This window comes from Desmodus rotundus, chromosome 9 (assembly GCF_022682495.2).
Source record: "Desmodus rotundus isolate HL8 chromosome 9, HLdesRot8A.1, whole genome shotgun sequence".
NCBI classification, from domain to species: Eukaryota; Metazoa; Chordata; class Mammalia; order Chiroptera; family Phyllostomidae; genus Desmodus; species Desmodus rotundus.
Genome location: NC_071395.1, coordinates 50005912 through 50148481, shown reverse-complemented (window position 1 = coordinate 50148481; position 142570 = coordinate 50005912). Strand labels below are relative to the sequence as shown.

At 50.7% G+C, this 142570-nt stretch overlaps 2 protein-coding genes across 2 annotated transcripts; one reads left to right on the top strand and one right to left on the bottom strand.

Moving 5' to 3' along the window:
- Positions 1-41387: 41387 nt before the first annotated feature.
- Positions 41388-92837, top strand: LZTS1 (leucine zipper tumor suppressor 1). The gene is made up of 4 exons (XM_053911948.1): positions 41388-41581; positions 84395-84871; positions 85977-86780; positions 89183-92837. The coding sequence occupies exons 2-4, from the start codon at positions 84527-84529 to the stop codon at positions 89852-89854; spliced, it is 1821 nt and encodes a 606-aa protein (XP_053767923.1). The 5' UTR covers positions 41388-41581; positions 84395-84526; the 3' UTR covers positions 89855-92837.
- Positions 92838-117523: 24686 nt separating this feature from the next.
- ATP6V1B2 (ATPase H+ transporting V1 subunit B2) lies at positions 117524-140970 on the bottom strand. The gene is made up of 14 exons (XM_024560752.4): positions 140788-140970; positions 134526-134581; positions 130113-130211; positions 129297-129390; positions 129091-129168; positions 128502-128641; positions 128069-128170; positions 127623-127720; positions 127022-127145; positions 125292-125442; positions 123336-123418; positions 121850-121954; positions 120607-120736; positions 117524-118938 (listed from the first exon to the last, which is right to left on the bottom strand). Exons 1-14 carry the CDS (start codon positions 140921-140923, stop codon positions 118799-118801), a joined length of 1536 nt encoding a protein of 511 aa, XP_024416520.1. The 5' UTR covers positions 140924-140970; the 3' UTR covers positions 117524-118798.
- Positions 140971-142570: the final 1600 nt, after the last annotated feature.

Sequence of the window (142570 nt, the reverse complement as noted above, 5' to 3'; positions counted from 1 at the left end):
GCTTTCATTTTCCTTTACATTAAAATTGCTGTGAGGAATGATTAAATCTGAAAAGAGCATGTCTCAAAGTATGTTCTGTGGAATATTAGTTTACAAGGAAAAAATATTTGGTGGTTAAATTAAATATGAACATTTGGGAAATTTCAAATTAAATCCACACCCCACACCCTCCCCCTTGGAATGTATAGTGAACATTAACATTGACGAGATAAGGTCTGAGAAGTCTTGCAATAAATAAATTTAAATTTGTTTAACTTTGTTTAACTTGGCATTTCTAAAATTGAAATAATCAAGAAACCTGGGGGGGGTTGGGGGGGATTGTTTTTATTTACCAAACACCAATTATCATCCTAAAGAACAAGTGTTTTATAAAACAAGCTTGGCTGGCTTTTCCATTTCTATCATCAGGTGTAAATTTGAGAAAAATTGCCGTTCGGTGATTTTTCAAGACCTACTGCTTGATCTTTTGGTGTCAGAGCAGCCCGGTCGAGCTGCGTCCTAACCCTCTTACACAGAGTTGCCTTACTTGCCCACAAAGAGATTCGACTACCAGGTTTCTGGGTGGGACCGGGGGACTCTGCAACCTCAGGCTCTCCGGGACTTAAAGAGGCATGTCCTGGTCCCCAGAGAGGGAAGGGAAGCACAGTGTTCTGGCCAGGGGCCCTCTGCCACACCTGGGTACCAAGGGAAGACATATTAGAGGTCCTGTGTGTGTTTAAAAGTAATAGTGACACTGGACACAACCCCAAAGGCTGTCAACAGGTGAATGGGAAAATAATCTGTGGTATATTGTGTGGTATATATGTGGACTACTCTCCATCAATCGAATGGGATGAACTGTGCCGCAGACACAAGAACGAACTCCCGCATCATTGCCTAGAAAAGAGAAGTACATGCTGTGTGGTTTATTCACATAAGACTCTAGGAAATGCAGACTAATCTATAGTGACAGAGAGCAGGTCAGCGGTGGCCTGGAGCTGAGAGCAGAGGGAGGGAGGGGCTGCCGAGGGGCTGCCAAGGGGCCCCAGGAAACCAGGGGTGGGAGATGGGAATGTTCGGTATCTGCACTGCGGTGATGGTTGTATGGGTGTATACATATGCCAAACTCATTAAATTGCGCACATATATATACGTGTGGTTTACTGCATGTAAGCAGAATCTCAAAGAGCTACAAATATTGAAATAAAATAAATAAAAATTTAAAAATTATTTTCCAGAAAAAATTTCTATAAAATGTTGAACTATCTGTGCCTGAATTGCCTCTACTAATGTTTCTGGTCATCACCGATTTTTAGATAATCACAGTGTGACTGATGGCGTGAATGGCAGATAACCAAAGGAGGTGAACGAGGGGGTCCCAGACATGGACGGGCTCTTCGCAGATGTCTTCTCTGTGTCCCTCTACAAACCACGTGGACTGCCCACTCTGCTGGCCCTTGATTTTTTTTCTCATCAGTGAACGAGGCCTTGAAAGAATTTCATCTGGTTCCTAGAAACAGCAAGGACACAGAAGAAGGAGTCTTCTTCTCATTGGCTCTTCCTCAGTGGCAACGTGTCCCCAGAGCTAGTGTGGCCCAGGGGACTGAGCCGGGCTCGCCCTCTCTGGCTGCGTATCCTGTGCGTGGCTGTTTCTTCTGTCTGTCTCTGAGGGGTCAGACACTTCCAAGCCAGAACAGATGTAAAGGGTTAACTCCTCATGGTCAAAACCTCGGGGAAGCTAGGGCCGGAAAAGAGTTTCATCAATTCTAAAATAAAAAGTGAGGCATTTCCTTGTTATTCTGACATTTTATGATTTTTTGAATTATTTTTTGGCCAGTGAGAATGGTGCCCAGCATGCACTGAACAGGCGGCTGCTTGTGGAGGAAGAGGAGAGAGAGGGGGACGGGAGCAGAGAGGGGGGATGGCCACATCGAGGGTCTTCGTGTCAAAGGCCCAAAGGGCCTTGGACAGGCTGTGCGACCTTGAGGGGATTCACAGCTCTGAGCCTCCTCTACAAACTAGTTATTACTAACGACCACATAGTTATTCTTAAAAGTAAATGAAAATAAAACTTGTAAAAATTCCCAGCATAATACCTAGCGTGGCTTAAGGGCAAAATGTCCATTTCTTCCCCACCTTCCAGAGAACACAGTCTCGTAAATACAGGGTGGGGCGGAAGAAGGCCTGCCTGAGTGTGGTCGGTAGGGTAATAATATGGGTGCATAATGTCTAGTTTTAATGTGAACATTTCACCTACAATGCCATGTGGTGTGCTTGAGTGTGATATTGTTATGTTACAGAATGACATGCTTATGATTTGGTAATAAAAGATTTTGTAATAAAAGGGGGCATTATTTGTGCTGGACCCTAAGAGGAGGCCTGTAAGTCCCCTGGCAAATACGGGTGCAAGGTTTCCCAAATCCTCAGGTAAAACCCAGGCCCTTCCCAAACCATGAGGCTCCTAGATCTGTACCTTTGCTTAATAAATCCACTTAAGGCATTTTCCCCTGGTGACCCACGACCATGGGGAGGGAACCCACAATGGGACGTGGCAGGGCCTCCCTCCCCGTCTGGGCTTTCCTTCCAGCCCACTCTTCCGGGCTCTATGGGGCTGCGTCAGTTCTGTTGCCCTCAGCTGCCACACTCCATCGTCAGCCTGCTGCCTTTCCCTCCTTCCCCTCCTTGCTTTCGAAGGGACACTCCAGCTCTACGGCACCTCCAGGGGTCAGGATGAAGGTGTCACTCGAGGGGACAGAGCTCTGTGTGTTCCAATAAGTCAAGACTATGAGAGCAAATGCCTCTTCAGATTATGTACTCGTTTCCTGTGCCAACAAAGCACCATGAAGTGGGTGGTTTAAAATAAAAGGAACACACTCTCTCACAGTGCTGGTGGCCAGAGTCGAACTCCGGCGTCCAAGGGCCCGTTCTCTCCGCAGGTCTAGGGAGGGGCGTTCCTCACTGATTCTACCTCTCGGCGTTACCGGCATTCCCCGGAGTTCCTTGGCTGAAGACGCCTCGCTCTACCTCTGCCTCACCATCACGTGGCCTTCGTTCGCCCTGCGTGCCTTTCTGTCCCTGAGTCTCTGTGTTCTTTCTTCTTCCCACAGGGACGCCAGCCAGCCTGGATTAGGGCTGACCTAATCCCGTGTGAACTCAGTTTAATTACTGTACATCTGCAAAGACCCTATTTCCAAATACGGCGATATTCTGCAGAGTGGGCAGACATTCGTTTTGGGAGGACACTATTCAACCCAACACAGGGTCCTCAATGTCCAGCCCACTTCAAGAGAATGAGCCATAGAGACTAAAGTGACTTGGTCTAGATTGTGTGGCCAACAAATGACAGGGCTTAGACTGGAGTTCAGGCCTTCGCTTCATACCCAGGGTGACTTTTAAGGCACCAATATGTCTCCAAGGAGCACCGATTTGGCTCTAAGCTGAGGGTGAGGAAAAAGGAGGATTTTGTTTCTGGAAGTTGTCCGTGCTGGGTGAGGCTTATCATAATAATGGCCAGTAGGTACTGGGCTTCGGGGGCATGATCTCCAATACCTGTGATGGTATTAACATACTTGGAGAGCTTACTATGATAGGCCAGCTGCTACTCTTAGGGCTTAAACACGTATAAACTTCTTTAGTCCTCCCAACAAGCGAGGTCTGTCTAAATCCCACAGCCCATTACCTTCCTGCAGCCCCGAGTTGCCCAAATGAGAACTGGGGGGTGGAAATGGCCTTTTAGACAACCCCCCGCCCCCACCAAATGCCTATGAGTAATTTAAAGCTCCAGTGCAATTTGAAAATGTCCACCTAGGCTGGGAAGGGAATAACCACAAAGAGCAGCTGTCTATGCAAACCCCGGCCACTAGCCAATTAGCTGGGAACCTCCCAAAGCCGAATCTTTGGATGTAGCCACAGACTGAGACAAGGATGGCCAATTAGGCCCATTCCAGCTGACTGCCGTGGTTTCCGGCCAGGAGAGCCGACAGATGTGCCGGTCAGAGTGCAGATGTGGGGCAAATCTCTCTGGCGTGCTGCTACTCCGAGACAAGGAGGGGCAGAGAGGAGAAGGGCAGCTCGGGCCATCTGTGCAAATGGCTCCGACTGTACGGACTGCTGCGGCCCTGGCTCACCACTCGTCACCTGCTGGGGGACTGTGGGCAGTAATTAACAATCATCCGATGGCAACAATTAAAGCCAAGCAACAGGCTCAGTGGGACACGGTGACGCTCAGAGAGGGAGGGCAGGAGGTGAGGAAGGACATCTCTTCCTGGGCCTGTGGGGACAGAAAGTGCTTGGGGACGCCAGGGGGGATAAAAAGGGATCCGGAGTTTCCTTTGCCTCGGCCGCGCCCTCGGTAATGATAGCTCTTATTTGCGGAAAGGCAGACGGGAAGGACTCAGGCAAGGATTTATTTTGAGGTCACACCCTGGGCTGCTGGACCAGGTTTTTAGAGGAGTCCGAACAGATTGCTACTTGTGTCTACTTGGCGCATTCAGAGAACGGAAGCGCTCCTCTCATTTGTAAGCAGACTAAGGAAGCAGCAAAGCAAAGAGCGCCGACCAGGAGCCTTGAGACCCGAGGCCCCGTGACACTCTGCCACTGTCTTGCTATGTGACTTTGGATGAAACCTTTACCTTCCCTGTGTCTGAGATGCCTCATCTCTCAAGTAAGGGTGACCCTACATGTCTGTCCTTCTCTGTGGGCTACTGTGAGACTCAAATAGGCAAGCACACAGAAGCATTCTGACGGTCACTATTTTAGTAGCAGGGACAGGAAGCACCAATGCCTAAGAGCCAAGGGGAGCCACTCAGCCACTCACCATCTATGGGAAACTGGGAGAGCCATCATAAAACTCTAAAAGAGCCCTCAGGCTTGGGTCATGGAGGTTTGTTGGGGGGGGGGGGGGTTGTTTTGTTTTGTTTTCAAATCTAACCAAAGTGATGAACACAAGGCCCCAGAAAAACGCCCGAGGAAGCAATAAGGTTTGCACTCGATCTCAGAAGCTTCTGGCCTCTCTAGGTCTGTCTGTGGGCCTCCAGTGCATCCCTAGACCCCCAGGGCAAAGTGCCTGCCCCAGGGGCAAGGGCCTACCAGCAGCAGCCCAGATCCTGGTGAAAAACCTCAAGAAAGAACGTCTCATCTTTAAAGGGGACCATTCGTTCCAGGCAGACTGGAGGTGAGGAATATGTTCATCCTTGTGTCTGTCGGGGTCATTATGGGAGTTCTACTGCGCACGGTCCACAGGCTGGTCAGCAGTATTGGAGGGGAACCTGCAGCCTCTCCTAAACCTCTTCTAAGCTCTAGCTCGTCCCTCTCCAGCTTGTCCTTCCATATGTTCCCGTCTAGGTCCTGTCTTTCAGGAATTCACCAGAATCTCTGGGCACAGAGAGCCACCCCCACTGTTCCCACGCAGTTCTGGATCGATTTCCTTTTTATATCTTTGCTGCCGTTCTGGGGGGATTGGGGAAGCAGGGGAGGCAAACATGTGGACACAGGCTGGAGCCAGAAGCTCCTCTTTTTTTTTTTAGATTATGTAAATCTCCACCAGCTCCACTGGGAAAGCCAGACACGAGGCACCGCCTCACTGTGTCACCTCAGGCCATCCACCTGCCTGCCTGTCGGTGGCCCCTGAGTGCCAGCGTCCACACACGGCGCCATCCCAGTTGTCCTGAGCCAGGCGCAGCGGGGGCATGACAGCAGCTGCCAGTGCCCGATTCATTCACCTTGAGTGGGAATGTCTCGCTGCCCGGGGGACCTGTCCCAGCCGTCAGCGTGTGCCCCCCCGGGGGCTGACATGGCCGGTTAACTAGTGCATTCTCCCGTGAGACTGGTGGTCTCTGGGCAGTGATGAGCACTCCTGCGTGCAGGTGGGCTTGCACCTAGACGCAGCACAGCCTGAGGTCAAGAAAGCAGGCTCCGGAGGTGCACGCCAGCCACGTGACATTGAACAAGACCCCTAACCCTCCCGTGCCTCAGCATTGCCCACTGTAAAATAGGCACGATGTTAATACTTACTTACTTCATATGGCCGATATGAAAATTAAATGGGTTAGTGCATACAAAGTGCCAGAACGATGTCTAGTGAGCCCAGTCAGTACTCACTAAATGCAGAAACAGAACCAATAGTGCACGTGCGCACGCTTGTATGTGGGTGTGTGCACACGCGTGTATGCAGGCATTGGCTCACTCAGTTATGAGGGCTGGCGAGTTTGAATTCTACAGAAAGAACCTGGGGGCAGATGAGGGCTAGGGAAGTTTGCTCTGCGCCTGTCACAGGCCTCTTCTCCTCCTCCTTTCCCATGTCCCCCCAGCTTCTACCTCCAGGCCACACACACTAGAGCTGGGCAGTGTGCCGGCCACAAGTGTGGTGCTCACAGTCTCAGGCAAGGCAATCCCTCGGCCCTGACTCGTCTCACAGGCCCTCTTTAGTATCAGGTAACATCAAACTCTCACATTCAGATCTGCACGTTTCACAGAATTGTTTATTTCTTGAATGTGAGAGGGAGAGGCTGAGTGGTGGGAGGCGGGCAGGTGCTGGTGTCTATCGGCTTGGTTGGCACCCTGGTTATGGCCCTTAAGAGCACTGGTCCTCAGGTGAGACACCCCACGTCTCTAGGCCTTAGCTTCCTCACCTGTGAAACGGTGCCGTTAATAGTACCTCTCTCCCAAAATTGTTACAAAGAATGTGGGGGATAATCTGTACTCTGTTACTCTGTTTGTTTGATCTGGTTCAACTTTTTAAAAATTTACAGAGAGAGAAAGAGAGGTGACTCACCCAAGGCCGAAAGGCTCACTGCAGCCCGGGCGCCAGCCCACGTCTCCAGCCCTGCTTACAAAACCTCCCTCTCTATAGGGCATTGAAGACCCGAAGTTCACTCTATGGCATGCCAATATTCCCAGGGGGCCTGCTGCAAGTAATTATCACCTTAATGTTAGTCATGTGAATTGGTTTGCCACCTTTTTTAAAAAACTGAACTCTGGTTAGAAAGGAGCACAGATTGGGGTGGGGGAGGGGCAGGCTCATGCCTGTGATTCTGGCAGCCCTGCCTCAGAAAAAAGGGTGTCCCCTCTCCCGACATCAGGAACAAGGCTGAGATTCAGTGAACAGCACTGCTCCCAAACCCCCTGCTTTGTGCTTCGACTGCCCCGGAGACGGACTCTAGACAGAGCTCATGACCCCAGACTGGCTCTGCCATGGGCCTGGGTGTCTGGCTGGCAGAAGGAGAGACCATTTCGAAGGCCCTAGCAGTTGCCCAGGCAGGGCAAGCATGGACCATTCATTCATTCATTCATTCACTCACTCACTCAGCACAGATGGTAAATGAGCCCCTATTCTGTGTCTGAGGTGAATGTCAGTCCCTGGCCTGAGGCAAAGGCTGCTCTGAGGCTCCTTCCCCACTGGGCACCCTCCCAGGCTCCTGATGGCTGGGGGTAGTTTAATCTTGGCCTTGAACTCTCAGGGCTCAGGGACGGCACCATCAAGCCAATGAGGGAGATGGAGCCAGAAAACCTGCTGACAATTGGAAGGGAGGCCATGGCTGAATATGGGGCTCCTCCCTCCCCTGCTTCTTGGAGAGAAAGTAAATAGAATAGCTTGTTGTTCTCCTTAATTAATGCCTCTGAATTTAGACCTGCTTCTCTGAGCAACATATTGCGGGGACAATGGGCTAAAGACAAGGTAAGAAGGAACATATTCTGTCAAAGAAGAGGACGCCATCTTTTTATTACTCAATCCACATTTTCAAGGACTCACTATGGCTTTAAAATAGTATTTCATTTACTCCTCATGAACTCTGTGAAGGCTGAAGATTACAAGGATATGGTTGCTCATCGCCCACGGAAGACTGGAGGGGAGGAGCTGGGATTTGAACCAGCCCTGAGGCCCAGAGCCTGGACCATGGCAGGCAGGGTGAGCGGCTCCCACGTCTCTCCAGGGCCAGCCAGCAGCCCCCACCCCATTCTCCAGCACCTCCATCCTCAGATGTGTTGCAACTCATCTCCTTGAAGAGACCCTCCCCTTCGGCAGAGGTCCCCACCCGTCCAGCAGGGAGAGTTACCAGCTCGTCCGGTGTCCTGCCAGGCTCTCTTATGCAGGAAAACTCACCAAACCAAAAAGTCACCATGAATTCCGTGGGGCTTTACAATGGATCCATGTTTTAATGATCACAAAGCATGTACACTCCTTTGCAAACAGTTTCACAGGTGAACGTTACTTATTCACTCTGACTAAAACACTTCCCTCACCCGGGAATAAGAAAAGCCTTTAAATCATTCCCCTGGGCCAGTAACCAGGGAGGAGGTGGGAGGAGATAATGGGGGGAAGGAAGGAAGGGTTTTCAGGAACGTGTATAAAGGACACATGGACAAAACCAAAGAGGGGTAGGATCAAGGGTGGGAGGTGGGGATGGCTGGGGTGGGAGGATTGGTGGGGGGAAATGGTGACAACTGTACTTGAACAACAATTAAAAAAAATTTTTTTTTTAAAGAGTAATTCCCCTGGAAGCTGCCAGGGGTTGGACTGGCTGAGGGTGCTGCTTTCCATCCCATCGTCTCTCCCACCTGCCGAACCGGTGGAGTGCTCTTGGAAGGCAACTCTTGCTTTCCTTTTTTTTTTGAGGGAGTGGGGCGTCTGGTTTATTACAAGCTAGACTTGCACCCCCAGCACGGCACTGTTGGCCAACTTTATCCTCGTGGGGCCGCGGGCCCCAGGCTATTCTGACCATCTCTCCTTTCCCATAAGAATAAATAACACAATGGCACATTTACCTGTATTTACTCATTTATTTAATCTTCAGGTCAGCCCCGGGGGGGTATATGACCATCATTTTCCTCAAAACACTGAGGCTCAAAGGCTTACGCAACTTGCTTAAGGTTGCTGAGCTAGTGAGAAAGCAAGATTCAAATGCAGGTTCATTCTTTCCCTACCCTACAACCTCCCCCCACCTGCCTGCCGCCTCCTCACATTTCTGTCACCTCCCTTACAGCCATGAGATGCGAGTCTCCTGAAAGCTCAGGACAGGTGCTGGGTGTGGTTGAACAGGCAGAAGGCCCATGTGCCTGCCTTCTCAGCGCACGGCCTCGCTCCCCAGCCCGTTGGGTTTCTAGGGCACCACACCAGCGCCAAATGGCAACCCTGTCACTGAGTGGGACTGTTCTGCTCTCCACATCCTGTCCCAAGAGGCTTCAGGAGGCACAGGAGCAGCCTCTGTGCGGAGGGAGTGACAGCATCAGGGAGCAAAGACTGATGGGAGCAACCGTGGGAGGGGAGCCGCTACAAAGGGCATTCCGGCCAGCACAGCATGGCACTCTGTCCGGACTGGATGCACCAGAGCACTGCCCTAAAGCCTTGGGCCAGACACACAGGGCTGGGCAAGTGCTTCCTTTGCTCTCTCTGGGCACAACCTCCAGGAAGCACCTTCCCACAGGCCCTTCAGCTGATATCCCACCTGTGGTGCCCAGGGGGCCAGCATCCCAGGCCAGCCTGCCCCCAAGGACTGCTCTCTACACCCACCCAACCCACCCCACAGAGATCTCAGCAGCAGAGCCAGATGCTGCTCTTACATTAATCATGAGTAAGTACACACTCCAAGCACCCCAGGTTAATTGCCAAACAAACAGCTGCCTAACAAAGAGGGGTCTCTTCCCCCCCACCCAATGTGACTAATGTTGAAATGGAGTTTACACCTTGAGGAGGAAAGGCTGTAGCCCATCTGCTCCTTCTCCCTCCCCCTTCCACACTCAACAGTCTCAGGCAGGAGATGGCTGGCTGGGCAGAGGCCTCTAGAGACCCCTCCCCATATTATCCAGAGTAAGGAGCCTTCCCGACAAAAATGGCCTGAGGGGGCCATCTGTGCCAGAGCTGACAGAATGGAGGAGGCAGCGCCCCAGGCCTCCAGGGGCCTCCAAGCTGTGAGGAAACTCTGCCAAGCACCCCACACCTGCCCCCAAGCTCCCCACCCTCCCTACACCAAACATCACCAGCCATTCTGCCGCCCCCCCTGCCTGAACCTGAGAGCAAGAGCGGAGGCAAACTGATCTGCATCCACACTGGGAAAAGCAAGCGTATGGGGGCGGGCAGGCAGGATGTCTGGGGCTACTGATTCTGCAGCTGCTGGCAAGATCCAGACAATTCGGGCTGGCCTCACAGGGTTGGGGAGGGGGTTGTGGGGGGTGGGTAACAAGGAAAGATAAGGAACAGAAACTAAGGTGGAACCTCCCGTCTCCTCCCTGAACAAAAAGGGGTGCCAGCGGATACTGAGAAGAGGGAGCAGAGAAGAGGAATCCTGCAGTTTCACGGACACAACCTCACCTTCCATAAAATTCTAGAGTAAAAACAGATCCTAGAGCTCCTTTTGTCCAAGCCTTTTACTGACGAGAAAACTGAGGCTCAGAAATGTGAAGGGCAGGGTCACAGCGAGCTCCGGGCAGATTCGGGACAAGAAGCCATCTCTCCTGAACCCCAGCAGCGCTCCCCTCCCTCACCTTCTGTTGTCATTCACTGTGTGGCTCCCTCTGCAGGAGCCGATCACCCCTTCAGTTCCACGCCTCAGTTTCCCTGTGCAGAGACTACTCGGCAGCATACGAAAGGAGAAATAAGAGGACAGGCAATGTGTGTGGGACATGGTCCTGGAGATGACTGTCCAAGGGCTCCCCATCCGTATGGAGAGGGAGCACCCCTAAGGGCCCTCCCTTCCTCCTGCAGCAAGTAAAGTTGGAGTCCTCAGACAAGAAGAGCTGTGGACTTCAGATCTCAGTGCTGACATTCACTAGCTCAGCAGCCTTGATGCAGAGTTTACCCCTTCGATCTCCTGATTCCACATGTAAAATAGGTACAGAAAAACCAACTTCAACCCTGGCCAGTGTGGCTCAGTGGGTTGGGCATCTTCCCACAAACTGAAAGGTCACAGGTTCGATTCCCAGTCAAGGCACATGCCTGGGTTGCGGATTCAGTCCCCCACTGAGGGGCATGCAAGAGGGCAACCAATCGATGTTTCTCTCTCACATCGATGTTTGTCTCCCTCCCTTCCCCTGTCTCTGGAATCAATAAAAGGAAAAAAAAAAAAAAAAAAAACATGGGCATCATTATGAAGAGTATATCTATTTTTAAAATACTGCCTTGATGGCTATTGGTTGGACCTGTCCTTCATACAGGGCTACGATTGGAGGATTGTCGAGCGTTCTCCATTATCCCACACACCCAGACTTCCAATCTGCCCCACGCTGAGAGGAAGGCCTGCAGATGAAGGCAAATGATGCAGATTCCTTGAGATCGGGACCACCCCTGAAGGTAGAGTTGCTTCCCCAGGCTCTCTTTATGGTCAGGTGACTGTAACATGTTCACCCTTCCCTTGTGCCTGCTCCCCTCCCAAAATGCTCTCCCTTCCACCTGTTCAAGCACCCCACCCCTAACTCCCACCGCTGTGGTGCAGCCCCTCTCCTGGAATGCCCAAGCCCTGGCTGGCATTCTCTGTCTCTAGATTCTCGCTGTGATCCAGCATCTCATTTTCTTTCATCGTGTGTTTTAATGAGATTGTAAGTTCCTAGAGGCCAGAAATCACACCTTGTTAATTTTTAAATCTTTGTGGGGACCTAGTGCAAAGCCGAGTATGTGTATTAACCAAGGGGTCTCAGTTTGCAGAAGGCCATTTTCCTGCACTCTAGCGCTCCTATTCTGGCTTCTTCTACATATAGGAAAAAAGGAACTATTACTCCCAAAGATGTGGGTACACAGGAGAACTTATCCACTTGCTTAAAGATCTGAAGGTTCCTATGTTTGTTCATTCATTTCTTCATTCACTAAGGAGGCAGAGTACCCACACCTGCCAAGCATAATTTGTGCTGGTGGATCTCTGGACAGAGATGCACAGAAACCTGGGAGACTCCACCAGACCTTGAGACAGAGCCAGCGAAGGCTGAGGAGTTATTTGTATTAATAATAAGCATTAGATGCTTTTCATGCATTAATGATTCCAAGAGCTTTACCTGTGCTTGTCCCTATAACCTTTTGAAGTAGGGGCTATCGTTATCCACTCTCTGTAGATACTGGAACTGAGGCATAGACATGGTAAGTCACTCACTCACCCATGGTCTCACGCTAGAAACCTACATGGTCAGATGGAAGCAGACTGTCTGGGCCAGAGCCCATGTGCTGGCATGTCCCACACTGCACTGCATCTCAGGTAAGAGTCACAGGGCCCTGGAGGGGGCAGGGACACAGGGAAGGGCATGATGTCATTGAGCAACTGCAGAGCCCAGCCAAGGGGGACGACGGAGGAGTCAGAGGCTCCTCCTAGCCCTGTGAGCCTTCTGCTTTCAAGGACATCCTGAGCCACTCCTGTGAGCTGCCACTTGGAGCTCAGCTGACACAGGGTTTCCTAGAGGCAGCCTGGCGTTCCTCTCTGCCTGAGGTTAGCCAGGCTCCCAACGCAGGGATCTGATCGCTCCCAAACCTGCCCTTTCAGTTTCTGTGCAATTCTGCCCTGCTCTGATCTTGTAGAAACCCCAAGGACCCCACTTTCAGATGACCAGGTGGCAACCACCGAGTCCGTGTTCTCCATCCTGTGGGAGTCCAATAGCAATGCAAAAGGAAGGAGCCTAGTGAGAACTTGAGGGATAATCAGAACATGCCAAAAATAATAGTGGATCCTCATAGTATTACTTGCTGAGAAAACTGGGGTTACAGGCAAGGGGTCCACCACCCCTTGGGCAGATAGGGACTCATGACCCTGGTGGTACTCTTAAAGTGAGAGTACCAACATTGCCCAAATAGACCCGATGTTGCCCAAATAGATGCCCAGACTGAGAGTTCCTAGAGAACCTCACCAGTTGTTGGTTCTCTCATCACTCGTGGAAAATCAGCACCTACTTCATGTCGTCAGAGCAAGTGCGGGCCCAGGGGAGCACAGAGCCAAGCGAGCTTTCACTGATGGTGTGAGCCTAGCAGCTCAGGGACGGTGTGCAGTGGGGCCTCCTGAGGAAGACTTCAATGGGCATGGAAGGAGCTGGGGACCCAATATCTCCATGCCAGCATCCCCTAGGAGGTTCAGCAATTCCAGCTGCAGCTCACTGGTGCAAATCCCCCAAAGGCAGCGGGGCAGGAGAGGGATGGATTGTCGGGGCTCAAGTTTACTCCAGTGCACCGGTGGGTTGTTTTCCATCGCCTACCAGGATATAGCCCCCCACCCCCACCGCTCTGACTTTTCCGCCCACCACTCTCCCCTGGCTCACTTGTCTTCAGCCTCACTAGCCGCTCTCTCACTCCTTGAACACACCCAGTGTGCCTCAGGGCCCTTGCACTTGCTGTTTCATCTGTCTACAATAGTCTTCCCCCAGATATGCAAATAACTCGCTCTCCCTTTTGATTTCTGCTCAGACGTCAGCTTAACAGATAGGTGACCTGACCCCCTGTGGACCATTCTCCCTCCCCTCAGGGCAGCCCCCTTGCATACCTTGGTGCTGCTTCATTTTCTCCAGACACTCATGGCCACCTAAGGCCTCTGCATCCGTGCGTGCGTGCATGTACATGTGTGTGCATGCGTGTGCATGCAAGTGCATGCAATCTATTTGGCCCTGACACAGCACAAGCTCCACGTGAACAAACTAGGTGCTGTTTGTTTCTGGATCTCTGTGCCTAACAGTGCCTGACAACTAACAGGCGCTCAGGGTACTTAGAGAGTCCAGCTGAATTCCCTCCCCCTGGTCTCTGAACCGGGCCAGTGGTGTCCTGGTTTGTTGTTCCTGTTCTTTGTTGTCTGGACCCTTAAGGGAAATGTGGAAGGGGCTGTTTCGCACAGCCATGGGGCAATCACAGCCATTGAAAACAAGGCTTCACCTCTGTCTCTGCCACCCCAAGGTGAACCCTCTGCCCCACCACACCCTTTTCTGGCTCATTCTTACCTCTGCCCCCCATCCTGGCTTGTGCCATGCTCCCTGCCAACCATGAACTCCCCTCTGCTTCTCTAAAGCCCACTCAGACTTTCCAACTACACTCCACCTGACCTTTTTCACTCTGTCTGTGCACCGATTCCTCCGTTCGCTGGGCCCCACGCCTCTGCCATCTTGTTTGGCACTAGAAGTTTAAACTGTGCTGATCTCCTGTCCTCATCAGGCTGTAGTTCTTCGAGGACAGATGGCGCGCCGTCCACAGCTTCTGTCTCCTCCTGGAACAAACGCCGTGCAGGAGGGCGTACTTCTGCACCAACCAATTTGTCAAAAAATAAATGACGTTATAGGGCATTGTGGGCAGTATTTCTCTGCTGCGGATGTGGCTCCTCTACTTCCATGCTGCTGTCGCTTAGATCGCTGAGTGAGACGCGGAAAAGCCTGGGAAAGAGGAAGTCGAAGGCAGAGATCCTGCACTCGCTTGGGCACTTAGCATTCGCTGAGGGCCCAGCGCAGCACTTGTCAGTCTGAAGGCAAATTCTAGGATCACAGAGCAGTGAGCTTGCTGGAAGCTACGTTGGGCAGCATCTGGGTCAAACCCTGGTGTCCATTCGAGTACTTAGACACAAGTGACAGAAACTGACACAGGCTCACCTGGGCAGGAGAGGAAGGCATCGAAAGGATGGTGGGAGAGTTGAGAATGCGACCTGGAGCTCTGCTTCCAGGGACAAAGCCCGATGTCATGGTCAAGTGAGTAAACTGTTGCTACCTCACATGGGCACAGGACTTCTCAGCTTGTCCTGTGGCTGCTGCCACCCAGGACACAGTGACTCTCCAGGAGGACCCTCCACCGTCCTCGCGTCCTGTCAGTTCAGATTCTAGCCAGTGCACACCTGATTGGGAGTGTCAAGCCAGCAGTCCCCGCCCAAGCCGAAACGGAGGGCAGGAAACGGGCATATTTTCACATTCATTAGTGAGATGTGGGCTCTGCTTTGGACCAAAACTTTTTAGGTGAGGGACTCAGCCAATGGAGGAAGGGATTCATGGGCAATGTCCATCTACCCCTCATACTACCACAGAGGCAACAGTGATCCAGAGAGATGGAGCGAATGACCAAGGTCACATCAGAAATGACAAGTAGCAAGGACAATAGTCCAGGTCTCCTGACTCCATGTCTTATATTCTTTCCACTCACCTATGTGTAAAAGAAGGAACTAGAGTGAAAATTAATTAATGAAACCTCGACTAAAATGGGAGCTGGGAAAGCCTGTAGAGGGAGCTCTCCTGCCCTACCACTCATCCATGACCCCACACAGGAAGAGATGAGCCTGGTACCTGGCGCCCCCAAACAGGAAATGCAACTACCTTCCAACACCAACAGGATGAGGGAGATTTTCCTCTTGCCCCCTAACGATCCCAGCGGACTGAAATGCCACAGCTCAGCTCATAAGGAGCCACAGTCCTCTGAACTCTTGCTTTCCTCCAATGAAAGTTCATTTTTCTCTTGCTGGTGACTTCCTTGCCCAACCCCCCTTTCTATAAAGCCTTCCATCTTGTATAACCCCTAGAAGTATCTCTCTGCTTTCTTGATGAGATGCTGACTGATTCATGAATCATTTAATAAAGCCAATTAGATCTTCAAATTTACTCAATTATATTTGGTTATTAACACTTAAAAAGTTAGAGGCAAAGCAGGACCAGTCCTCGGGAGCAAATGGTCGATGATTTGTGTCCTTGGCTGCTGTTTAAGGTAATAACTGTCCCTTAGACTTGATCATTCCCCTCTTTCAACATCTACTTCTCACAGCAGACGTTACCTCCTCCAGAGCAGCTCTCCTGAGTCACCAAGCTCCCTGGTTCCCTGACCTAACTGCTGCAGACGTCACTGTTTCTGTTGCAATATCCGTGGATGCGTCCGATTCCTCAGCAGGCTGTGAGCAATTTGAGGTGCAGTACTGACCCAGGAAGTGCTGTGGAGCGGGCGGTTGTCGTGGATGTGCACTGGGAGCCCTGCAGGGCAGTCACATCTACGACAGTCCCCCCCTGCAGTTACTGACCCCCCTTCCTGGGCCAATGCTATTCCTGTCTTTTACCTGGTGTTTTCACAATGCCTAGCATCACCTTCTCCAGGCATCCTTGCAAAGGATCCCAGCAGCTGCACAAAGCACAAACCCCGGAGGCTGGCCCTTGAGGTGGCCTCACAAGCTCTTGGCCAGCTTTCCTCCTGGTGGGCGGTGGAGAACAAAGGCAGAGCTGGCAAAGCTGATGTGCGAGGCCAGGAGGCAGAGGTCTAAGCTGGCCAGCTCCTGATGGGACAAAAAGTGCAGCCAGGTGCCAGATGGCAGGAATCACTCTTGGTTTCTTGGCCCTTGGAAACAACAGGAAGGGGCCAGGCAGGGATGCTGAGTCAGCAAGAAAGATGTTGCAGGAATGAGGTAAGAGCTCCCTGGAGGGACATGTGGCCTTCCCTTCACCTTGGAATGAAATTTAGTATCTGTTTGAAAATCTTTTTCAAGTTCACTGTAGCGCTCCCTACTCTGCATTTCAAGTTTGCCCCATGTCCATGCTGACCTACACATGACATTGGCATTGCCATCTCCAGAGCTTCTCCAGGGATGCTGTCCAGCTCAGTGCCTCCTTCCTCATGTCCACCCTTTTGAATTCTCGCCTCCTGGAAGCTCAAGTGCTGTCTCCTCTGGGAAGCTTCTCTGGCCACGCCTCGCTCCTCGCTGACGTCTCAGGCAGCCTGCGCTTCTACCAGTGGCTTCGGCACGTTTTCCCTGTTGTAGTCTACACCCTACTATTTTCTGGGCATGTCTCCCAAACTAGATTATAAGTCTTTCAACGTCTAAACATGTCAGAAATTTCCTCTTTCTCCATAGCATTTTGCACAATCTGGAGCCCCATAATTATAGATAACAACAATTATAAACAATAAATGTTATAAATAAAACAACCCACTGGAAAAATATCATCAATTTTCTTATTGTACATTATGTATTTGGCCTCTATTTTAAGTGATTTATTGATTTTTAGAAACCTCTTTTTAAATTTTAATCTAATTATCAAATAATGTATACTGACAGATATATCATACATAGTACATGAAAATAATATGTACATAGAGACTGGGCCAACCAAACATTCCTGGACCTCTCTCCCTGTAATTATGAGGCTGGAGACACTAGGATGCTCTACTCCCCAGTATTCCTTGGGGTTGAGAAAGGGCAGAAAGCACACATTTGAATTTTGGCCAATAAGACTGAAGTGATGGTCTGTTGGGTTGCTACTTTGCCCTTATTCTTTCTTTCTGCCTGGAATGCAGGTGTGACTACTAGAACTTCTGCAGCCATCTTGTGGCTGAGGTGACAAAGGTCAGGGAAAAGACATACTCTCAAAGATGCTGATCTTCCCCAACATTGTCAAGATGCTGAGCCAGGACTAGAAACCATCCATCTTGAGACTTCTAGTAAATGGAGAGAGAATCTATTTAATTAAGTCACTGAAGTCAGGTTTTTGTACTTTCCGGGCAGCCAAGAGCTCTCCTGACTCATGTGCATGTACATTGTCAAGAACGGAGAAAAGCATGAACATGGAAACTCAGCTGCCACCTCACCACTATGTTGTTAGTTGCGTGCGACTCAATTTTTTAAATATGAATAAACTACATTATTCAGTAAAAATGAGGCCTTTTAATTGTATGGTTTTCTATAATGTTAAACTAAATATTATGAATATTTTAAAACCTTGCCATCAAGAAGTAATTGGTAACATTATTTTAGGTGAGGCATATCACAATTTATTTTATTAACTTCTTTCCACTTGTCAGGATATCGGGTTCTTTCTAATACATCACTTTTTATAATATTGTTATAGAAATATCCTTGGTTTTGCACAACTTCATAATAATTTTATTAAGATTTTTTTAGAAATAAAATATGTAAAAGTTCACATATCTTTAAGGTTTTTGATACCAAATGCTAATTTTTCTTCTATAAATTTATATTTTTTCCAATAGCACAAATTTAAAAAAAATTTAAGATTTTATTTGTTTATTTTAGAGAAAGGAAGGGAGGGAGAAAGAGAGGGAGAGAAACATCAGGGTGTGATTGCCTCTTGAGCACCCCCACTGGGGACCTGGCCCGCAACCCGGGCCTGTGTCCCAACCTGGACTCAAACCAGCCACCCTTTGGTTCACATGCCGGCACTCAATCCACTGAGCCACATCAGCCAGGGCTAAAACAAATTTTAACAAAATATTTATAAAAGTTCAAGAATAGTTAAAGGAAAATACATGCCTAAACTAAGCCCAAGCTAAATAACCAAGCTTTACAAGCATGTCAGAATTAAAAGTGTGTTTGGGGGGATTCACACGTGTATCCCACCATCCCCGCCACCACCACAGCCTCCATCTTCATCTTTGTTCCAAGAGAAAGACATGAACAAAATCCAAAATCGAATTCCAGAAACAAAAAGCAGTCAAAAACGAAGATGAAATAGACTCCCTAGGTGAGTTCTACGTGGGAGGGTAGGGGGTCAAGTACCTGCAGAAGCACATTTTTCTGAGGGACTCGGCCAGGCCAAGGGAAATGGCAGGGAGAGCAATTCTGTGGAGACAGGAAACCATGAGGACTAGGATTATTTTCTAGAATAGATGAGTTAAAGGCCGAGCACTAGGAGCAGGTGAGAAGAGGAGATGTTAATAGGAGGCTCTATGCACTATACGTACGTCCCCATGAACACCTACGGGAGACACCAGTAACGGTGTGGCATTCGCTTGGGTGGTTGTTCTTTAGCGGTGACGTAGCCCCAGGACTCCGACGTGAGTCGGGGTTTCTACAAGGGTTATTCAAGATGCAGTGTACTCCTCTTTAGCTTGTTGCCCACTACTGCTGTTCCTTCTTTCCACTCTCAACCTGCTTCCTCATGACAGCAGAGACCATCTGAAGACTCACCCTACAAAGCCATCTAGCATGTCCGACGTCTCACCACGTCCGCAGCCCGAACATCCCTCAGGCGAATGCGTGAGTTTTGTCAGCGTCTGAAGTGAGACCCTCTCTTTCATTCCTGATATTGTCAATTTATGACTTCTCTTTTCATTTGTGGACATCAGCCTAGCTAGAGGCTTTTAAGTTTTATTTGCCTTTTTAAGGAATAAGCTTTTGTTCTGCATTGTTGTTTTTTAATTTTCTCTCTTTTTGCCAGTTACGTATTTTATTAATTTCTGCTCTTTATTTTCCCTTCTAGGTACTTTAAGTTTGATTCACTCATTTTTTCTTCAAGCTTCTTAAAGTGGAAGTGTAGCTCATTTGACTGAGCCCATAGTTTTCAAAGTTACAAGGGTGGCTGATCTATCGGTGGGGATGTCTGAGGTGGCAAGAGATAAGGGAAGCTGAATTGCTGGCACAAGTTGATAGCGGGGCGTGAGAGAGCTCATCTCAGCGCTTTATGTGATCCACTTAGTATCTGTTCGGTGTGTACTCTACAGCACAATCCAGCACTTGACAATACAAAATTCATAATGTCCAGCATTGCCAGGTACTGTGGGAAACACAAAGGAATTTAAGGAGTAGTCCCTGCAGTCAAGAAAGTTATGATCTGATAAGGAAACCAAGATCAACACACAGGTGATATTAATAACCACGCAAGCTCAGTGACTAAGGGTGTAAATGTGTCTTTTCTGCTGTAAGTGCTAACATATGGGCTATTTCATTGTAAAATGTTACACAGACATGGTCCAACAGAATCATTCATTGCATGAGGTTATTTGTTACAGAAAGTTGGCAGTAACCAGATCAACAAAACCCTGCATTTCTGAACCATAGGCAGAAATTTAGAAAATGTGTTCTACAAGGCTTACCTTGCAAAGTGATTGAATCTCTGTTCTTTTATGCCTGTCCCACCCCCAGTGCAGAATAAACAAGAGAATTGGGTCTAAGGTTTGAACTGCTCGCCACCCCCTTCCCACCAAGGGGAGACCAGTGAACAGCCACAGGTCTGCACACAGGCTTTGAAGGGCAGATGAGCGCAGACGGGAGGAGACAGCCAGGTGGTGGAAGAATCATGAACTGGAAACCAGGAACCCTTGGCGGGGGTCTCAGCACTGCCCCTAACTGGTCGCTGTGCTTTGAACAAGTCACTCACTTCACTACGCCCTACACCTGGGGTGTGTGTAAATCCAGCCGGGTAGGAAAAGGTTTAAATTCAGGGTAAAAATGCCCTTAAATGACTCCATTCAATGCCTGTGCCCAAAATTTGAAAACCTAACTTTGAATCATGGGCCCCCAGCCTGTCTAACAAGAGACAATTCATGGTGAAACACCTCCCCTTTTCCAAATCCTGGCCACATATCTGACTAGACAGACCACGTGCCCCGCCTCTCCGATGTAGTGGAATTCTTTGAAAATAAGCTGAAGGAGAGAGAGATCATTTGGAGAACTTGATCAAGACTCTGCCTTTTAACTCGCTAAAGACCATCCCTCCCAAAGACAGTGTGAGGGCTTACTGTGGTCCTGTACACAAAAGCTCACCAACTAGTCTGGCCTCCAAAGTGTTTCCACTAGGAGTTATTGCTGAGAGCCGTGGGTTTTGACAGAGCGTTCCCCAGAGACAAGGCCCCTGTTCGGAAACCCTCCTCCTCTTCTGCCTCTGTTTATGCTCTCAGTTCCAGCGCCTGGGTAGATGACAAAGCAGGGTCAGCTCTGACTCACCCAGCGCTGTGAATGTCCTGACCCGGGGGGCTATGGGGCCTGAGATGTTTACTTCATTTCCCTTTCATTCCATACTCAGCTGGGCTCCCAGGGAAGAAAAGGAGCCCGTGTGACTCATAGTCCAGAAATATTTCCTGAGAGCTACCGAGTACTGCGGGGCGTTGGGAGGGAACACGAAGAGATATCTCAAGTCCAGGGCTTTGTTGCTGCTTGGGGACTCTGTGAGGACCACCCGTTCCAATGGCCTGAGAGGAGGCCTCCCGCCCTGAGAAAGGACACTTAGGTCCTTGGAGTGTGTGGGCTGGGGAGGGGCTGGGACGGGAAGTGTCTGGAAAGTGCTCATCACCAGGGGCCCCTGTGCAGAACTGCATTTAAACATGTGTCAGGGAAGGCTGATTTTTCTCCAAATCTGAGTGATCGGGAGGGCATAGATGAGTGTCTTGAGGGAAGGCAGCAGAAATGTGGGGGGCAGCTGTGGAACCCCTCCCCTTCTCTAGCCCTGACCCCCAAGATCAAACCTAGAAACCCTGAACTTGGGAGGACGCAAGTCAAGTCACGCTGTTGGACGTTTCGGGGACTGGGCTGCTGCCTTGCCCCTGTCAGTGCTCCTGGGGGAGCTGATTCACAGAGAAGGAAGGGTAAGGAACGACCCAGACAGAGGCTGCAGGGCTTCGCCTGCCAGGGCGCCTCCACACCGCGCTGTCTCCGGTGAGCTCCTGGCCCAGCCCTGGGTGGAAATAATAACAGCTGCTACCAATTTCAGACGACTTTCCGGGGCCAGACACTGTGCGAAATGCCTTAGTTGCATGATCTCATTTAACCTCCACACCACCCCCACTCCCCACCGTCTCAGGGAGCTATAACAACCTCTATGCAAGTGTGAGGAACACAGAGGCACAGAGGGCTCGGGAACCTCTGAGTTCACACAAGCAGCCAGAGGAGGGGGGCAGGTGCCGTGCGGGTTTGCGGGACTCCAGATTCTGTGTTCCTCTGCACCCGACACTGCTTGCCTGAAAAGGAGTTGGAAACTCTAGGAAGAGAGTGGAGATGGAATGACGGTGAGGGAGAAAGGGAAGGGCTGATGCGCCGGGTTCATCGTGGTGAGAGCCCAGGTTTGGTTTCATCAGGGACAGTGCTCAGTACATAGTGACAGAGGAATGTCAGCTGGAGCAAGTCTCACACAGAGATTGTCCAGGGAGGAATGGCCCACAGCAAACCTGTGAGAGCTCGGCCTCCTGAGCCTAGTGGAGGCAGCTCTGACTCATCTAGGCTGACCTGTAGATGGAGGTACTGTTTCGTGGTGACCGATGGTGACAATGAAGGACCAACAGGGAGTGGCTAGGGTTGTGGTGCAGCCCGACAGTGACCGGCTGTCCCACAGCCATGGGTACAGAGGGCAGGGGCTGGGTTCTGGGTATTTCTGGACCCGGCCTTCTCTGAGTGCCTTAGCACAGCAGCAGAATAAAAAGATGAGCACGGGACAGTGACTCCACCTTCACCCAGTGCAGTCTCCAGACATACCACTGAGAGAGAAAACCTTTCAACTCTTCTCAGTGCTACCCAGCCTTGTTAGGGGACATTCAACCCAGGGCAAGGCCGTGGTGCCCGCTCCTTTACTCACGTTCACTGCGCCAAGAAGCGTGAAACACGCACTCTGCCTTCAAGAGGCACACAAAGTTTTTTTATTTTATTTATTTTATTTATTTTTAGAAAGATGGGGAGGGAGGGAGAAAGAGAAAGAGAGAAACATCAGTGTGCAGGAGAAACATCAGCTGGCTGCCTCCTGCACGCCCCCAACCAGGGACCCAGCCCGCCACCCAGGCATGTGCCGTGATTGGGAATTGAACCAGTGGCCGCTCAGTTTGCCAGACAACACCCAAACCACTGAGCTACACTAGTCAGGGCTGTTGGTTTTGTTTTTAACTGCTTTAGTGAGGTACAGGCCACACAGGCCACACACATCACCGAATTAAAGTGTACCATTCAATGGTTTTTAGTATAGTCGCCGAGTTGTGAGACCATCATCGCTATTAACTTCAGAACATTCCATCACCCCAGAAGGAAACCCTGTACCCGCTCCCAGGCACTCTGCATTTCCCTTTACCCTCCCTCCCACCCCCAGCCCTTGGCAACCACTAATCTTCTTTCTGTCTCTATAGGTTTGCCTGGTCAGTGCTTTATTCCTGTCTATGGTGAATAATACCCCGTGGTACGGATACACCACATTTTATTTATCCGCTCATCAGTTGGTAGACAATTGGGTTGTTCCCACTTTGGGGCTATGAATATTCATGTGCAAGCTTTTGGCTAGGTATAAGCTTTGATTTCTCTTAGGTATATAAACCAGAAGTGAGGTTTCCAAGGTAACTCCATGGAAAACTTTTTGAGGAATTGCCAGACTGGTCAAAGCAGCAGAACCATTTTACATTCCCGTCAGCAGTGCAGGAGAGTCCAGCTTCCCCACGTCCTCCCCAACACGTGTTATCTGTCATTTGGATTACAACCATCCTCATGGGTGTGGCATCTCATTGTATTTTTGTTATGTTTTCCTAATGACTAATGATATTGAGCATTTTCTCATGTGTTTGTGAAGCATTTCTATGTCTTCTTTGGAGAACTGTCTATTCAGATCCTTTGCCCATTTTTAAGTTAGGTTGTCTTTTATAACTTAATTGAAGACTTCTTTATATATTCTGGATATTCTGATATTCCTTATCAGATATATGATTTGTAAATATTTCTCCCATTCTATAGGTTGTTTTTTACTTTTTTGGTGGTATCATTTGCAACACAGAAAGAATTAATTAATTTTTTTAATTATTTTGTCAATAATGCTTTTAGTATCATATCAAAGAAGTCATTACCTAATCCAAGGTCACAAAGATTTATACCTACTTTTTTCTTTTAAGAGGCTTATAATTTTAGCTCATACATTTAAATCTACTATTCCCCCTGAGTTTCTTTTTTTATTTTTTCTGCATGGTGTGAGGTAGGGGTCCAAATTCATTCTTTCACATGTGGATATCCAGTGTCCCAGCAACATTTGTTGAAAATATTATGCTTTCCCTCCTTTAATGCCTTGGAACCCATGTGAAAAATCAATTAACCAGTTACCATCTTGTTTGAGACGCAGGTTACGTAACTGAAAAGGAGTCCACAAAGCCTGAGGTAGCCACAGGTGTCATTGATGTTAGATTTCAGGAAAACATTCAGATGATTAAATATTTCAGAGACAAATTAATTAGTGGTAAGAATGGCAGAAGTTTTAGAAGCAGGATGAACTATATAGCTTGCAAAATGCAACACCAATTTAAAGGGTTTTCTCATTTTTTAAAAATAGGTCTTTAGAGCAAAATCTAAGGAAAAGAAGGAACGGACTCCCTGTGTAGGAACTATGCCGTATAGCAGATTTATCAAACACTCATACTCCCATCTTATGCAACCTCTGTCGCACGGATGGGAAGAGCACTTCCTCCCCACTCTAGAGACTTCTTCCACAGGAAGTGGGGCACTCCTGGTCTCTCTCTACTTCTCACTTCCCAGGAAAAAAAGGTATAATTTAATTGGATAAGTGAATTTAAAAAGACTAAGCTGGATATCATCAGCACCACTTACTTCTTCACTTTTCCACTTGGGGGTGAATTGCCTACAGGGCCTTACAGTTCTCCTCCACTCCATAAGGGATCTTACGTCACGGGAAGGGGGAGGGAATGGCGGGAGTCTTCATGAAGACTGGCCTTCTTTGTGGCTGGAGGGTGTGTGAGCATAGTTCAGGGAATTAGGAAATGCTCTTGCCCACAGGGCTCAGCCATGTCTTATGACTTTGCTTTATCTGCATCAGAGCCTAGGTGGGAAAAACAGGTGTCACGAATTGAGCCCATTCAGAGACCTTGTCATTTGCTACTTGGGCCAGGACATTGAGTTTTCAAACCAAATGGACATATGGGAAGGCTTTGGGTGGGGCCAGGGTGTGGGGGCCTTGGACTGCACAAGGTGTTTGCAGAGGTTTATACTGAGCCCGTGGGTCTTTACCAGTTGTCTTTTAACATTGTTACCCTGAGCAGAAGCTTATGATGGTTTTGTCCACAGGAGAGTGGCTGTATCCACAAAGTCAAGATTGAATTTCAGGCAGCTCTGAGCAAATGTTGTCAAGCAAAGGTGCTTGGCAGGGTACATGCCAGTCTAGCCAGCCCAGTGTGGCCATCCTGGCCTCAGCAGAGAAGCAGTAGTCCTCGCACAGACGGCTGCAACTCACTGGGAAGAAGCAGCTCGGCCTTGTGTCACAGGCCAGGCGGAGATGGGTTTAGAGCTTTTAAACCGCTAGGCAGTGCAATTTCCTGCGTGTTATAGACACTAACTGGGTTCTAGCTTCTCATCCTTGCTGCCAGGCTCAGACCTGCAGAGTCGCCTTTGCCCCAAATGCCACTTGCACTCAGAGCTGCTAAGTAGAAAACCACAGGCCAAAAATGGTGTCACTTGTGCTAATGCCAATGACCTAATTACAGTTTCAATCTTATCCAGAAATGTCATCTTAATCAACCAATCTGGAATTTTCTGGTCAACACCAATGAGGTAATCTGTCAGGTGGGCCTTCTTGATCAGTAGAGGAAGAAGAGGCAATCTGCATGATAAAATTTTTGCCTTTCCCCCTACTCCAAACATGTCCTAGCCATCTTCTCCCTCTCCCTCTCCCTCCCTCACCCCTCCCCCTCCCTCTCCTCCTCCTCCTCCTCCTCCTCCTTCTTCTTGCTAATAGCTCCCTTGCACCACACTTCTTCCTATAGAAACCTTCCATTTGTACAACCCCTCAAGGAGCACCATTCTAGTTGCTACGTGGGATGTTGCCCGATTCATGAATTGCTTAATAAAGCCAGTTAGATCTTCAACTTCACTAGGCTGAATTTTGTTCTTTAACAAGGTCAAAGAGGTGTGTCTGGAAGAGCTGATTTTGTATTCATGAAGCTTGTCCTCCAGCACAAAAGAAGAAAATAGTAAAAGTATTAGCAGATGTGTTTCAAGGTATTACAGTTATTAGAGGTGGACATTGGGTCCTGTGCCTGCATCCTGAGAATAGGCCCAAAAAGTTTATGAAATTTTTAAGTCAAGAAAATACAGTGTCTTGAGAAGTCACTGAAGGAATTGGTCCTTTCTAGGCCACAGGGGCAAAAGTTTAGAAGCCCACAGTAGCTTCTGGCCTGAATCAGCAGAGGGTAGTTTTCCCAACTGAAATGAATGTGGGCATGAGGTGAAAACTTTCTCTGGAAGGTTCTTGGACCGAAGAATTTCAAAATAAGTGACAGTAGTATCCTCCTGTGTGGCCCAAAACTAAAAATGTCTGCTCACAAGGTAGAGTGGACACTGTCCTCCCAGATGGGGCTCACCCTCAACGCAGCCCAGAAATTCCAGGACTTCAGGGCTAGCAGAACAATGCTAATGCTAATGCAGGTTTTAAGCTTTGCAAGAAGGCAGCAGTGTCTCAATGCCCTCCTCAGACAGTACCGGCAATAGGCATGGGTGGGTTTTGCCTAGTTTAGGTAAACGCACAGTGCCGAAATCAAAGCATAGGGCCAAAATTAACTCTTACTAGGAGCTGTCCTACAGTTGAGGTTGAGTTGATCAGTTGTGGATTCCAGACAACTGATGTTGCTGAGAGAAATAATGGTGAAGTAGGAGCCAGGATTCCTGTTTGACTTCTCCCCTCCCCTCAGGCAGAACGGTCCTTGGGCAGCACTGAATTTTGGAATTTGAGAACATAACTTTGCCTAGGACAACTGCTGGAGATTGAGTGGTTCTGTAAACTGGATGTGTTAAAGGAAAAATTATTCATTCCGGCGCTTGTTAAAGAACAGTAGGCAACTTTACCAGAGGAAGTATCACAAGAAATAAGGGGATCACTGCAATGGGGTTTTGCAGTAGGGGAGAGAGGTTGGGGGTTCATCTCCAAATACAAGGAAAAGGAGGATTTATAGCCAAGAAGCAGAGTGGTGGTCAGTGTGTAATAGAATAAAATAATCAGTCTTTCTGACTCCATCTTGCTCAAGCCTGCCCAGTTCCCGAAACATGTCAGTTAGCAACTTTTCATTAGTCGTGCACACAGATATGCTAATCATTAGAGGAATCTAACCTGTAGCCTACAAATTACTGAAACAAGCTCCCTGCTCGAAAGTACCTCGCCAAGGAGATAAGGAAGGTATGTCCAAAAACAATGATTGTTTATCAAAAGATTTACAGGTATCTTCATGACTGGGACCATGGCAACTGGAGTCTGAAGTTTCACCATCCCCCTTGGGCCCTTGCTGACGTCCGGATGCCTGCAGTCATCAGTCACCTCCTGATCTCAAACCCCTCTTGGTCCCCTTCCCCTGACATAAAAGAAGCCCGAATTCTGTACTTTCTTAAGATGGTTCAAGTTTCAACTCCATTACAAGTGGATGGAAAATTACAAAGAGGAAACATCAGGAATAAGGGTTAAATTGGTTAAATTGTCCTAACACAGGTCTTGCTGAAGGTGGGCCAGAATAATCAGACTCACCTGGGGGTAACGGACGATGAGGAACCCAATTAAAAATCACAGCTGATCAGATAGCAAGGCTGGGGGATTCTGACTGAACTGACTTAGCAGGATTCTTGCTAAAACTGAGCTCTTGAAAACATGCCCAAGAGCCAGGCCTTGTTGAAAAAGTGCTCAGAGGAGCCTGCTTAGAGTTTGGTCAAGGAGAGAATGTTTGTTAGGGGTAAGGGGATCTGTGACGTCTGCACTTGACAAGCTATATGTTCTGCTAACTGATCAAGCTCTGTAACAGTGAGGCAGTTGAGACTTATAATTGGATTAATAAAACTGAGTCCAGGGTGCAGCTGCTGAAGGAACCCCAGTTCAACCCAACCATCAGGAAGTTCCCAGGCTGAGTCTCAACCCAGTGAGAAATGGAAGAGGATGAATTTCAGTCCTTAATTTTCTTAATTTTAACTCATAAAAGCAAGCAAATTTGATTAGGGAAATTAGTGTCTTTGCACTTTGACTTGGCAAGGAAATTTGACTCTTTGAACGTCAACTTCTCCCTAGGAATTTGATAATGAGGGGCACTTAAGTATATTCAAATCTTAAGCATCACTAAATTGTGGACATTTTATTATGGAATCGTCTCTATATGCTTATAATTGGATGATCTCAGTGAGTTACTTAATTTCATTGAAGAACCTGATACACTCTGTTGGGAAATGTGGTTAGACATAATTTAGGATGAGAAAGGGAGTCAGTGTTCAACCAAGGGTACAGAGAAGTCTTGGTTTTATTTAACTAGTGGACTGTTCTGACCTGTTTCAGAGCCTTCTGGGACAGACTCTAAACTGTCCTGCAGAGGTCCCAAAAAGGTACTCAAGGAGCCATAGCTGGTCCTGGAGAGTGGGCACTGAAGGGAAGCACCTGGTCTGACCTGGTGCTGATCTCCAGCCTGGGGAGGGTATGGGGAGAGCCATACTCTTGCTTGACTCTTGGCTTAAAAGCTAAACCCTGTGTTTAAACATCCAGGATTGTTAAGGAGAAATACTTTGTCCCCATTCTTTTTTTTTTTTTTAATTTTCACCCAAGGACATGACCGTTGGTTTTCAAGAGAGAGAGAAATATTGATGTGAGAGAGTAATCAGTTGCCTCCCGTACTTGCTCCGACCAGAGATCAAACCCGCAACTTAGGTTTGTGCCCCGACCGGGCCCTGATCGAACCTGCAACCTCTTGTGTATGAAACAACACTCAACCAACTAAGCCACCTGGCCAGGGTTGTCCCCATTCTTGACGTGAAGTGTGGCATTCCTGACTTTTCCCTACTCCCCAAAGGAGAGTCGTTGGTGCATTAAGAAGCACGTTTGCCCACTGACTCCATCCACATTCTCCATTCTGGTCTTTGTTAGTAATAACGGCGCCGTGATTTTTCAACCCCACCCACTTTCGCTTTGTCTTATTGACAATTGGTTGTGAATGCAAAGCAGAAAAGAAGGATGCTTTAAAAAAAAAAAAACCCAAAAGAACATCATCTATAAATTTCACAGTAGTTCACAAGGCATATTTCACATATGTATACACCTGTGTGTAACATAGAAAATATAATTTTATAAATATTATAAATAAAAGTATGAGTGAAGTTTACCTTTTATAATATTTTCCATATATTATAAAAATAGTTTCATAAAATATGAAAATATATACTGATGTATGTATGAAATATAAATATAAGATGTATATTAAATATATACATACGGTATGTACATACACACACAGTGTTGGTATTTACAATTATAAAATATCTAGGATGTACATCTATTTTGATCTTTACCTTCCTTAGTAATTCCTTAGTAATATTTGAAAAAATGTCCCTGGTTCTCAGACTGAAAACAATGACTCTCAAACTTGTGTGTGCATTAAAAGCACCTGTTAAAACACAGATCGGTGGCCCCACCCCCAGAGTTTCCGGTTCAGTAGGTGGGGATGGTGCCTGAGGACTCGCATTTCTAATAAATTTCCACACTTTGAAAATCAGTATACTCCTATTGTTTTACAAGACAAACAGTAGGAGTATATTGATGCCACAGACACAACTATCCTTTGATAATAATTTAATAACATACTTAAAGAACGTCTCTTGACTTACTGATCTTAATATACGTTGTGATGTCTATAGACATATAAGCTCAGAATTTACGAAGGCCAGCCATAGTTGACCACCTTCATTTTCTGCTCACTAGCAACTGGAGGAGTAACTAGATTCCGTATCTAAAGTCACCAGTAGCCAGTAGCCAATGACCACTTGGTCAGATATCATTTTAAATGGCGGCCTTCAAGGTCTGCAGAAACTAGGACTCTCTCCCAAACAGCCTGGAAGTGTTGGAATGGCTGACCACAGGGACCTCAGATGCGTAGGTCTCCACCCCTCGGAGAACCAGTCTTGAGTCTCCTTTCCCTGTTGTTTTTCAAAGGCTGGATGTAGTGATGAGAAGAAAAACTGAACAATTGCCCATCCAATGGAAGTTGGGACAGGGTCTTCATGGATGCATAAGTCATTCCTCTTATTACAGGGGTCATTTAGATGAAAAGTCATAAATCTCCTCTGGTTCAAGTGACCAGTGGTCGGGATCATGACCCTTGCCTTCAGCACGTACATGCAGAGGAAAAGCGGAACTGCTCACTTTGTGAGGGCAGTACCAGGGCTGATACTGACACGCAAATGCATAAACCCTGGAAAATTAAAAAAACACAAACATTAAGGGAATGGAACCGCTGCACAGGGCAGGAGCTGATGGTATAGTCCTCAGACACGTTTAGAGTCTAAGAGTCTGTGCTCTGGTCCCTCTGCTGATTTCCTTGTGTGTAGTTCAGTGTGCTTGTTGCCACATAATGCCCCACAGTCCTGCCCATAGCTGACGAGACTCAGGACAGAGCTGGATCCAAACAGCCAGGGCCATACGGGTTCTTGATTCCTGAGAGGTTTGGCTGACTTACTCAGATCACCTGGGGGCTCAAAAGCAGCTGGCAGAAGAGTGTAGAAATGGAAAGATGCTGAAAAAAGGCAACAGGAAGAAACCAAGAATAAAAAGAAAGCACAGGCAGGAGCAGAAAGGAGAAGAGTAGACAGGGGAGCAGGAAGGAGAGGTGCAGGAGCGAGAGTGCCTAAGTGTCAGACAGGTCCCCAGGGTGGGGCTCTTTTTGCAGCTGCTGCGGTCACCTCCTCTACATCCTCTGAGAGCCCTCTCTGGGGGTCTGCAGCAGCTTCTCTTGTCCTTATGATGAACTCCCATGAACAGAGATGACCTCAGCGTGCTTCCAGTTCTTGCAAACATAGCTTTGCAATAGAAACAGAGACAAGAAGAGATTGGTACGGGCTAGAATCTTGGGCCCAAACCAAAGAGATGAAAGGTAATATGAGTACATTGTAAGTTGCTTCATTTCAATTTAAAAAATTAATCAAGTCTGGCTGGACAGTAGGTAGCATAGATTTGAGGGGACCTTAATCTATTAAAATCCAGCAATACAGTGCATCTGGTTTAAAAAAAAAACAACCCTCAGTTTTAGCTTGTCTTAACAGAATTTTAGTGTGGAGAACAAGGGAGAGGGGAGGAGAGTGGAGGGGAGGGGAGGGAGACTGTCCCTAACTAGATGGTCTGTGGGCACATAGCAATAAGAGTGGTTAGTGGCAGCATTGATTAGGGGCCTCTCGACACAGTTGCTGGGCATCCCGTACCTCCTCTGCACCTCGCCTCCCATAGCATTGCATTCACCACAGCTTGCTGTACTTGCTCAGTGGCTGTGCTCCATGCCGGGCTGTAAGCTTCATGAAGACAAGGATGTGTCTGTCTTGTTCACTGCCTGTCCTAGCACCTAGCACAGTGAGGGGCGGGTGGTCCTCTTGAAATATTTCTTGAATAAATGAGACAATCACATTGTATGAGTGATGGTGAAGTAAAATGGCAAACTAAATTAGGAAAGGAAGAAACTTGAGTGGACTGGGTTGTGGTTTCTGAGTATGTGCAAGATTTTCAGGGGGAGAGGGGCAAGCTTGTTTGGGCTGCTCACGTGAGCAGGAGGAGTGGAGCCCGGGGCTCACTCCCCAGCACACAGCAGTGTCGTCGTGCAGTCGCTTGGACCCAAGCCGCCATCTCATCATTGCTAAGTTCTGTTCAGGATTCAATATCTAAAGACCTTGTAAACAGTGGGCAGACATTATGGGGAGAGAGTTCATTTTCAATTTCACCAAACTCCCCAACATTTACAGATGTCAAACATGGAGTGGTTTGTCTCATGAAATAGTGAGTTCTCTGTTAGTATAAATCTTCAAGCAGAGTTGGGTAACCACCTGCTAGGTGCATTGTAGTGAGGATTCTACCGCTGGACGAGGCCAGATGGAATGACGTTAAGCTCCATCAGTTCTATGGCGTTTGGACTTCTGTGAAATTCTAATTGCAGGCTGTGTTCCAGCTTGGATATCAAAAATGTGAACCAAAGAAAGAAGTGGCTTATGCCTTATTGCATGGCCGGTTGAATATGTGACTTCATCTCACCGAGCCTCAGTTTTCTGAGCTGTCAAGTGGGGATAATAATACCCACGCTTCTCCATGGAAAGGTTGGCAAAGATCAAATGAAGCAATATTTGGGTTTAGAAGCATAAAGTGCTCTACAAATAGATTAAATCTCTGATCTGGAGGGAAAAAAGGAAATTCTGAAGGACCAGGTCTTCTGATGTCCAGGCCAAGATTCCGTCAGTCTACAACAGGAGTCTTTTCACTCAATTCCCTCTAGACCTCTTCCCGATAGTTTGTGCCTCTCTCTCTCCCTGCCTGCTGATAATAGAGCTGTTAACTTGTGTTTTTCCGTTGTGCTGGTGATTTCACTTAGCACATAAATGTCAAGTTCCACCTGACAGAAGTTAACATGTAGCGTCTCTTCCCTTTCCTCATGAGCACAGTCCTGTTAAATTACCTCTTTATGCTCACATTGATTTTTATTTTTTTAGCTTCAAGTCCTAAAATAGCATATTCTGCCCAACTGCTTTCCTGCTTTCAAGGCAATGAGAATGGTGCCTGGCATTATGGGAGTTTAATGCAAATCATAGTGAGGCTGGTTGTGCTTCGGGACACTGAGCACCCGCCCTGCAAATGGGCGTTTATCGAGGACAGTGTGACAGTCCCGGGGGTCTGAATTGCCTCACATTCGCAGCCGTTCATTCCCAGCCCCCTGGCACACTCGTGCCAGCCAAATGGAACCACAAGGTGGGTTTCCTTATCCCTGTTTTACTGGGAGGAAAAGCTAAGATACAAAACAATTAAGTGCCTTTGCAAAGGTCCCTCGGTCCCACCGGAGCTGGACCTGAGCTGACAAATCTGGCTTCCTACTGGCGCATTACTCTCGCTGCTAGATCTTCAGGCGTCGTCAGAGAACTCTGCCTTCCCCGTGGGCTGATTTTACTCCAGTCCACTCCTGACCAGGGCACTCAGGTCCTTCACCACTGGCCAGTCTTGCTGGGAAAGGCTCTGACCTTTGTCAGGGCCCCTTCTCAGACAATCTGAAAAAGGCCCAGGCACAGGAAGGTCCACAGAATGAGAGGAGGTAACTAGGAGAGCACCGCTGAGAAATACTAGTGTTTGCCCCTTGAGGTTTATCACGGTAACAGGGAACAAGTATAAGCTGGGAGCTTAATGTCTGCTGAGTGAAAGGTATGCATCTGCCACCTGTATGCACTGGCTTGCAGTTTAACCAACTGTAGAAATGCTCCCTGAAAGTGTAGTCCTTGGCTTGCAATTTAAAGGACCTTCACATTGCCATCTGATTTGGTCACAGATTTGGTGACAACTCAGTGAGATGTATGTATGACAGCTGGGGGTGAGGGTGGGGTGGCTCTCTCCACTTTACAGAAAATCAGCCGCAGTTAAAGGACATCCACGGTCATATAGTGAGTAACTGTCAGGCTAGCTGTGAACTCTGATCTTTGGACAATACCAGAAGGTGTCCTGCCCTTCTAGATGAATCTCAAGCGCTGACTCTCATGGATGGTGATAGATTTAAGAAGTTTCTTTTCAGTCTCCCTGAAACAATACCATAGAGGCAAACAGCGTCCACGAGTCCCCCCCTGCAAAAGGCTGGCCCTGAGTCGTTAGCAGCAGCAGGTTCACACCCACGTTTCCCCTTCAAGGGGATGGCAGCTCCGTTCCCTAGATCCAGCTCTTCTGGGAGATCCCAAAGAGAGAAGCTGGGAGTGTTTGCTAACCGCTTTTAAACCAGCTAGAGACTTCTTGCCCAGAGGGAGAGGGACTTTTCCAGAAAACACTCTTGCACAAGAGCCCCCTCCTTTTTGTCCCTCCCTCCCCACCCTGCACCTCAGTGCAGAGTCACCTGTCACCAGCACTGCATCACAGTCAGCCAGCCTGCCAGCCCACACCTCTGCTTTCAGAGTGAGCAGCCTCTCCCCCAACACGGGCCAAGATCAAGGCTAGGGCCAGGGCTAGCCAGGGACATGCAGGTCTGTGGGGCAAGGGAACCCCTGAAGCTCTTCCAGGGGGCTGTGTGAGCCAGCAGAGCCCCCTCCCCCACCACACACACAGAGAAAGACCTGGGAGGCTCCCCCTCCCAGCCCTGGCTCAGCTCCGGGAACCTCACCGAGACAAGTTGAAACAGGACTCCCCACCTCCCCTCTCAGCTGCCAGGCTTTAAATAGGATTAATGAGAGAGAACATTCTAAACACCGCTCTGAGAGGTTCCAGCGCAGGCAGCCTGCGACTTCCTCTCAAGCTGCCATTCTGGACCAGTTCCCTGGCTCCCCGGCTCCCCAGCTCCCTGGCTCCCTAGCTGCCTCCCCTTGACTTCAAGCTCCTCTTCTGGACTCAGCACTCCAGTTCAGAAATCAGCCTTGGGGTCTCAAGGGCCAGATGCAGTCCCATTGACCCCCCAACTACCTCCTCAGCCCACTGCAAGTACCAGAAAATTCACTCTTGCTTCATTCATGTAGCTTATCTTCTCTGATAAAATTCAAACACTCAAAGACCTTAGGGACAGGGTTGGAGGTGGAGATGGGAAGGAAGTGACGCTAAGCTGCGTGTGTCGCATACACCTTGGGGCAAAGCGCTCTATTTTATAGCAATTTTAGTAACCCCAAGTAAGTGTATTTGATCTGTTCTATAGACTTTCCTGTATCCCTGCCTGTGGGATTATATTGTCAATATCACTTGAAAGGTGCCAAAAACTGCAGATAGGGGGGCAGGAGACTTGGCCGAGTTCACACAGCAACTAAGTACAGAGTCAAGTTCCAACCCAGGTTTCACCTCCAGCCTACAGACTCAAAATGCTCTTCATTTCCCATTGCACCTTGCTGAGTAGGCTTCAAGCCAAACCACGAGGCTGTTTCCAATCGGAAGATTCAGGGTAGAAAAGGCCCTGGATCTGTATGGGGGCGGGCAGGTGGCGAGCCATAACCACAGGGGGTTCCAGCATGATGCGTGCTCTGCACAAGTATCAAGCCACCGACCCCTCACAGCAGCACCGGGGGGCGGGCACTGGGAAACCTTGAGCTGATATAGTTCCACATTTTGCCTTGATTTTACTCAAGGCAAAAGGGACAATTCCACCAAGTTTACCAAGAGCCCCTTTTAGATGACAAGCTCATCCGGCTGCCACAAGAGTCCTTCTGTGCTGTTCCCAGCAACCTTTGAGCTAAAAGGTGTCTGGAGCTTTTAGTCCCAGATGAAAAGAGTCAGAAGATGCTGGAAGTGACCTTGGAAAGAACCTTGTACAACCACTGATACCCCATGCCTCTGGTCCCTTCCCCTCCTCTATTTTCGCGGTGACGATCCTGAGACCTTCCATGGAGACTACTTCAGTCTAGAAATAAAGCAAAGTATGTGGTCAACACCTAGAAAATTTCACAGAGTAAAGGGGGTGCGGTTAATCCCAGAAGACACATGGGGAGAACAGCCATCCTCGCTGAGAGGTCAGTTCCATTGGAAGGCCAGGCAAGGCCGGCAGAGCCCAGGCCCAGGGCAGCCCTTCATCCAGGCAACCAGTCCTGGTCCCACCAACTCTTAAGGGACAGCATGGGCCGTTCTGTCTAGGACTTCCTGACCAATGACTGAGTCAACGTGTAAATTAAATTTCAACACACAGGATCTCAAAAGCCTCTGCTATTTGTTTCTGCCCCCTGGGGGGAGGAAATGAGTGCACCAACATTCCCCGTGGGGGAGCTAAATGATTTCCCAGGAGTCCTGGTCTCATGTGTTCTATTTGCTTAAATGAGTTTAGGGCTACAAGTAAATGTGAGCCTGACAGGACCCATTTGCCAAAGGTCTCCCTCAGAATTGACAAAGGTCATGCAACTTCTTTGTCGGCAGGTCATTCCTCAGCTCTAGGGAGAAATTAGCCCAAAGTCAATTAGCCCATTAGTCACCCCCCATGTGCTCAGCAGCAGGCTGAGTGGTCTTAGGGATATAAAAAAAATAAGAGGTGGTCCCTGCCTCCATTTATTCATTAAACATTGTTGAGTGTCTGTTATGTGCCAGGTATTGAGCTAAGCACTCAACAATCTAGTAGGAAAATGAGATTCCTTCACCTGCAACAACAGAACCCAAGTTCCAAAGGGCACAGTGAAGGAAAGAATAGCAGGACGTGGATGGCCACTTCGATGGGACTTCAGTGGGCTGGGCGTGGGGGATCCAGCAGGGCTGGGTCAGAGCTTGGGGAGGACCTTCAAAGACACTTCCATTCTGACTTGAAGGAGGGCAAGGGTGAGGAGGAGGGAGTGGCCTTGATGGAGCGGGGGAGGTAGTGTGGAACTGAGGACACATACACGTCGGGGAAGAGGGAGAAAACGGGATTGAGTAGGTAAAGATGGGGGCTCATCATAGAGGTGTTCGGGAGTTAAGCTTCTTTAAGTTTAAACTTGATGATGGAGGGGAAATCTGTTTTATCTCTTGCGCTTACAGTGGTCCTAGAAGACTCTGGCTCAGCTTGGGGTCTCTAGACCTGGTAGAGCTGAGACCAGTCAACTCTAGAGAGCTAGCAGGACCAGCAGGGAGAGCAAAGGCCATGGACGGGCCTGATTCCAGCCCTTCTTCCTCCATTTGCCAGAGGTGGAATTTGGGGCATGTTACTTAACCACCCTGAGCTGCAATTTCTTCACTTGGAAAATGGAGATAGAGATAATGATTTATATGATTATTAAATAAGATATTATAGATTAAAATGTGGCACATAAAGGGCAGCAATGACTGTTTTCCTCTATGGCTTCCCCCTTTCTCCTTGAAGACAAAGATGAGATGGACAGGTATGGCCCTGTATCTATCCCACCCAAACCAATTGGTTAAAGCCAACCATGCCAATCTCCTTGAGTTTGCCAGTGATTGTCAGATGGTGTTGCCAAGCCTGTCCAGAGTCAACTGAGAGCCTTCCAGGAAAGAACTCCTTGGTCCTAGGAAAGAGATACAGGAATGAACGTCTTGAATTCCTCAGCCCGTTGCTGGTTCTAGGTGTGACAACGAGGCTGATAGATCCAACTGAGAGCCGTGACACCACCACCCTGGGGGCAGAGCCCGTGCTCCAGGGGCGCGACATTGCAAAGCCAAGCTATGAAGTAACCTGGGAGTTGACCTCTTAATTTATTAATTCATGAGATTTTTTTTCTATTGGTTAAGCCAATTTGATTAGGCTTTTTTGTTAGTTGTAAGCAGAAACATCTTTCCGATTCACAGCTTTACACAAACTAGTCCAAACCGTGGAAGAGGTAGGTTCCAGAACCAGTGATGGGCCAGGACTGTCAGAGCAAGGATGGTGAGTTATAAACAGCCTATTGCACCCCTGTGAAAATGGTGTTTGGCGGGGGGGAGTCAAATTAGAATACTCCCTTCTCATTCCTCTGCCGTCTAGTTCAACGCTGCCTTGACATGGAAGGGTTTGCTAAACGATGATCACATGAGCCTTGTCAGCTGGTGGCTAAACAAAGTCCGTTTGCACTAGAAGCCAGTGAGTGCCTGGTTGTGTGTTAGCCAAGGTGTCCAGTCCACAGTTCTCTGCTCCAGGGGAAAGCTGCCGGCCTATGGTCTACGCTGCCCAAACCAAACCACACTGAGGCACTGCATCAGTCACACAGTTTCCCAGGCAGAATAGGACACATGGCTTAGAACCTTGGGGTCCCAGCTCCAGTGAACCTGGGCCCATTTGTTCTCTTGCTCTTGGACTCAGTTTTCCTTTCAGTGAAAGAGTGGGGTGGACATATTTCCTAAGGTAACTGAGCATGTTAGTTGGGATGAGTCATTCTTGGACAGGAATTCTGAAGTCAGTAAGTTTTCCCCAGGGCACCTAAGAGTTTGTTCTCTGTACAAATTCCCTCGTCGCCTGAACCTGAATGTAGGTTAAGTACTCAGCATAACGTTATGGATAATCTTGCTACCGATGAGGAGGATACTGACAAACAATCCCCTGAAGTCAGGCAGCGCTTTCTAGGAAAGCGGAGATACTGCTTGCATTTTATCTCATTTAAAACCCAGAGAAGGGAAGGAAGACATGTTCTTCCCAATGCAGAGGAGAGTGCTAAAGCCCAGAGGTAAGAGGCCAGGTGGCCTGGGACTTAGGGGCAAGAAAGGTAAATTCTGGTTACTAGAGCTACACCTCCAGGGCAGCTCCTGGGGACTGTTTCGTTCCCTGGAGAGAGACAGGACCCTGATGGGAATCCTCAAAGGTCAGAAGGCATTGCCTTGACCCGCAGGCGAAACAGCCTTCCTGTACTTTCTCAGGGGAGTCAGGACATAACGTGAGGCAACGGCAGCCTGTTGATCCCTGAAAGCTTTTCTCGATGAGCTAGCATTATATTTTCTCACCTACTTTTGAAGAGAATTCAGAATTAAATGTAGTCAGTCTTTCTTATCTCCCAACACAAGACCCTGGAATTTTAGACTTAAGATAAATTAAACAATTATTTAACATTTTTTTACTTTTCTTATCACCCTCAACTTCATTCATTCTTTTCATCTTTATGTCATTGCCACAAGACAGGGCAAATGTTATCGGGCCCATTTTACCAACGAGTCTCGAAAACATTGTGACGGGGGGCATGTTTGGAGAAGGGGGAGCACACGTGGACTTGTGTGAGTCCGTTCCTCTCCGAAACATCACCCTGCCCCCTCCATAGAATTCATTCAGGTATTTTTTGAGTGTTTTCCAAATACCAACAATGTGCTGGGAATTTAACGCTGAGAAAGAAACAAGTGGTCTTGAATGAGAAACTTACAGAAGAGTTGAAGGCGAACAAGAAGAAAGCCGGTTATTTAAGTTGTGAGAGTGAAAGTCCATTGGAAAGGCAGAGGCATTTCTAATCCAGATGAGCTGCTGGGTAAACTGGTCCATGCTGGTCCTACACGGCCCATCATAGGTTCTGAAGGTGAAGGACGGAATGATGAGCCGGAACAGCACCCTACTTGAATCACGGGTGCTGAGTAGATGAGGGTGGCAGGAAACTTTTTATAAAGACACGATTGCTAAGCTAGCTTTCTAGACTCAGCTCAGACATGGGAAAGCCTGAGGGATGCAGATGTCCAAATGGGGTACCCAGGGCCCAGGAACAGCAGCACCCCCCCCCACTAGACCAAGGAAGAGGAGCCACACTGAGACTCCCACGAGGGCTTTTAGGGGTAGACACACCCAGCCATTGCAGGACCATACTCAACAGCTGAATCAGGGAGCTAATTATAGCTTGGTACTTCTGGAGACCACATTCCTGAGGCCTTTATGAACACACACACACATTATGCCACCACAGGTCTCCTCTCCCCACCTCACTTCCTTACTTCCACCTCCAACGTCAACACACCCTTTATCCCTGAAGCATCCCCCCTTGCACGGGTGTTTCTGTTGTTCCATATTGGATCCGGGTTCCACCCCTCACACCACACTAACACACTGCCCACATCCTTTGCCTCACTCAGTCATTATAAGAGGGCTGCCCGTCAGGCCCTGTCTTCTATCTAGAACACCGCTGACAGAGAACCACAGTACCCCAGTGCTGGAGGGCCCTTTGAGAGTCTCATTCAAACTGCCCACTTTGCAGACGAGGAAATGGAGGCCTAGGCAGAGACATGGCTCTTCCAACAGCATTTAATAGTCATTGGCAGGGTCAGAATCAGGAGCAGCAGGCCTCCAGAAGCCTTTTGCCCCTTCCATGGAATTCCACACCTGAAGACACAAAAGTGAGTTTGAAGTCTGGAGCCCCCTGACCCCTTACTCTACCTTTCAAGAGTCTACCCTTTATTTAAAGATCTGGGATGTTTGATCGATATCCACCCATTTAGCAAATATTCCTGAAAACTCCCAGCTGGGAGGCACCACATTTGTCTCTGGAGATAGGTACGGGGTCTGTCCCTGACCCACACTGCTCACACTCGAAGGAAGCAGACCTACTGTCACAGCTACCAGGCGAGCAAGAACACACATGCTGTGTCAATGAATGGGCCACAGGAAGCACGGGGCTTCAGAGAAAGGAGCCGTCCTTCCACCTGGGATCACCAGAGCAATGAGGATTGCACGTGAATAAGGATTGCATTTTAGGTCTCAAATTTTGACAGGTAGAGAAAGGCTTTTTAAATGAAGGGACAAGTACATACAGAGGTGGGAAAGAAGAGGTGAAGTTCAGAGAAAGCTGAGTAGCCTTTGGGGTTGATACAGAGTTGTAGTGTTACTTGTAATAGCTACCACGTGTATGTACTTACCACATGCCAGGTATTCTTACTTAATCCTCTCAGCAAACTATAAACTATGAATTCATTATTTAACAAATATTTATTGAGTGCCTACTACAAGCCAGGCAAATTATAGGAGTTGGGGATACATCTGTGAAGAAAACAAGACCAAAGTCCCTCGGCCATGAACACAAGAGAACAGTCCTCGCACTCAGGAGTTCACATTCTGGGAACTGTCACCCCCATTTTATACATCAAAAAACTGATATGTACGGAAGTTAAAGCACGCTCAGCATCACACAGATAGTAAGTGGAAGAGCCTGTCTATGCTTTCAAACCCTGTGCTGTGCTGACTTCCCGGATGCCTGGCATTGGCAGTTGGGAGTCTTCAGTTTCAGTACCTGGTAGTGAGGATCAGATACAGTGAGGATTTGAGCAGAGGGTGGCAGAGACAAAGGGGAGTTGCTTCCCTTAGGGCTGTCTTCCTCCATTCTACTTATAATCTGACGGAGGTCAGCCACCTCAATCTTCCCCCTACACACACATACACACACACACACACACACCCCTTTTGTCTGAGGCTTATGCTGCCCAGTCACAGCCACACCTGGGTTTTAGAGGTTTAGCCACACTGCACCCTCAGGACCAGAGCGTCATGCAACACCTGGCACCCTGTTTAACCGTCCAACCAAAGCTTGTAAGCTTGATTTTCCTCCGAGCTCAACTGCTGAAAGTTGAAAGTGAGTGTGGTAGAGAAAATGATAGTGTTAGAAAGGTACTGGGCAATATTAATAGCTATAAACTTGAAACAGGCCTCAGCTTTTCCCTGAAACTCAGTCCCTGGGAGGGAACTGAAAAACTTTGCCTTTGAAATGTCTTGGGAGTAGGAGTGCCAGTGCTCTGCATCCCGGTCTACAATCCTGGCGTGGTGAAGCAATGCCCCTCACCAGGTAGCTAGCTGATCGAGTGTTTGAACCTAGAAATCCAGCCTTTTTGCAGGGTTTGGGGACTGGAGTGCGGTAACATTGCTGGTAAAAGGACACTGGTGAAGAAGAAGAATAAGGAAGGGGGAAAATACGGAAAAAAGAAGAAAGAGAAGGAATGGATATCGGAAACCCGAAGGAATAAGAACGAAGTGCAAGTAATAAAAGAAAAAAGGGAGGGGATAAGAGTAAGATGGGAACAGTCGAGAAAGGGAGAAAGGAGAGACTGAGCAGGCAGGGCCGCTCGACAGACTTTGCTGGAAGTGAGAACGGAGAAATGGGGGCTCCGGAACCCTGCTCCCACTGCGGAGGCAGGGGAGCGGGGAGGTGGGGAGCAACCCCAGCTGTCAGCCAGAAACAAAGGCCGCGGAACAGCTAGGGTCGAGGCGGCCGGCTGTGCCTGGGCCAATGAGCAGCGCCGGAACCGGCCCCGCCCCGCCCCGACCAATGATAAGCTACGCCACGCCACGCCCGTCGCATCTTAGCCCCGCCCCATCCAATGAGAGGCTCTGGCGCCGGCCCCTCCCAGTCCCAATCGCGGCTCCGCCCCGGCCCGGCTTGGCTAATGAGCGGCGTTGGCCCCTCCCCTCCCCGCCCTCCCTTGGCCCCACCCGCCTGCCCGCCAGTGGCTCCGGGACCCCGCGCTGAGGCTGGCTTGCTGAGAGCGAGCTGGCGAGCGGCGGGCAGAGCGCGGTTGGAGCGGGCGAAGTTTCTGTGCCTGCCTCGTCCAGCGAGCCAGAGCCACGCTGCAGCTCTAGGAAAAGAGAGACGAGAACAAACTGCAAGACACACTGAAAAATAATTCTCAAGTCAGCCCGAGGCGCAGGAGGCAGGTACGGTGCGATGAACGAGGGGTCTCGCTCCCTTCCGTAAGGGTCTGCAGCCGCTGAGGACACCCAGGCTCTGGGGACACCAAGTTCCCCGCGGCGTGCCGCGCGTCCGTCCATCTTTGCCTGTCTGTGCCATGTCTGTCTAGGTGTCTTTGTCTCTGCACCTAACTGTCAGGGTCTCCTCTCTGCCAGGGTGGGTGCTGCTGGCTGGTCTCAGCCCAGAAGATAGAATGGTACTTCTGTCCTTCTGTCTTCGTCGCCGTCTCCTGCAGACGGGGTTTATCTACTCCCAGCCCTGAATCTGATCTTGATAGACATAAGTGTTGGGTGACACTGGTGTCAGAGATTGAGGAAGCCAGAGGTGACCGTGAGCCCGAGGGGCCCTGGCTCCAGACAGAGGGTTTGACAGCTGGAACCTGGCCACTGAACTTGGCCATCTGGAACTTTGGTAATAGGCTGTGTCCACACGGGTGGCAGGGACACTGATGCATTTAGAGGCTTGGAATATTTCACTGAAGGATGCCACACCGGATGAGGTGGGTAGAGGGGGGAGTGATGAACCCCAGAATTTAAGTGGTCACCTGGTGCTGCCAGTCCTGACCATGCAATTCAGCCAAAGTAACACACACCCCCCATATTCACTTCGTGTTCTCACCCACAGCAGACAGCCAGCCCCTACTCTCCCCACTCTTACACACACACACACACACACACACCCTTCCACAAGCTTAAGGCACCAAAACACCAAGAGCCACCAGGCGATCTTTCTCTTTCCTGTTCCAGGTGGAAAGGATTTGAACTGTGGAGCAAATGAGTGTTCAGCTCGCCCACAAGTGTGTCAGCCCCAGGAAAGTGCCTCAGACTTGTTAGCTTTAGAGCGCTCAGTTTCCCAGGAACAAGGAGTGCTTAGGGATGTGAGCATCTGAAGTTCCCAGGTCCTTTTCTTCCCCTCCATCCACACTCTCCTGCTGCTATCGGTCCCTCTGCTCTGGTCCTGGGTGCTGGCAAACAAGTGAGGAAGCACTGAGTTCTGAAGAGCTCTTGGCAGGAGCTGGGACAGATAAGGGTCTCCTGCTCTGCTGGAAATGCAGCCTAATTACTATCATGGGAGCAGAGGAGCCCGGCCACAGAGAGATGAGCTGTCTGCTTGGCAATTCTCGAGAGACCCTTGAGAACAGTCTGTGGGTGGGAGCAAGAGTGTTCGTAACCTGAGCTTCTTTGAAGTTCAAAAACAATTTTCTGTGGCCATGATGGGGAAAATACAGGTGCTGGAAGAATGTATGGATATGTGTGCACATGAAAATGGCTATTAGAGACAACGTTTGCAGGGGGAAGGGTGTCGGGGCTCCAGGGTGGAGAATAGCCAAGTCTGTGGGTTGAAGTCTGTGGGCAGAGGCATACATATTATTCAGGCGTGGCGTCTCCACCTTGTATTTATCCAGCACCTTTCCTCTGAGGTACTTTCTGCACATCACAGACGTTATCTCCTTTGGTATCTCCATTGTCCTCACAACATAACTACCAGGTTGGCATGAAGCACGGTTAACTCTTTGTGTTTACCAGTGAAGAAACTGAGGCAGCAGAGGGGCAAGGCTTTCCCCGAGGTCCACAGCTAATATGAGCAAAGTTAGACTCGGCAACTGGGTGTTTAAGTACAAGATCTCAGCTGGATAGATGTGAGTGGGGTGCACTCACTCTGCTTGAAGTGAGAAGAAACTCAGGTGGAGAAAGAAGGATGTCTCTCGAAGGTGTCCGTGAGCAAGAGGGAGGACGGGACATTTGAGATGGTTGTTTTTTAACAGGTATGGCAGCCTCTGCATACATCTTGAGGTAACACCTGTTTCTTCCATTCAGCTGGTGCATGCGTGTCTGCGTGTGAGCCTCAGGAGGTGTGTGGTGGGGTGGCTGCCATCAAAGGTGTGCTGCTGTGTAACGTGTGGGTTGGGAGAGCCCACGCACTGGGCGTGTATCAGGGGAGGTTTTGCCAGGCAGTTTGAGAAGCCATGTGCCTGCCTGCATGGGTCAAGAGGTAGATGGGCTCCAGCCGTAAAAATGGCTTTCTAATCCCCCAAATTGATTTATATGCTTTTGCACTTATTCAGCATTCGTTTAATAGATATTCATTGGGTGCCTACAAAATGCAAGGCTCTGGGCCAGGCAGCGAGGCTTCAAAGGCGAGTAATTAATGATGGCAAACCTGTCATTAAGCAGCTTACAGATGAGCGTAATGGGAGAGAGTTCACAACATCTAATGACATTCACCACGTCCAGTGTGCCCAGTACTTTTTATGCATTATCTCATTTTAATTCTCAGTGAAGCCCCACAAGGTAGGTATGATGATCAGAGTAGGAGACTTAAATAATGTGGCTGGGAGAGCAAACGGAGGAGGGAGTGAGGATTTGAACTCTGCTCAGCCCCTGGCTCTTCCATTTTCTCCTACTGCCTTTGAACACAGAAATATGTGTTTCTTCTCTGTGAAATGTCCTAGCCCAGTCTCTCCACCTAGCTAACTCCCACTTGCACTTCTGGTTTTAACCATGAGAATCAGCTCCTCCAAGAAACCATCCCCTCCCCTGTCCTTAAGTCCGGGGCATGGACCATCCTCTGAGTTCCTGCCATCATCCCATGCTATCGCACCTTTACCCACTGGCTCCTGAAGAGCCAGCAACAACATTCTTAGAGGCAGATTGTGTTATAAATTCCTAGCTCAAAGTACAGTGTCTGGCTACTCTGCACAGGCCTTAATAGATGCTTGTTTAATAGGGTGATGCGAGGGGAAGAGCTGTCAGAGGCCCTCTGCACATTTCCCAAAGGCAGATTTGTGCAGGGGACATGCTTTGCTGGCCTGGCCTCTGATGCTCCTGCCTTTGTTATTGGGCCAGCTCCTTCACAGGCTCTGCCTAGAAAGGGCTTCTCCGTCCCAGCTCCTGCCTGCAGCCATTCGGGAGCCTGAGGACAACCTAGCCCCCACCTGCCCGCTCTATCTGCTCACCCACCCAACCTCCAGCTCAGTCAAATGACAAGTAAAATGATGAGGTAGGAGGTGCTAGGTGTGATCTAGACTTGGGGTTTTTTAATTGTGAACCATCCAGGGCAACGATGAGGTGTTTCTGGGACTTTGCCAACAGAAAAGTGTCCAACAGCCTGGGAAGTCATTAGGCAATTTACATGGTAGGTCTTTGAGTTTGCTTTTGAATAGATCCTTGTGTTGCTGCAGTTTGAAAACCACAGATATAAATTGGACATTCTTGCCCTACTGGTGGGAGTGTGAATTGCTACCATGTTTGGGGAGGTAATCTGGCCATGATTTGCCCAAGGTCACACGGTCACAGCCTGGTGACTCCCTTCCCAAGCCCGTTGGACCAGCCCATTATTTCTCATACTGGGGTGACCACATGCCTTGTCAGGGAATGTGATGATTTTAGTTTTCCTTTCAAAGATCATCACTCAAGTTTGAAAAACTCTGCATTTTTCTGTTTGTTAAAAGTCTTATCTGTGCAAGGCACCAGGTTGATGGGAGATATGAAAAACATGGCTAAATAATGGTTTGAGATTAAACTTGGTGATGAGAATTGGGAAGGGGACACAGCACATGTGGATCAATGACAAAGATACCTGCATTGTACTAACTTTGAACACAATAGCTGCTCAGCAGGAGGGAGGTGAGATCGAGTCAGGTAGGAGGAGGTCGCTGACCGAACCTCAAGAAGGTATAAGGGAGCAGACATGGCAGCAGCCCAGTCATAGCTCCAGGATGCAAGCTGAGAGCTGAGGGGAAGGGGCTTTCTCTTCCAGAGAGGACCCTGCGGGGAGCCTGTTACCTCCTCCCCCAGCTCAGCCAGTCACCCTGACCAGACAGAGCAGGGAGCGAAGGGTGGGAGAGCTCACCTCTGACAACTGCCCCCGGCCAGATGAGTGCGCAGACTGGCCTTGACCTTGCCCGCAAGGGTTTAGAGCAATGCGTGGGGATGTGTCGACCTCAAGAAGAGCTGACCTGGGCTGCGGGCGAGCTGCCACCTGGCACGGCTGCCTGGTGTCTGGGATCTCCATCCCGCGTGTCTCACTCTCCTGCTTCCTGCCAGACAGCGACTTCCACCAGACGGCGAGCACCATCCCTAGACTTCCTGTAATAATGATTTTAATAGCCCTTTTTATCTGTCCAGGACTTTACACTTTAAAAGGGACGTCATTATTACCAACTCTGTGGGAAGATTTCTTCTACAATTTGACAGATGAGAAAACTGAGTGAGACTGTCAGAGGTAAAAGAGTTTACCCAAGATTTTAAGTGGATCGCGGGGATTTGAACCCAGCCATCCGGACTCCCAATCCGGGGCTACAGGCACCCACCAGCAGGACTCACTAATCAAACAGATTTAGGTTCACTGAATTTTCGACCGGTGTTTAATGTGCAGGAAAAAAGAGAGACTCTTTAAATTAGTATAAGAACTCAGGCACTTTTGTAATTACTGTCATTCAAGCATGATGAGAGTCAGTTTTCCTCACTTTTTCTATGCCTCCTCTTCTCCCTAAGTGCTTGTTATGCACACATGTTAAATCCATACATAATAAACTAGGGAGTATCCAGCATAATGGAATGTCTACTTGAGACTTAACTAAAGAAATGAACTTTATCTCACATTGGTTCTTTATAGCTAGTCAATTCATAAGGTTTAGTCCTTTCCACATTGAAATCGTAGCAAATTTTGCCCTCACAGAACCTGAACTAATGAACTAATTTCATTGGAATACCAAACTTTATCCCATTATCTATTTCAGCATTTCCACCTCATCCGGGGGCAAATAAGTTCCCCGCTGAAGTGGGCTAGCAGTCTCTCCCCTGGAATGGGAGCAGTGTGTGGAAACCGGACTTGGGAGGCGATCAAATGGCGGCCGCTTCCGATGAGGAGAGATTTCCATGAAGGGGGGTTGGGGGGAAGAGGGTGCTGCGGGTGCAGAGGGAGATGGAAGACACAGGACGAACAGTGCGTGTGTCCACGCGCGCGCTCCCTGACAGCCAGTACTAATTGTTCTTCTAATTAATCTAGCGGGAAGGTGATTTTTCTTACTAAGTGACAGGCCAGGTTGGTGTTTGAACAGATATGATGTGGGTTATACCTAGTACCTGGAGCAAAGGCAGCAAAGAGCCTCCCCACCCAGGTCACCCATGGGTTTGCTCCCCTGTCAGTCACTGTGGGAAAGGGTAACTGCCTTCAGGGTGGCTGCCAGCGAGACTCACACACACACACATTCACTCATCCAGTCGTGTCATTCCTCCCTCTGAGATGTGCTCTCCTCTGATACCACACTCACAGTCGCGTCCCATCACGGGAACCCCAGGGACTCCGGGTGGTGGGACCTGGAAGGCCCCCACCTGCGGGCCCCCCTGTGGCGTGATCTGGAGTGTGCTCAGGCAGCCCCCTGTGCCGCCACCGGCACCCCAGAACCTCCCTTTCAGCCCTGCCCAGAGCAGTCGTCAGGTCGCCCTCGGCCCTTTAGAGCTGCAGACGCCTGCAGGCCGAAGCAGAGGAGAAAAGGTCTCCGTGAGACTCCCAGCCCAGGAGGTGGACCAGAAAACAGCCCCTCAAGGGTGTCGGAAGTGGAGCGAAGATTGGGGTGGAGGAGGTATTGCTCTGGAAATCCACTCATGTCTAAGGACAAACCCAGCCCCATGTGTGAATCTGGCCTCCTGCACAGGCTGCGGGTGGCCAGCGAGGCAGGACCTGCCGCCCCGGGGCCAGGCAGGGCACACGGCTGGCTGCCCGCTGGCTTTGGGGCATCTGCACTCTCCTTGCTGTGGCAAAGCCATTTGCTGCTCAGTCAGCCCCCTCCTGGCACCCTGGACTGCTAAATTGGTCTCAACTTGCTGTACTTCCACCCACCACCTTAGTCATTATGCACTGGCAGCGTTCAGAGAGTGGGTGTGAGGCAGCCGAACATTATATTCCTGCTGAAAAGAGAGAGAGCTGAGTATGGCAGGCAAGAAAAGGAGAGAGGGAAGGAGCTCAGAGAAAGCAAAGGAGGCAGGGAAACAGAGCTTAGGCTTGCCAGCACTCCCCCACCCTGCCCTGCCATGACCCCAATAACCCTGGATGGTGGGGCAGGTGGGTGATGGGTGTGTGGGTCCTGGCTCAGCAGGGGGAGAGGCAGGGTTCTAGGGGTACACTTACTACTGAGGGCCAGCACCTGTCTGGTCTGGAGGGAGGGAAAGACCTCACCTTCCATCAGCTCCCTGTTCCTTAAATTCTACAGTGGGCACTGCCACGCCCAGCGATCATCTGCTCCCTCTCTCCTTCCTCCCTGCCTAGACGATAAACCCCTTGAAAGAGAAAGTGTGTCATCCCTAGACACAGTCAGGCTCCTTCCTACCCCGCCACTTTGTGCTGTCCACAGGGCCTGGGAACCAAGGCAGCCAAGGGTAGAAGGGACAACAAGGGAGCTTCCAGGGCTTGGTCTGCGGTGGGGGTGAGGAAGCCTCAGGGAGGGAAGGGTTCCACCACCGAAGAACAGTCTGGCTAGGGAAGCAGGCACTCAGAGGCCTCCAACCTGGGGCAGAGGCACCCAGTGCTCTTCCAGCGCCTGGACATTGCTCTGGGGCTGGCAGGAGGTGGGGAAGAGTGGCCCTCCTGTCAGACAGCAGAGATGCATTGGGCAAGGGCAGAGTGACCTTGACAGGAATTCTCTGAGTCACTGATAACAGTTGTTTGGGCTCCCAGGGAGAGGGAGGAAGGGGAGCCCAGCAACAAGCTTGGAACCTGGCGTCCCCAACCCCCTCCCCGCCCCTCCAATGCTGTTTCTTCCCTCCCACCCTCTTCTCCAGCAAGATAATGGGAAAACCCTGAGAAAAAAAGCCGCCACACAGCTAGGGAGGCAGGGACACTGGGGAACCACACTCTGAATGTCAAGGGTCAGAAGTCTGGGGAGTGAGCCCTGGAGCAGCTCTTGACCTCCCACCAGCCCCTGACAGGCAGACTGAGTGTCTCAAGGATGCCTGTGCGTTCTGCCCTCCACCTGAGCAGGGAGGTCCGGGCGGCAGGGTTTCCGAAGGACACTTGAAGCACTCAGGACCCCCCACCCTTTGTTTATGGCAAACTTCAGACTCTGCAGCTTGGGCTCCCTTCTGCTCCCCCCGGGAAGAGCGTCTCAGCAGTGCACAAGGAGGAGGGAAGGATTAGACTGGGCTCACATCTTGGGGACACAGCCTCCCCCTCCTTGCCGATCAAATTCTCCCAGCCCCAACGTCTCAGTGGCGCCAGCAGACAAACCACACTGCAGGCAGGTGGGGGGAAAGAGCCCCAGGCAGCCCCCGGCTTCCACCTGCCCTGTAAAGGGAGCTGCACACAAGGCCAGGAGGGCTTCCAGCTGCCCGCCTCCTCCCTGGCTGGGCTGCAGCTTCCCCTGTCCAAGGCTCTGCACCAGCTGGGGGGGCGCCGGGGGCAGGATGCTGGGCTTTTCCTGACGCGACATTTCCTCATCGACCTGGAAGACTGGAGCACCAGGCTTTCAGCTTCCCCAAGCCTCCTGGCAGTGCCCGAGCCATCTGTGGACTTAGAAACTTTCCCTTGATGATGGAGTTATTTGTATGCTAGAGCCGGCTTTGAAGAAATGGCCGATACTCTGCATAGAAACACAGAATCTCAGGATTGAAAGGATGTTTAAGTCCCATTCTATCTGCCCCAATCCACCCTGCCGCGCCCCAGAATTCTCCCCCAAGTTGTTGTCCTTTCTCTGCTTACCTCCAAAAACTGCTGTTCTGGACCAGGAACCCAGTTCTTTCTCTTTAGTTCCATTTCTCAAAGTCATAGAATGCTATGTTCCTGTCAAGCTCTGTGCTGCTCCTGGGAGGAGACCCTTCCACGAGGGACAGCTGGCCTGGAACTGGGGGGAGACAGACACCTTACAAAGCGTGTCACTGTTGCCCTGGCCCATGCGGCTCAGTTTGTTGGGTGTCTTCCTGCCACACAGGGCGCATACAGGAGGCAACCGACCGATGTTTCTCTCTCACACAGATGTTTCTCTCCCTCTCTTCCTCCCTCCCTTCCCCTTTCTCCAAAAGTAAATAAATAAAGTAGTTTTTAAAAAGTCAATGTACAAAGCTAAATTGGTCTAAAAATTCTTCATGGAAGATATAGAATTTGAGAGGGACCTTGTGGACTAGGTGTGATTTTAAGAGATGGAGGGAGGGGGTGGCGAAGGTGGAGACGATAAGTGGCGGGGAAACAAAGGCAAGTTGAGTCAAATGGAGGACGGCCCAGCCTACCCAGATCGGGGTTTGCGTGCTGCTGGCGGGCGGTGGGGAGCACGGGAGTCATAGCAGGATTGGACTGGAGCAGCCCAGAGGACTGCGACAGAGCAGGCCTGGGTTTTAGGAAGTTCATCTGGCAGTGGAGCACAGAAGGTGAGGGTGGAGAGACTTTCTAGAAATCACATTATTTATTAGAATGCCTTTCTATCCTCCCTGTCTGCTAGTTGATAGCATGTGTTCCTCGAGATCTTATGCAGCTTGGAAACGTGGGGGAGCCAAGGCTTCCAGGAGAGGGGAGTTCCTAGTCCAAGATCAAAGGTCAGGGTTAGCGTGCTGTGTGGAGGACTTATTTTAACAGGAGACAAGGCTAGCACTATGCATTGGACCTAGGGTGAATCACTGAAGGCTTGCGGGTTTTGTTGTCGTCGTCAGTTTTTTGTTTGTTGGTTGGTTTTTACTGACGAAGACACAGAGGCCAGACCGGGGAGGCCCTAGCTCAGGGTCCCGAGGGCCCCGACGCTGGTCAGCGGCACAGCCGGAGCTGTGCGCCCACAGCGGGACTCTCTCCTCTCACGCACTGGGGCCATGGACCAGGACTGCAGGGCCCGCAGAATCTGTCAGATCCTCAGCCTCAACTGCTAAGCGGGTGTGCCCAGGGGTCACAGGAGGGCGTGTCAATAGTGGGTGCTTTCAGTCTCTGTGGATCTCGCCCCACCCGGGCAAGGGACACCTGAGACATCAGGAACAGCTGATAACCATGACCTCCATTTTTCTCTCCTGTCTTCTTTCTTGTTCTCTGGCTGTTTCAGACATTGTATTTCCCTCTGTTCCTCTGCCTTCTCCTTTGTTCTGAGGGTTCTGAGAAGTTCCCAGCCAATGTGACAGTGAGGGTTTACTATGTCAGTGGCACTTGCCACCAGTTGGCACGTTTCAGAAGTGAAAAACCAGTTCTCTGCCTCTGTCTCAGGCCTGCTTGGTTTAAACCAAGTCCAAACAAAATGCAAAGGCTGTGGGCACCAGGCAGCCGCGCTCACCGCCCAGGGCGCAGGTGCCACGTCAAGAGAGGTTCCCGGGCAGGAGGCAGGTCTCGTCAAGCAGGGCCCTCCTTTACTCTCAGGAACACATGGTGCCAGGGGTCGCCTGCCCGTAGCCATGAAGCTCTCAGAACACCGTTCCCATTTTCTTCTGGAAGGTTCCTCAGCCTGGCACCTGCCTAAGAGCTTCCTTCCTGCCTGCTAACAACCTGCATAGTCAAGGAGCGGGGGGCAGCGGCAAGGCAGTGTCCTGTGAAGTCTCTGGTGAGGTGACATCTGCAGACAGCACCTTCCTCCAGAAATAACTCAGCCCTTGCCATTCTCCTGGCAGCCCAGAGCCCTGGCAGAGAGAGCGGGCGAGTCCTACAGGTGAGGCATGGGCTTCTTTGTGCGAGCCAATCCCATGAAACAAGTGTGGGCGAGTTTGGGAGCGGACAGCAGAAAGAGCATGCTTTTGGGAATCCGAGAAGCCAGCATTTGGATCTCAGCTCTACTACGTATTAGCTGTGTGGCACTGGGCAAGTCACTTAGCCTCTCTGAGCCTCATTTTTCTCATCTGTAAAATGTATTGTGTCCCATATAGAATTTTTATGAAAATTCCATGAGCCAGTATCAGTAGAAGGAGCTCCATTCATGGTAGCCTCAGCCCCTCCCCGTTAGCTCCAGTGGAAGGAAACCGGGCCTGAGAGTAAGTTCTCTATTCAGGAGAGTCCGTGGTCCAGGCACATGTTTGGGGGTCAGGGAGGGACAACTTTGGAGTCAGACAGTGCTCTCTGTGACAACTACCTTCTTATCTGCTTACTCTGCAAAGGGAGACCATCGTAAACTGAAAACAGTTTCTGAGCTGGGCCGGTTCACCCCTCCCTAGGCAACCTGGTGGCCCCCCGGGAAGTCACCATATTGATGCCAAACTTAGTGCGGACACCCGATCAGTAGGGCGCACTACAGCCCAGAACTCCTGGGCTCAAGCGATCCTCCTGCCTCAGCCTCCGAGTAGCTGGTGCTACAGGTGCACGCCCCCGCGCCCAGCAACGCAACTGAAACCCCTATGAGAGGGAACCACTCCACTTCTGTCACCGTGGGTCTCCCTCCTCCTTGTCAATGTGACAGAATTAAAACTGATTTACGATATTATGTAGAATCAGTGCGTGAGACATCATCGAATGTCCCAGGTTGAGACTAGGCACTACCGTGGATGTCTTGCTCACTTCGGCTTCTGCCACATGTGTGAGGGAAGGAGGTGAAGGTGGGCAGAGAGGCCAGGGCTCAGCCAGCTGCTCCCTCGGCCTCAAGGAGCACCCCGCAACGTTAACTCCAGCACTTGCGTGGAGCAGAGTTTAGGGAGGACGGTTCCTCCCCAGGGTGAAGGGCTGGGTGGAAGGGATGTGTGCTGCGTCTTTCTTCCTTCCTCCTGCCTCTTGCTTCAAAGCCAGTGTCTTTCCCATCTGGATCATTTTCTGGATTATGTAGCACATAAGGTCAGGAAAGAGGGAGAAAGAAAAACAAATAAAATGAAGCTTCTCTGTGCATTCAGTGCCTGAGGGGTGCACAGATGTGAGAGGGCCCAGGTCTGGCTGCATCCCATCAATGTAAACGACTCTGCACTGGGAAACTAGAAGGTCACCTATTCTGCCTAACTGGCATTCAGCCAGACTGGGGCAGGAGCCAGGTGGACCAAGGGGAAGCTGCTCCCCCTGTGTGTGACACAGTCCCCACCAGGGACACGATCACGGATCCTCCCCAGTGAAACAAGTGGGCTGATGTTGGATGCTCCTTCCACCTGCCTTCTCCTCTTCCTCTGGATTCCTTTTTTTTTTTTTTTTTTTTTTTTTTAGTGGAGGAAACTCCATCACTTTAATGGTGAGGCCCAGAGAGCTAAAGTGATTTCCTCTAAGCACATGGCACATAGCCATTAGGTTTCTGACCGGGCGAGCCCAGCGATTTCTCCATCCTAGCAAGTCGGTGTCTACTGGGGAGAAGGCAGTGACTCTAGGAGCATGGCATGTAGGGCCATCTGGGAGAGGGGTGCCAGCCCAACTGCAAGAGCCCCCCTTCTAGGAGCAGGGGAGTTTGAAGAAATATCAAAGAGCTGCCCAGGAACAAAGGAGTCTGGGCCTGGGGCAATCTCTGCCCACCCCCTCACCCCCACCCTTAAATCGGGGTGAGGTGGCCCCACCTCCCACCTGTGGGCCTGAGACAGAGTTCAAAGGACTGCCCGCCGTCCCTGGGACGGTCCCTGTGAAGGTCCCTCTTGGCTGTGCTCTGTGGACTGAGGAGCTGACAGAAATGGAACTTGTTAAAGGAACACAGGACCAGTAGGTCCCTGTAGAGGTGCATCCCAGGACAGGGAGACAGAGCCCCACTCCACCCCATGTGCACACCTATTCCACCAGCAGCTGAGGACTGAGCTCCACTACCTGAACCCCGAGCAGCTAAGGGACAGGAACAAGGAGGCAGGCGGGGACTTGGGGGGCAGTCAGTGGCAGATCTGGGCTCACCACCGTGCTGCCCCTGCCTTGCCCCAACCTGTGTCGGCTGCACAACACTCCCGAGGCAGCCAGGAGGTGGTCTGTGGGGCACAGCGGCGAGGGTCCCACAAACAAATCGGCCCCTTTTCCTGAGGACCAGATGGGCCTTACAGGATCTCAGCCTTTGCAGGCAAATGCGTGTGCACGCTGAGTCACAGAAGGGTGCCAGCAGCAGGGAGAGTCTGGCTTCTGAGTGTGGTTGGTGACTCTTGATGGTTTCTTTTGCCAGAAAACCACAGGGTGGTCAGTGTGCACCAGCCCCTGGGCAAGACCGAGCCTCGCTCAGGCAAACCAGCCCAGCTGCTGAGCTGCGATGACACGCTGGAGCCCCCCCACCCTGTCCTCTCCTTGTCCCTCCCTGGACTCAGGTGAGAGGACCCCCACAGGAGCTCCTGTTTCATTTTCCCTAAGGACACAGTGGTGAAAATGTGGCCCAAACAGCAGAGACAAGAGTCAAGGCTGCAGCCCAAGAGGCCAGCAGGACCAAGACCCACAGACAAGCCTCCGGGCTGCAGTGCCGTTAGCCACCTGCGGCCAGAGCACAGGGCACTGCAGGGGGACCTGCAGATGGCTGTCACTAAACACACCCAGCCTCTAACCCTGTTTCAGCAAGGCCAAGGGCCGGGACTGCCTGCTCCTATTCCGCTGAGCCTCTGACTGTCGGCTCCCCCCGCACACACACACAAACTCCAAGTGTCTGGAGTCCTCCTGGTGGGCGGCTCTGCGCCGGGCCACGGGACGCCGGTGTCCTCAGGGGGCTTCTCTCTCCGTCGGCCAGATCAGTGGTTTCTAAGCACTTTGAGAGTGATCCTTATAAATAGTGGATAGGTGATTACTCATCTTCATAAAAGTCTAATCTCTAAAGGCCCCAAATGGAAATGTCCCCAGTTCTGACAATGAAAGAAAAACAATAGAGCACAGGGACCCGCCAAGTTGGAAACAATGTATCAGGAGTTTGAGCCTAGCCTTAGAGCCCAGCAATGCCTTAAGTCCCCAAGTCCCATATGTTTGAAAACAAAACAAAACAAAAAGCTAGCTGCCATTTATTAAGCTCTTAATTATATCCTAGTGCCTTTACAAGTAGACTTTCACCCCACAGGTACAGAAGCCCCGTGGGGCGGATGCTGCTGTTAGCTCCAATGGCAGAAGGAGGCAGAAGGTTGGAGAGGATGCAGCAGTGGCCGAAGCCTGGGGCAAACCCAAGGCACAGGGACGGCGAAGGAGGGGCTAGGCCGCAGAGCACAGTTAGGGTGAGGTCTGGAGGAGCCGCAGGCCAGGTGTGGGGGTGCAGGTAGTCAGATAGGGGTGTGGGGGGCCCACCGCCAGTGGTGAGGTCTGCACCAATTGCACTAGAGGTAAAGAACTACAGGGCCGTTGACCACAACTCGGGTTCAAAGCCAGGCACTGCACTTGCCAAGTGCAAAACCTGAGGCCTCCTTCCCTGCCCCTGTCAGGCGAGGATAACAGCAGTGCCTCCCTCTCGGGGTGCCTTGGAGTGCGGCTGGCCCCAGGTCGTGTGTGTAGAGTGCTCAGTCCAGTACCTACGGCACTTGAGAGAAAGCTCTTTCTGCTGCTCGACATCACCAGCCCCTGCTGTCCAGCTGGGACATCCTCCTCTGGCCAGAGGAGATGGAGGGAAGGGCAGCTGTCTCCCACAGCCTCTCTGGGCAGCAGGACCCTATTCCTGAGCTGAGGGAGGCTGGCGATCAGCTTTCTCAGAAGAGGCTCCTGACAGCCTCCAGGTGCTGACTCTTCGGGGAGACAGAGACATAAGAAACCCCAGCTGTGTGGGGGAGGGAGGGAAAGAGGGAGGGAGGCCTGGGGAAGGAAGCCCTGCTCAGCGATCTGCCAACACAGCTTCCCTCCCTCTTCTCTTAGAGAAAAGAGCTGTAAGGCTGAGGGGGAGGGCAAGGAATCAGGACTAAGCCCTTGGCGCAGGAGAAGGGAGAGCTGAGCAGACATGGGGTCTGATGCCCTGGGAGGACCCCGTGAGCGTCTCTCAGGAGCAGCTGAGTACAGGAGCCCCCTGTGTCCCGGGAGCGTGCTGAAGCCACCCTGCCAGCCCATCCTAGAGATGGCACCATTCTGCCAAGCTGGAGGCTGAATCAGGAACCAGGCCCGCTCAGAACAGTTATTGAAGACAGGAGTGGGGAGAGGAAAAGGGCAGGTGGGTGAGTTCATAGATTTAGCTTCCAGTCTTCCCTCCTTGAGGAGTTGTCTTAGTGCGGGCTGCTATAGCAGAATACCATCGATGGGGTGGCCGAAATGGTAAACATTCAGTTCTCACAGCTCTGGGGGCTGGTAAGTCTAGGGTCGAGGAGCCAGCAGATTTGGTGGCCGCCGAGAGCCCACTTCCTGGCTTGCAGGTGGCCGCCTTCTTGCTGCGTCCACATGGTAGAGAAAGAGGGCTTGGCCCTTCCTCTGCTTATAGCCTCCCTAATCCCATCATGGGGCTCTTCCCTTGTGACCTCATCTAAACCTACTTACCCCCAAAGGCTCCACCTCCAAATACCATCCCACTGCAGGCTGAGGCTTCAACATGTGAACTTGGGCCAACAGAGACACGCAGGCCATAGCCCCGAGCACCTGTCGGGCTGTAACGCTCAGCGCTCTGCTGACAGCAGTGGGAGTGCAAAGCACGTGAGAGTCAGGGCTCCTGGCTCTGCAGGGGCGAAGCCTGTGAGGGGCTGAGCTCCCGGAGGGAGAGAGAACAGCGCTGTCGGCAAAGTCGGGAGACGGTGCTCAGGAACCCACATGGCCTGCTCTGAACCCTTGTCTCCTCTCCGCCCCCAGCGACCTCAGGCCAGCTCTCGTTCCCTCTGAGCCCAGTCTGAATTAGGTGCACAAGGAAGAAAGAAAGAAAAAGCCACCTGGTGGGTTATTGTGAGACAGCCAGGCGGTTTTTCACAGTTCTCATATAAATAGAACCGTAGGCAAAAGGGTCCGTCCCTCCCCCAGACGCCATTGTGTTTGCCTCTCTGTCGACATCTAGTGAAGAGAATCTCACACGCACACACAATTTACGAGGGGCCAGTCCATGTGGCCGTGCGCAGCAACAGTTCTGTCATTCTTGTCCCTGTTGCACAAATATCCCACAGTGGACAGGGCCGAGGTTTCCAGTCATCTCCAGGCCGGAGCTGTCACCCACGGTGCTGCTGGGTCTCACAGGAAGCACACGTGAGCACTTCTGCCGTGTCCACGCCTAGAGGAGGAGTTGCCGGGTGGACAGCATCGGTACTGCCCCCAGCGCCGTGTGGCAGCCTCGCTGCTGCACGACCTCACCAGACTTGAGGTCGTCGGCCTTTTCCACTTAGCCCCTGTACTGTCTGTTTGGTGGTATTTAATCGTGGTTTCAATTTGCATTTTCCTGATGACAGATCATGGTGAGCACCTGCCTGTACACTTTTTGCCATTTGCATATCGTATTTTACGAAGCAGCTAATTAAAATCTTTTGTTCATTTGTAATTTGGTTTCTGTCTTTTCATTAGAGATCTACAAGTCCTTCTTCGCATGCTGATGGGAGTCCTTTGTCAGACAGGTGTCCCAGAAATGCCTCCTTCCACTCTCGGCTTTGCCTTTCAACTCTGAGTGGAGACCTCTGAGGAAGAGAGGTTCTTAGTTTGTCAGCATTTTTCCTTCATGGTTAGTGTTTTTTGTGTCCCAGTTAAGTATTTTTTGCCTATCCAAAGGCCAAGAAGTAGTTCTTCTGTGTTTTCTTCTAGAAGCTTTAGTGTTTTGCCTTTCATATTGATAACTTCAACTCCTCTGGAATTATTTGTGTGTAGTGTGAAGTAGGGGTCCAAACTTACTTCTTTTATAAATGGATACCAGCTGACCAGCAGCAATTAATAAAAATAACTTTTTTCCCTCCACTCTGCACAGTCCCCTTTGCCATAAATCAAGTGACCACATACGCACAGGGCTGTTTCTGGACTCCATTCTGTCCCGTTGGTCCATTTCTCTAGCTCTATGTCCGTGCCGCAGTGTCTTAATTACTCTTACTTCATAAGTCGTGAAACCTGGTAACATCCGCCCTCCAGCTTTGCTCTTTCTCAGGATGGTCTCGGTTATTCTTTCCCTTTGCACTCTAATATGCGCGCTGCTGGCATTTGGATTGGGACCGTATTGACGGCATAGATTGATTTCGACAGAACGCACCTCTTTAGAATATTAAGTCTTCTGAATCCATAAACCTGACATATGTCTGCATTTATGTAAATTTTCTTTAATTTGCCATCATAATCTTTCACAGTTTGCAATGTAGAGGCCATGTACAATGTCAGTTGTTCCCAGGCACATACGTTTTCCAAAACGGTGTGTTTTTTAATTTTTTTCTTTATTTCTTGCTAGTATATTGAAGTGCAGTGTTTTTTGTATACAGCCCTTGAATCCAGACACTTTGCTAAGTTTATTGTGAGCATTAAATGAGATCATGGATAAACCCCAGGCACACTGCAGGGGCTTGCTGACTCTCCTCTGTGTGCAAGAGAACTGAGGCAGGATGGAGACTCGGTGCCAGAGGTGCAGCCAGTGAAGGAGGGCGTCAGCACCGAAGGGTCCCCGAGGCCCTGAGGGCAGGGTTTGCCCGGCCAGTGGAACGAGGGAGAATCCCAATGGCGAGAAACACCACCTTGGATGGACCTTGAATGGCATGGAGAGACCTGAATGGATTGTGGTGTGGGCGCCGCGCTTTAGTTTCTAAAGCCCCACCTCATCCACTGGGCCGAGGGTCCTCACTGCACAGCTCTGAGGTCGCGTGTGAGGTCTTCCGTCATTTTCAGAGATGAGGCAAGGGCTCGGAGAGTTAAGAGGCTTGGCCAAAGTCTCTCTGTGAGGAAGTGAGTGGTTAGATAGGTTTCACCACTTAATGCAGAGGTTTTCTTTGTTCAATCATTTTCTTATATTTCAGTTATAGTTGGCATACAATATTATATTAGCTTCAGGTGTGCATCCCGGTGATCATCCCAATAAATCTCGTATCCATCTGACATTATGCATAGTTATTAGAATAAAATTGACTGTGTTCCCTGTGCGGTACTTTCCATCCCCGGGACTATTCTGTACAACCATTTGTGCCCCCTAATTCCCTCACCATTTTCACCCAGGCCCCTCCCCTATCATCGGGCCACCATCTAAATATTCTCTGTGTCTACGAATCTGTGTCTGTTCTGCTTGCTTGCTTATTTTGTTTTCTAGATTCGGTTGTTGATAGATATGTATTTATTGCCATTTTATTGTTCATATTTTTTTTCCTCTTCTTTTTAAAGAAGACACTTCAACATTTCATGTAATACCAGTTTGGTGGTGATCGACTCCTTTAGCTTTTTCTTGTCTGGGAAGCTCTATCTGCCCTTCAATTCTAAATGATAGCTTTGCTGGGTAGAATAATCTTGGTTGTAGGTCTTTGTTTTTCATCACTTCGAGTATTTCTTGCCGGTCCCTTCTGGCCTGCAAAGTTTCTGTTGAGACGTCAGCTGCACGGAGAGGTCTTCTAACACTGTCAGAGGGCAGCGGCCGTCATGATGAGACAGGCCCTGGCGGAGAAAAGCTTATCAGGAAGGTGAGCAAGGAGAGTGTGGAAATCTGTGTTGGGAAGACCTTTGTGCAGAATGAGAGGCAGCAGGCCATCCTGAAGGCCTTGGCCACAGACTGAGCCTGGGGTGCCGCAGGCTCAGGAAGGAGGGGTGAGCAGAGCAGAAGAGGGAGCCACAGAAAAGGCCAGGTGCCCACAGGGTCAGGCTCACAGTCCCCCAAGTGCAATATACGCAGGTGAAGGACGTGCCTTTGGGGCCCCTGGACCCCAACTTCCCATTTAAAACAAAAAAAGTGAAACTTTCATGGCTTTACCCTTTCTCAGTTCATCTCATGATTAAAACTAAAACCAAAACAAACAACAAACTGTCCCCCGCATCTGCTCGGCTGGGCCCCCTCTTCCAGAGCTGTGGGCTCCCAGCGCCCAGTGCACACTGACCTCGTTCATCTCCAGCAGGCCTCTCCCTTCAGCCCCCCAGAGACCACAGGCCTTGGCTCGCACTCACCCTGTTAGCTCAGTCCCTTCAGCCCAAGACTCCCTTTTCAATGGCTCCGCTGCGCCCGTGCTCCCTCAGCACGAGGCTGAACTTGGTGGCGGCGGCACCAGTAACCCTTCTCTCTCCAAGCATGTGTGGTTGCTGACCTGACCAGAGCCTGCCAAAGTGTCTGTGCCTGAGAGAGCGGTCCTGCCACCGCCTGGAGAGGGGTGAAGGGGACGCAGGAGAGAATGACTCGCTCAAGACCACACAACTAGTCGATGGTCCAGAGGAGCAAATTCAAGCCCCTAGTCCATTGTCATTTCTACTCCACCATTAAAAACAAAACCAAACAGAGGAGGTGGGGTGTCTATGGCTTGCGTAACTCCAAAATGGCCTGTTTTGGGTTAGTTTTGCATCCCATGCCATCCAGTTGTGGACTTGGAAGGTTTCCATGGAGCCCAGTCCTAAAGGAGGTACAGCCTCCAAAGACCTCTCCTGCTTCTGTCTTCCTGCCCCAGTGGAGGGGCCTGGAGCTGGGCAGGCAGGACGTGGCAGCTTTGAAGGTCAGATGTGCTGAGGGCAAGGTGGGCAGGCAGCCTGTCTTCTGGAGCCTGCAGTTATAGCCGGTGGCTCAGTCCTACCTTCCTGCACCCAGGCTGCGTGAGTGTCTTGGTAGTGGCTCCCACACTCTCTCCTTGCCGATACAAACTCTATGTAAGTTGGAGTCCTTTGTCTAGAAAGGACCACGTGGCTCCTGGGAACAGCGAGGTAGGGAGGAGGGATCGAAGCAGGAACAGGCTGACCTTTCTGGACCTCCAGCAATACCCCGTCGTTTCCCACGAGACCCTTCTGAGGCACACTGAGATGTCCTCTCTGACACCATGGGAGCCACCGGAGAGATCACGGGGCTCAGACACCTCCCACTGAGCTCTTCTCCAGAGCTGTTCCCACTCCACCCACTCTGAGGCCCAGGGACACGCGGGTGAAGTTGAGCAGAAAACGGCCAAATTAAAGTACCAAACGGAGCTAACATTCACTGAGCACCACTCTGTGTGTGTCAGACACTTTACACACACAGCCCCATCACCGAGTCTTGAGAACAACCCCAGGGTGCACGCATTTGTGCTTTTCTTCTGAGAAAGACTTTGCTCCAGGGATCATTTGCAATGTCTGAGACATCTTTCACTCTCCCAGCAAGGCGGGAGAACGGGCAAAGGGTGGGTACAATTGACATCTAGTATCTAGAGGCCAGGGATGCTGCTAAACTTCCTACAGTACACAGGACAGCCCCTTACAACAAAGAACTACCTAGCCCAACGCATCAATGTGCCAAGGCTGAGAAACCCAAGTGCAATTTACAAATGCACAAAGAAACGCTGGAGCTCAAAGCCAAGTGGCTTCTCCGACACCTCACAGCTGCGCAGTGAGTGGCCAAGCTGTGTGCTGTCCACATCTGTCTGACCCGAAAGCCTTCATGTGCTTCTTTGGTTACAAAATGCCCTGTTCAAGAGCAGCTGCCCACCAGGTCCCATCTGTCCCGGGAGAGAACAAGCGTCATTGTTTCTCACTCCGTAAGCAAACAGGCACCCGCACCTGCCGCCTGGAAGCCAGTGAGCGCAAGAGCAGCTGCTCAGGGGCAGGCGTGGCCCTCCAGTGCTCTGGAGGGCCACAGAGGTGTGAGCTCCGCCTCTTCCCTCCAGACATTTGGGATCTCACCCGAGTGGCTGCAGTATGTGCAGGCGGAGGGGCCTGGCCAGTGTCAGCTGAGGGTATTGCCCAGAAGCCCATGGGCATCAGAAGGACGGTGGGCCTTGGTGGGGATCAGGGATGTCACCCTAAAGGGAAAGTGAGACTAGAGTAGGTTTTGGGAGCCTCCAGCAGGGCCTCAGTTCTCAGGGGCGAATTGAGGTCCTGACCCCAAGGAGAATGAGCCTGATTCTGAGGCCAGGCCAGGGCAGCGGGAAGCAGGACTCTAGTTTGGCAGGTGGGTGATGGAAGAGACCGCTCGCTCTCTCCTCTCTTCCACAGTCTGGCATAGGCTTGGCTTCCTCTAGTGACTTCACGACCCTAACAGCCGTCTTGTGGATCATTACCGTAACAAATGTCGAAAGACACCATTTCCTCTGCATCTCTAGGACAGAACAACCTGTCTTCCATTGCGCCCGCCTGGCCCCTCAGCAGTGACTCAGAGGAGACAGAGGCAGATCACAGAAGCAAACCCACTGGTGGGGGTAGGACTCCGTGTAGGGAGGAGGCAGCAGATAAGCCTGGAAGGTACAGCACTTGAGAGGCGGCTTCTGGAGAGCCTTGAATGCCAGGCTAATGGCTAAGAGGAAGGCAGAGGCTGGATCCCGAGAGCTAGCTGGTTCTGGGAGGCAGTGTCTGGAGCGATGTCGCTGCCAGTGTTTAGAGAAGGGAGCTGTCGGGACGCCCCCGCCCCTTCCTCCCTGCCTGCTCTGCGGAGGCCTCCCATTCTCCTGGTGCTTCTTGAAATAACATTAGCACAGCAGATGCCCCAGCTATTGCGTGGGAGGGCGGACCCGCAGCGCGGCCCTTTATCTCAAGTGCCCTCACTGCTCAGGGAACACGGGGTCTGGACACTCGGGCACGCGCCTCCATGCCTGCGGCCAAGGAGCGATTATCCCAGTGAATGTCAGCGAACAGACAGGAACAATGCAGCCCAGCCCAGTGAACGAGCGAGTTGTAAGGGGCCTTTCATGGGGCCTGAATGACAACTGGGTTCCCGGGGAAGGGTGCCAGCCCAAACAGTACCCACATCCCGAAAGCGAGAGGCCTTGCGCGCCGGCCAGCACAGCAGGAGTGGAAGGCACTCTGGGAGCACGGTTCCTGGGCAGACTGCAGCAGCAGGGAGGTGCGCCCTGCCCTTGCGGTGGGCTGCTCTCAGACCAGGGCAGTTCTCAGAAAGAAGGAACTGAGAAGGGAGGCAAACCCAGCCTCATCAGTTCTCTGGTGACACTTGGTGGTGGTGTGGGTGGGGTTTCTGGGGGACGCTGGACCAAGAAAAGGAAATTCATGCCAATAACAGCAATTTCTAAGGCAAATATCTACGTGTCTGCCATTTTTTATTGTCCTAACACCAACCCATGAATGTCTCTTCTTCCAAGCTCTTTAAGCCTCTCTGGCTTCTCTCCCTCCTTCCTCTAAGAGGCATTTAGCTGAGTATGTGGAGACGAATAAAACAGTGTTAGTCTTCAGGAAGCCCAAAGACGAGTGCGGGGGGCAGGTGAAGAACAAGCAATTTAAGAGAGAGATTGGAGTTGCTGCTGCCATAGCTTCAGGCCCCCTGATGTGAAATGACAGACGAAGAAGCCGGGAGACATGGGAGGGCTTCATGGAGGAAGTGGTATTTGGGTGGGACTTTGAAGAGTGGGTTATCATAGGCTGGGGTCACAGGGGCAAGTTGTGAAAGATTCTTCTAGGTTGAGCCAACAGCCTGAGCAAGGCAATAGGTTATATACCAAGTGGTATTGGGAGAAACAGTGCAGAACCAGCGGAGGGTGAAAGGTGGAGCAGAGCTGGAAAGAGGGGTGGGGACCCAGGTCACATGGAGTCATGAATGCCCTGGGGGTGCAGGTGTCTGAGGAAGGAAACTAGGACCCTTATTCCAGAGGGGAGAGGTTGAGACGGACCTCAGGCTGAAGCCGTCGTCGGCCCTGTGTCGGGAAAGGCGGCTTGCAGTGCTGCGGTGTGGGAGCTGTTTGCGCTAGAAGAGACTGAGGCAGGAGGTTTGTTCATTCATTCATTCATTCATTCAGTGAACATTCCCCAAGCTCCATCTCTGTGCCAGGCCCTGTGCCAGACTAGACAGTCCAAGAGGCTCCCAGCTGGTGGGGCTGTTTGCGCACGTCTGTCCCGAGGATGCGCTGCCCCGGGTTGCAAGGGAGGCTGGAGCACACATTGTGGCCCTGCCAGCTCCCCTGCAGCCCCAGAACTCCCCAACTGCACCCAGTCAGAATTGGCAATAGACACAGAGAGCCCCTCTGGGAAGTTTCCAAATGGCTGACAAATCCTGTTCTTGTGGATCTTGCAGGAGATTCCTAGCTCCACAGTGGGTAAAAGCAGAGAAAAGGGTGCTTTTAGGACAGTTTGCCTGCCTGGGGTCGCTCGCTGGGGGTTTCTGCCATTCTCCCCACTCCGCTCCACTCAGAGTGACCGCCAGCATGAAATGCCCAGTGAAAAGTCCAGTTCTTTTTTTTTATTTCCTAGGGTGACTTTGGTTCGTAGGGTCGTGGGTTTCAGGGGCACATTTCTGTGACGCGTGACCTGCAGGCTGCACGTGTGCCCAGCACCCAAAGTCGGAGCGTCTTCCGTCGCCATATGTTTCAAAGTCCACTTCTCAATCCATTCTTTTCTTGGTTTTGTCCTGTTAAAATTAATGTCGGCCTTGTATACTTCCCTTCACTCCTGGGGATACCTTCAATAAATATCCTCTCTTCAAGCCATTGTACCTTAAAATGAATGACATAAAGCAAGTCTACTCCAGAATGATATTATTTGTTGATACCTGCAGGCCTCTTTCACTTAATTGACTTTTTGCGGATAGTGGTGGTGATGTGGGGGAGGGGGTGGCTACGAGTTCACGGATGTCTCTTCCCATTACTGTGAAGTGTGCTGCCTTCTGTCCTGCGGTCCCGAGATGTCTTCCACCATGTTAAAATGCACCCTGCCACACACCTCCCTGCTACTAAGCCCTGACTTGTCTTAGTTAATTACAGCTTGCCCCTCACGTGACGTCTGCACACGAGAAATCAGAGGTCGGTAACCAGCTGCTTGATGTAACCTCTGCCTTTATCTCCACCGCTGTTTCCACAGGGACCCTCGCCCTCCGCACTCAGCTCCCCGCCCCTCACCCCAAGCGATGTGTTTACATCACAATGAAGGCCCTTTCCCAAGTAGCATCCATCTTCCTCTCCCCTCTTCCTCCTCCTTACCCCCTCTTTTCTCTCCATTCTCCTCTCCACCCCCACCCCAGATTTCCCTTTACCCTTTGGGGCCCCACCCATCCCAAATCCGTTTAGTCCTCCTCCTGCTCAGGTGCTACCCCGACTCCTGGTTCATCCCTCTCTCTGGGTCTTCCGGAAGCTTCATTGGGAAGGAGAGGGGATGGGTGCTAACTGACACACTCCTCAACTCCTCCTTTTCTTCACCCCAGCTTAAAGATTCAACTACCCTCTCCACATGGCTTCTTTGCCCCCAACGGCTCCCCAACTCACAGCTTACAGACACTGCGCTCCAGGAGCCCGTCCCACCCAGGGGTCTCACACACACACACAGCCACTCTTTGTTTTCTATCATGTCGCCGCCACACAGGGAGCCACTCAGTGAGGGGCCAAGGGTCAGGTCATGAGGTCACTAGGGCTAATTTAATCTTCTTTTGTACTAACTCCAACTTCCGACTACATAAGGCCACCCACTCTTCCCAGTTTTCCTGGACTTCCCCTGTTTTAGTACTGAAGTCTCACATCCCAGGAATTACCACCGTCCCAAGCAAATCTGGGCAGCTGATCACACTGTGGATCCCAGACTCTCAGCACAAAATGCAGCTCAGCGCACAGATGACTTAGAAAAGCCAGTGTCCACACGTGTACCCCTGCAGGCCCAGTCATTCAGCTGTGCTCTCACGGCACGAGTAAGGTCCTACACAGGCCCGCAGACCCTGGCACCGCCAGCCCTGGACCAGCCACTCAGACCAGCGTGCCACAGAGGCTCAAGTGCCGCACCAGGAAGGCTTTGGGGGGGGAGGCTGGGGGGCTTCTCTTAGCCTTGCTCCAGGCTACCTAGGTGGCCTGGGGTGCCCCCTGGGGTGGGGGTTAGGGCCGAAAGTTTGTAAACACCCACTGTGTCGCGTTGAGCTAAGAAAGGGTGCTGCTCACGGAGCCCATGGGCCGTACAACAGAATGTGAGCTTAAAAAACGTGCTTATCCACTCCTTTCGCAAACGGCTACTGACCGCTGGGCCAAGCACTGTGCTGGAAGTCAGGGATGCAGTGTCGGATAAAACAGCCTTCTGGTCTGTTGGGAAACGGATAAGAATCCAGAGGCCCTGCACTGCGCTGTGACCCATGCTGTCACAGGAGCGAGCGCAGGGTGTGCTAAAGGCACACGGGAAGGCCTCGCATGGAAGCCCTCCTACGCAGAGTCCCAGGGTCAGGCCTAGGGAGCAGCACGCACGCCCGGGAGAAGGCCAGCGGGGACCCCTGCACATTCGCAGAGCTCCCTTGGGTCAGAGGGGTGGGGGCGGGGGTGGGGGGTATATGGTGCCAAACAACAGGAAGACACACAGACGAACAGGGAATCCTGGGGAGAACTTGGAACAAAGCAAATAACAGGCCTATCAATACCTGGAGGGAATACGACAGAAACTCAGACTAAGGCAGCAGTAGCAAAGTTGTAGGGAAATGCTGGTTTCGAGGAAAAGCAGCCGTAAGACAGAACCTAGTGCTTGCCCGGGTGTGGGGGTGAGGGAGAGCAAGGAGTCGAGGCATCATGGCCTGCTCACATTTCTTTTTTTTTCCAATTACAGTTGACATACAATATTATGTTAGCTCCAGGTATACAACATCATGATCGGACATTTATATAACCTGTGAAGTGATCATCCCAATAAGCCTAATACCCAACCATCGGTCAGGTTTCTGGGGGTCAGGTTCCTGGCTCGGCTGCACCACTCGCTAAGACTAGGAGCCAGGAGTGGGGACATGCTGGGGGAGGACAGGACAGGGCAGGGAAGGAAAACTGGCACATTCTGTTTTGGACATGTCGAGTGTGAGATGAGGTGGCCCATCCAAGGGCAGATGGCCAGCGGGCAGGTAGCTAGCTGTCCAGGTCAGGAGCTCAGGAGAGAGGTTTGAGCTGCAGACACAGGGACAAAAATCGTCACCTTGTGGATGCAGCTGAAACTAAGGGAAAGGACGGGCCACCCGGAAGCAGAGGATGGACTTAGGATGGAACTCAGAAGAGAATGAACATTTCCGGGTGAAAGAGGTAAAAGTGACCGAGAAGGAGAGCCCAAGGGGAGATTGTCTCAGAAAGGACGGACGTGAAAAAAACTATGGAGCCACTAACAGGTCAAGTTTGAAAACAACCCCGGACAGCAGTTCTAGTGGCTTGGCAGGGTCAGCAGTCAGGCCTTTGTGGGCTGAGGACAGGTGAGAAATGAGCAGGTGGCAACAACAGCAAGTCTAGCTGCTGTCTCAAGAGGCGTGGCTACGAACAGGAGGGAAGATGGCTGTTCCTGGGGGGAATGGGGTTTAGGAGTTGGTGTGTTGCTTTCAAGTTGCAGACTTGTGCAACACGCTGGCACACGTTTGAGTGCTCATGGGAGAGAATAAGAGACGGCAAAACTTTGAAACAGAAGGAAGAGAACTTGATTCTTGAAACAAGAGCCACAGGAAAGTCGGAGCTGACGGGGTCTTAGGACAGTGGGCAGGACGACCGGTACGCGGACTTGCCGCCATAAGGGGCACCGGGGGAAGGAGCGTTTCCGCTGCCTTGAAGAGCCGAGAGAGTCTTCTGTGGCACTTCCAGTAATCCGTGGGGGGATGAAGTCACCTGCAGGCAGGCAAGTGCAGAGGTGGGCACAGCCTTACTGAGTGGCAAGGGTGATGGATTTGCCTCAAGAAATACAAGGGTGACAGTAAGAGCCCAGGCTTGCTGGGACATCATGGTTCTCTGTATGCCCGGCAGACTCTGGGCTCGAAAGGAGTTCACTATCTAGGTGACAGTAGCAATGCAGTGTCTTCTGAGCAGCAGAAACCAGGAGCGATGGATCTGGGGGAGGATGAGGGAGGTGCAGATGGGAGGAGGAGGTAGCGTGACAATGGCGTGGAGAAGGGAAGGGGCTCAGTGGGCCCCTGAGAGTGCACAGGGGTGCTGGCAAGGAGGTCACGCTAGGTGTCAGATGCCACCCTGAGTGTAAGCGACCCTGTGTCCTGGACCCATTGGGAAGCATGCCTAGTTGGTGTAGCTTGCGATGGTGGTGGGTGAGGTGAGAAGAGAGGCTGGGGTTGGATTGTACGGGGCCTGGCATACAAGCTGGATTTGTCACTTCCTGAGACGGTGATCCATGTCGACAGGGGCAGGCTCTGCCCTGCTCACTGCTCTGCCTGTGGGCCCTGACGGTGACCGCAGGCTGGAAACGCTCGCCAAACACTCGGGAATGGGGAACAGAGGCATGCGTGCTCCAGCAGCTCACCCCACAGTGACAGATCTCTCTACCTGTCCATACTGACACGTGTCCTGGGAGGGGACACGCAGCTGTGCCTGCCCGGCCAGGCACATCAGTCCTGCTTTTGCCTTGCTCCCCCCGTGACTGCACTGTGCAGGCAGTGGATGAGCTCTGGCCAATGAGCCAGAAGCCCTGGGTTCTAGAACCAGCTCTTCTAGCTGTGACCCTGGAGCTCAGTCACCATACCTGCCCGGGGTTGTGGGGAGGACAGAGGGCCTAAGGACCCAGTGTGAAGGTGCGTGAAGTATGAGGTGCCGCAGCACCTTATGTGTCCCTGTAGACAGAGCACCTGGTAAGTGGTCCGTTTAGCCGGAGCTCCCTAGTTCCTAGTTGCTTCCCATTCCTTGTCCCTTGTAGTCAACTGGATGCTAAGTGGCTGACGGAAGGGGGCAGGGGACCAAGAGACACCATACCTCTGTCCTCGACACCCTCACTCCTGGCCTGGACCTCATGGGAAGAAACATGGCTGATAGGTAAGGTGACCACATGTCCCAGGTTATGTCGTCTGTCCTGGTGTAATTAATACCAGTGCTCCCCGTTCACTCTTAAAAATGTGCAAATTACATGGTCCCCCGACCGATAGCCTATTCTGTGTTCGGAGAGTCCGTGTTCCGGGGAACGCTGATGTTTGCAAACCAGTGGCTTTGGCTGAGCACAGAGAGAACCAAGATTGTCTGGCAGCTTGGCCAAATCTCATCTTATGCTGCATGTATGTCTCCTTGGCCATGGTCATCCCCATCGTTTCGTCATTCTGCCTACAGGACGTGGGCACAGAGCCCCATAGCCAGCCCAGTGGCTACGGGGAAGGTATTAAAGGGGGCTCTGATGCCCTCACTTCTCTGCCACCTGGCTGTGATGTCATGGGTTCCAACAAGCAGGCTGCCCGGTGTCCCAGAAGGAGTCGGTGTGCAGGGGGAATGGGACCAGACTCCCTCGCCCTGCTTGTGCATTTTGAGAGGACAGCTCCATATCTCATACACCCAACCCCAACTTAAATATCTAGAGTTGCCTAACACTCCAGAAGTGCCCTCCACCCTGAGTCCACATAGCCACTCTCACGAGCCCTGAGGGGCTATCCTGGAAGACTGGAGGGCGGAAGAGAGGGAGGGACGGAATCTTCTCTTCCTGAGGGAGGGTAAGGTTTTCCCCAGGGCCTTGGGTGGATGGGAAGGTGAGGGGATTGGGGTGGGGCGCATGCAAGCTTAGGAATTAAAGTGAATTCTAATTAGAGTGCTTATCAAACTCAAAGTCACAAGCACTTACCCAACATTTCCTCAGAATATATGACAAGGTGTACCCCTCGAGGAGCTTATAATAATTCGGGTCAGGCTATGGTCAATACAATGATAATATACATGGAAAATACCAAAAACAGTGGTTTTCAAGCTTTATCCTGCGTCAGAATCCTCTGGAGGGCCGTGAAAACCCAGACTGTTGGGCCCCAGGAGTCTGGGTTGGGTGGGCCTGAGTATGCGCGTGTCTAACAAGGTCCCTGGGGACGCTGCTGCAGCTGGCCTGGGGGCCGTGCTTTGAGAACCGTTGCCTACGAGGATCTGGAGGCCGACATGCCTCAAATCCACATGGGGAGCTCCGTAGAGGAGGCAGCATTTGGCGTGGGCCTGGGCAGCAGACCAGGGTTCAGGGTACCAAATGGGGATAGCTAGTAGCTACTGAGTGTTTGTGCCGTGCGAGCGCCGAGTGCCCGTGTCAGCCAGCATCACTCATTTAATCCCCATAGAAATCGGATGACATAGATATGGTTATTGTCCACAGAGACACCGAGGGATTAAGGGACTTATTTTGCCATACCAGCTCCAAACAGTGTTGAGGGGACACAGCACAGGAGGTGTTGCTGAGGGCCCTTTAAGACCCCCCAGCTAGAGGTCCCTCCTCCTTCCTGCTTCTGCCCCAGATCTCCAGCCACTGTCACGTGCCCAGCCCAGACTTCAGGGAATGGGTAGGTATCTGTGGCCTTGGATTTGATCTCCCAAAGGGGCATGGGACTGGCATTGATTCCTTCAGACACAGTGGAGAAAGGAGAGGTGCTTGTATACCTCTCCCTGAGAAGCAGCCAAGGTCAAGGAGGTCCTTCCTGGCAGAGGGCAGACCGCATGGAGAGGTACTGAGAGGCAATTTGGTGAACCAGGAGCCACTGAGCATCCCTGGGGTGTGAAGCACAGGGAGGGATAGGAGCAAAGCTGGTGGGACCTGCAAGTCCCAGCATTTCCACATGGCTCTCCAGAGCCTCTTTATGCAACTCTGGTTATGTCAGAGGGTAACCCCTGCCAGTTAAAGTATCACAGAGGTCAAGGGGACGGTATTGAGGGACTGCAAGGGCAGCATTGACCACCTTTGTGGGATCCCTGGGCTTTGCAGTAATTATCTCACTGGCTGCTTTGCTAGACGTGAGGCTTCTAGCTCCCTGACAGGACCGTGCCCTGGAGGAGGAAGCAGTGAGGGTAAGAAATCTGGGCAGAGGTGACACAGAAGTCAAATTCCCTAGCCAGACACCTAGGAGAGGATTAACTCAGGACCTGCAGAGACTCGTCAGGAAGAGTCACAGCTTCCTGTGTTGTGCACAGATTCCATCAGACAGGCCGTGACTTTGAGCACAAAAACCCACTCGGGCACACACGACGACTCTAGACACCAAAAGCCACACCCACTACGGGACCAGCTGCACCCTTTAAGTCATTCTAGGTCATTTCCAGAATCCAGAGTCAGGAATCTGAGCTTCGCCCTCTGCTGGGGCTTCTCTAGCTCCAGTCCCTTTCCCCATACTGTGTGCTAGTGGTCACTGGTGCCAATCAACGCCAACAGGAATCCCCAATTTAGAGTGTGGAAGGAGGACACTTGGTTCATTGGAAATAGCTCACTTGTGACACAGCAAGGCTGTGAAAGCGACACGGCTTTTAGGTGGACTTCGGACCGGTGGCCCTAGGGCAAGGCCCCCAGACAGCTCTGCTGTGCTCTATCCACACTTTTCTCTGCTCCCGTCTGGCGAAACGTCTTTGGTGGGGAAGTGCAGCCTTCACTGTGGGAAGGATAGGGGAAGTGCCCTCTGGAGCACTTAGCCTGAAGCCCCTGTCCCTGGTTTCTGATTGGTCTGTCCTCATACAAATGAGGACCCCCAAATCCTCACAGTTTGATTTGTCCAAAAGGCACTGTCCTGATTGGTCAGAATGGAGCTACTCTGATTGGTCAGAGAAGATGCAGATGAGGGAAATATAGCTGGGCAGCTCCGATTGGATGGAGGAAAGCTCCAGTCCTAATGGTTGAAATACAATTCCAGGAACTCCTTTACAAGGGCTGGCTCAGCTGGCAGACACACAGTGCAGGCAGGCAGTTCAGTGCAGAGGCAGGTAGTTCTGTCCAGACTTCTCCCCAAAATGCAGTTTGCAAGTAGAAGTGGCTGCTAGGCTCTGGCGGGTGTTTTGGTTGTTTTTGTTCTTTATTTGAGCCCAGTCAGCCACCAGGAGCCCTTCTTAGTAGGTATCTTCTTCCTCAGGGTCCACAGTTCCAAAAACTACCGGGGGACTACCGCAATACACATACTCACACCTACTGGACATACACGGGGGATACAAAAGCCAGCCTGTGGTGGGAATAAGGGACAGGTGAGGATCAAAGGGGGGTTCTTTAGGACAAGCACTCTCTCTCCCGTACTTCACCTACCCACCATCCTTCTTCCACACCTGCCCATTGTCTGGCTACTCAGCACCTTCTATCATGACACCTCCCTCTTCTATTCCAGAAGCAGAGCTCTCCCAAGGATAGAGGGATTTCTACTCTGCCTGCTTCTTACCACTCTGTCTTGCTGCCTCTGTCCCTTGTCACACCCTCACACCAACCAAACTTATGAGCTCCCACTCCCGCTGGAGAAAAATGCCACTTACCGCCTGGCCTCAGCCCTGTTCAAGGCTGGGGATAATAGTGAAGTCATAGGTTGCTGGGATATGGAGTGGAGACTCCATCGCGTCTTTAGTCCAGCTACTTCAGTCTGAGTAACTTTAAAGCTGTACCTCCCAGCTTAGAGTAACATTGTCACTCCAGCCCTTCTTTATCTCTTGTTGAAGGAAGACAGAAGTGGGGAGAAGGCTGTCTAGGGAGCCAGGAGACCAGGCTTCTGCCCCAGCTCTGTTCCCGCCTTGTGTGGGCCTTGTACAAGTCAGCTCTTTGGGCCTCCGTGGTCTCTTATCACGGAGCATTGAAGCAACACCACCTCGGGCTTTAAAAGCCTCTCTCCTTTCTCTGGCCCACCTGTGACTTGGTGTCGCCTTGTTTCTCATCCCACTGATTGTCTGGGGCTCCTGCCCTCTTAGGATGGGCCTCATGCGCAGCTGTGGTGTCACTGTGATGCCATCAAAGGGGCCTGAGACCCCTTTTACTGTTCAGGTGGCACACCATTAGCAAGAGGCTCTCTGTTCCTGGGACCAAATGGAACGGGAGGTAGCACACCCATTGCGTTTTCTCCTGACCGAGGGACTTGTTCCCTCCAGTTACGAGGACAGCAATGTGAAGCTGGGGACAGGTGAAGGAAGGTCAGAATTTTGGACAGATGGAGCCACAAAATCATTCCACAGAGTCAGAGAGACCCTGAAGGAACTTGAGACACCTCCCATCCAATGTGAGATGAGGGACTGTTTGATTTTCTAAAGGCTAACTAGGTACCAACTTTGGTACTTGTACCAGGGAGGACATATTGCCGTCTGCCGCTCCCCTCCGCATTCCCCAAGCCCATGGCCCACACTGCTTCTCTACTGACCCCGAACCTGACCTCAGAATACTGTAGGTAGTCACGAAGATGGTAAGCAGGTAAAACCCTATTGGTTCTGGCTGTCAGTTACTCAAACACAGACCTGGTGTCTTCACACCCACCCTTCCAGGATGTACCACTCAGTTCATACTCTGGGGTGGTGAGGGATTGACAAGCAGGGGGCCATCTGTCCCCTGCATTCTGGCCTCCAAAGCCCTAACTGGTCCTGGGCTCCTCACTCTGACCAGCTGAGATGGGAAGGAGTCCAGCCAGACCCTCAGCCCTGCTCTGGACATCGCGCGCACACACACGCCTTGAAGACCATTCTTTAGAAGCTAAAGCAGAAGTGGGCCCTCGTGCGCCGTGGCGCCCTAGTCATGGACACAGATGAGGCTCACCTGCTGTCTCACGTGGGAGCAGCCGCTGCACTAACAACTGTGGGGTGAAATTTGCATGAGCTTCTAGTGTAACTGTGGCTTAAATTTGGAAAGGAGAAGGGCAGGTCCGGATCGGTGGGTAATCATGTTCCTAAGGAGAACCATCAGTCAGCCCTGTTAAGACACAAACTGCCCACTGGGGACAAGGAAGGCTCAGCTGGCTGCTGACCCCTGAGAACCGCTCACAAAAGGCTGCCAGGAAGAATGGCTTTTGACTCCTCCCAGCAGTGGGAAGCAGAATTGCTTCCGATTGTTCTCACCGGATGGGATGACTCAGCCTGCCAGTGATTTCCCTTTCACTTTCTGCCTTTCCTAGGAACCCAAGTGCACTTAATTGAGAGCTGTGTGGGCCCCTGCTCCCAGCCCACCTGCAACCTGCTCCCCCCAGGCCCCCCAGCCTCTCCAAGCTGCCCACACTCCCTGCCTCCTTCCTCCTCCACCCTCACTTCTTTTTCATTCATCCATTCACTCGGAAAATGCATGTTGAGCTTTGCACTTGGAGCTCTCCAGGCATCAGCAAAGCAAGCATTGGGAGGGTTGCAGACTGGGCTGAGATGATTAACCAGCTCCCAGGCTCACCCCTGCACCAGCCCTGGCCCCAGACCCCATCCTCATCCAGAGCAAGGATGGTAATAAAAACACTGGAATTCCAGATAAGGAAAGCTGACTCAGGCAGTGTACTGGGGCAGGGGGCAGAGGGTCAGGAGGAGAGTGATCTCCAAAGGGGAGCCCAGTAACCCTGGACACGTGCCCTATTTAACCCCAAGGAGACCTCTGCCAGGGAGCTGGCTGGGGGCCATCCAGGGCCCCCCACCCCGAGCCCAGGCAGGCAGATGCCACTGGCCCTCTCTCACACTCTGCTGGCCCCACCTCTGCCCTCCTGCAGGCAGAGAGGCCGGTCTGGCCCAGCCCTGCTCTGCACGGGGAGATGGGAACAACGAAGAGGTTGGGAGAGGGTGGTAATCCTTTCTGAAAGACCTGTTCCTTTAATTTCAAGACACGGGATCTAGTTCTAGTGTATTTCCACACTGCTTATAATTTCACAAGTACTTTGGTGTGAATTTAGCCAACGTATACCATTATTACTGTGGCCAAGCATTTTCATTTATATAGACTTCATCTAATCATGTGCTACATCCGCTCTGAGGTCGGCAGTGGGTGTGCTTATCTGACACGGAAGGAAATAGACATGCGGGAAGGTTAAACCTTATGGCAGGTGACAAACAGACCCGCCAATCTGTGAGCCTTTGTCAAAGGCCTAATGCCATCACGCAGGTGGCGCACACGTCACGTAGGGGCCCGTGAGTGGTGCCCAAAGGCTCCCTTCCTCAGACCCATAGCTCTACGGGCACAGGCCCTGCCCTCAGGGGGCCTGCCTGAGGGGCCAGCAAGTCACCGTGGGCAAGGCCAGAAGCTGAACCTCTTGCTGCACGTCCCAGAGCGGGAGGAGGGAGAACCGGAAGTAGAGCTGAGCTCCCTTGACCTCTGCCCAGCATCGTTCCATCACAGGACTGACCCCAAACAACAGCAGGTCTGAGCACTTCAGGGTGATCAGCACCAGGTGGACAGAGAAGCAGGAGGGAAGATCATAGGGGCAGTGACAGGAATAGGGTGACCTGGGCAGCGCCTTCTGCCAGGGTGTCTGGTGGGGGGCGGGGCAGCGTCTTAGCCGGGCTGCTCTAACAAAATACCACGGATGGGGCTCAAACATCACACATTTACTTCGCACCATTCTGGAGGCTGGAAGTCCAGAATCAAGGCCCTGGCAGGTTCTGTCCCTGGCGAGCCTCCCTCCCTGGCTTGTAGGTACCATCGTCTTGCTGTATCCCCACAGGGTAAGAGGAGAGGCAGAGGGAGAAATAGGAACAGAGAGAGACTGAGTGAGCAGGGGCTCTCTGGTCTCCTAAGGGCACTAATCCCCCCACCACCCCGCTCATCTCACCTGATCCCGCCCAGGCCCCGCCTCCTGATACCACCCACTGGGGGCAGGGCTTCAACACAGGAATTGTAGAGGGGCAGAGACATTCAGTCCATGATAGGTCGACAATAGAGTGAGAACCTTTACCTTACTCTGTCTGAAAGGAAACTTTAAAAACCACTTGAGTGCTGGAGGCAGAGAGAGCTGGCTATAGTCCTCAGCTCGGCTGGTGCTGCTTTTTAAAATGCTTTGTATTTGGGGGTACCTGTCTAGTCTCTCTGCCACCCCCTTGAAAACAGAGACTCTGCCTTGTTTTTTTTTTGTTTTGGCTTTTGGGGTTTTTTATTTGTTTTGTCTTGACCAAAACCTTTGATCGGGACTGGGATGCGAAGGACATGCATGAAGGTGAATTTCCTTCCCCCCAGGTGGCCGCTGACTAAAGTCTAAGTGCCAGAAGCCTGGGTTGAAGCGAGACTCTGCAGACCTCGCTTCCGATGAGTGTGTGGGACCCACTCCAATCACACATCGCTCCAGGCCCCACTGCCCTCCGAAAACTCAGGCAGCGTTCCCAGGGAACTGGTTTTATTAAAACACGCACTGAGAACCTCCTGTGTCCCTAGTGCCATGCTCAGCTCTATGGGGGACACAACAAAGCTCTGGTCTCATTGCCTTCGAGGAGGTTGAAAGATGATGAAGGGATAGCCCTTCGCCCCAAATGCAAGAGCTGTCCCCAAGCCCAGCACACCCAGTGCCAAGTGAGCTGTGTACCACAGCAGCTGCATCCAGTGGAGGGACCGGGAGGTGGGGAGACCCAAGCCAGGCCAGGAAGAGGTAGGATTCGTCCTCTGAAAGGAAGCCAAGGGCTCACTGCTAGGTTCAAGTTCTCTGTGAGAGGCTCACCCCTCTTCTTCTAGGCACCCTACGCGGTATTTGGCACATGGTCTAAATGTGAATGAATAATAGTGAGTCCACACTCACTATTCTCCAGGTTCCACAGATAGACCTGAGCCAGGAAAACAAAGGCATGGCTCCCCAGGCTAAGGTTGGAAGTTGTCCTGGACTGGGAGGCCCCCAGAGGGAAGGAGACAGCTGCAGGCAGAGCTGTGGTCCCAGCCCAGTGGCCACGAACGGAGCTGGAGTCAGTTCAACTCCCCCATCCCCCTCTGCGGGGCCCAGGCAGAGCCTGGCGCAGCTTCTTCCTCAGCCTTCTCAGGCATCGACCCCCAGGGGGGTCATCTCTTACAGAGCTGAGAGCTCACAGGATGGGACCCCATCTGTGTCAGGCAGCCTTACACACACTTCCCACATACCTCCTTGCACAATCAGCAGGGAGCTGCTCGCCCTGGTCTGGGAAAGGGAGGTCTGTTAGCCCCATCCTGTTGGTAGACTAGAAAGGATACTGGTTTCGAGTCCAGAACTTCCGATGTGACTGGGTAGGCTCCTTCCCCGCCTGGGGCCTCTGGGTGGCCCCTGCACAGGGGAAGAGCTGGAGTAAAGGGTCTCCAAGGTCCCGCACGGCTTCAGCGATATGGAATTTGGACCATGGAAAGTGCTGCCCTCAGTGTCCAGGCTGCCTCAGAGCAGGAAGGTCCTTTGTCACCTGCAGCAGGACACTGTCTCTGGCCAAGACTCCTTCACCCCACCCTGTCACCAGGGTCCTCCCTCCCACACCCTCTTCTTCATAACAATGACTCCTTCACCCCACCCTGGAATAATATGGGGAAGTGGGGTTCGGGACTCTGGTCCCACTCTTGCTTCCCTCCTTCGATGAATTGGCCAATATGGGTCTCAGATGCCACCTCTTCTTGAGTTTCAATTTAAGGGGGAGGGGCTTTAAAACAAGGTCTTCCAAGGTCTTGAGTCTTCCAAGACTCCAACAAAATAAATCTTACAAAAATTCCCACACGTGTAGGGAAGTAGTCACATACAAAAACGTTTTAGCAACAAGATGGACACACCTGAGTAGAGAATGGCCCACAAAGTGTGGCAGAACGACCATGCAGCAGGTGAAGGAGCGAACCTTGAGTGGGTCCCCACATGCGAAACGCTAAATAAAACGATCAGGCGTGCAGAACGACACATACAACATGGTAGCCGTTATAACAAATGAAAAGCAAAGCAACACAGAGTATTCTCGTATATTAAAATATGTTTAATATTAAGAAAATTCATGATAGGGAGGGACACTGCCTCCCCCCACCCCCAGCCAGGGAGAGAGAACGAATGGGAAGTGGGGATTTCAACTTAAATATTTTATTTCTGAAACAAATATTCCATTTGAACAGTTGTCAATTCTGAATGAGCTACTCAGGTTATTTTTATAGGATTTTAGTATTTTAATAATCAATTAAATAAAAGAAGAAAGCTTTAATGGCATCACGTCAGGGCTGAGGGTGCGCATTGGTAAGGTGCCCACCCAAAGCCCACCCACTGAAGTCTAGGTGGCCACCCCTCTGACTTCCTGACCCTTCCTTTCATTTTATGACCCCTTTGAAGTGGGTCTAAAGTCTGTCCCAGTCCTGGGAAGGGGCGCTGCGGGGCCCCGGAGGCTGCGTTTGGGAGGAACGAGCTGCACTGAGGTGATACCATTTCCTTAGTTTTATTCCCTCTGCTTGCTCCCACTTCCTCAATCCCTGAAGGGAAGCCGGGAGTCATTAGTTAAGACAAGAATCTAAAACCAAGTTATTCCTTCCTCCTCAGAGCCCCAAGCTCAAGCTTGATCCCCCAGAGCAGGATATGTTAAGCTTTATAACCTGGGTCAATCAAGGGAAGTTCTGGGTCAAGTAACCCTAAGAAGTTACAGCCAAATCTTGGAGGGGAGACACTTCTGTGAGGAGGGGGTCAGTAGCTCTCACTCACTTCTCAGGGGGTCTCAAAGAACTGAACTGAACCTAGCCCCTCACGCCGTGTTGGAAACAGCCCAGGGAGGGCCCAAGGCTCCGCAACAAAGGGAGGGTTACACCGGGCACCCTGCCGGTCTCTCCTGGGTACTGGTGCGTCGTGGGGAAGCTGCAGTCCTCAGACCACTGAGGCAGTGCTGGTGGCGGGCCAGGCTGATCTGGGAATGCAGGGAATAAGCTGTCTATTGTATAATTGAATATCCCAGCAAACTTGCCTGGAGAACAATGAGAAATAATAATAATAACCAGCACTGGTGATTTTTTCCAAATATTTGCTAAGCTGCCACTTCGTTTGTGTTCATATGTGAACTCTGGGAAAAAAAAAATGACACCAACTAAGAAGGACTCCTGGTGGCTAGCTGGGCTCAAATTTTTAAAAACAGTATGTAGCACCAATTTCTGCACGGGGGGACCTCTCAGCAAACTGCACTTCAGGAGAAGCCTCTGCATGACATCGCCTGCCTCTGAGCAGCTAGCTAATCTGCCGTGGGCACTATGTGTCTTCCCTCTGAACCAGCCCTTATATAGGAGTTCCTGGAATCCAATTTCAGCCAATAGGACTCAGGCTCTTCCCATCCAATCGCAGCAGCACAGCTCTGACCAATCAGAGCAGCTCTGTGCTGACCAATGAGGGACTAGGGGTGGGGACTCCTATATATATAAGCTAACTCCCCTCTGCCTTCAGAGCCTACTTCCAAAGTAGGAAGGTGTGGCTTCTGATGCCCACTGAGACATTGAAGAATGTGTAGAGGTTCTGGGGGCGCAGAGCTGCGGAGGGGCCTGGCCCCAGGGTGCACTGTGTAGTACCCCTGAGCTGTTCCACAGCAGCAATGTTCTGCACGGCGGTGCTGTATCACTGTGAAGCTGCTTGCAGCTGTGGGCGGTGAAAGTTCCTTCACCACACCCCGAGTCGGGGATTCCTGCTGGTGTTCAGTTGGCGCCGGTGACCATCAGTTGACAATACAGAAGTCCTGTGGCAGGGCAGGCATGGCTGCCTCCGTTTTACAAGTGAGGAAACTGAGGAGCGGAGTACTCAAGTCACTTGCTCAAAGTCACACTCAGTCAATGGCACAACTGAGGTCGTGAACCTTCTTTCCGTCCCTCTAAAACCGGCCTTCTCAACCTTACCACTACTGACAGTTTCAGTCAGATAATTCTCTGTCATAGGGGGCTGTCCTTGTCACAGGGGCTGTCCTAGTAGCCCCAGTCACCCCCGTCATGTCTACTAGATCCCAGCCATGGCAGTCAGTGTCTCGTCTCCAGATCTGCCAAGTCGCCCCGATCGAGAACCACTGCTCTACAACACCCAGCTCTGCCTCAGGCCCTGCCGCCGCTGTTCTCCCCAAGGAACCCTTCTACCAAAAACGGTCGCCAGGCCACCTCTTCCTGAATGCCGTCTTCTCTGAGACCTTCCCTGGGCACTGCCAGTGAAGTAAATACACACACACACGCACATGTTCCTGTCTCTTTGGCTTTTGTTTCCTGCTCTATGCACTTACTGCTTTCCTCCCTTCCCCGCTCCCCTGCACTGCGCATACTTGGTCCTCGGCAGATGCTGAATAAATACTTACTGAGTAAATGATGTAATGAACCCCCCACCCACAGCCCCATCATCTAGGCTCAGCCTGCAGATGGCATTGCACAGCAGCCACTGGGACACACCCTGCTGGGTGGGCCTGGGAGTGGGTGGCACAGCTTCGCTGTCCAGGACTGGGTGCTGGAGGAGGCTGCACAAGGGAGCTGGCACGGCCTCCCTGAGCTCAGTGGGTCCCTGTGGGTGTGCCCTGGGTGGAGCCACCTCCTCGGTGGGAGGGGGCCAGGCAGAGCAGAGATGCCCGCAGTGTGGCTGTGGTGGACCCTCCCACCAGGACCGCTCCCTGGGAGGGTGTGGGCAGAAGGAGAGATGGGGAGGGTGAAGGAAGGAAGAAAATTGGGAGCAGGAAGGGGAATATGGGAGACTGAGGAGTGAGGTGGCTGGAGGCCGAGCATCCTGATCTTGTGGTGACCTCACCAGGCCTGGGGAAGAGGGGAGGACAGATATGGACCCTCACCCGCCCCAGCCAGAGGTTTGGACTGATGTGGGCAGGGCCAGAGCTGCTCTTCCCTGCAGATGGGGTTGGGAGGGTGTGTAGCGCTATTTCTCACCTTCCTGAGTCTAGACAGGCCCCTCTTCACCTCCCTGCCTCTACCTCCACATTCCAGAAAGGGACGATCAGAGGCACGTGTCCTGCTGGCGTCAGCCCTGGTTTCCCTTGGGAAGGAGGGTGCAGAGTGGAGTAGGGAAAGGTGGCTGTGGTGGGGCAGAAGCAGCTCAAAGCTGAGGGTGCCCCAGGATCCAGGGCATTCCCTGCCCTGGCGTAGCAGCCACAGTCGTATGTGGGAGGGCAGGGGTCGGGGGGCCGGCACTGGGTCTGGAGGGAGGTCCCCTGAGTTCTCCGGGGGGCCAGAGTCTGAGAAGTATAGCCAGGGGCGGGAGATTCCTTTTCTACCAGATGTTCTCTTTTCCTCTCTTCTCTGAGGACCTGAAGCCTAATTCTTGATGGATTCCTTCTTTGAAATCAGTAGGAGGTCACGCAGAACAAGGTTACTCCGCATACTCAGTGTGAGGTTCTATGGTTCCTCCCCAGTCCTTCCCTCTTCCTTTCCCCTGCTTGAATCTCCAAGTTCTGTGTGATGGCTTATTTCCACCCTGAGTACATACTGCGGGCCAATGGGATTTGTTTCCCAGGAATAAAAATGTGCCCCTTCCCCATCCTTTCTGAGCACAGAGACGCAATCCTGTGGGGCTGGGTGGGTGGGGAAACTAGGGCTGGGAACTAGGCTGGACCACAGCCAAGTCTTCTGTGATGTTCTCTCCAAGTTGAAAACAGAACAAGTCCAGACATTGAGAGGTAATTAGTTTAGCTCCAAGTGGTTCTGGGGATAATCTCAAACTTCAAAGCTCCTCTGTGTCAAGACCCGGGGAGTGCAGGGAGGGCGGGAGTCAGGGGCTGAGAATGCACTTAGAGGACCAGAGGCCACCACCCTCACCCCCACCTCTCATTTGCTCCCCTCGCATCCTTGGTCTTTTCCTCTCAGTCCCCCAGGGTCCAGAACAGTGCTTTCGCTTCACCAGTCATCTAGCTGCCGCTCGGTTAGCAAAGGGGCTCACCTGCACTTAAACCTTGTTGTCGTCCACCCAGAAGGGAAATGAAGCCTTGGCCAGAGACAAGGACCTTGATCACTCCTCCAGGCTTTCTCCCTCCCCACCTAGGAGACCCTTTGCTATCCAGGACTGACCCCTAACGTCTCTGAGCCTCCCCTACAGCCCTCAGCAGTGTGCTGAAGCGTGGATGCATGGACCTGGGTCTGGCTCCACCACGGTCGCCGGTCAGTGGAACAACAAGGGACAGCTCACCTAACCGCTCTGAGTCTCTGCCTCATTCTCCTCGTTTTTGTTCTAGGAGCTATAGATGCAAAGTCTTCGGTCTCACAGACCTTACATTTCGGTGGAGACATTCACAACACAAATTTACACAGATTATTACAGGTTAAAGCAAGTGTTACGAAAGAAATAAGCAGACTGGGGTAATGGAGAGTAGTGGGGGAGCGGCACTTCTCCCACAGTAACCAGAGAAAGCTGCCTTGCAGAGGCGATGTCTGAGAGAGAGTGTTCTGTGTGAAGAGCTGAGGGAAGAGGCTTTTGTCAGCAGAGGCAACAGCAGGTGCGAGAGCCCCTTGGTGGGAAAAGGCTTGATGTGTTCAACCAACAGGAAAGCCAAGTGGCTGTGACTGCAGTTATGAGCAAGGAGAGAACAGGGTGAGATTGGCTGGAGCGGCAGGTGAAACCGGGTCCTGCTGGGGGCCTGCAGGACTTCGTAAGGGGTCTGCTTTGCTCTGAGAACAATGGGAAGCCTTGAAGGGTTTCCCTCAGGTGTGTGATGGTTGTGCCTCTTCATGCGTAAGAGGACAGAGTGGGGGAAGACAAGTTTGGAGGCCGCCTCACCGTGCAGGGAAGAGGAGACTGCGGTGGAGCAGGAAATCACAAGCAGATCCACGGAGAGTGGCTGCCTGATGCTCGTGGTAACCCAGCTGTGGTCTACGCATCTCGCGGACAACACCCTCACCGTGTCCTCCCGCCGATCACACATCTGTAGAGCGCCTGTCAAGTGCTGAGCATTGCCCTTGACTTCTGTTAGTGTGCTTCATCCTCGGACTGGCCCTCTGACATAGCTATTGTCTTTATTTGGTAGGCAAAAGAACCTCAGAGAAGTTGATTTTCCAGTCCAGATCTGCCTCATCTCCCCATTCCGGGCATGCAGATGCCCACAAATGTACAATTGGACAGGCAAAAAGCCAGTTGCCAATTGCCCAAGGGGTATAATGTGCAGAGCGCAGGAGAGACTTCTGGGCAAAAATAGCTCTCCTGCATATGGACCACAGAAGAACTCTTTGCCTCAAAGGACCTGAAGTCCTCAGCTAAGCAAGAGATGGGTGGCCAGGGGGATGAAAAGCATAGTTTTCATTGTTGCCTGTGAAGTGAGCAGAGGAGCTCCACACTCCTGGGTAGCACTGTCAGGGAATGGGATGCAGGGAAGTTGCAGCTGGAAGAGCGAGGGCACATTCCAGAAAATGGGGGGTGGGGCATTGACGATAACACAGGAGCGACTGAGGGAACAATGGTAATAATATAATATGGAAGCCAGTGGAAGTGCCCACCGTTTAGGGAATACCCAGCACATGCCCGTTAGTTTACGGTGGTACCGCACACTCCGCACGACCATCCTCAGGGCAGGTGTGGCTGTGCCGCCCTGACCCTAACAGGACATCAGCCTAACAAAAGTTTTCCATAGGAGAACACGCATGACACTCACGAGACGCTGTTTGGTTGTGCTGTGCTTTTACTACTGAAATAGGGAGCGTATTTATCCATACCATAACCGCTTTATTCTTCGGGGTAACAACGCGCGGCTGAATCCAAGCCTCCCCGTTCAGCGCTGAGCCTTCCGGCTCCGTCCGCTGTGCATGCGCAGCCCTCCGTGACCTGCCTGGGACGCTTTTTGCCCCTTCGGGATCGACAGCGTCATTTAGAGCAGAATAAAGAGCGCAGGGTTCCTTCCAACTCCTATTTTATCAAACTTGTAGTTTTGTCTTTCTTAATAGATTGGCTGTCTCCTGACTGGCTAAGAAATTCTCCCGCACGAGCACGTCAGCCTCCCAGCCGTGCTTCGCCTGCAGGTTTGCCCCATCGGCAAGCGTGTCGGCACCCACGCCGCAGGGTCTTCCTCTGTCTCGTGAGGGGCCCGTCGCTGTTACTGCTTTTGACATTTATCATAAGATACATTCCAGTTACTTTTTTTTTAAATGTGAGTGTGTTTAGCATTAGTTCATGAAACTGAAGTTTGAAGACGTTAGAGAGTTCACCCCACGAGGCACAGCTGGCGGGGGGCACACCTGGGAATCCAGACCTTCCATCACGTGCTTCTAAACATCCAAGGGTGCGGGTATCTCCCTCCTTCTCCTCTCTTGGACCCTCCCCAACCAGGCCTTTGTTCCGCCACTCCACCGAAACTGCTCTTGCTGAGGCCACTCGTGACCTCCCCGTGGCCAAACCCACCGGCCTGTCTCAGTCACTGTCTTACGTCAGCAGTGCCAACACTGTCCTAGGAAACGATGACTTCTCCCCCTGGCTGCCTCGGGCTCCTGCCTCTGCCAGGCACTGCTCAGTTGAGCTCTCTCTCTCCTCACCTTCCTGCCACCACGAACCAGCCCTCAGACCTCTTCCTCGAGTCTCTGTGGCCTCGTCCAGTCTCACAGCGGGCTCCCTCCACAAACAACTTCCACACCGAAATCTGCAGCCCCCGCAGCACCCACCCGCCCCACTGCCCACTCCTCACGGCACTCCTCGTTCATCCACCCCCACTTCGGCCCAAACGGGCTCCTCTTGTGGTCTTTGCATCCCAGTGAATGGTTCTAGCTACTTGGATAAAAGCAGTGGAGTCATCCTTGACTCCTCTTTCTCTTGTTCTCTGCATTCAATCCTCTAGCAAATCCTATCAGCTGAACCTTAAAATTAAATCTAAAATTTATTCCAAAGCCACCACCCTGGCCCAGCCTTGGTAGTCACTCACCTAACATAATCAGCCCCGCCCAGGCCCACCCCGCAGCCAGGGCCTGCTAGCGCCCAGCTTCCCCTCTCGCCCGCCCTGCCACTAACTGCCCTCCAGCCAGGCTGTCTCCTCGCCGGTCTCACCTGTGCCAGGCAGTCTCCACCTCGGGGACGCGGATTTGCACGCAGGTTGCTTCTGAGCTGCTTCTCTCTCCCCCACATTCTCACGTGGATTGCTCTCTTGTTTGGGGGATGTCTCTTTAAATGATACCCCAACAGAGAGGCCTCCCTCGTGCTCCCTGTATAAACAACCACCCCCAAATTCCATCCCACGCACTCTGCTTCATTTCCCCACAGCACCTCTGTCACTGGAGACGGTGCACATTGCTTGTTTATGGCCCGCCCACACTGCACTCCCCTCGAGCACTCGAGCACAGGGACAGTGAGTGACTCAGTCACTACTGTCCTCCTGTCCTCCAGGCTCAGAACAGCGCCCTCCAGAAGAGGGGAGCCCAGAGACGGGGCTGAGCTGTGGAGACGCGTGCACTTCTCCACTGCCCAGACCCTGCAGTAAAAATGACTCCTCTTCAAGTCACCACTGAGGACGGCAGTGACCAGCCCTGGCTGACTACTGCCCTGTGTCTCCTTCCAGGTCTGCGCTGTCCCAGGCTCCGTGAGGCATTTGCTATGACCGCAGTCTCCTCACGGAGCCAGGACTGCCCCTCGCTACCACAGCCACACCGGGTTCCCACGCTGCCCTGCCTGTGCCCAGCCCCGCGTCACCATGGGCAGCGTCAGCAGCCTCATCTCCGGCCATGGCTTCCACAGCAAGCACTGCCGGGCCTCGCAGTACAAGCTGCGCAAGTCCTCCCACCTCAAGAAACTCAACCGGTACTCGGACGGGCTGCTCAGATTCGGCTTCTCCCAGGACTCGGGCCGTGGCAAGTCCAGCTCCAAAATGGGAAAGAGTGAAGACTTCTTCTACATCAAAGTCAGCCAGAAGGCCCGGGGCTCCCACCACCCTGATTATACTGCACTGTCCAGCGGGGACCTGGGGGGCCAAGCTGGGGTGGACTTTGACCCGTCTACCCCACCCAAGCTCATGCCTTTCTCCAGTCAGCTAGAAATGGTAAGTGGGTGTCTCTGGAGAGGGCGGGTGGATTGCAGTAGCAGGAGAGGGCAAAATGGGTGGGGAGTACAGGGCAGAGGGGGGTGGCAGGGAGATCTAGACATTTAGACCTCGACAGGCCGGAGAGGCTTGGTGAGGGTGGAAAGGCTCCGCCACACTGCAGAGATCGAAGGTTGGACAAGGGAAGAGAAGCATTGCTCAACCTTAGGTGGGCCATTAAGCAGAGAGCAGAGGGGAAAGGAAAGGCTCTCTGAGCTCCCCCGGAAGTAACTGGGTTGTGGCGGCAGGACCGACTGCAGCGTTTTCAAGTGCACGGGAAGGAGAGGGGGCTCTGGGAGAACAGATGGAGAGCCCACTGGGAGAGCTGGCAGCTTCTCCCGAAGCAGACGCCTCACTTGCAGCTCGGTGGTGTGGTAGCTCCTCACTCAAGCCCATCCGGGAGGCGTCTGGCTAGAAGAGGGCTGTGAGTTTCTTGCCACCATCTTTAGCAGAAATGAGGGCAAAAGAGTCCTACATACTCAGAAATCCAGTCCTCCTGCCAGAGTAAGCTCTCCAGAGGCCCACCACTGGGCGCCAAAAGACATGTCCCTACTTCAGCCCCCTGCACCACACTGGCTGTGACACCCTAGGAAGTGGCCCCATATGTTTGCATAGAGCCTTAAGTTTATCAAACTGAAGGATTGTTTATAAATGGCAAAGTACTCATTGGTGAAAGTGACAATTTTAAGGAAAGGGTTATGTCAAGTGATTGCCCCAGCCCTTGGAGGATGCCACAGTGGAAGGGGCAGTGGAGGTGAGCAAGGGGTTGACTTCTATAGGGACACCATGTCACCCAGCCCAGGGCCCCTGCGGTGCCCCACAGACAGAGCAGAGCTGTCCGTCATCTCAGGAGGCTAGGACGAGCTGGTGACAGGTAGCATTTCATGGGTGACTGTTAGGAACATCCCCAGGCACAGAGGGTTTTCTCTTTGAGAGAGATTCAGCACAGCATTCAGCTGCTTCAGAGCACCAGGTGAGGTCGCCTGTGGTGATGACCAGGAAGGGTGCCACACGGCTGGGTGTGGAGGGAGACCCGAGGTCATGCAGTTCTTTCCCTGCCCCCCAGGCCTCAGAGAAGGGCGCAGTGAGGCCCACAGCCTTCAAGCCTGTGCTGCCACGGTCGGGAGCCATCCTGCACACCTCCCCCGAGAACACCAGCCACCAGCTGCACCCCGCCGCTCCAGACAAGCCCAAGGAGCAGGAGCTAAAGCCCAGCCAGTGCTCCGGCGCTTTGTCTGACTCTGGCCGCAACTCCATGTCCAGCCTGCCCACACACAGCACCAGCAGCAGCTACCAGCTGGACCCGCTGGTCACAGCCGTGGGGCCTGCCAGCCGTTTCGGGGGCTCAGCCCACAACATTACCCAGGGCCTCCTCCTCCAGGACAGCAACATGATGAGCCTAAAGGCTCTGTCCTTCTCCGATGGGGGCAGCAAGCTGGCCCACCCAAGCAAGGCGGACAGGGGCTCCTCGTGCGTGCGCTCACCCATCTCCACAGATGAGTGCGCCATCCAGGAGCTCGAGCAGAAGCTGCTGGAGAGGGAGGGCGAGCTGCAGAAGCTGCGGCACAGCTTTGAGGAGAAGGAGCTGGCCTCCAGCCAGGCCTACGAGGAGCGGCCGTGGCGCTGCCAGGACGAGCTGGAGGGCCCGGAGCAGAAGTGCGGCAGCAAGCTGAAGGCGGCCTCGCAAAAGAGCCAGCGCGCCCAGCAGGTGCTGCACCTGCAGGTGCTCCAGCTGCAGCAAGAGAAGCGGCAGCTGCGACAGGAGCTTGAGAGCCTCATGAAGGAACAGGACCTGCTGGAGACCAAGCTGCGGTCCTACGAGAAGGAGAAGACCAGCTTCGCCCCTGCGCTGGAGGAGACCCAGTGGGAGGTGAGGCTTCGGGTAGTCGATGTTTGGTCCCCAGGCCCCTCCCCTTCTCCAGGTTCCGGCCAGTGGTGTGTGGATACAAATTGCCCCAGCACACTGCACTCAAGGGCCCCCAAACTAGGGGCTCCCCAGTAATCATATCCGGGATACAGATAGTCTGAGCTTCTCGCCCTCTTCCTGTCTCAGTGCCTCGTGGCCCCAGAATTGAATTTATTGGCCAAGTCGCTGACCAAGAGGCTGGAAGCACGAGGAGCAAGGCTAGCTGGGCTCACTTCATCCGCTTGCAGGAGGCTCAATAGAAGCACAGCCATACCTGGGTTCATGCCAGTCCAGGAGCCACAAGAGAGCACAGGATGTGTTACTTTTGAGGGAAGGACCCCCACCCACTGGTCAGAGTGACCCATCTGTGGCCGGTCTCAGTGACAGAATGGACAGCTCCCCCTAGAGGTGCTAGTGGGGGTTCTGTCAGGTGTCTGAGACAGAAAGAGGCTCAGGCACACACACGCGCACTCAGACACACCTGGAGTGGAGGCCCCTGCATCTGGCCCTGCCTGAGACCGGCTTGACCCCCGCCCCTGTTGCCTGGGGGCAGCTGTTCCCCTCAGGAGACCCCTGGAGGTGGTGCCGGTGCAGGTAGGAGTGTGTGCCCAGCAGCTCTGCAGTTCCCCCCAGGTTCCCCCACCCTGGAAAGGGACTGAGGGGTCACTGTGTCTAGTGGGACCAGCACCGCCCCCCTCGCAGCACAGCCACCTGTTTGCACTGAGTTCTCTGGACCCTGGAAATGAGAGTGACAGTGTGACCAGGAGTGGAGGGAAAGGCTCATGTCTGTGGCAGAGACGGATGGGGGACTGGACAGGTGAGAAGGGAGCTGCGTCCTGTTTGCCAGGTCTCCCCGCTCAGAAAGGATGTGGGCCACGGGGCAGTGCCTCTCCTCCCCATTGGTGCTGGCTCCTCAGACCGGCCCTGGCCGTGTTTGTCAGCCAGGGCTTGGGACACTTTGGGGCAACTGGGAACACTTACACAGCTAGTGCTGGCGTTAGGCATCCATCCCTGTCTGTCCCCCGGAGACTAAGCTGGACATTGCTGTGAACCTCATTCCCAAGCAGGTTGTCCAGTCAGGCTATAGAGTAAAACACTAAGTCAAATAAATTAAATTAAACACTTATGATGCCACAGAATAAAAAGTATTGGTAATAATAGTGTATAGCGTGTCTGTGAAGTGCCAGGCCCCAGGTTCTCTCATCCATACTCCTTACCCGATGGAGCAGGCACTATTCCTAGTCAGTCTACAGTTAAGGAGACTGAGGCACAGAGGGGTTATAGTAACGAACAGCTGGTTAAATGGCTTGGCCATGGCCATCCCATAATAAATATCACAGCCAGGACTTGATCCTGACGGCTTAGCCCCAGAGTTCAGATCATTCATCATGATGCAAATGGTCACACAGGTGCTGAGTGGTTCAGGGTCCTGAGCCCAGCCCAGGCCCCGCCATGACTCTGAGCTGCTTCTCTCCTGGAAGTCACGCTCAGTCCCAGTCAATGCTTCCAAGGGGGCTCATGTCAGCCAGGGGGCTTCTATCATGAGAGGAACAGAGAGGACTATCAAGGAGGCTTCCAGTCTCTGTCCAGAGTCCCCCAGTTAGAGGCCCAGGCCCTGCCGCACCCCGCTGCCTTCTCAGGGCAGCGGGAAGCACTTGGCCCCACGACCAGACTGGCCTTGGTCTTCTTCTGAGCCTCTCACACCCCTGAATGGCCAAGACCCAGAAACGCACAGATCTGCTTCAGTGCCTTTGCTCTTGTTTGCGGTTCTTGGCTGACTTTGGACGGAGACTGGAACAGAAGTGGTGGAGGCAGGGGCAGGTGGGGAGGACTCCGTGGCCCATCAGCCCATGTTTAGTGGATAGGAACCAGGCCCTGGCTCGGGCACAGTGCTCATCCATGGTGAATGCGTGGATCCAGTCTTCACCCCACTTGCGGGGAGCAGGGGGCGGGTGTGTGCAGGGGTGAGGTCAGAGTGTGTGTGCACGAATGTGGTGACAGAGCATGGCAGGCACGGAGATCGACGCCACTGGCATTAAGTATGGATGACGGGGGTGTCAGCAATGGGCAAATTAAACCACTGGTCACTGACTGACACATGACCGTAGGCTCCGGTGTACACTGAGATTTGGTCTCTGAATTGGGACTGAGGGAGGCGTGTGGATGACAGAGCCAGACTACAGAATGAAACGAGCCTCAGGAGGGGTTGGCCTTCATGGGTTGGTCACCAGACCAGCATACTTGGTGACTCTGGCGGCTCCATGTCAGGACAGCGTCATTCTGTGAGCCATGAGGGTGTGCCTTGCCCCGGACGATAACCTCTCACCTCTTGGCATTCTCCTTCTCTCCCACCTGGCCCTCCGCAGGTATGCCAGAAGTCGGGCGAGATCTCCCTCCTGAAGCAGCAGCTGAAGGAGTCCCAGATGGAGGTCAACACCAAGGCCAGCGAGATCCTCAGTCTGAAGGCGCAGCTGAAGGACACGCGGGGCAAGCTGGAGGGCATGGAGCTGAAGACGCAGGATCTGGAGAGCGCCCTGCGCACCAAGGGCCTGGAGCTGGAGGTCTGCGAGAACGAGCTGCAGCGTAAGAAGAACGAGTCTGAGCTCCTGCGGGAGAAGGTGAACCTGCTGGAGCAGGAGCTGCTGGAGCTGCGGGCCCAGGCCGCCCTGCAGCACAACTGCGGGCCCCGGGCGCCGGGGTTGGGGGCCGGGCTGGGGCCCGCCTTCACCGAGGACATCCCAGCCCTGCAACGGGAGCTGGAGCGGCTGCGGGCTGAGCTGAGGGAGGAGCGCCAAGGCCACGACCAGATGTCCTCAGGCTTCCAGCACGAGCGGCTGGTTTGGAAGGAGGAAAAGGAGAAGGTGATCCAGTACCAGAAGCAGCTGCAGCAGAGCTACCTAGCCATGTACCAGCGGAACCAGCGCCTGGAGAAGGCCCTGCAGCAGCTGGCCCACAGGGATGGTGCAGGGGAGCCCGTGGAGATTGACCTTGAAGGGGCTGACATCCCTTACGAGGACATCATCGCCACTGAGATCTGAGGGGCTCCGAGAGAGGGAGAGCTGGGACCTGGCACTGGGGGCTCAGGGGTGCTGAGCATGTCTGGGGGGTTCCCCTCACCCTCTCCCCTGCTCAGTCACTGGGTCTCGGGCACAGGCCTGGGACCCTCAATGGGAGGGAGTGGAGGGGAGCCAAGGGACTGCCCCAGGGCCTCCCTACCCCCTCCCATGGTCCACTGCTCACCATTCTGCAGCCCTCCAGACCTCTAGCCTTCCCAAGAGGTGGGCCCGCAGTCCCCAACACTCAGGGACAGCCTCCCTAAACCTTGGCCTGCGTTCAGTACTTAAAGAGGCCCTGCCCCAGGGATGGCAGCGGCAGCAATGGCCGGGAAGGCCAGTGACCACCTCTCCACCCACAGTCTTTCTCCCTTGGATGTCCCGGGATGCCTTGGGAACACAGAGAAGCCGTTTGTGACCAGAATCCCTGTAACCTGAGCAGGTCATAATCTGAGCTCTCCCTCTGGCCATGGAGGTGCAGGGGTGGAGCAGGGTGTGGAGCATGGGCTCAGCACCATCAGCACTGTCCTCACAGGAAGCCACGGGAAGGAGGGAGAGTCTAGCAGCAAGGACCACAGGGGCAGAGGGAGAAGCTCACTGGTCTTGGCCAGACCCTGCTGGGCCTGCTAACCGGGGGTGGGGGCGTGGGGACAGACTCCAGGTTGCTGGTGGCCTTTGACTTCAGTCACCACCCCCCTTAAAGCCATAGACACTGAGGATCTGGGCAGGTGCTGGGAAGGGAAGATTGGAGGCACCTGACACAGGGCGGGTGTGGCTTTCTGGTAGTCCCGAGGAGAGCCTGCAGGTAGCTCTGGTGGGGTTTGGAGGCAGGGCTTCCCCACCTGGTTGAAATTGGCCCGGGGCTACTTTGCTCCAGTTTTCTTCCCAGGAATCAAGCCTTGCTGGATCCAAAATGACCTATATCCATGGAGACAGTTCAGGGCGGTCTGGGCAGCAGTCCCCCTTTTCCCCTTCACATGTCCAGTGCCAAGTTCAGACAAGAGTCCTTCCCCATCAGATGGGGTCCCCAGAGCACCAGCGGCCAGAGCCCAGGAGGGGAGAGCGAGAGGTGCAGGCACTGCCTTATGAACATCCCCAGGGCCACCAGGTAGCCTCCCTCCACCCTGAGCCCCCCAGGAGCCCCGGCTGAAGAAGCCAGAGGCCGCAGCTGCTGGGAGCAGGCCAGCACCTGGGGAGGCTGGGGTTTCTTTGCTGACGGTGTGCAGGGCTGGGGAGGGCAGAAAAGGTAGAGTTGCTCAGTTGCTTGTTTCAGGAAAATTTTTTTCTTCTTCTTTTTCCCTTCTCGACTTCCCAGAAGCAAGCCTTTCCCTTCTAGCAGGCAGCCAGGCTGCTCCCCATTCTATTTTTGACTCTACCGCAGCTGCTGTTCTCAGGACAGCCAGCCCTCCCCGGTTCTTGTGCCTCCTGCCTGCCTGCCGGGAGGGCTCCCCCAGGCAAGGGGCGTGAGAGCAGCAGGACACTTGGCCAGTCCACACCCATCCGGTCTGCATCGCCGACCTCTGACCTCTGGCTATAGGCCCTCTGGGTGCGAATGGGGCTGCTCCTCCTCCTGCCGCTGTCCCTCCGGGACTCACCACTGTTCCCTCCCCAACTCCGGGGTGTAGGCAGGGCCACCTGCTCTGTGGCTGGTTCTGCCTCCCGGTCCCGAGCGTTAAGCTGTGCCCATCCTGCTGCCTTTACACAAGAGGAGCATTCCTGGAATGTGAAGCCACGGCTTAGTCATAAGCTAGGTTTAAACCTGGAATCCATAGGCCAAGAGCCCACTCCCTGCCCGGAGGCCACTACCCGCCAGCGGGCAAAGTGCAGAGCCCCAAGTCCCAGACGTCCATTGCCAGTGCCCTAGCCCTTCCGTCCCTCCATGTCCACCAGCCTGTGCGTGTGTTGTTCAAGTCCTTCCTCTCCGTGAGACTGCCCCAGGCTGGAGACACCCCCACACCCCTCCCGAAAAGCAGTCCCCCGCCCAAGAGGAGGTGGGCTCTGACCATGGTGTGACTGTGCCCTGCACCCCACATCCCTGCCCTCAGCCAACCATGGACGCCGCCCCTGGGCTGCCACCAGCAGTGGCAGCAGAGCGCATCAGTGTCCTGTAACATAGCAACCGCACCACCGGGTGGTTTTTCTTCCCTTCCCTGTGGAGAAACATCCTTATCCTCCTGGACCATGCCAGGCCCAGCCTCTCCAGAAGGAGGCCCTGACCAGCAGAGGCTCAGCAGGGACTGGGGAGGTCGGACAGTGCAGGCCTTCAAACAGGCAGCTTGGCCGAGCAGCGTGAGCTCGCTGCCCTGCGCTCTGAGCACTGCTGGCCTCCGCACTCGCTTGTCAGACCCCACCGCTGTGCTCCCCAAAGAAGGCGTAGCCTGAAGATGCTCCACAATCTGCAAAGACAGAGCAGCATCCAGCACCACCTCTCCAAGGAGGAGACTCTGCCTCTGGGACTGGCAATGGCCAGACTCTCACAGGCGCCCGCTGCAGGTGTCTCCTGTGGCCACCAGTGTCGTTCAGGGCCTCCTGCTGGGCGCACTGCACCCACTGTGGGCGGAGTTCTATGGGAACTGGGGGCCATCTCTCCCTGAGAAGCAACTGCTGAGCCCCTGTGCCTGCCTGGCCTTGTCCCAGTCCAGCCAGGGCTGCCCAGGGGCCTGCCAGGCTGGGCTATTGGAGCAGCAGCTTCAGGAGAGGGCGTTCCCTGCGCGGGTGGACACTCCCCGCACCCGCAGCGTGCTGGGTTCGTGCTGCGTCTGCAGGCAGAGCCGGACCCCCAGCCAAGGCTGCCTTTGGTCAGAATATCCTTTGAAGAGTATCTACACAGTTATTTTTCTCTCGGTCGTTTCTTGTTTGATTTGCTTTGCTTTTGACAGCTTCGTTTTACTTTATTTTTGATGCCCCTTTTGACCATGTAAACTATTTCTGGTGATTTTATGTTTTTATTTATGAATAAAGAATGCCATTTCTCATGCCCTCCATAGCCACTTCTGTCTACCCACACTGCCCTCCTTCCCCAGCTGCAGCTTGGCAGCTTCTGGGAACCTCTCCATCGGGAACGAGAAAGGTGGCGTGCCCCCCCCCACCCCGCCCCGCACCGGGGAAGGAGATAGGACCACCTTGATGAGGTCGGTGTTGGCTGATAGGAAAGCACAGGCCTTGGTGTCAGCTGGACTTCCAGATGGACCCTGCCACTCGCCAGCCCTGAGGCTTTACCTTTCCATGCGCCCAGGGCTGACACTGAGGAGGGGTAAGGAGACCGAGGGACAGGGTCCTCTGCAAAGCAGAGGGTCCTCTCCTAAAGAGAGCCCCTCCCCAGCCACAGCCGCAGGCTTCCTGCACTCATGCCTTGGATGCTCAGCTCACCAGCCAGCCCCTTGGTCTCTTGCACACAGCCTCTTTGGCAGGAGCCCAGAGTGCCCATTGTGGCCACCACCCAGGGCCTCCCAGCTGGGAAGGTGCAGTCGCCACAGTGGCCATCTGTCCAGCCATCCTGTGCCAGCCTACCTTGTTTACCTCGACAAGGGTTACCTACGGCCCTGGCAGCAGACTGTAGGCTCGAAGGGCTGCTACTCAGATGGCAGGTGACAGAAGAGACGTGGAAAGGGGGTAGAAGCGTGTGGCAGCCTAGGGAGCACACAAGGGTAGGTGACAGTGCCCCTGTGGTGGAACTGATCAGGATGTCCAGGGAAGGTGGTGGGCAGGAAGGGCCCCCCAAGGGCGGGACACCAGAGGAGTGGGGAGGGCCCAGGGCCGGTGTTCCCAGCAGCGAAGGTCCCCGCCTGCCCGCCCAGGTGCCTGGAGCACATTGGAGAGACAGCAAAGCCAGGCTGCTGGGGGTCTGCAGCCCCAGGGAGGTCAGGCAGCTGGGAAGCGACCAGGCTGGGACTAGATCCCACATCGGTCAAATGCCAGGGCCCCAGCGTTGGGGCAGAGGGGTCACGTCAGGCTGGGGTAACCCTGCCCATTCTTCCTCCCCGGTCTGCTAGGCTGTTGCAGGGGTGACACCCCTGAAGATGCCTCCCACTGTTCACCCCCTGGGTGGCCCCCACCCCTTGAGTTCAGGCAGACCCTGGGACTCACTCTGACCTTCCACTGTTACACTTTGGGGGGCCCTGATAGGCCTTGTAAGAAGCCCTCCAAGTCCACTAGGAAGACCCCAGGAGACAGAAGGTCCTGCTGTCCCAGCTGGGCACCCACTGAGTACAGCGGAGCAACTGACCAGGATCCAGCCAACCCCCCTGGAATGGAGGTCTGCTCCCTGCTTTCTGACCTCCCCAAATCCTGGCCCCGGAACACATGAAAGGGCCGTGTCTTTAAGCTCTCAGTTCAGGGTGGTTTATTCCGTGGCTTAGCAGTAAACAACACAACACCCTCCAGCAACCCCCTTGCACGCCACCCCAACATCCAAAGGGCGAGGAACGATAGGGAAGCAGGGCCCCTGGAAAGGGACCAGCCAGGGAATGACTGCCCCCAATGCAGGAGGGGTAGCCAGGCAGGCAGCAAGGGCTTTCCCCATCCCCCTCCCTCTGGAGTGCTGTCGGAGATACAAGCTTTCCGTGATCCCCCAAACCTGCTTCTTATTTTAGGGTAGGGGAGAACAAAAGGGAGATGTGAGAGACAGAGAGGGGGAAAGAGAGAGGGAGAGAACAAGCAGCTGGAGCCTCGGAGTGGCCACACGGGCCACAGGCAGGCTGGTGCGAAGGAGGCCGTGGGCCGCGGTCCCCAGGCAGCAGGTGCCCTCTGAGCCGTGTGAGGAAAGTCATGCTGTCCCCAGCTTCTCCCCGGCCCGTGCATCATGGGTGAAGCATCCAGCATTGCGTTTCGCTCCCTCCTGTGTGTGCACACGTGCTCACTCAGCAGATACGCGTTGAGCTCCGACTGGAGGCCGCTCCGCTCTGCACACCCGAGATCCAGAGGCGAACAAAACAGCCAAGCCCTTCCTCCTACAGACCTCGCGCTGCGGAAACAACCAGTAAAGCGGACGACCCTCCATCCGATGGGTGCTGCCGTCAGCCTGTGCACAGGTGGTGCTGTATCTGCAGGGTGAGGCCGGGAGACATGAGCACAGGGCAGGGAGGCTGGAGGACCAAAATGCGCCCCTATTCCAACGTTTTGGGAGACTGTGCTAGACGCTGTCCTTTCCTAACTTGGACCTTCCCCCCAACCCACCCCCAAGTTCTCTGCCCTGGAGATCTCACCTTCCCCAGGGCCTCAGCAGACACTTCCTAAGGGGGCCGCACAGCCTTTGCACCTCTCAGCACCTCTCAGCACCTCACCCGGACTCCGTCCTCTCCTGCAAACCCAGCTCCGCCCACCATTCCCAGTGAAGACCACTGACAAGCCTGAGGCGTTAAACATGGCTCTTCCCCATGTGAAAATTAAAAACAAAATTTTGCAAAATGGCATAATCCTTGTACAGATGCTAAAGATAAAGTAGCATCTCTCCGTGTCACTTGACTAAGAAACGTTCCATTGATTTATTCACCTGTACACATTTTTTACTGTCTGTTTGCCTGCACAGGAGGGGTCTGCTTTGCTGGGGCCTCAGGGAACATGTGTTCAGCTCACTATATAATCTGAATCGCTCCCCAGGATCGCTTTATTCCACCAGTCTTGTCTGGCCGGGGGAACCCTGCCTTTCCCACGGACACACGAGAGTCAGGTTTATCCCCCATGCTGCTCCCACAATGCCCTCCTCTGCTTGGGCCCTTCAGGGGCTCCCCACTGACCTCAGAATAAAGTTCAACGCCCTCAGCTGGCTCCACTCTATGGTGCCAACGCCTACCTTGGCAAACCTGAATCTAACTGCCAATCACAGTAGAGTCACTGAAACATCACATCTGCCATCAATCTAAGGTCAACAAACACCGAGACACCGCCAGGCATGATCTCGGTTAGAAAGCCCAGCTCCACCACCCAGTCCTGGGCTCCACCCTCAGGCCTGCGGGGTGGGGCGGGAAGGGAGGGGCCAAGGCAGGGGCCCAGTGCCCACGGGCAGAATCAGAGCTGCCGCCCTGGTGACCTTGGCTAAGTCCTTAGCCCTGTGCTTCAGAGGGTTGTTTCGACAATTAAATGAGGTAATGCCCAGCGAAACAAGCTAGTGTTGCTGTTATTATTACTACTCTCCTAATTCGTGAGCCAGGATTATTGTCGTCTGCTCGTAAAATGTCCCTGCTTCAATCTGCAAGGAGCAACAGTGGCGCCCAGCTCCAGCAGCCACGGCAGCCCCCGCCCTCCGGAACAGCTGACTTTATTCTGGTCAGCTGTCGCCCCCACCCTGCTTCCCCACACTCAACTCCAGAAGGCTGGCTTGTAGGGACAGCCCCTTGGGGAGAGGCCGCAGCTGGGGGAAGAAAGGAACAAAGAGGAATTTGCTAGGGGGTGTGGTGGAACAGGCCTGGGCCTGAGCCAGCCTGCGACACTGACCAGAAGCCCCGCCAAAGGGAGCAGTGAGCCTCCTGTTCGCCACCCCGAGGGCCGCCTCTCCCCTCCCACGGCTCCTCCCCCACTCAGCCCTGCCTCTCAGCGCTAGCCTGAGCTCGCACACAGGCACACGCCCATGCACACACGCAAGAGCGCACACACACACAGACGCCCACCTCCCTTCCCCCTCCTGCTCCCCTGCCCCCACTGCCTCAATCAGAGCTAATTGAGCAGTAAGCTCCAGACAGCGTTTATCATCAGTGACAGGTGAGACAAACGAAATCCCTACACCAAAAGTAACAGGACGATTTGCCTGCTGTGATCCATCACTGGTGGCACCTTCTTGGACTGCAGGGCCGGGAGGCCCCGTGCATGTAGCTCGTGGGTTCAAAGTCAAGACTCCCTTTTCTCGAGTGGTTTTTCCAGGCAGGAAGACAAGGGCACAGCAGAGCAGGCCAGGAGGCGCAGGGTGCTGCCCACACCCAGAAGAAGGAGGTTAACGTGTACCAGGCGGGGGCCGGATGACACCTCAAGCCCACACCCACATCTACCCCTTTCAGGGCCCTGCGCCTCACACGGAAAGAAGTTGGGCCAGGGAGCCCCGGCCCCCAGGGCATGAGGCCTGGTTGTGGCCCCGGAACTGACACCAGACTGCCTCTTCCTTCCACCCTGACTCCAGCCCTAAAGGTTGTACCCAAGCTGCCCACCCCACCCCCACACCCCGCCCACAGACGAAGAGAGGCCCACAGACAACGCTGCCCCTCTCACTGCAGTGGCCTGAGATGCCTCCGCTGGAAAGACAGGTCTTCGGGCTGAGCTTTCACAAGTATGAACATCCCGGGGAGCTGGCCCCGAATAAGAGAATGGGATTCTGAAGCATTTCCCAAACTAGAGAAAAATGGGATCATGTGGGGTGGCTGGGCTCCAAGCCGGGGAGCCAGGCATGGGCACGGCAAGGGGGCAGCAGTAAGTAGATGGAAGGTCAGCCAATCCAAGGTTACCTTGTTTCCTCCCCCTGCCCCTCAGAGTGGCCCAAGCTCTCTAGGGCCCCCCAGCCTCCAGCCCCTGAAGACGCCAGTCTGAGCAGCTCAGAGCTTGGGCTACACTGTCCCCAGCTTTGGCCACTGTCAGGCTGGAGGGACAGGGCCACTCACTCGGGCCTCAGGACCATCATCAAGGCCATTCTGTGTAGCGGACCAGGCCCACCAGCGAAGGAAGTGCAGAGGCAGCTGGGCACCTCTGCCTGCCCTCCAGCCCCACCAGCCTTCTGCCCAGCTTCCTGCGCCGGTCCCTGTGCAAGCAAATGCTTTCCAGGGAAATTCTGGCCCCGGCTCCCATCCAGCTGGGCCTCAAAGGCTATACTTAGAAAGTGGGAGGGCCCTTGCTGGTGTGGCTCAGTGGATTGAGTGCAGGCCTTCGAACCACCGGTTCGATTCCCAGTCAGGGCACATGTCCGGGTTGCAGGCCAGGTCCCCGGTAGGGGTGCCTAAGAGGCAACCACACATTGATGTTTATCTCCCTCTTTCTCCCCCTTCCTTTCTGTAAAAATAAATAAATAAAATCTTTTTTAAAAAGAAAAATAAAAGAAAGCAGGAGGGGCTACAACAGTGCCCATGCCAGCTCTGGTCCAGAGCTGGCATCACAGAAAGGCACAGCCACCGGAAAACCAAAGGGCTCCCAGCCCAGGGCCCTGCCTTCCCAGTGGGTTACCAGCTCCCTTCTGAGAAAAGCAACCAATTCTCAGTCAAGTTCACACTGCCACCTTGAAATACCTCATGCAGCAGAGTGTTTTCCTACTTATGATTCCCAAAGGGCACACCTGTGTGGAAAAGATAAATGCCTATCAAGCTACTTTTCTTTTCTTACACACACCACTCACACGCACGGGGTAAACCAGCAGAAAAGACAACGCTCCTTTTCTCTAGTTTCCACACATCTCCAAGTTGATGTTGAAAATTATGGCTGCTCCTCTGCCCACGCCTCGACCCCAGGAGCTGGAGCCAAGTGGGGAGCCCAGGCCCCATGCCCAGGCCTGGACTATGCATGGCCCCTGAGCCCTGGGGGTCACCAGGCCTTCTGAGCCTGAACACCTGACTATGAACCGCCCCCCACCCCTCGCCCCCGGTGCCGCTCCACCGGCCTGTGTGGACTCAGACTCTGGAGTCTTGGAGCCGGGACTGCTGGTGCCTAGGGACTCAGGCTTGGCTCTCAGCAGACCCCAGGATTCCCAGGTTGTCAGCTCCTCAGACACCAGGCCCCCAGGTCTTATCCTGCGGCCCCAGTCCACAGCACCACTGGGCCCTGAGCTTCTCCTACCACCTGGAAGGCTCGCAGCCCTGCCCTGGGCTGCGCCAGGGAAACCAGATCCTGGTGAAAAGCTGGTGTCTTGACCCCGGCCAGAGCATAGAGCCTCATCCAGAAGGTCCCCAGAGGCTTTACTCAGACCCTGGCCAGAAAAAAAGAAAGAAAATTAGGTCTTGCAAGGTGTGCGAGTGTGTGAGTGTGTGTGGTGGGTGTGAGTATGTGTGGTGGGCGTGAGTGTGTGACTACATGGGAAGGGGCTGGAGGGCACATCCAAATGGGAAAGGGCACTCCATCTCATCCATTTCATCCCTACCCCCACCTGAGGGCAGGTCAGCCTCCAGAAGGTGCCTCCCACGCTAGGGAAGTCCCCCAGGAGGCTGGATCTAGGGCGAACCCAGGCGGCCTCTTGGGGGTGCGGGCAGCTGTCCTGGCCTCCCCTCAGGGTCAGGAAGCAGCAGAACCTCGGGGCGGGAAGACCTGGGGGTGATGGTTCAGCCGATCCTCACACAGCAGGGTGGGGGTACTGGGCCCCTACACACCCCTCCCTGTCCCCACACCCAGCCACTGCCTGTGGCCCCCTGGGAAGAGGTGTGGCTGTGGGCTCAGGGGCTCTTGGAGCTGAGGGCAAGTCTCAGGGGGGCTCAGCCAGCTGGGAGCTGCAGCCACTACAGGGTATGAGTCTCCTCCTGGAGGGGGGTGCGGTATGAGTCTCTCTTGTCCACACTCCCCTCTGTACCCTGACTGTTGCCCGCCCCCACCTCTGAACCCTGCACCGCAAACTAAAGCCGTATGGATGGGCGCCTCCATCCTAGCTCTCACCACCCCACCTCCAAGTCCCCACGGGATGGCATCAAGGTCAAACCAAGAGTCCTGGACAAAGCTGAAGCATGACTGACACGCACCACGCCCTCTTCCTGTCCCCAAAGACAATTGTGTGGACACTCAGGAGCACACACTGCCAAGATCCAAGCTTGTTACGAACTTGGACCAGTTACAGAGAAGGGACGTTTGTCGAGTATCTCCTGCAGCCCCATGGCGAGACTTCAGGCACGTGCAAGATAGCTGGTGCCACCAGAATGGGGCTGGCAAGGAAAGGGGCCCGGGGTGCTGCGCTCGGTTGTCCTGTGAGTCTCCCAAGAGCCAGCCCACCAGTTCAGCTGTCAGTAACCTCTGAGCAGTGGCCCCAGGACGCCCTTGGCCACAGTGGGAGCTCAGTCCTCAGCTCTTCCCCTCGGCTGCTGGGGGGCCATCTCAGGTAGTAAGTGGAAAAGGAAGGGGCCGTCCCCAGGCTCCTAAACCCTACAGAAAACAGGCTGGAGACCAAGGTCTGCATGGGGAGGCAGCAGGTCTGGGGAGGGCTGAGGGCTGGTTGGACCCTAAGGAGGCAGGAGGCTGGGGTGGGGCTGGTGTGGGGAGGGGCCCCCTGCTTCGTGTCCCAGGCAGGACCCTCGCAGTAACTAGCCCTCCTTCCTCTCAGAGGCTCCATCCTCAGAGAAAGCCCGTTGGCTACGTGGCTCCGGCTCCGGTCTCGGTCCCACAGGAGTCGTGGCTCTCCTGCGCTGTGACAGGAGACAATTCCCGCTTCACAGGCTCCCCGAAGACCAGGACACGGCCAAGGGCCACCTCACGGCGGACAGCGCAAAGCCTCACCTACAAGGCCAGCAGCGGGGACAGAAGGGATGCAGTGCTTGTGCTCTGGGCCGGGCTGGGCCTCGGTGCCCACCGCCTCTCTGGAGGGCCGACGGCGCCCGGCAGCTCAGGCTGGAGAGCAGTTGAGACACCCTTCCTTCGTGGTTTCCTCCTGACCACAAGCTCCTTAGGGGTGCTCAATCCTCTCACATCCCCACCAGCACCCAGCAGCCAGCACCCAGCACAGGAGGCACCCAAACTCGGTCTGCTTGTGGTGAACAGGGTGGGAGGGGCGGGGCAAGGGCTGAGCCCCAGCTGGGCTCGGGACACACAGGAGTAATTAGGGGGCAGCCTGCGCAAACTGGGAGCTGGGAGGGCTGGGTGGAGGAGGGTGCTCTGGCTTCTTGTCCAGGCTTCTTTCCATCTCATTAGGGGGACAGGGCCCCGGTCACACCTGACTACACGGCTGGTCTCCCAGCCCCCGGCCACTGCACCGCCCAGTGTGGAGCTGGTCCTTGTGGGAACCGCAGAGGCCCCACATTAGCTCCCCGCCCCGGGGAGGTCGGGGAGCTTGGGGAGCTTGCAGGCTGTCTCCTCTCCAGTTAAATAGTGTGACACCACCTACCCTTCAGGGGCCTGTCAGTGTCCTCAGGTTGCCTAACAACTACCACAGACGGGGTGACCCGAAACAACCGAAACGTATTGCCTCACATTCTGGAAGCCAGAAATCAAGGTGGGACAGGCCACTCTCCCTCCGAAGCTCCTGGGGAGGGTCCTTTTGTGTCTCTCCCTCCCAGTGGCCTCAGGCGTGTCCTGGCTTGGCTGCAGCAGCATCCTCCCAACCTCCGCTGCAGCTTCCCCTGCCTCTTTGTCTCTCTCCTCTTCTTGTAAGGACGCTAGTCACGCTGGATTAGGGACCAACTCACTTTAACTAATTACATCTGCAAGGATCCCATTTCCAAACAAGGATCCGTCCTGAGGTCCTGGGGGTTTGGACACCAACCGAGCTCAGAGGCCTGAGAGGAACAGGCACCACGATGAAGGGAGGGCCCCAGTGCCTAGCACTGGCCTGTGGGGGCAGAGCTGTCAGACAGGGCAGGACCCAGGCAGGCTGTACCTCCTGGGCTTGGTTGAAGCCGAGCTCCTGTTAAGAAGCTGCTGGGCCAGGATGGGTAACTCACTCAAGGCAACTTGAATTTCCTCAGAACAGACCCAGGTCCCAAGAGTGGGGAGCTGGGGCCGACCCCTTTGAAGTGCTAATGCAGGCCCCTCGGGCAGCCCTCCCAGGATGATCTGGCCTGACATCTGCGCTGCCACCCGGAAGTGCACCCGCCAGCTGCTCCCGATCTCCGGGCCACCGGCTGCAGTCAGGTGGCTGGAGGATCAGGCCCCAGGCGGCCCAAAATCACCACTTAGCGGAGGGGGATTAGGGGAACGAGTGTTCAGTGTGCTGGCGGCAGCTGCGCCTGCCTCCCCATTTGCTGGGATACCTGCTGTCCCCGCCAGGCTGTGTGATATGAGGGGGAGGGAGGCAGGGCACAGGGGCCCTTTGTTTAACAGGCAGCCCTGGGGGCCTCAGGGCTCTGTCACAAGAAGGGCTGTGATAAGAATCACTGAGTGAATTTGGGGATGAGGAGGGACAGAGGTCCTCTGTGGTAGAAGAGGTCCCAGCTGGCTGCTCCAGGGACACTCTTTGGCTTCACCTCAAACCCAGGGCCAAAGCCAGCACCCAGACAAGGGGTGTTCTGCTCCGAAAGCCACTGGGCTTGCGAATCAGAGCGAGTGACGTGGAGGCTGCTGCCAGTCCTGAGCCTCTGGGGGCTAACTTTGGTCCAGTCAGCTAGCGGGAGCCTCAGCTTCCTTATGTGAAAAATAGGAACCATAATGCTCACCCATCAGTCACTGGGAACAACGTGAGAAAGGGAAGGGAAAGCGCCCATCAGTAACACTGGCAGGTCTAACCCCCCACACCAACCCCCGAAGGCGGCTGGGTGAGGGGGAGGAGGCTGGGTGAAGGGGAGGAAGGCTGCTCGGTGAGGGGGAGGAAAGCACGGGCCCTGTAAGATCCTCAGTGCAGAACTGAGACGGTTCCTTTCTTCTTCCTCCCTCTGCCCTGTGTGTCTGCTCCTTCTCGGCCCTGGGCACTGTACCATTTCCCAGGGTCACTTGCACATTTCAGGGCCCTGTCTGGAATCTGTCTGGGCCGAGGTTGAGGGACCTCGGTCCTCAAATATCTCCCAGCTTCAGGGTAGACTCCCCAACACTGGGATTGGCAGTCAGCGAGCAGGGGCAGCGGTGACGGCTGGGCTTGGGCCCTAGGGCCCCTCTCTTGCGCTTGCTCAGCTGCAGGCTGGGAATTTGGCCGGGGCTGCCTTCCCCCTTCCCAGAGCCTCTCCTTCTGGGCAGGGTGCCCTTTCTTAGTGGGGACAGGGCTATGCCACCAAGACTGTGGAGCCTGAGGGCAACACCTACCTGCCTGTGCCTTCCCGGGCCCCTCAGGGCCCTTAGTCCTTCCTGACCACGGCAGACTTGGGAGGGAAGGTGTGGGAGTTGGGTCTGCGTGAGTGTTCTGTGGCTGCAGTGACAACGCACGCAGCAAGGCACCGCTGACTGTGTGCCTTGAACAACAGCAGTGTGTTCCCTCACGATTCCGGAGGTCCAGAAATGGAGGTCCAAGTCATGTCCTAAATCCCGGAGTGGGCAGGGTTGGTTCCTTCTGAGGGGAGTGGGGGAGACCCTGTCCCTGCCTCTCTCCTGGCGCCCAGTGCCCTGCAGGTCACCTCTGGCCTTCCTTGGCCACCAGCTGTGCTGCTCCCTGCGCTGCCCTCACACGGCAGTCCTCTGCGGGGGCAGCGGTCACACTGCACTGGGCCTACTCCAGCCGGCCTCCTCTAACTCAACCAACCCTGTCTGTAACAACCCTATTTCCAAACAAGGTCCCTTCTGAGGCATTGGGGGCTAGGGCTTTGGGATAGGAATTTGGGGAACATCGTTTGTCCCATAACAGGACTTGAGGGCAGAATAAGATTTTAAACAGAAAAGGAGCAAACCCCCCCCCTCCACTGTAGGACGCCAAGATAGTGTCGCATATTCAGGTAAAGGCAAAGGAAGCAGTGCGCCGGGCCCCAGGACTGGAGGTGGGGAGGAGGCTGCTGTCTCAGAATAACCCCGGTGGCACTCCTGTCTGCCTGCCACCTGGGGAGACGGGCAAGGCCACCTCAGTCCAGGAACCCCTGAGAGTTTGCCTGTGGGTGACTTAAGGGCACAGGGAGAGAGAGGTGGCTCCCCACGTGGCTGGGCTCTGCCCCTAGGGAAGCCGCCCAGGTAAAGCCCTGGTTGGGGCTTCTGTTCCACGTGACTGTTAACCTGCATTCCTCCACTTCATGGGTCACACAGGTAACCAGTTGTGGCTTCACCAGAGCGTTGTTTCAGTAGTTAAATCAAGTGCTTTTGTGTTCCTGCCTCAGCCCGGCATGTAGCTGGCCTCTGACAACACAGAGGCGCCTTTGGGTGTAGACGCACTGGGACTACAGTGAGAACCAGGCGTGGAAGGAGGGCCGGCTGGGGAACAGAGGTCCTCGGAGAACTCCCACTCGGGCTTCTGATGGGGCTGCAGGCGTGGGGCCTCTGGCTCTCACAAGAAGACTGAAGTGCCGCCCGGCTCTGCAGAGCACCCTCTTTTCCTCTGCAGTCCACTGACACCTAGTGGGGGGCAGTGGAAACGCAGTGAGAATCACCAGGTCTTTATGCTGATATCCGTAGGGTTTAATCTGTAACAGGATTAAAAGCATGGTCACCTGCAGACGGACACACAGACGGCCCTGCCAACAGCACACGACTGGCTGCTGAATGACCAAAAGGGATCCCCAACTGAGGAGGTGCTCGGGCCATGGCGTGTGGTGGTTTTGGGGCTGGGGGGCCTCTCCTCGCTGGGGCCGGGAGCTGCCTCCGAAGAGTCAGTCCTTTCCCTGTCCCCACCTCCCACCCCTGCCCCGGCCCCCATGACCCTCCCCGCCCACACCCTGCAGCCAGCAACAGAAGCCCCCACAACCTGCTGCCCAGGGTAACCACAGCCGGCTGTCTGAGGCAGCTAGTTTGTGAAGTGCGGAGAAGGGGGTGGGAGGGGCAGAGAGATCAGCTGGAGAAGGTCACATCTGGCCCTGTCCTGAAATCCGTGAACCAGTGCGTGTCCCTGGCAGTTCCCAGGTGTGGTCGGTCACCTGCTGGGCATTAGGCCCAGGCCCTCTTTTCAACAGCGTGGGTGGTGCTGGAGGGCGTAGGTGAATTCGGTTACCCGGGGAAAGACAAATGCTGTGAGACTGACGCATGTGTGGGCTCGAGAGACACCAAACCCACAGGACAGATCAGACCGGCCGCCGCCAGAGGTGGGGGTGGGGGAGAGAATGGGCAAAGGGGCCTCTGAGGCACAATCGTCCCCGCACACGGGAATTAGGTCCTGGGGATGTGGTGGGCAGCACGGTGACCATAGTTAACAGCCTCGTGGTGCACATTTGAAAGTTGCCAAGAGAGTAGATCTTAAAAGTTCTCATCACAAGAAAAAAATTGTAACGTGAGGTGATGAATGTTAACTAATCTTATTGTGGCAATCATTTTGTATTAATAACATAGACATCTATCAAATCATCACGTTGTACCCTTTAAACTTATGCAATGTTCGATGTCAGTTATATCTCAGTAAACCTGGGGGGAAAGACCCAAGCCCTGTCCCTCCTTCCTGCGAGGCACCGAGTTTGGAAGCAATCCGGCTCTCAAAAGGCGAGTTCCTCACACAGCAGTGGTGAGCAAATGGGGGCAGTGGTGGCCGGGCTTGGGCCCTAAGGCCCCTCTCTTGGGCTTGCTCCGCTGCAGCCTGGGAGCGAGGCCCAGCCTGACTTCTCCCTTCCCAGAGCCTCTCCTTGGGAGCCGGGCGCCCTCTCTTGGAGGGGTCCGGACTGTGCCACCAAGACTCAGCCTGTGGAGCAAAGCCTGGCTGGAGCTAATACCTGCCTGTGCCTTCCTGGGCCCTGAGGAGCCAGGGGATCCTGTCTCGCCCACAGGCTGTGAGGGTCCCTGGTCACTGCCTCCCCTGTCCTCTGGCCCCGCTCCTCAGCAGACAGGAGCGCTGCTCCTGTGGGTGGAAGGCTCAGCCCCAGCTGTTGTCGGCCGGCCGGGGCAGGCCTGTTGAGGCTGCTCTTCTGACTGGGTTGCGAGCAGTGGTGGTGGGTGAGGAGAGAAGGCGGCACAGGGTCACCAGGCACGCTATGTCCTCTCGCTCTCCTGAAAAAGATGGCCGTCCTGAGCCCCTCTGGCCCCAGACAGTTTTGTCTAAGCACAGAATCCTGTAGCCCTAAGCTTTGCCCTTCCACGAAGAGTCGGCGTGACGCACCCTGATGGCCACAGGCCTTGTGGCTCTAAGAAGACTTAAGGTCCTGGTCAGGAGGAAGGAAGGGAAGGAGGAAGGAAAGAAAGAGGGAGGGAGGGTTTTCTTTAAGAACAACCAGTAAGTCACAGTCGCAGGGTCAGTCACACGCTCTCCTCATGACCTCGGGAAAGTGACTCAGTACCTCGCTTCAGGACTCACAGCGGCAACGTGGAAAGCATCTCAGTAGCCGCAGGAGAGAAACAATAAACCGTAGCTTCCCCTGGACACTGAAGGCGTCTTGAGATCACACAGTCTTCTCAGAAACATAGTCTTAATGTTTTCGCCTTGTTTTGAGATCACGTATTATAAACTGACTTCCTTTTGTTCTTCCCCCTCTGGTTTTCATTCATTAACACTTCTGATTTCTGTCACCACCTGGCACTATGGGGACGGCCCCGCTCGGACTGTGAGGACACAAGGGTAAGTGCCTTAGTGAGGCGGGCGTTGCATTTCTCCACAGCCGTGACTCAGTCCACCATCAGGAACATAAGGAGTTCCTTCTTATTGTAAAATAAACGGTATAGTATTACAAACAAAAACGGAGGCCAGGAAATGACAATCTCTCATGCAATCAGTAAGTAAGAGGCAAAGCCAGAATTCAAACCCAGATATTCTGTCAGGTATCGCGTAGTGTTTTCCCTGAATCCCAACAGTTTAGAGAGGGTGTTTCCCTCATTCACACGATACACAGGGTCAGAGGTGGTAGGTGACCTGCCTAAATCCTCGTCCTTCAGTGGCAGACACAGCTCCCATCCTGGGCCTGTTCCCCACCACCCACGGTGTTCATCCTTGGCTGCGGGTCTGAGGCCTTCTCTCCACCCAGAGCAGCGGCATGACACACGGGGACCTCAGGACCCCAAGCCCCAGTCCTAGTTCTAACACCAAGCCCAGGCTAGTCCTTTGAGCCCCCCGCCACCCCGATTCTCAGGGGAAGGGTAACAAGGGTTTCCGGCCCTGTCTTGGGATGGTCAGAAAGAACAAGGAGATAATATGCTGGGTTGGGCCGGGGCTGGGGGTAGTGCTGAGAACAGTGGTACTGCTGGAACTGTCCAAGACACCCAGGAAAACCCTGCTCCGTGTTCCTTCTCTGCCCCCACAGCAGCCAAGGACTAGGGGCTCCCCAAAGCACTCCGGGCACCTCCCCATGGGGACATCACTTCCTCCGCGTAAGTCTCAGGTTTCAGGGGAAGAAGGGGAAGACTAGGGAGCGGGGCTGACCAGGCAGGCTGGAACCGGCCAGGTGCCAGGTGCCAGGTCTGCTCTTCCAAGAAAAGGACTCTGTGTTCCCAGATCTGGCAGAACGTGGGGTTCCCCATTCCAGGCTTCTGTCCCGGTCTAAGAGGAAAGAGCAATGGCTTCCTAAGGTGCTTGTTCTATTCTGTTCTAGAACGGGAGCTCACACCCTATAGAAAAATGGAGAGGACTAGAGCCATTGATTTAGCAGCAGTCTTGCCTGGGGTAAAGCGCTTCACTCACTGTGTAAGGTCTTAGAATCCCAGTCGCATCCTCTGGAGTTCGGTGTGATGATTTACGAGGCGCAGGAGACAGCCCATCACTACTGAGACTAGACGGGAAGAACGAAGTCCCGCCATCTCCCCTAAAAGGGATGCTGAGCACAGGCGTGCACCCGGGCCCAGGTCGAACCTGAGATCCGGGAACTGAGAAATCACACGGGCTCCCGCTTTTCCCACTCAACAGGGGACCTGGATTTCCAAAGCAAACACAAATAGCTAAAAGGGTTGGGAATTTTGTGGCAACTTAGTTTACAGGAACACAGTGTACATTTCAATGCATTAAATTAGCAAGGCCCTTTCCCCCTCTGGTATAGATGTTAGGACGGTGGTTTCCCTGGGGAGAGAGCAAAAGCAGCTGGGGGCTGGAAAAGGGCATGGCGGGAACTTCCCAGGGGCTGAAAGCGTCCTGCCTGGTGAGCTGGGTCTGGTTCCACCAGTGTGTTCACTTCGTGGAAGTTCATCAGCCTATACACTAATGTTTGTGTAATTTTCTATATATGTTACTGTCATGGAAGTTTTCCTAAAATTAATGTTTTGGCTTTTATTTTATTTTTAACAAGAAAGAACACCCAGTGCTAACGAGGACACAATGAAATAAACACATATTTTTTGAAAGCGGTTTGCCAACGTAAGTCAAGAGCTTCGGTAGTGTTTGCATTCTGTCCTATACTTTTGGAAATCTCCTAAGTAAATATCTCAGAATACAGGAAAATGTTTATATATCAACAATATATATCTTCACAGCATAAGCGAAAAGATGAAAACACCCTAAATGTTAAGTAGAGGAAATATGGTATGTTTATAAAGTACTATACAGTCATTAAATTGTCTGAATGCTTAATAAGCGCAGTTTCCCATGTAATTAAGTAAAAAGGCAGAATGCAAGATTTATGTATCTGCAGTTTCAATGGTATTAAAGCACTTAGTCTCATAATAAATAAAGGTCTAGTTTTTTTTTAAAGGAAAGGCATTAAGTATATCTTTAAAAGCACAGTAAATAAGAGTTCTAGAAGTTAGTCATTTCTCAAGTGAACCAAACTCTTTGGCATTGAGAAACCCACGCCCACGCACTGCTGGTGGGAAAGGAAAAGGGCGCAGCGGCTTTGGCGGACTTGTGGTGCCTCGGAAGCTTCATCGCAGTTGCCCTAGGTCCCAGCCACCCCACCGCTGGTACGCTCTGCGGCGGGGCGAGACACGTGCCCACACAGAGACTTTCGCGTGGATGATCCTGGCGGTATTATTCCCAATGGGCCCGAAGTGGAAACTGCCCAAACGTCCATCATCCAAACGAAAGGACAAACTAAATGCAGTTTATCCACAGAATGGGATATTACTTGGTAATAAAAAGATACGAAGCATGTACCTGCTGTGACGCGGATGAACCTGCGGGACCTTAGGCTGAAGGAAAGAAGCCGTCACAAAGGACCTCATACTGTGCGCCCACACACGCGGCGTGTCCCGACTAGGCAACTCCACGGGGACAGGTAGATTAGTGGTTTCCCAGGACTGACGGGGATGGGGGGTTGACTTCTAGTCAGCACAGGGTTTGGGGGGACGACATCAACACGCTGTGAAGCTGGTTGTGGTGACAGCTGCTCACTGACTGGCACACTTTGATGGGTGGCTTGTGTGGCACGTGAATTGTATCTGGAGAGAGCTGCTGTTGATAAAGGAACCCCACGCAGCGGCAACCACGCTCCTGCGTGACCTGCCGTGCTCCGGGGCCTGTTCAGCAGATCCTCCTGCGCGCTGAGGCCTGCGGACTGAACCTGCGGCAAAACGTCTCCGGGCCAGCCCTCACTGGCTTCAAACATCTTTCACCCTCTGTATCTTTCGGAGTCCTTGGCAAACTCACAGGTAACTAACCTGCTATTTTCACAGGGTGGCAAGCACCTAGGGGCACACTTCCTGGGCTGAGTCGCTCTGGCTGGCCCAGAAACAAGCACATGTTTCAGCCCTTACCCCGCCCCTCCCTCCAAGTGGGGGTGAGGGCTGGGGCTTACAGTTTGGCTCACACGTCAGACTGCAGCCTGGTCTCCTTCCCACCCTCCCCCAGGGCTCACCTCCCCACCTCTGGCTCCTAGGTCTCGTGATGGGAAGGGAAGGAAGCAGAGAGAAGTTTGTTGGAGAAGGGATTCCTCCATCCTTCCTGAGGCTCTGATCCAAGCAGCTGAAGGAGGTAAGAGTAGTACCCTGGTGAGAAGACAGGGGCTTTTAAGAAGTTCTGCTAGGGGACCGTGGTCCCTTTCAAGTGTTCCCGGACGGGATCTGGCCCTGAGCAGTCTGCCGCGGGCCAGCTGCAGTGTGTGGGTTCTTGACTTCGTGTGAGAAAGATTCACAACACGAGTCCAGGTGGCTGTGAGGGTGCGTTTATTAAAGCTGGGGATAGTGAGACAAGGAAGGGCTCCGCATAGACGAAGCAACAGGAGAGCCCAGGCTGGGCTGCCCTGGGAAGTCAGAGAAAACGGGGCCTTGGGGACAGGTTCAGGTTATTAGCCTGGGACAAGCTGCCAGCTGCCCATTGCCTTGGAGTTTAGGAGACGGGTACCTGTGGGGAAAGCAGGGGGGGAAGCAGCGGGGGAGGGAATGGCAGAGGCTGCTCCCTGAAGGGTCCTTTGTCTAAAGGCTTTTGTCTCTCTCTTGTAGGTGGGAACCTTAGGGGAGGGTTTCGGCAGAATATCCATCAGTCCTCCAGGTGTGTTCTTTCAGGGTCTCCACTGCTTGGTCAGTCTTAGTCACTGCAGCTGGTCCTGACGTTGCCCACCTGGTTTTGCCGCCTTTCTGGGACTGGAGCTGAAACACAGCTGAGGCCTAGATGTTGTCTCCAGGGAGGAAAAGCTGGGGAGGAGAGGTTACCTGGGGGCGAGGTCCTTGTTTTCCAAGTCTTGCCCCCTGCCCCAGTGACCTGTATCTGGCTATAAATTGCTCCGCCATTGTGTTCGGCTCTGTCTCAGTTTCCCTATTCCACTCGCAGCCAAGAAGTTTTCCCAGCCACTCACTACCCTGTCTCAGTTGCCATTGGGGAAATCCAAACAGGAGAACTTGATTTAGAAGCTACTTTTATCACCTGAGCTGTGCTGTTCTAGCTCTGACGCTCAGATCGAGCCGCACAGCTCACGGTTCTCTGGGCGCCACTGAGAGTTCATAGCCTATGTCTCTCTCTTCTTGACATGAACCCGTTATGCTGCACACGTGGTCCGGGGGAGAAAGAAGCCGTAACTGCTGTGGGCTCTGGCTTAACAAGATGGGTGGGCAAAGCCATGACTGTTAAGGGTTCTCTACAGCAAAATCTTAACAGTTTCCTCTGAGTGGCAAGGTTATGGAATTCTTATTTCTTGGTACTCACCTGTACTTTCTGAGCCTCATCGGAACGACGAGTATCTATTAAGTAAACACATGAATGCTACTGACTAGTAGTCCCAGGGGAAACACAATAGAACCACAGAGCAGCCTGTCTCGCTCAGAGCATTTCCACTAACCTAAGCAGAACTCAGAGCCCGGGCACCCAGGACAGCTGGTCCTTGAAGACCATGTTCAAGGTTTCCATGACCTCAGTTCCAGCCATCCTCTTGGAAGAGAACTTGATTCTAAGAACAGATGTATAAAGATCCTTGTTCTAGAAGGTTGGATCTGGATCCTAATCCTGTTCAGTTATTGAACAGGTGAATAATTTAATCACTGACAGATGGTTGAGGAAACTATATTTAGACTGAAGACTCAGAAAAAAATGGCAACTATCTTCAAAGCAGTGGAGGGTTACCACACGGAACAGCCCTGGGGACAAGCCAAGGACAGCGCTGTGTGAAGCTACAGAAGCAAGTTTCAGCGTGATCTTGGAAGAACATTCCGACCATCAGAGACCCATCCCTGCGGTGGACTGCCTCCTGGGACAGGTCCACATTCACCGGAAGCTGGGGGTCGAGTTCCAGACCTCAAAAGGCCTTCAGGTATCAGGGAAGACTTGGTTAAGACAATCTGTGCGATCCTTCTACCCCAGACCTCCTGATTCCACAGGGCTCTCTGCACCAATTTTGGCTTGTTTTGGTCTATTTTTATTAGAGCATATCCCCTTGTAACTGCAATTTAATATATAGCTAAAAAATAAAATTAAATAAAAAAAACTACCACCATTTGATTCAGGGAACCGTCAATGTTCCTGCTGCTGCAGCTGAAAATCTCCCATCTCCATTTCTGGAGCTGTGTTCACCTGAGCCTGGCTGCTCACCGGCTGCTGCCCTCTAGTGGAAGTGAGGAGTACAACTGCTTAGAAAGCAACCAAGATGCATTTGAGGCTGCTGTCTACAGACACATCCCTGCATCTTTCCTTCCCCCAAGTCTTCACTTTCGGTGTGAACCCAGGAGTTCCTGACCCTAGCCTATCAGGACCTTTTGTTTACGTTCACAACACCATCATGTCCCGTAAAATACTGGACTTTTAGCTGCAACAGAAAGTCCTGGCTTCCACCGAGTGGTTGGAATTTGCGCCTGCCTGTTTCGGGTTATGGAGAGAATGTGGATGTTGGCACAGCACTGTGGAGAGGCCGCTCAACCAGGTTTGAAGGCCTCGGTTGTAGCTCGTGGGCTGCCACTCCTATGTCACCTTGAACAAGTCACAAATCTATCACACCTATGAACTGCTCTGGCGTTTGGAGCAAAGATCCCTCAGAGAAAAGGGGCGGTCCTAGGAGCGCGCTTACAGCTGCTGTTCACAGCACCAAGGCCTGCGGTTCTGTCCCAGCCAGGGGCCCACTGGCACCCAGAGGGGACTGGCCGACCCAGGCCTTGCTCATCGGTGCCTTCCCCCTCGGCGACAGTCACAGGCAGAGGTTTTTTTCTCTTCAAAAGGGCCCACAATCGCGAGCTTGCTCAGTGCCTGAAAACGTTTACCAAGTTCTCCAGGCAGGTTTCACCATTCTTGCTGAGGATACAAAGCCCTGTGACTGGTCACTGAAGAGATTTCTCAGGGCTTCTTCATGTGAGGAGGGCACCGCTGAGGACACCACGCAGTCTGAGTGCTGGGCAGGTAGTGCACAAGGCCAAACTGCAAAGTGGTTTGGAACAAAACCGCAGTTGGCAGCTCGACGAGGAACATGCCTTTACTTTGTGCGTGGGTCATGAACTTTCAAGACACTTTAATGAAAAGGGTCAAAGAAACAGAATAAAGATTAACAGGCAATTAGTGATTGTGGAAACTCTTCGACATTATGGAGGGCACAAACGGCACCTTCACCTGGAAGAGCGGACCTATAATTGCATACGCTATGGCTGAGATCATGCAACGATTTCAAGGAATTTAAGGAGCAGGGAAAGCGACCACCAGTGTAGAATGTAAGCAAGGCGGCTCCCTTGGGGCTAAGCGAGACTCCCATTTCCAGGGGCTCAGCGGTCCCACACTACACCGAGTATTTCGCATTATCCTTTCAACATTTAAGTCAATGCGGGACATCTCTCCACGTCGGCATATACATGATCTACTTCATTCTTTAGAAAGACTCCATAACACTCCTTTGTATTAATTTACTACCATTTACCTAATTAACCCCTATTAATGGACATCTGAGTTGTTTCCAATTTTCTGTATTACAAACAATACCGCAATAAAGCCCTTAGAAGATACTATATTAATGTACACTTTTATCCAGTTTTTTGACATAATACTGAACTCTTCTATTTTTTTCATTTTTTGATTACAGTTAACATTAGGTATTATTAGTTTGAAGTGTACAGCACAGTGGTTAGACATTTATGTACCTTACGAAGTGGCCCCCTTCACCCCGTAAGTCTAGCACCCACCTGCATGCACCACACGTACTTACTACAATGTCACTGACCGTGTCCCCTGTGTGCACTTCACATCCGCCTGACTACTCGGTAACCGCCAACTCGTTCTTCATCCCTTCACCTCTCTCACCAGCCCCACCCGTCCGGCAGCCATCCGTCTGTTCTGTGTCTGTGAGTCTGTTTCTGTTTTGTTTGTTCCTTTATGTTGTTCTTTGGAGCCCACACACAAGTGAAATCATATGGTATTTGTTTGTCTTCCTGTCAGATTTATTTCACTTAGCATAATAACCTCTAGGTCCATCCATGCTGTCATAAACGGTAAGATTTCATTCTTCTTATGGGTAATAATCCATTGTATACATGCATCACTTCTTTCTCCACTCACCTGCTGATGCACACTTGCTGTTTCCATACCTTGCCTATTGCAAACAATGCTACAACGAACACAGGGACTCGCGTTATCTTTCCAAATTAGTGGTTTGGGTTCCTTAGGGTAAATACCTACAAGTGGGGCTGCTGGGTCATATGGCAGTTCTATTCTTAAGGTTCTACGGCCCTCTGTACTGTTTTCCACAGTGGCCGCATTAATCTGCATTCCCACCAACAGGGCATGAGGGTTCCCTTTTCTCCACATCCTCCTAACATTTGTCTGTTGATTTACTGATGACAGCCATTCTGACACGTGACATGTCATTGCGGTTTTAATTTATATTTCTCTGATTAGCGATGTGGAGCATCTTTGCATGTCTACTGACCATCTGTATGTCCTCTTTGAAGAAATGTCTCTTTGGGTCCTTGCTCATTTTTGAATTGGGTTGTTTGGGGGGGGGGGGGTGTTGGTGTTAAGTTGTATGAGTTCTTTATAAATTTTGAATATTCCTCCCTCAATGGATGTTATTCGGTTTGGCTTTCAGTTTCATTGGCTTCCTTTGCTATGCAAAAGCTTTAGTTTAATGTAGTCCCGTTTGCTTTTCTTTCCCTTCCTTTCCCTGAGGAGATATATCAGAAAAAAATATTACGAAGAGCAACATCAAGTTTTTTGCCAACTTTTTCTCCTAGAAATGTTACGGTTTTGAGACTTTAATCTTTTTTGAATGTATTCTTGTACGTGGTTTAAGGTGGTATAGTGTAATTCTTTCGCATGTATCTGCCCAGTTTTCCCAGCACCATTCATTAAATGGACTGTCTTCACCCCTTTGTGTATTGCCGCCTTTGTCCTAGATTAACTGACCGTATAGGGGTGGGTTTATTTCTGGGCTCCCTGCTGTCCCACTGACCTGCGTGTCTGCTTTTACGCAGAACCATGCCATTTGGACAACCATGGCTCTGCAGTGTGTGTGACATCCAGGTAGCGTGATTCCTCCAACCTTGTTCTTCCTTCTCAAGACTGCTGTCGTTATTCCGTCATTTGGGTTCCAAATAAATTTTAGGATTGTTTGTTCTAATTCTGCAAAAAAAATGCCATTGGCATTTTGACAGGAATTGCACTGAATCTATAAATTACTTCGGGTAGTATGGACATTTCACAATAGTAATTACACCTGTCCGCGAGCATGTTAGGCTCCCATTCATTTGTATCTTCAATGTCTTACGATTTTCCGAGTACAAGTCTTTTACCTCCTCGAGTAAATTTATTCCTAGGTATTTTATTGTTTTTTAATTTGTCAATGTATTCTTTTTTTATTGTTGACACTGTTACAGATATCCCCCATCTCCCCCCTCTGCCCACATGCACCCAGCCCCCACCCTCACCACACTGTTGTCTGTGTCCACGGGCAATGCATGTATGTTCTTTGGCCAATCTCTGATAGTTTATTGTATTTGATACAATCATACATAGGATTGTTTGCTTAATTCATCCTTCTGATAGTTCGGTATTGGTGTATGAAAACACAACTGATTTCTGAATATAAATTTTGTATCCAGCTACTTTACTGAATTCATTTATCAGTTCTAATAGTTTTTTTGTGGAATCTTTAGGGTAACCTATATATAGTATCATATGAATCTTAATTTAAGCACATTTTTTGTAATTACGCTTTCCCACAAAAGATGACTTTCCTTCAAGAGCTGGCTTGCTAACTCTTGAAGGTTAAGTTTCTGCTGTCTCTAAATGGTACTTTTAGTTTAGTGGGGGAAACTCTTCTGTTGTCCCCTAATACTGGATAAGCTAACTTTCCCTCACTAGTACAATGGAAAAGTTCAAGGGCAGACAATGTTTGTTGACCTCAGACACCTTGCATCATCTGTACTTGCTGAAAAGAAAACATCCTAGGTGAGGTATTTGTTACACTAGCCTTAAAACGTTTTATTTAAAGGGATCTCACAAACTGAAGTGAGAGCCAACTGCCCGCAAAGCATGGATCATGAGTCACTTAGCCTAAACTTTAAAGATATGTTTTCTCTTCCCAAATACTTTTAAGCCCAGTGAAATGAAAATTTTTTTCTTTCAAAAAAAAAATTGATCACAGTGAAGGCTCACATGAAAGCAAAATTTTAATGGGCCTTTTAATTAGCTTTTATCACTGATACAAAAAGGTACAGTAAGAAAATGTTTTCACTAAAAAATAAGTAACAAATTAACAAGAGCACTGCTCAACCAACTACTCCTAAGTATTGCGTGAGTACTAAGCCAATCTGCCTTAATGAAGGTTTGTTGATAAACACAGCGCACTCTGAGTGCCCACCACGGACCAAACACTGTTCTGGTGTGTCCCACACAAAACCTTTAGTCCTGGAAATAACCCTGTGACAGAACAGACCCATGGGAGGGGCGGGGGGGCGGAGGGTGGTCTCTCTCTACTATGGTTCTTTGCCTGCCGCCCTTGGGAATTGTGGCTCTCAATGCCGGAGTTTGGTAAAAAGGAAAGGAACTATTTAAATAAAGGTTATGCAGGTTTAGAATAAAGCAGAATTCTTCTGTTAAATCTCACCCCCTTTAGAAACAAAGATACATCCGTAAACATGCAGTCCCGCCCTCCCCCTTTTGCCCAGTCAGGCCAGCCTGAGAACACTCCAGTAAGGAGTCCACAGCTCACTTCTCCCAGTTGCTCCCAGTAATCCCCGCTCAGCGGTTCCCAGCACCATCAGCAGTGTCGCCGCACTGCAGTCCGTTCTTAATCCAAACCCACGGGGCACCTCCTCGTGGCCCACCAGCAAGTCCTGTCAGCCCTTTCCTTCCTCATTCTCTCTCCTGCGTTCTCCCAAACCGCTGAGAGCTCTGCATGTCTTGCTACATCTTGCGTTCCTGCTTCCTAAGCCGCACGGTTTGAATCCCCAAAACCGCGTTATTAGAATCCACATGGTGTTTAAATCCCAGTGTGACTCTTCCTCTGCAACCCCATTTCCCACTCCTCCCACAATCAACTACACCAGCCAGCACTCCTGTGCTTTCTGCCTTCCTGGGCTGCCATCGTTAGTCCAGGCAGGTGTGGCCCCTTGGCATGGAGCAAGCCATCTCCAAGCTCTCACACAGGCGCTGTAACCAGAGGGAACTGCCTCCCAGTTATATCACAGGTCAAAGTCATGCATATCTCCCTAGCTAGACTTGGTGATATGCAAAGTAGCCATTTTTGCATATCAGGTAGAAGCTGGCCAGCTGTTGATATGCAAATAACTCAATGGCCCTGCTCCACGTGTACCATCCCCCAGTCCAGACTTGTGGGGGTGGAGATATCCTATGTTTCTCTATTTCCTGGTCACCTCAAGTTCTGGTCCCCGTTACCAACCCCTCTTTGGGGTCTGTACCCCATTACAACCCTAGAAGGAACATAAGCAAACAGACTCCCACTTGGCAAATGAGCACGGCCGCAGTTAGCGGTGGCAGCAGGACGAGACCACAGGCCTCCCCAGCTCCTGCCGTGACAGGGCCCTTCCTCTGCATCTCCTACGCGCTGCCCTGCTGGAGAGAGACAGATGCCCCCATGCTGCCCCACCCTGCCGCCGGAAGCCGTGTGTTTCTGACATACTGGACATCTATTTATTTTTATCCTCACGCTAGGACATGCTTACTGATTTTAGAGTGAGGGGGAGGGGGGGAGGGAGGGAGGGAGAGAAACATCAACGTGAGAAACAGACTGGTTGCCTCTCACATGCGCCCTGACCAGGGACCAAACCCACCCACACCCTAGGTGCATGCCCTAACTGGGAATCGAACCCGCAACCTTTCAGTTTAGGGGATGACGTTCCCACACCAGCAAGGGCTATTTAAAATTGTATGTGGTGAGTTTTGGCCTGCTTCAATCTGTATTTCATTTTCTATCTATGCCCACCTTCACTGTGGCAGATGGGCCCAGCGGTCCTGCAAATGTCTGGAACAAAGAACGGTGCAGACCCCCGCAGCAACTTCCAACACTGGATCAGACCAAAGTGTTGTTGGAAGAGGTGCCACGGAGAGCCTGAAAAGGGCAGCCTGACAACCAGAGGGCACAGGGCCTGGCCGTGCTCCTTATAACCCACAGGGCTGGCTCACAGCGCTGGTTATGATGTTCTAAACCACGAATCTGAGGTGTGTCACTGCATACACTTGCTTGTTGCGACTGTTTTTCTGATTAGAAGACACAGAATCACTTTAGATCACTTCCATTAATTTAATATTTATTTTTACTTTATATCCAGATGTCACATTTTCTACATTAAAATATAATCATGCTGACTCCCCCCAGCCCCCCAGCACCCTCCGAGAAAAAAGTGAAGAACTTTACACAACTTGAAGGATGGAATGCACAGAGAAGTCGCCACTGCACCCAAGTAACAAAGAACACAGAGAGCACGCAGGAGACGCAGCGGAGTGGAGTGCAGGGAAGACAGCTCAGGGCTCAGAGCCGAAGGAGCAGGAATTAAAAGGCTAAAGCTTTTAAACGCTATCACTTGTGCCACAAGATGACCCTGAAGAGGCAGAGATAGGTCAGAAAGCACGACCAAATACGGGGGTTTTCCAAAGGCTGCTCCCTAACAGAGTTTAAAATATCCATACACAGCAGAGCTTTCTCCCGCTGCCTTGCCTTCAGCACCTGGCGAACACTTTAGAAAATTACACCACTGTTAGCATGTCCAAGTAGAATGGGGATAGGTTGTTCTTCTTCTTCTTCTTCATTGTACCCCCAACTCTTTCCAAGCAACAACGACACTGGTTATTTTCATCAGGACCCCTCTGCACGAAAGCCCACTGGGGATCGAGACGAGGCGTCCCACCACTATCAGATCAACGCCAGCCGTGCAAAAGCCGGCGACGTCCTCCTCAGAGGGAGGGCGAACAGTCAAAGACACAGGAGGCCCGACCCGTGCGCACCGAGGAGGACGAGGAGCTCCTTTACTGCTCTACTCAGGAAAGGAAAGCGCAGGCAGACAGCACAGGCCAGCTGCTAGAGCAGCAGCGCAGACCCAGCGGGACGCCGCCGACGCGAACGGGAAGCTCAGGAGAGAGGGCTCGGGCTCGGGGTTCTTCCAAGAGGCAGCTGCTTTCCACCCTGCCCTGCCCCTGATGTGAGGATGAGAGCCTTACAACTTCCCATAGCGATATTCTGGAGGGGGTGGGGGGAAGGTCTGAACGTCCAAATACTGAGGACATCATCAGGCAACTGGCTACCCACTATGTACAAATACACACATCAGTAAGGAAACCTCACCTCCACCCCTGCAGCTCCTTTAAACAAAGCACGGACAATCCAGGATTTCCGAACAGGGGATATTTTAAAGTCTGTTAGCAGTTTAAGACACGGCAACACTGGCACGGGATGTCACCTATTCTGTTCTTAATCACAGGGTAACATGGTAAACTCCAACACAAAGGTGGCGATGGGGGGTGCGAAAGGGTATGACAGCGGAACCAGTATGTCACAAGGGTGGCAGCTAGTGCTTTGCGGAGTCCCGCGGGTAGAATTCGCTCAGGGTGCTCTGAGGGATTCTCTTCAGCATTTCTTTGGGGAAAATTCGGAGCAGCTGCCAGCCAATGTCCAAAGTCTCAAAGACAGTGCGGTTTTCGTAAGGACCTTGTAAAAAAATTGAGATTGGATGAATACAGGCAAACGACTTCCAACCCATCAGTGTCAATCAGGGTCCACCCTGCTATACGACCAGCCCTGGGAGCATGGAGTAAGAAAAACAAGAGGGGTGGAGCATGAGGCGTCCCCAGACTGGAAGGGACGGAATATGCAAATGAGGGCCCAGACCATAAGCACCATGCGAAGCAGAGGAAAGGGAGAGGCCCGTGGCTGGAGACAGCAGGCAAGCAGCCTAGTGTGTACAGTGGGTAGGGGGGAGCTTTTCCAACAACTGGGAAACATCTGAATACCTTGGGCAGTGGAAACCAACCCGGTGTGGTATCCAGTGGGTAGTGAGAAAAAGTTTCCCAGCAACAGAGGCCACTACAGATTTATAGAAAGGCCACCTAAGCACATGCATAGGTCAGTGGTTTTCAAAGTTTTGGGGGTTTTTTTACATAGCATAAACCATCCTTATCATGTAAACAAATCTCATTTCTTAACCAAGGAATCAGAGTGGCTGAAGTTCTGGATTCTTTTCTCTACCAGAAGAACTTCAATTGTACTTTAAAAATAAAACACACACACTTGTATACTGGGGAATTTTAATGTTAATAAAAAACGTGTCACATAACTAGAAGGTGCACGAACCCTAAGTGTGCCGCTTCCTGCACTGCTCCAAAGCAAACACTCCTGGTCACGGCACCCCTGAGCTCAGGAAGAGCGCTACCAAGCATTGGCAGGAGTGGCAGGGGAGAGACCACGCAGAACAGCTTGGAAACTCTGCAGGTGCGATGAAAGGGAAACCATTTTGACTTTTTAGTAGAGAGACCATCAATAAAAGCTACCCCGGCAATGGCACATAGGGAGGGGGGAGACTGTTGAAAAACCTGGCCCTAGTAGCCAAGAAGGACGAAACCAAAGGCATGGAGTAGGTCTTAAGACTCAAATGTGGCCCAACTCAGAGAGTGCCGGAGACCAGAAGCTTCAGCATCACCCAGAACTTGAGAACAATGCCCAGTCTGGAGCTGGAGCTAACCAGGACGATGGTCAGGCCAGAGGTAGACAGAAACTGAAAAGGAAACTGCTACGCAGGTGGTCAGCTGGGAAAAACTTGGGTGCTGACCATGCTGAGCCTCAGGGACGGTGGCACAAACAACGGTGGCCCAGGTGAAGGTGTGGGGTTAGGGCTTCAGAAAGAAGGTAAGGATCGTACACAGCAATTCAGGCAACAGCACAGGGGAAAAGCCAAAGCTTGGGGACAAGAAAGCACAGAAAGAACAGGCAACTAAGCCTCTGGGAAGACACACAATAAAGAAGCAGGAAGGAAGATAAATCAAAAAAGGAGATGAAGGCAGATGGGTCAGAAAAGTCCCAAACCCCCAAAGCCAGAGGAGATGGTTGCAGAGAGGCTGGGAGGAGGAAGTCCTGGCAAGGGAAGCAGCTATAAGGAAGGGAGAAAGTTAAATGGGAGCCACATCACTGGATATTGGGGTGGGAGACAGAGGAGGAGGAGCCGGAGTGCTAAGTACCAAGGTGTGAGAGAGCTGGAAGACCCTCTTCTCCAATCAGAAGGAAGACTATACAGAGACCAATGTGAAATCTCTCAAATTAGGAAAGAGGGCTTTAGAGCTACATATGAAGCTGTTGAAGTTTGTAAGAAAAAAGGCATCTTACCCTGAGCAATAAAGTTCCTTTCAAACTTCTGCAGAAATTCCAGGTAAAGAAGGTCGTCTGAGGTGAGGGCTTCTTCTCCAACCACGGCTTTCATGGCCTGCACGTCCTTACCGATAGCGTAGCAGGCGTACTACAGGGGAAAGGTTCACAGCACAGGGAGATTTTACCAACACTCACAGTGACCGGGGCCACACATGTGGAGCTTTAGCTGTCTTCGTAAGAGCCCACAGAAGGAAAGTCATGTTATTTACAGGCACAACGCACATAAATAAAACTCATGAAAATATCAGAAGGACTTTCTTACAAAGCAGTCTCACTCAGAAAGGAGTCTTTACTTACACAATCAACATTACTACAAAAATACACTTCCTTAATGTGTCAATGAGCTGACATTTTATAGAGCATTTGAAAATCAGAACTCATACCACTGAGTATCCCATCCGCAAGTTCTATTCAAGAAAAATATTTGTGATATCAGGAGTACCATTTCTACCTCAAAGTTAAAAGTATTTTTCTTTATTTGTGCCTGCTGTACAGTCTCATATGACTGTGGAAACCAAGGAATCCATAGAATACATAAAGCAGTATCCCTTAGAGTTCCCACAATTGCTTAATATGTTAAGCAAGAAATGTTAGAGTACCCTTTCAGGAATGCCCCATAATTGTTATTAAGGTTACTAATAAAAACTTAAAAACGGCCCTATAGCTTGGTTTTTTATTCAGAAACTACCATACATAGGATTAAACACATAAATATAAGGTTTCAAGAATATAATTTTTAATCTTGGTTATCAGTGTCCATCCTTGTGAAAAAAAAGAGTGCTTGGTTCTAATGACTTTTTTTAAAAAGATTTCTTTTTTTTTTAATGGATATTATTTATTTATTTTTAGATAGAGGGGAAGGAAGGGAGAAAGAAAGGGAGAGAAATATCAATGTGTGGTTGCCTCTCACATGCGCCCAACTGGGGACCTGGCCTGCCACCCAGGCATGTGCCCTGACTGGGAATCGAACCAGCAACCCTTTGGTTCACAGGCCCACACTCAATCTACTGAGCCACTCCAGCCAGGGCCTAATGACTTTTTATATTTCACATGAAGTCTATACTAAAACTGTATGTGGACAGGGAAAAGAAAAGTGATATGGGAGAAAGATAAGAGGTGTAAGACAGCAGAAAGAACAGACCAAAGGTCTTTAAAGGTCTTTAAACTGCTTTAAAGGCCATCCTTAAGAAGACATACGCACCAGCTGGTTGGAGACATCGGCGTGATCCTTTCTGGTCATACCTTCCCCAATAGCAGACTTCATTAACCGTGACAATGAGGGCAGCACATTAATAGGTGGGTAAATCTTGGGCAGAATGGGAGGGGAAAATATTATATTTAAGTACAAAATTCAAGCTTTACTGGTGGAATAGCAGCATTCTGAAACTCATTACTATCCCTTAAATTATATTAAACCACTGCATTGTCTCCTAGATTAGTTTGAACATGACTTCCTGGTACAAAATACTTCATGGCACAATATTTCTTTTGAGAATCAAATCCAAAAAGTGAAACCTATACTCAGTATAAGATTATATTGAAAAACTGAATTCTCACTATCTGCCTACAGTATCAAATCTAACTGATCTTCTGAACTGACTCAAATCACATACAAAATAAAAAGATTAACAATAATTCCACCTAAAGGGTGATCTATTACAGAACCATAAAAAAGTCTGTCTTTGATTATTCAGCCATAAAAAAGAAACTGTGTCATTTTCAACAACATGGGTGGACCTTGAGGGCATTATGCGAAGTGAAATAGAAAAACATAGATACCTTATGACCTCACTTATGTGTATGTGGAATCTAAAGACAAACAACAGCAAAAACACCCCTGAGCTCATGGATACAGAGAACAGACTAGACCGGTGGTTGGCTGCCTGAGGCGCAGAGTGGGGGTGGGTGGGCTAAATGGGTGAAGAGGGTCGAAAGGCACAAATTTCCAGTTATAAAACAAGTAAGTCAGGGGGACACAGTGTGCAGCACGGTGACCATGTCAACAGAACGGAACTGCTTATTACACAGCAGCCAGGAGAGTGGCCTTCACAATTCTCATCACGAGGAAAAAAAATTTTAACTACGGTGATGGATGTTAACTGGACTTATGTGGTAACCATTTTGCAATATATACAAACACTGAATCATTATGTTGTATACTAGAAACTAATAGGTCAGTTGCTCCTCAATAAAAAAATAAAATAGGAAAAAAATGTTTTTATATTACTGCCAAGATTGGTAGATTATACCACTATGGAATAGAATATCCAGAAAAGTTCTTTAAAACAACTGACTCCATTTTGGGCACAACAAAGAAAAGTAGAAATTTAATTCTTTATGCTAGCACTCTTATCCACAGCAGGATTTTGTAGTTAAATCCTCAATTAACGTCACTGATCGGTTCTGCGACTTTAAGAGAAATAGCACATAACAAAACCAGTTTTATCACAGGCTAGTTGATATAAACAAGAGTTAACTTCCTATGGCATTTCATCACTTTAGAACAAAATGACATTGAATTAAACAACATTATTCAAGGATCTGCTATATATAGAAATGACAAGTTCACAGCCATAACAAAATCAACTTAAGTTGATATTAAAAAAAATTAAAAATTCCTAAGAGCAAAGCCCAAGTACCGAAGAGCAGATGTGTGAGTTCTACAGCGCCGCTCAAACGTCACATACCTGTCTGTTGTGCAGCTGCCTGTCCACATAGATCTGCCCCTCTGTGATATACCCGGTCAGGTCAGGGATGGGGTGAGTGATATCTACCAGAAGAAGACATCTGACGTTGGTTACAGTTGTCCATCTCATTTAACAAGCCCAGAGGATGTCCATCTGCATCACCTACAGCATTACCTAAAATGGTGCTATATAAAATAATTTTCTCTGACGATGGAAAAGTTCTATTCCTGTGCTGTACAATATGGTAGCAACTAGCCAAATGTGGCTAACATAACTGAAAAACTTTATGGTTTTTCAAATTTATCTAATTTTAATTAACTTCAGAATTTAAACTACCAAATGTGGCTAGAGTTTATTATATTGGAGAGTTTTATTTGGTTGCAGCATAGACATAGGGTAAATGAGCTGCAGTATAAAAAGGACTGTATCTGCCCTGGCTGGTGTGGCTCAGTAGACTGAGTGCCAGCCCACGAATCAAAGGGTCACCGGTTTGATTCCCAGTCAGGGCACAGGCCTGGGTTGCAGGCCAGGTCCCCAGTAAGAGGTACTCAAGAGGCAACCACATATTGATGTTTCTCCCCCTCTTTCTCCCTCCCTTCCCCTCTCTAAAAAATATATAAATAAAATACATTTTTTTAAAAGTACTATTTCTCCTAGTTATGTGACCTCTTCCAAAAAGATTTTTTAAAATTCCATCTTAAACACAAAGTTCCCTTGCAGAGATGTGCCAATGGACGTACACTAAGAGAATATTCCTAGCTCATAAGCTATTTCAACATGGAAAACACAGAGATGCTAGAGAAGTAAAGCACCATGACGCAGGCAGCACCAAAAAGGTCACTCAAGTGGAGACATTTCTGAGTCTGCTAAATTACATGAAGGAACTTTGCAGCTACTCTCTCCAACAAACGATTTTCACGTCAGAAGCAGTACAGTATTCCAGGTGGTGTGAATGACGAACGCAGAAGGCCTCAGTTCTAAAGCTCCCACTTCCTGACCTTGACAGATACTTACCTCCCTCTGCCTCAGGTTAGCAGTTCTGTCTCAAAGTCGCTACGGCGATCAAATGAGTCAATATTTATAAAGTACTCCGAATGGTCCTCAAATAGAGTGAGTTATTACTGTTTCTGGAAAATATCTCGTAAAAGTGCTTTATAAAATCCAAGATAAGGACTAAAAGGCTTTTCTCCAGGAGCCACACTGAGCACACAGGCAGACAGGTGTTGTGCTATGGGCTTTCACAGACATAGTCAAAGAAAGTCATGTTTAACCAGCCGTTGGTGATTATCTGTCTCCAAAGCCTTTTTTTTTTAAAGATTTCATTTCTTTTCAGAGAGAGGGGAAGGGAGGGAGAAAGAGTGGGAGAGAAACATCAATATGTGGTTGCCTCTCATACGCCCCTACTGGGGACTTTGGCCGGCAATCCAGGCATGTGACCTGACTGGGAATCGGAATCGAACCAGCAACCCTTTGGTTGGCAGACCAGCGCTCAGTCCACTGAGCCACACCAGCCAGGGCTGTCTCTAATGTCTTGTGGCACTTATTATTTGTAACTTTCATTCGACAGTTATGCTACTTTGTATTTTTTGTGCACATATATAAAAAATATCCAATTAGACTGAAAAACTTACATTAGGTAGAAACCATACGTTTTTTAAAAATTCCTCGTATCTAGACCAGTGTCCTGCAAACAACAGGCACTCGACAGTACCAAGTAAATGAAAATTTAAAATTCAAATTATAAAGAAAATTGTTTGTTTCTTCCATAAAAGGATAATGATAATTATGAGCAGTTTTCAAATGAAAACTTTTATTTGGGTACATTTCACTAGTTTATGTGAACTCTTGAAGGATAAACTCTCATAAGAGTTTCAACTCAAAAAGGTAGACAGTCTTCTCTCTTGGAATCAAAGTCCCTACAAGTAGGGCTGCCATCATCCAAAGACGAACACTTACCATCATTGGGCATGGTGAGAATAGGGATTTGAGTAATAGAGCCGTTTCTACCTTCCACTCGACCAGCGCGTTCGTATATTGTGGCTAAATCTGTGTACATGTAACCTGGGAAACCTCGTCGACCAGGAACCTCCTCCCTGGCAGCTGAAACCTGACAGTAAGCCCAGGAGGGAAAGATCACACACCAGAACATGGAAAGGAAAGCTTTGTTTGTTTGAATAACGCCAAATTACAAAGTTGGAATATTATCTTTTTCATTTAAATATTGTCTCTAAGACTTCATTTACAAAAATCTAGCAACACAAGTTCAAATTATCCTGCAATGAAAATGCTGACAATTGGGGACTAGAATTTTTTTTTTCCCATTTTTTGTTAAAATCATGTTGCCATAATACTAATCTTCAAACAGGCTTGCTAGAAGAAAATGTGCTTGCAATTTTATAAATCAAAGGAAGTTAATTTTAAAACTACGAAAACTTCTTAGTTCACAAGATTTATTTCATGCCACGGATCTTGCCGTGTTTATGTAAGCTAACCCTGAAAATGATAAAAGGGAAGGAAATCCATACCAGGAGGCGTTTGATGTACCTTACATTCATTACTTAATCCTCACAACAACCCTGTGAGGAAGGTAACGTTAATGCCAGTATTATAATTATAACCAAAGGTCAAATAAATAATTTCTCAAAGTCACAGAGCCAGGAGTCTATTACTGCACAAAATATGAACAGTAACAAGCGGTCCTTCTCTCAGAGGCGAGCAGACGGGAACGTCGGCGTACCTGTCAATCTACAACCACTAAAAACCCAAAAGCATGAAGGCCAAGCGTAAGTGCCAGTTGGGCACCTCCCCACGAGTGTGCTACCGCAGGGTCACCTGAAGCTCGGTCTGCACACCAGCTTTACCAACGTGCAATGCGGAAACACAGAAAACAAGATCTGCATTTAGAAAACCTGAATGGCAACTCAACAGAGTAATTTCACATCTGTTCAAGCTAATTAAAAAAATCTAGGCTTGTAAATTAGTTTTTTTAATTTCACTTCTCTAGTAACTAATTTTTGTTGATTTTATAAAAGTACTGACTGTGACGGGTGGGGGCAAGGTCCTCCACTGACCAGTACGGCAGCAGGGTGAGGTACGGGTCTCAGGGAATTTTAAAAAGCTACACAGCCTGTCTCTTCAAAAGTCTTTTTCCTTTCTACAGGCTTAAAAGAGTAACTTACTCAAAATTCCAGTAACTTGCAACAGAAAAAACACCCTAAACTTCTGGGTGATAACTCTAGAATCTTAATATTGTTCCTACGTAAACACTGAGTTTTCCGAAGGAAAAGGTGCTGGGAAGGGCGCTGCCAGAATATGGCCTTTATTTTCACTGACATCGTTAAAAACAAAACTCAGTAAAGGGTTAAAAATTGACAGTCTGGACAGAGAGGGAACTTTCTGGGAGAGTAACTGAATAAATAGCTTGCAACAGTTACCATTCTATTTTAGAATCAAGTCTTAACCCATGGACAGTGACACTGTGATAAACAGTCCAATAGCTTAAATCTCTTCTAATCATTTCAACTCAAGTGACAGAAAACAAGTTGGATGTTCCTTTCTGATTAATTAAGGTATTCTATTAATATATAAGCAATGAACTTTTAAAAACATGATTAAAGAAAGTAAAAACTTACAGAGAGACAAGATTACCCTGAAAATTAAGCCATTTCAACGAAGAGAAAAGTTACCTCTCGAAGCGCTTCGGCGTAAGAGCTCATGTCTGTTAGGATAACCAGTACGTGCTTCTCACACTGATAGGCCAGAAACTCAGCTGTGGTGAGAGCCAAGCGAGGAGTGATAATTCGTTCAATACTGAAACAGAACACGAAGCCCTAAGTCACTCAAACACACAGGCCAAAAACAAAGGAAAGTGAGATTCTGGAAATAACAGTACAGTCCTCCCTCTAAAAGCTTTAAGTCATAAACTGAGGAGGGTAAAGCAATTATTACTTTAAAGGTTCTTAAATAAGGCAGAGTTATTTTAGGTATTTACATAATAAAACATACTTCTACAAAGTTAAATTATTCTATAAGTAGCTTCTCAGAACTACACAGCTCTCAAAGCAGAGAAGAGAAAACAAAGAGGAAGAGGGGCCGAGCCCTCCGGCAGGAGGGAGGGTCGCTGAGCGCTGAGCAGGGCGGGCGCCCGGTCACTCAGCGGCAGTACCTCAGCCGAGGGGCACAACAGGCCACGTGCTGTCGTTACTGTAACATTTTACCTCCCTACTCTCAGTCACATTTTTGACCTGACGCCTGGGTGGACAGAAAGAAATAGCTCTCTTTACTTACGTAGGGTCATTAGCCAAGTTCAAAAAGAGGCAGACATTGTCCATGGAGCCATTTTCTTCAAAGTCGGATTTGAAGAACCGGGCGGTTTCCATGTTTACCTAAACAGTAATGACTTCATCAGTGCCGGCAGAAGGAAAGTCCTCAACGTGTTTCTGATGAAAGCCAAGCTATAGATCTCCACTGTTCTTTTGTTTAAAGTTTCAAGTACTCAAAAAATTTTCACAGAAGTCAACAGCATGAACAGCCTGCTTTAGACACAAAGAGAATTATTCTTTCATTTCACAGTCAAGCGCCAAATTTTAATCCTTAGTTTGTCCAAAATGCCAAGTTGCAACTTCTCTATGGAGAGATAAATTCAATAATACACAAATAATTTTTTACACGTTCTAATAACATAAGCGATTAATTTTATATTTGATATTAAACCAGAAAATAATTTTACTTACACCCATAGCAGCAAATACAATTGCAAAGTTTTCCTCACTGTAGTCCACTACATCTTTGGATTTCTTTACCAAGCCAGCCTGGCGACAGATCTGAGCTGCAATCTGATGAGGACAAAAGCGCTGGGTTGAAATCTAAAATAGCAAATCTACAACAAAATAACTTTCATCCTAAACTTTTTGAAATTGTACTTACAGATGAAATTGGGAAGTTTTAAAGGACTTTACCCAACAAAACTATTTTGTACTTTTTGCAAAGATTCCTAAGAGTAACCAAGAAGACAGCGATCATGCGTGGATAAAGGTTCGATGTAATGGATTGTATAACCAGTAAGAGTGGGGATTAGTACTGAAAACTCTTTGGTTTCCCATTAATGTGAAGCATTTAGAAATTCTTCCTCATTAAACTGAGCACCAAGCAGGTACTAGCTCTCACCTCATTGTGCGGTAAGCCAGCAGCAGAGAAGATGGGGATTTTCTGCCCCCGAGCAATGCTGTTCATGCCATCGATGGCCGAAATGCCCGTCTGAATCATCTCCTCTGGGTAGATTCGACACTGAGGATTGATTGGCTGGCCTGATGCAGTTCAAAAAGGGAAAATTTTCACACGTCTGTACATGAAGATTAAAACCATATAAAGCATTTCTTTCTACTCTTAAAATAGCAGTTATTTCTGAAAGTGGTTAAATAATTTTTTCCACTAGTCTTGCATGGACCCAAGAAATATATGGTAGCAGAACTCAAGTTTCTGAAGCAGATAAAGGTGTAGTAAATAAGAGAGCAGTCCTCATTCCAAAGCTTTACTATTTACATTTCAGGTATAGCCCAGTGATCTCTTAAAATATTTTATATAAAATTTGAAGATGATCTCTAGGAAAAATAAAGTTATTAAATAATAAAATAATTAATTATGGAACATGTTGGCTATTAGCTTAAAGTGTCACAAAAATCACTATGTGGCAGAGACACAAGCTAGAAGGATGCAGGCCATTCCCGCAAACACAGAAACCCACTGACTGTCCTACCCATGATGTCCAGGAAGTCTTCAGCCAGGACAGCTGGACCTCTGTCGATGGGTTTTCCTGATCCATTGAATACCCGACCTGTAAAACAGTGAGACAGTACAGAGTGGACAAGGATACCAATTTCCATCGTTTTTGAAAAGACTTTATGGAAACATGTTGAAAAGGAAACGGATCTCTGCCCAGAATGAGTAATAATATCAACTTACCAAGCATGTCCTCAGACACGGGTGTTCGGAGAATATCCCCAGTGAACTCACAGGATGTTTTCTTGGCATCGATACCTGAGGTTCCTTCAAACACCTACCAAGGAAGAGAAGTAATCAGAAGGGCAAAAGAAATTTAAATCATAAGCATTTAAATTTTGTCAGCCCTAATAAAGTCAAGTATTATACATAAATGTACACCATTTTTAGTATCATGAACACAACCTCTTGACCAGGGTCATGCCTGTAGGACATCAAATCCTACAAGCGAGCTAAAAATGTTTTTTATATTTTCAAAGAATTAATTAAAAGAAAGAAAGAAAGAAAAATATGCATCAGAGACCTTAGGTGGCTCCACAAAGCCCTTTACAGAAACGTTGCTGACACCTGCTCTGGATTACTTTTTGGGGGAACGTGTTATCTGAGAAAACTGGCATTTCCCATAATTGGTGACATTAAAAGTTAGGAATTACAGGACACAATTTAAAGAAGCTGACTCAGATCTTATTTTGGTTCCATCCCATAAGCTGTAAATTCTGCTTTTCATCTCTCTTCCTACATGATTATCTGCTTCATTTTAACCATTTCAAAAAATAAATAAAGCCACCTTACTGGTGGAGCTATTGGGCTTACAGTGGAGATAAGTGGCTGACATTTGGCACGAAAACATGCAAAAATAACCCCCCACCCGCCCCCAGCCAGTAATCAATCTCTAAAGATACACTGATTCAATGACGACCAGAAAGAACACGCGATGTTCCTTATAGTTCTGTGATTAGGAAAAAGTACAGCTGGCCAAGCTTTGAAAGTGACGCTTACCTGAACCACTGCTTTGGAACCACTAACTTCTAGAACCTGCCCACTTCTCTTTGTGCCATCTGGTAACGTCAAGTGAACAATCTCAGCATATCTGGGAAACTAGGCAAAAATTAAAAATCAGTAACTAACTACAGGGTTAGAGGTTAAAGTCAGATTTAGGGTTAGGGTTAAAAACCTCCCCAAACACTCCACACGCTCTATCTCGATCACAGTGCGTACCCATATGCGACCCCACCACCTTCCCCAACACAAAGGTACACCCTAGAGTTTACGACATCCTCAAGTAGTCGGAGTCCTTCAAAGGCTCATCACTGGGACACACACTGGCAAACCAGCATAAGGTACAGAGAGAAGGGTCTTAAATCCATGAAAACGCAGTAATTAAAATTTTTCCTTCTGTGTATAAAGTTTTGAGACTACAGAAAGGTACAGAACTCAGAAACAACCATGTTCCCCCTACTTGGAACTGCAGTCTGCTGGGTGTGTGACTGGGGTTGTGTGTGTGATCGCCTGCGTGTTTTGGGGGCAAGGGGACAGAATGCAACTAGATAATAAAATAATGACTATCACAATAAACAAATATCCCCCCCAGTCTAAATCTCCTAACCAGATATGTATTCCTTTAATCCGTTCTTAACATTTTAAATGCATGCTTCCAAAAATATAGTGTGGTTTTATTTATATAAATGGCAACACACTTAAAAATATCATCCTACAACTTTTTATTTCATTTGTCCTTATGTTTTGGATCGGTCATGTAATATTTACAGTATTTTATCAACATAATCTATGAGAACATGCACCACTATTTTGTGTGATGTGCAGGCAAGCACCTGCCAATTAAACTATGACAGACGACTGATTGTAACTTGATTTTGGATATGCTAACAAGTGAATATATGAGCATCTTAACATTAATGTTAGAACAGACGTAGTGAAAAGAAAATACATGACACCACACTTTATTCAGTTGTTCTGCCAGCGGAGTTCAAGGTTGTCCCAGGTTTACACTGCTGCAAACATGCTGCAATGAACACTTCCACACGTGCTCCTTACAGACTTTGCCCGTTTCCTGCCAAACTCCTCCCCAGACAGACTGCTAATTTGCAATCTCCCTACCAGTACGCGAAAGTATCTTTTCCCTACATCTCTGCCAGCTTATATACCTAATATTAAACACTAATTCTTACCATTTGATAAAGTAAAAAGTAGCATCTTTCCACTTTGTATTTTCGATTCTACTAATACTGGGCATCTTTTCACGCTCACTGGAAGCTCAGACTTCATCTCCTATGACTGGCTCATTAATGTCTTCTCCTCACTTTTCAACGGAATCTGCTTTTTATTTTTAGGAGTTTTGTAGATTCTGGATACTAATTTTTTTGCAAATATCTGCTTCCAGTCTGTTTCTTGTCTTTAAAATTTGTTTATAGTATCTTATCACTTGAAGTTTTAAGACTTTTTATGTAATAAAATAACTTGTTGTCCTTCATGATTTGTGCATTTTGTGTCCTGTTGAGAAAAACTTTCCAAACTGATGTCACTAAAATGGTCTTTTGTACTATCTTCTAAAACAGGTTTTTTATGTTCAGGTGTTTAATCCATCTGGATTTACTTTTGGTAAGTAATTTTACTTTTCTCATTTTTATTCTTTTTAATAGAGAAAGCCAAATGCCCTCATAATATTTACAGAGTAGCACAAATGTCCCCCACTGACTTGCAAGGTAGCCTTTACCATGCACCACGACCAATTCTCACGTGTGAGGGGCGTTCTCACGTTTCCCACTAATACTCCCGCTTACTCCTGCCCCGAGTCTTCACTCCTCGTCACTCTAACTCTAGCTGATGTTGTTACCTCGGGAGAACCAACACCTTTCTAGGCGGTCGTTCATGAACACGGAATCTACACTTATTTTAAGTTTTCTGTCTCTAAACAAAGTTTTATAGCTTTCTGTAAATAGGTACTAATTATTCCAATAATTAGTTAAGCTGGCACACAGAATACTACTGACTTCTGTACACTGATCTTGCATCCAGCAACTCTGCTTTACACCTTGTTTCTAACAGTTCGTCCACTGAGTGATGTGGGTTTTCTGTTTGGTTAACATCACCAAGAAATGACTACTAGCTGTGCCTTTTTCTTCCTAACCCCTTGACTCCCTAATTTCTTTTCCCCCAGGTCAGCTGGGCCCCGAGCACGAGGACGAGGACAGAGTGTGGTGGGGACAACAGGACCCCCCTCCTTGCTCCTGCTGGAAATGGAAATGTTTCAAAGCCTCTCCTTGTGTGTTATTTGCTGGCAGCTGTGGTAGGTATCCCTTAAGAGGTTAAAAGTTTGGTCTAGTCCTTATTTCCAAGACTTTTTTTAAAATGAGTAACTTATCGCTTCTCAGCCTTTTGGCTAAGATCAAGTGTAAAATGAGTAATTTTATCAGCTACTTTTTCTGTATTTATTGAGAAAAGCATAAGCTTTTTCTAGTTTCATCCATGAATGAGCTGAATTACACTGATATGTTTTCTAATATCAAGTATTAGGAAATACTTTGTATTGCTGAGATAAACTCTAATTTGTCATAATTGTGTTTATTTTTTGCATAGTTATCTTTGCTAATATCCAACATACAAGCATATTAAGAATTCTGGAACCTGTGTTTAGAAGTGAAAATAGCTGTAATTTTATTTTCCTGTACTCCCCTCTGTCTAGTGTGGGAATCAAAGGTGTGCTCACTTCATTGAGGTGTGCTGGGTAGCAGTCTCCATCTTCCTCTATTCTGATGCAATTTATGTACGGTATCTGTTCCTTCATCCTATGTGTATGCTTTAAGTTAAAAACAAAAGCCAAGAACTAAAAACAAAACAATCACTTGAAATCTAGTGGTATAAAGCCATTTTTAAAACTACATAAAATTTACCAGCTCTTCCTCAGCTGGAGCTATATACCCCAAACATTCAATGAAACTTTCTTAGCTCTCTTAAAATTACTTCCGCAAAGATGTTTTCTAAGCCCCTCCCATTATCAACCCTTACAGCACCCTGCACTTACCCCTGATAGCACTAAATAATAAGACATTTCTGTGCCCGTGTTATACCTGCTCCCCCACTGTGCTCACTGGGGGAGAGGCCACGCCCACTGTTCACCGTCAATTTTTCAGCTGAGTTCAGCACTTGACATAGCGGAAACATGAATGAGTATTTTTAAACTTTTCAGTAATATATTTACTAATATAAAAGTTTCACATTTTAAAAATGAGCCCAAAATCTTATCTATTAAAGACTATAGAAGAAAAAGATAAAGACACAAATAAAGCTTCCTATCATTTCCTCAAAAAACAGAAGTGATGGCCCTTTCACAAAGCATTTCTGGGCACGTGCCTAAGCCTTGTACAACTGGAATGCTATTCCCTGCGCTTTGAATCGAACTGCAGACTAGTATGAAACTGTGGCCAGAGGTACACTTGCTGCGCTGAACCTCGAGATTCATTTGTATAGGTACCTTGTTATGCACAAAAACATTACCTCAGTGAGAAAGCTGAAGAGACAATGTACTTTGCCCTTTCTTTTAAGAGATGTTTTTCCATTTATTTTCTGCTTCCAGAGAGGTCACATGCCAACACACTTCTACCATTACTTTCCTCAACAAACAAGTAACTGTGTGCCTTTCGCCCTAATCCCCCACAACAATCGACGTAGAATTTCTGTTCTGGAGAGCATATTAGAGAAATTATTCTCTCCAGAGATATTTATCACAGAACTCGGGCAGACTGCGCCCAGGATATTCAATTACAGACTGTATTCTATGCCTCTTTTTCTAAGGTAACACTAATGTGTTTATAATTTTCATATACATGTGTGGCTACAACAACAACATGTAACTAAAGTAAAACAACCTGGAAAAGTAAAAACTACACTTTGCTTTAGGGGTTTAGTTTCTATTGAGATAATCTGTGTTTATTCAATATCTGAATACCAGTGCCAAGCCAGAAAGTAGCAAGGTTTGTTCATTCACAGACCTTAAAATTTTAGTCAAGACGACAAAAAGAAGTAACAAGTAATTATAACACGTGGCAGTCTATGAAAAGAGCGGTGATACCATATACCAATATAATATTCTACAGGTTACAGAACATACTCATAACTATTACGTTTTTTCCCAATGGACATGTAAGGTAGGAGTGACAATTTTTTTTGAATTCCGCAGACAAGGGACGCTAGGTCACTAACAACCCACAGTAGACCCAGTACCGGAATCCAGTCTTCTGACTTTGGATCTAAAACTTGTCTCCTGTATAGCGCTGACACCCAGACAAGACACGGCTGAAAAATCCTGACATAAAATTTAAAGTACGCGTAACGAGGGCTTAATGCCCCATTTTTAACTTCACAAATGGTTAAACGAAGATGGTGGTGTATTACCTTCACATGATCTAAGATCACGAGTGGACCGTTGACTCCAGATACTGTCTTGTATGCTGGAAAAGACAGAAGAGGCAGCTTTAGTCAAACAGGACAACAGCCTCAAATATCTCCCTGGGATCACACAAAACCTCTCTCCACTCTATCCCACCTGTTACAACCTGGAGCGCTCGAACAGTTAGCACACGTTTTGTTGAATGTATTAAATATGGCTGTGCCTGGACAACTTTTCATAATCTACCCACACGCAGCCAAAACCATCCAAATCCTTACCATGATTTTTAAGTCAGTCACGATGTTTTAAGGACCCAGGATACAAAGACCAAAAAAAGCGCAGAGGAACAGATTTCCCTCAGAGCTCACAGTTGTATATGGAGAAGGGGTAGTTACAGGCTCTAACAGATGTGTGGAGGGCGTGGGAGCACAGGAAGAACCTGGCAGTCCTTCTCACCTTGAAGGGAACAGGAAAGCTTTGTAGAGGAGGTGGCACTTACCAAAGTAGGTACAGAAAGGGAAAGGAGTACTTAACTTTAAGCAGAACTGACAACACTCACAAAGGAAATCTGAGAAAATGTAGTCTGTTAAGGTAAAGGCTATCATTACATGGCATCTTAAGAACTATGGGAAAATCACTTTATAAAGGAGGGAGTAGGCAAGGAAATGAAAGGCCAGAGGGTCAAACGAGATAAGTATCCTTTAAGAAAAAAAAAGAAGTCAAATGTTACTGTGAGCTTAGAGGCTTCCATTTTCCCTGAAAATTGCAGCCTAGGAATGAACCATAGGTCTGCAAGGCAGCCAATCCCCAGGGTAGCTGTCCTTCCACCACATCCCACCCCACACCACTTGTCAAGTACAATGGTAACTAGATATAAAACAGAACACTCGAGAGTAATTATAACATCGTAATTAACTAAACTTCATAATCAGAACAGTTAAAAAAAAAAAATAAAACAATTGTATTAAAAAAGCTTACTACAAGGCCTAAAATAATTTCTAAGAAGCTGTCAACCAACTGGGAACTTTCCACTTGCTTGGTTTCTCACGGAGTCTCGGGCAGAGACTGCTGGCACAGGCGCAGACTCCCAAGAATGAGGAAACCATTCAGTGCCCGGCCTCTCCACTCCAGGGGCTCCAGCCCGGAAGCAGCACCCTGGCAGGAACAGGCGGACCGAGCAGGCCAGCACTGTCAGGGCCCCTGCCTTCCACAGACATTTAAACCCTGACATCAAGCGTGTGCTGCAAGACCTCTGTACTTGTAACCATCTCCTCAGAGGCCCCACAATGACTTTTGTTTATAACTACAGACAAAGGGCAAGTCACAAACTTAAAAAGTCAAGTCACTAGAATGGATGGTAAAGAATGAGCCATTCCTCAAAAATTATTAGAAAGACCCCAACTGTCATATTTTCTGCAACTTTTATGAAAATCCACTCCATTGTTTGAAAATAGCCTAATATTTTTAAAAATAATTCCTACCCCTAAAAATGATTCATTGTTCTCATTTTAAGAGTCCAAACATTCTAACAATGACTTTCTAAAATTGCTATGTGGAAATGCCAAGTGAGCTACGTAAGAAACAAGTTTTCTTAGAACCCAGTGCTTAAAAATACAGAAACAAAAATCTTTTCAAAACTTCTACCTAAACAGTGGGAAATGGAAGGAGGGACAAATTATAGGCAAAATAACATCAATAAAATCCTTCAGGTGAAAGCCTCCTCACTTTTTAGAAATGATCTGCACCTCCTCTGAATGTCTAACCTCTACAACAATGTTTCAGAATCTCATGCTTAAATCCAGCACATTCACAATTATGAAGTTTTGCCAGTCACGAGCAAGAGCATGACCAAGAAAAAGAAACGTTAATCATTGCTTTTCCCGGAAACAGTGAATAAAGCTGACTTCTACACAGGGCTAGGTTCTACTGCATCAAAAGCAGTCTCTAAATTTGCAATAATATATGTAGCCTTTAAAAAAAATTTAATGTAAATTTTATTTTTCAATTACAGTTTACATTCAATGTTACTCTGTATTAGTCTCAGGTGTACAGCACAGTGGTTAGACAACAGACAATCCTGTACTTTGCATTGTGTTCCCCACCTGGCACAGTACTACTGATTATTCCCTATGCTGTAGGCACATCCTAGGTAGCCTTTGAAAAAGTCAGTAACTAACTATTTGAATTAATTAATATGAATACTATCGATACACATTTCACAAGTACTTGTCAGAAATCCTTATTTGATCTCCATAGCAGGTCTGTGAGTTCACTAGTATCACCCCAAGTTTGAGGAGAGAAAACTGATTCTGAGAAACCCAGTACCGTGCCCGTGGACCTGCACTTACGGAGCCGGGCCCCAGAGCCGCCTGTTCTTTCACTCTGCACCGCAGCTCAGACGCTAACACTGCACTAGTCGGTCTGTAGGCTGGCACACTCGTAACCATCCACAGCTATGCCTCTCAAAGTGACGCCATGAGTCTGCATGTTTATTTAGCTCCAAAAAAAAAAAAAGGTTATTTTGACTATTTAATGCACAGGACGATGATTCCCTTTGTGTCCACATTTTGTCATTACTGCAAAACTATCTTTCTTCAATGGAGTGTAGCGACTGGAGAGTTTAAATAGAGGAAAGATGCTGATGGAGACGCTTCAGCAGTTTTGCCTCATTGGAAAACATGAAAAACAGGAGGAGACTACTTTAGATACAAATCAGAGGTTAAGCAACATGCTTGGTTTAAATTAAACTGACATACACAAACTAACCTGCTAAGTGTTGTAACCCAAACTAAATTAAAAAATCACCGAACAAAAATTTGGAGAGTGCACCTCACTTTTGCAGAGCGTCTTTAGAGAGGTTATTTTATTTCAGTTCCCCATGATGCTGGGAGGTAGGCAAGGCTGACACATCCCTTCTACACTTAAGCTAAGGCTCCAAGGCTCTGAGAAATCTGTTACTAAACAGGAAAGCCAGGATGAGAAGTGATTTTTTGTTTTTGGGGGGCGTTGTTTTCCCCTAATTCTCAAGTTGGTACCCTATGACCTTGTAACATTTCTGAACCCAGCCTCCAGTACAATTAAGAAATATGGGGATGGCACAGTTCCGAGCACTTGGGACCACGGATATACACTAGAAACAGTTTACATACAAACTATAGCTCTTTTCCATAATAATAAAACCATTTGCAAAGAAAAAACTACCAGAGAAAATGTTATCAAACACCACCTTTTATCTCTCAGGATATTCACCCAGCCTTCCTGGCCATTACCATTAACAGCCCAAAGCAGAGATAACAGTTTAGAGTAAGGCTGCCAAAGGCATTAAGCTACTCCTCAGAAAACTAAAAAAACATTCACAGATTATACGAGCACTTCTATCTATTTACCAAAATGATGACCATTCCTCTCTTGAAATGTTCCAAATGCACAAGAACTTGGATCTGCAGGGATGATCAGAACTAGCGACAACACAGCAGACACCCGTTTACATTATACACCAAACACATGCTACAACCAACAAGTCACTCTGATGCTGAACTATACCAAGCAGACAATACATATTTATGGAGTAACATTCAAAACCAAAATCTACAAAGGTTTTTAAGAAGCATATCTTGTCAGATGACATCCTCTTCCTCCTGCAGGATATAAGATTGTTCAACACCACTAACGCCACTTAATGATTGTGAAATTTTTAAAGAGAAAATTTGGCAGCCATTGCACAAGAGATCTAGTCCTTCAGCCTCTGCCTCATTAGCAAAACAAAACCCAGAGCAGTCATCTTCCGTTGTGCAAGAAGAGTAGATGCCCACACCCTGAGCAGTGGGCACTGAGAGCAGTGGGCAACGAGGGAGAGGTTCTAGAAAAAGGCAAGCCGATGATCCCTTTATCTGACTTTTCTGGGGCCAGCTCTGCTTTATGATGTAAGAAACACAAGGTTAGCTAACCTAGGGTCTCAAGAACGACCAAGATTATCCAATTCAAAATGTATAGTGTCCAAAGCTCTATGTATATTATTGAACCTTGCTCAAAGTTTAAAAGAAAATCAAGTTTCCTTTCCTTGTGACTTTAGGAATTCAATTAAAGTGCTCAAGATTGTATCAAGCCTGCACATCCCATTTTCCAGTTTTAACAGCCCCATCATCCTGAAGTTGTTTTAAAACAGGATCCAATCTGTACGGTGAACTGCCGATATTACTCCATCCCTCCATTCAAACAGCACACATCAAATAACTGTAACATTACTGCCTAAGATGGTATCATCAATCTTTAATTAGAAAAATTAAGAGATTAACCAATATTTATTCACAAGCAATTAACACTATTAAACAGAATCAGGAATTTGGCAATGCAGGGGGAAAAAATGCTATTCTGCAAATGCAGTTAGCTGTTAGCCTAAGTATGACACCATTTATGCCTTTCAGAGTAACTGGACAAAGGGGAACTCAACTCAATCACGTATCCCAACTCCCTACTCTGATCCCATTCCCGTTAAGACTCCATCCACTAAACTATCAGAACAAGCGGTTTAAGTGCATGTTATACAACAAATTATAAGACACAGTACTTCTGTGTGTCAAGCAATGTGGGAGGCACTGAGTATACAAAAGGGACTCCTGACCTCTAAAGGTTCAGTTTTAAGCATGTTGCAACAATTCTGTTGGAAGGAATCTCATCTAGGGAAGTTCTTTTAGTCACTGGCTAGGCACACAGAGATACCATACCCACCTCCCTTAAGGGTTTACAACCTTAATCATGGAGAACTCTCTAAAAAATATTATTTCAGTTGATACTCTCTGAAATGACACTGAATGAATAATTATTGAAAACTCACTACTGCACCCTTATAACCTTTCCTTAGAAACACCACTGTCTTATCTGTCCTACCCAAAGCAAAGCATACAAATGCAATTCACAAGTGAATTCATAATTGTTAGGTATAAATTTACTGTTAAACTCAACATAAAATGCAACATCTGTCAATTTCCTGAAACACTTCTATCAGCTTATAAAAACCCCCAGTAAGCATTCTCTAATTTAGATCATTCCCAGTGTAGAAAGCACATCTCGGCAAACGTAGAATCAAGTGTGTTTTCCTCTCCTAGCCCTGCAGTGCTGTCACATGACCCAGTGACAGATCAGGCCGGGATTAGTCAGGCAGGAGAGAAACCCTTCATCTGAAATGCTGTTTAACCAATGAGCCACCCATAAAAAGGCACTCTGGCAATTAACCAGTGCAAATATAGTCCTGCCACCTGGGGAAACATCAGGTGCTTTCCCAAGTTTTGAATCTACTTCCAGGGCTCATCCCCAGTTCCTAAGAAAGCTGTGAAGAGGTCTGATGCTACACTACTGTACTGTTTCGTAATAAAGAGCCATTTCTTGAGCAGTTCACTTAAACTTGGTTTTTAAGGCCTTTTTATAATCACGACACTTAAGTATTCCTATGCATATGCTTTGCATAAATCATGCTATGTGAGCAAAGATGCTTGGTTTCCCCAAGACAGCCTTGCACTCAACCAAGTTAGGTTAACTGGTCAGTAAATGAACAGGCAATGGTAGAAAAAGGCCCGGCAGAATTAAGAGACCTGGCATTTTAGTTCCTGCTCGGCCAATAAGGAGGTGTCTAAAGCCTGGCAAGTGCTGTCCCTCCAGGAACCTTAGGCTCCTCACTGTAAAATGAGAGGGTTAGACTAGATAACCTGCGGGGTACTTTTCAGCTCTAGCGTTCCGTGGTATCTAGGTGTCCTGCTGTGGAGCAGCCCCTCCACCCAACATCTTTACCTACGGGCTGACCTCCACCCCCGAAAGGCCCCACCACGTCAGCGACGACACTTACACCTTCGCCCGCGGCAGAAGCTGCCCTGAGGTCCAAGCCAGTGAGAGCAGATAGGGAGGGGCCATTCTCTCGACCACTAAATATCCAAATGAGGTCAGGCGAAGATGAAATTGGAGTGACAAGAAGCCTCTTCGAGGAAGAGACAGGAAGCTAGTGCCTGAGAATGCTCCGGCCGAGGGAAGTTGTAGAGGGCAGGAGCCCACCAACCCCAGGAAAGTTCCCGCTGGTGCTCCTTCCCTCACGGAAATATAAGGTACACTCCAATCTCCTTCTAGAGAGAGGCCTGTGGGTGAGGGTAAGGGGGACGCGAAAAGCAAAAATAAATAATTCATCCCCGCCCCCCCAAGCCGCTGGCTAAGCAGGTGAGTAGGAGCAAGGGGCTGGGCTAAAAAGCCAAGACAGGATCCATCTTGCCCTCTGATACTCACTGAGGCGAGGCTGGGAGAGGTAGTTCCGGCTCACTGCCAGCGCCTGCTCCCGAGATCCTACCACTGGCCCACTGGTGGGCACGGGTAGCTCGGGTGCGGCCCCGTTCACGATCCCCCGCATCGCCCGCAGCGCCATCTTGTCTCCTCCGTCCCGACTGGCCCGGCAGCGACGCCGCGCAGGCGTAGATATAGCAGGGGCAGCCCGCGCACCCGGCTCCGCCCCTGCGCGCTGCCGAGCCTCGGCCTCGCCCCGCCCCCTTCGCGGCTCGCGCTAGCTTCCTCGTGACTCGGCATCCGCGTGGGCGGGACTGAGCCTGCGCGCCAGCTGCAAGGAGCTGACCAGCGTGCTGGGAGGGAGGGAGGCTGGGACGGAGGGGGGACCGTGGCCAGGCACCAGGAAGCTGAAGAGAAAGGGGGATCCAGAGAGTAAAGCAACACATTTGAGGGATAAAGAGAGGAAATGAGGAAAAAGGGACGTAGGTAAGGGAGGGAGTGGGGGAAATGGGACGGAGGGGGAGGAAGGCAAGCGCGTACATGAAAAGGCCAAGTGATGTCCACTTTATAATGGCACTTCATGACATTGAATGGACTCGAGGTCTAAAAACACACTTTGAAAAACAAAAGCAATGAAGAAGTACAAATAGGTAGTTACAGAGTAGCCATGGGGATGTAAACTACAGTATAGGAAATGGAGTTGCCAAAGAACTTAAAGGCCTGACCCACGGTGGTGAACAATGGTGTGGGGATTGCCTGAGGGAGTGGGGCGGGGGCGGGGGGGGGGGGGGGGCAAAGGCACAAAAATTGGGACAACTGTAAGAGCATAATCAATAAAATATAATGTTAAAAATATGTTTTAATAAAACCTATTGTGGTGATTATTAAAATAGGGTGCTATGTGCCATCGTTTCTTTTACTATCTTCCTGTTCAATTCGTTCCCTCATCTATCACTCAAAAACCATATACTGGACTGTTTTAGGGTGGTGGTAGCGGTGTGAAAAACAAAGTGAAATGTATTTGAAGACTAAGAGTCAGAACTAGCTAGAATAAACAGCTGGCTATGTTCGGTGACAGCCCAGGCTTGGGGGCTGAGTGACTGAAGGGATTATGGTGAAGGAAGTGGTGAACTTTGCCACAGGGTGGTGGAGGAGGAAAAGAGAACAGCTAATTATTTGGGGGTCTGTTAAGTTTCCTGTGGAATATTCAAAATGAGATTTCTACTGGACGCTATAGATAAATATCTCAGGAGACAATATCTGGGCAGAACTGAAATCAAAATCTGTGTGATCATCATGTTGGTGACATGGAAATAAAAGAGATTAAAAAAGAGAGTATGTGTGTGGTGTGGGAAAATGGGAAAGATCAACTTTTAAGGGATGACTAAGGTTAGGGTATGAACAAAGGAAAAGTACACCGCAATCAAACTTGGACTAATACTAGAGTTATTGAGAACCCAGACCACACATCCTAGAAGCAAAAAGAAGAGAAAATATCGAGGGGTTATTGTATAATGCCAAAAACCAAAGGGAAGGCAAGTAACAGGAGCACTCCAAGCATCCACTGTGCTTGGCCATTACGTTACAATGGGAAGATAGATGCTTAACGAAGACCAATAAAATTTTTGCATGGGTGAGAATGTTAGGGTTTGAAATGTGTACCGTGGTGGAGTGAGAATTACTCAGTTACATAAATTCTGTTTTAGGTGCATCTCATCCTTTTGAGCCACACCACTGATGCACGCATTCCTCAATTTTGAGTGAGATTGAACATCATTTGGTATATCTT

Bases quoted from the DNA above. Each gene is read 5' to 3' on its own strand.
- LZTS1 (XM_053911948.1), top strand. From the start codon at position 84,527: ATGGGCAGCGTCAGCAGCCTCATCTCCGGCCATGGCTTCCACAGCAAG. The intron at 84,872-85,976 runs GTAAGTGGGTGT...CCTGCCCCCCAG, and splicing joins TCTCCAGTCAGCTAGAAATG to GCCTCAGAGAAGGGCGCAGT. The intron at 86,781-89,182 runs GTGAGGCTTCGG...GGCCCTCCGCAG, and splicing joins TGGAGGAGACCCAGTGGGAG to GTATGCCAGAAGTCGGGCGA.
- ATP6V1B2 (XM_024560752.4), bottom strand. From the start codon at position 140,923: ATGGCGCTGCGGGCGATGCGGGGGATCGTGAACGGGGCCGCACCCGAG. The intron at 127,721-128,068 runs GTAAGTAAAATT...ATTACTGTTTAG, and splicing joins TTGTATTTGCTGCTATGGGT to GTAAACATGGAAACCGCCCG. The intron at 118,939-120,606 runs GTAAGATGCCTT...TTTTTTTACAAG, and splicing joins AAGGAACTTTATTGCTCAGG to GTCCTTACGAAAACCGCACT.